We start from the raw sequence: 143,814 nt of genomic DNA, 5'->3' as shown, positions 1-143,814 counted from the left end.
CCAGATATGGGCTGCTCTCCTTCGACCCTTAAGGTATATGTTGCATCAATTATTTGTCACCATGCATCTGTTGATGATTGAACGGCTGGGAGCCTTGATCTGGTCTCTCTTTTTCTACGTGGTGCTTGTAGGTTGCGCCTGCCGCTGCTTCCGCAAGCACCTGGTTGGGATCTGGTTGGTTCTTGTAGCTCTGTGCCATTACCTTTTCAAGCCTTCAGAGCAAGCGGACCTCAAGTGGCTGTCGTACAGGATTGCCTTTCTGTTGGCTATTGTTTCAGCTAAGAGGGTTGGGGAGCTGCATGCTCATTCTGTCAGTCCCTCATGTTTCCGATGGGGTCCAGATGGTTCTGATGTTGCCTTGTGGCCTAACACTGTGTTTGTGCCTAAGGTGTTGGCTTGGTTTCAGCCTCAGTCAGGTGCAACTGAGGATAGGTCTGAGTTACTGTGTCCAGTATGGGCACTGGAGGCATACGTTGTGGCCACTGCAGGTGTAAGATGCTCAGACTAGCTTTTCCTGTGCTATGGCGGTCCCGGGCTGGGTTGTCCTCTTTCTAAACAACGTCTCTCCCACTGGATTGTGAATGTCATCTGCCACGCCTACAGTGCAGGACGCCGTCCGCTGCCGGTCCGTGTGAAGGCCCACTCTACCAGGAGCGTCTCTGCTTCCTGGGCTGCTATGAGGGGGGTTCCGCTGGAGGCCATATGTGCTGCTGCATCATGGGCTTCCCCGAGCTCGTTGGCCTGGTTCTACAACGTCAGTGTGGCTGCCCCTCATCCCCTGGGCCAGGTTCTTTTACAGGGTTCTGCTGGGCCCTCTCAGTGAGGTATGTGCTCAGGATTCCTCGTGACATAGTTGGTATTAGTCAATCAGTGTTTTCAGCACCGCCCTCTGGCGGTCACTAGGGATTCATAGAACCGTAACTCTCGTTTTACACTACAACAAACCAGGACATGAGGTTGAAGAAATAAAGCATGACACAAAGACGAAACCACACCATGAAGACCTGAACCTTTGACCTTCTTCCATCTGGTTTAATGTACCTCCGCTGTATCCTTCCTTCTGCAGCCGTTCGCTCCCGCCTCCTGCGTCTGCGCTCTCTTTGGGATGAGATCCGTCAGCGGGCAGAGGAAAGGGAGAGCAAGCTGAACGACGTCTTGGACCTTGCCGGAAAGTTCTGGGCCGATGTGGCGGCTCTACTGAGCACACTCAGAGACTCCCAGGATATCGTAAGAGAGCTGGAGGACCCTGGGGTGGACCCATCACTCATCAAACAGCAGATTGAAGCAGCTGAGGTTTGGAGGATGATCTTGATAGGAATAGATGGTCTGCAGAGCTGCGTTTTCTTTGTCAAAGCCAAATTCCTCAATGCAATGTGTTTACCAGGCCATCAAGGCAGAGACGGACGGCCTGAGGGAGGAACTGGAGTTCGTCCGGACGCTCGGAGCTGATCTCATCTTCGCCTGTGGTGAAACTGAAAAACCAGAGGTCAAGAAGACCATAGATGAGGTGAGAACCTTAAACTGAAATGAGCTGAAAGTCTCTGAAGTGGCAGCAGTGATGAGACCTGTTCAAACGCTGACAGTGATGACACTGAGGCTTCCTTTATGAAAAGAAATATTATCTTCCACACTGCATCCCAGCCAATCAGAAGCTGTCATATTTATATTAACAGGGTTCGTATGGGTGCTTGAAATCCTCACAAATGCTTGAGTTTTAACGTGTTTTCAAGGTTTGGAAAGTGTTTGATATGCTTACTGTACAGTTCTGCCATGAAGAACACTAACAGTTTTGTTAAAAAATTTCAGTTTGATATTTTTATATTAAAGGCACAAAATAGAGAGCAAAGGAGGGTCCGCTCCTTGTCATTATACCAGTGTGTGAGCAGTAGATATCACCTGATGAACAGACCAGCCGCTGGACCGGCGGCGTCCTCTGGCGTAGCTATGAAGCAGACTTACTGTGATCACATAACTGTCTTGCTATTTGCGCACGTCTCCGGTGAGCAGGAGAAAACAGCATGCCAGGCGGTAACCATTTTAAAGACCTCTGGCTCAAATACGCTAGATACAAAACATGGTTGAAATGAGGACCAAATCCTCAAGTAGTTTCCTGCAACGTATGGAAGAAGGACCTGCTTCTTTTAGCGATGGGAGAGGTGACGCTCTCAGCAGTAAGCCAAAGTAGTAAGCAGGCTTACAGCAGCAATTGCAAATTGATTGTTCGAAGGATGGATCGAGCTAGTGTTTTATGTCGACTACTGTTCTTTAAAATGTGCAACAACAAAACATATGTATTGAAAACGCTAGTAAAGGAGGTTAGCTAATGGTTTAATTACGGAAAACGTGGCTGTGGTTTGGCAATGATCTGTCGTTTGGGCTTCTGTCTATATGTTTATTTCATATTAATATTATAAGTTTATTATAACAGAATTTTAATCAGTTGCAGTGTTTAGATTGTTGATGGTCTCCCTTCACATAGGGAGCGATGTGTGTACAGTGGGTGTACTGCTCAATGAAGAAAAGCCGCACAGAAATACAGACTGTTCCAAAGTTTGGTGCTGAAAAAGTTTGAAAATTTACCTTGAAAAGTGCTTGAATTTTATTGTGGGAAAAGTGTAAAAACCCTGTATTAAGCATTCTTGTTTTGTCTTTACAACTGCAACCCAGAAAGGGTCCGTTTTTGGCTGTAGGGGAGTTGTGGCCTAGTGGTTAGGAAGCAGAGCAGATTCCTGGTTCAAATCTGTCACTCTGGGCCTCTGAGCAAAACCCTCCGTCCCAGAATGCTCCCTGGGTGCCGCACAGAAGCCAACTGCTCCTTCAGGGACGGATCAAATGCAGCGGACAAATTGCTTTGAAATGTACAGTGGCAATGACAAATAGAGAGGATTATTATTATTATGTAACGAATATAAAAAAAAATATATATATATATATATACATATATAGAGAGAGAAGGATAGAGAGTTTATGCATCCTTTTTGGGTATATTTATTCTGGATTGTTTTATGTATTCGCAAAGTTTTTATAAAAACAGCCTCAACCAACATGATACTGTGATTTGGTTTTGTGGCACCAGTGACCATTATTTTTGTTTTATGAAAGTTGGCAGGAAGTGGGGTGAAGAGATTAGAAATCAGTCTGTATGTTTTGTATATTTTTGTCAGAAATGACACAGCAGAATGCTCATCGATGTTTGAGAGGTTAAATTTTAAGGTTTTTCGTTACTGTGCAGCTTGTCATCTAGCAGCTCAGGCAAAGCCTCCAGGATGTCTGGTTGCCTTACAGTGTCGGGGCAGATTTGCTCTCCGAAAGGGAGAGAACGTTGCGGGATTAACTGTGTAAAATTAAGGCCACAATATACCACATCTGGTTCAGGGAGCAAAGTGTAAAAAGCAACTGTTGGAAAGACAGAAGGAGAAGAGAGAGAAAAAGGGACGGAGGGGCAGAGAAGAGATGCTTCACATGGAGCTCCTAAACCCACCTACCTGTTTCTCTCAGATGAATGCTGCCTGGGAAGGTCTGAACCGAACATGGAGAGAGAGGATGGAGAGGCTGGAGGAGGCCATGACCGCCTCTGTTCAGTACCAGGATGCCCTGCAGGTTTGTACAAATGAACATCCTGCATGTTTCCAAGAATTTCACAGTACTTGTGTTACATTTCAGGGATTTTATGGTTATGTTGCAGTATTCAGATTCAGAGCTTGTTTTACTACATTCGTTTGTGTTGTTTCCAGTCTATGTTTGACTACCTGGACAACGCAGTGATCAAACTGTGCGACATGTCGACTGTAGGAACTGATCTGGGAACTGTCAAACAGCAGATAGAAGAGCTCAAGGTTTGTATGATCTCATAAAGATCATTACTGCAGACGTTTTGTATTGAAAAATTAACCCTGTTGCTCCTTGTTTACTGCCCCGTCGCTCTGACCCTAAGCAGCAGTACAAGGTGGACGTGTACCAGCAACAGATCGACATGGAGAAGCTCTGCCACCAGGGGGAGCTGCTGCTGAAGAAAGTGTCGGACCAGACTGACCGGGATATGATCCAGGAGCCGCTAACAGAACTGCGACACCTCTGGGAAAATCTAGGAGATAAAATCACCCAAAGACAGGTAATAAAGATGTAAATAATACTGTTGGTCTTGGAACACATCGCTGATGTTTTGTTTCAGTAACAAGTACATTTTTTCAGCTTTAATATCTGTTTTTTTTTTTTTCTCCGCAGCACAAGCTGGAGGCCGCCCTGCTGGCTCTTGGTCAGTTTCAGCATGCTCTCTCTGAGCTGCAAGCCTGGCTGAGCCACACTCACACCACTCTGGACACACAGCGACCCATTAGCTCCGACCCGAAGGCTATCGAAATCGAGCTGGCAAAACACCACGTACGCCTGGATTCTGTGCTGTCTTTAGGCTTATTTTTTCATGGTTACCGATTCTGTTCAGTAACGTGTAAATCTCCTTTGCCTCACCAAGGTTTTACGTAATGACGTGCTGTCCCATCATGCCACAGTAGAGACTGTGAACAGCGCTGCCACCGAGCTGCTGGAGTCCTCTCCGGGCGATGAGGCCAGCCACCTGCGAGATCAGCTCGATCAGCTCAACCGGAGCTGGGAGAGTCTGTTGTTAAAAACTCAGGAGCGACAGAAACTTCTCGAGGCCGCCCTGCAGCAGGTACATTCAGTACAGTTCCAATAAAAAACATGCAAAAGTCTGACAAACATAGCTGTGAAACATAGCTCAGACCTTCTCCTTACCCATCCTTTGAAGGCTGAAGGTTTCCATGGTGAGCTGGAGGAGTTCCTGCAATGGTTGAGGAGGACGGAGAGTCAGCTATCTGCAGCCAAACCAACAGGAGGCCTCCCAGAAACAGCCAGAGAGCAGCTACAGCAACACATGGTAAAGGAGATGCAAATTACACTGAGGACCAAAAAATGGTCTCAAGAAGACACTGACAGTCGTTCTCCAGGCTTTCTGAAGGAATTTATAAGCTTTTTATTGGATCGTAACAATATCGAACTAGTTTCATAACACAGTTGCAAACAGAATATGTCATGTTACACAGAAACTCTTCTGCCCATCTACACAGACACACTTGGCATATGGTCCAAATCAAACTTTAATGAGTTTCATTGTTCCAAATGGATCATTTAGAGAAAGCATCCTTCACCTGAGGCAGGTGAGCGGCTCATCTTTTGTGTCGTCTGCATCCGCAGGAGCTACAGGCTCAGCTGAATCAGCGAGCAGAACAGTACCATCGCCTGCTGGATAAGGGAGAGTCCATGCTGCTGGCCCGAGGAGGAGAGGAAGTGGGACCTGGAACCACCCAGACCCATCAGAACCTGGCCATGTTGCAGAACAAGTGGGCCAGTCTCAACACCAAGATGGATGACCGCAGGGTAAGTCTGAAGATGCAGCTGAAAACAGTTATTTTGGTTTGTTGACAATTCTTGCTTGATGTTTTTTTTACTTTAAACCTGTTAAAAACACAACAAACGTCCAGGCGAAGCTGGAGGAAGCCGTTTCCTTGGCAACAGGTTTTCAGACGTCCCTACAGGACACCATCAACTGGCTGACCCAGGCTGAACAGACCCTGAACATGGCCCAGCCCCCCAGCCTCATACTGGACACGGTTCTCTTCCAGATCGATGAGCACAAGGTGAACCCTCGATCTCCCTTCATACTCACTCAGACACAAATATTCATCTAAGCTGTGTTTTGTGGTATGCACAGAGGACTGAAAATGCCAAAACAAGAATATATGACTGAATATAGTGAGTTGAAATATATTAAATATATCGTGCCTGTAGACTTTAATAAGTTATTAGTTATTCTTAAATTTCCGTATTTATCCCTTCATGTTGATTTACATTTTCTTTTATTTGCAAAATGTATTAAAAAGATTTTGGTATTCTTTTACAGGGTATTTTTAATACAAAAATGTTACTTTTTATTTGTGAATGAATTTTCTTGCAGTTTACTCCTTTTTTTTAATCTTATTTTGAATGATTTCTGCTGATGTTTCTGCTTTGTAGAGCAAATAAGGGCTGCATTCTTTGTGTGTGTATTGCATGAGAATGCCACACATTAGGCCACATTAAATACTCTGGAGAATAAAAATGAAAGGTTTCCTTTGAATAATTGTGCAGTCATGCTTTACTATACAGATGTGAGGGGCAGTCTGGTAGAGGATAGCATCAGTTCTATAGAGATTGTATTGATTTTTTTCATTTTTGAAAAAAATTGGGAAACAAGTTGGAGAAAAAGTCTGCAGTTCCCAAGAAAACCCGACCTCTACTTCCAGTATGTCTGCCACTAATATAGCAGTAATAATCTTTGCTAGTTGCCCTTTTGAGTGTTAGAAACTTGTTAAATCGGTCAAACACACAGAGTGCTGTCAAACATCTGTTTGTTTTCTGATAAAATGCAAATGTATCGCTATTATAGGTTAGCTTGGTCACTTATTCTTGAGTTGGCAATTCTCACTTGTTTTCTGTTTTGCAGCTGAAACATAGTGAAGTTGAGGGGAAGTTCTAACTTCTGAGATAAATCAAACACAGCGTGTTTTTAGAAACTAGCACCAGATACCGGAGTTTGTAAAATTGCATTTTCTGTTGTGAAACTACTGGCTTATTTATTAAACAAAGAACAATATGTTATAATTTAATCTGTCTCTGTAGAATAAAAACAAATAGCAAATATGTTGAGCAACTTTATTAGATGTTAATGATTTTACTGCAAGTTCAGCTAGCGACCTAGCATCATTAGCGTTAGCAACTTTGCTTCTAATGACACAAGATTTGTATCAGTTCTGCTCTGAGGTCCCACCAGTCCAAGGTTTCTTCTGGTTAGGGTTCACATTAGGATTTAGGGTCTGGAGGTTGGTACTTGGCTTCAGATCAGTGAGACCCGAGGAAGGCGCTAACCTCTTGGTTAGCATTGGCTGTTAGCGCTAGCCGTTAACACAAACAGAAACATACAGGGATGCCAAAAACAACATTTTTTTGCAAAGTAAAAAAAAAAGTACATAAATAAGGGTAATGCAAGGAAAAAATCTAAGTTTAAGAGTAAGCTATAAGTTTATCACTAAATTTTACTGGCGTCTTATTTCTTCATATTTTGTAATAGTTTACTTTTGATTTTGGCAGTTTCAATACTCTGTTATCTGCTTATGATGCTCATATTTTAATTATTTAAAATTCTTTGTGTCCATCCAGGTGTTTGTGAACGAGGTGAACACCCACAGAGAGCAGGTCCTGGCTCTGGAGAAAACGGGCTCTCAGCTTCGCTTCGCGAGTCTAAAGCAGGATGTGGTTCTGATCAAGAATCTGCTTCTTAGTGTCCAGGCCCGCTGGGACAAGCTGGTTCAGAGGTCTCTGGACCGTGGCCGACACCTCGATGAGGCCCGGAAACGAGCCAAACAGGTATTTTCATAGATCTACTCAACAAAGAAGAGTTAGATATTTTCAATTTTTGTTTTAATTTAATTTCTTTATTAATAAATTTGTAAATATTTTAGGTACGTTTTGATGACAGCTCAGCTAAGAACACAATTCAGACCTGTCTCTTTAAGTTTAAAGGTTAAAAATAAAACACTAATTGTGCTGTCAGTTCCACGAGGCCTGGAGGAAGCTGACAGACTGGCTGGAGGAAGCTGAGAAAAGACTCGACTCAGAGGTGGAGATCTCCAATGAGCCAGACAAGATCAAAGTTCAACTGACCAAACATAAGGTACCACAGAGAGAAATCCAGGATTAAACCATTTCAGCTCCCCTGGTTTCCACTGTTAATGTCTTCTCACCCAGAAAAGCTGCTTTTCTCACTCAAACAGGAGTTTCAGAAAGCTTTGGGATCCAAGCAGCCTGTTTACGACACTACAGTGAGGTCTGGGAAGGCCATGAGGGAGAAAGCTCAGCTGCCTGCAGACCAGCAGAAACTGGACCACCTGGTGGGGGAAGTTCGGGACAAATGGGACACCGTCTGTGGCAAGAGTGTTGAAAGGTGCAGAGGCTGCGAGATATGATGGCTGGTTGAACGGCCCTTCATATAACTGGAAAAACTAAAATAATGTCGGTCTCGTCTATCCAGGCAGCACAAGCTGGAGGAGGCTCTGCTGTTCTCTGGTCAGTTTGCTGAAGCTCTTCAGGCTTTAGTGGACTGGCTGTACCGAGTGGAGCCTCAGCTGGCTGAAGACCAACCTGTACATGGTGACATGGACTTGGTGTCCAACCTCATGGATGCACACAAGGTGGGTTAGGACGCTGAAAAGCTAAACTACTGCTTCTTCCTCCCACACTTTTAGAACAGTCCTGTTCAACACAGGTATGATCTAATTTTTCAGGCTTTCCAAAAAGAACTGGGTAAGAGGACCAGCAGCGTTCAGGCTCTGAAGCGGTCAGCTCGGGACCTGATGGAGACCGGCCGGGATGACACGGCATGGGTGAAAGTTCAGCTTCAGGAGCTCAGCAACCGCTGGGATACAGTGTGTGCCCTATCTGTCACCAAGCAGACCCGCCTCCAGCAGGCGCTCAAACAGGTCAGAGCAAAGGAACTGCAAAATGAAAATCTGGAGGCCTAAACTGTCCTCATTATTTTTTTTGCACAGATCAACTCAAAATAGTTCATAATTGTCTGTTGCGCCCCTCTAAGTCAGTACTTTGTAGAACCACCTTTCACCACAGTAATGGCTTCATGTGTTTCAGGATATGTCTCTAAAGGTTTTGCACATCTAGAGCCTGAAATTTCTGCCCACTCTTCTTTCCAAAACAGCTCAAGCTGAGTCAGAATCGATGGAAAGCATCTTTAAACATCAATTTTAAGGTCTTGCTACAAATTTTCAGTTGGATTTAGATCTGGACTTTGACTGGGCCATGCTTTGATCTAAACCAATCCACCGTAGCTCTGACTTCATCCCAGTCTCAAGCTTCCCTTCCATATTCCCTATCCATGCAGAAGAAAATCATCCCCACAGCATGATGCAGCCAACACCATGTTTTACTGCGGGGCTGGTATGTTTAGGGTGATGTTCATTGTTAATTGGTTGGCAGACATGGTATTTTTCATGTCAGCAAAAAAGTTCAGTTTTGGTCTAATTTCTTCTTCCACGTGTTTGCTGTGTCTCCTCCATGGCTTTGAGCAAACAGGACTTGTTATGGTTTTCTTATAACAATGGCTTTCTTCCTGCCACTATTGCATAAAGGCCATATTTGTGACAACATATTTCCCCATCCAAGCTGAAGATCTCTGCAGCCCTTCCAAAGTAAACATGGGCCTCTTGGCTGCTTCTCTGATTAATGCTATTCTTGCCCAGCCTTTCAGTCTGGGTGGACGTGCGTGTCTTGGTAAGTTTGCAGAGATGCCGTATTATTTCCGTTTCCAGATGATGGCTCGAACAGAGCTCTGTGAGATGTTTTAAGATCTAAATCTCCACAACTTTGGCTCTCATGGGGCTCTTTGTTCATCAGTGTTCTCCAACAAACCTCTGAAGCCTTCAAAGAACATTTGCATTTATAATGAGATTAAATTACACTCAGGTGAACTAGATTTATCAATTAGGTGAGTTTTGAAGGCAGTTGGTTTGCAGTGAATTTCATTTTAGGGCATCACAGTAAACTATTATAACTATTGAGGTGGCTAAATACAAATACATGCCACATTTTTTCCCTTTTTTTAAGTTTTAAAAACATGAATAATGATTTCTGAAAGAAAGGAGAGGTTTTTGATGGTCTTAAACTATGATGCACATCTTGTGTTCTCCCATCAGGCAGAGGAGTTTCGTACAGCGGTGCAGATGCTGCTGGAGTGGCTCTCAGAGGCGGAACAGACGCTTCGTTTCCGTGGCGTCCTCCCCGAAGAGGCCGAGACTCTGCAGGCGCTGCTGCACACTCATCGTGACTTCATGGGCACAGTGGAGGAGAAGAGGGCCGACGTGAACAAGGCCGCTGGCATGGGGGAGGGCATTCTGACTGTATGTCACCCAGACTCCATAACCACCATCAAACATTGGATCACCATCATCAGGGCACGCTTTGAAGAGGTTAGGGAGGGCAGCCAGTTCTCTTAATCATATTGCAAAATGTTTAATGATTTTAAGAACAAATAGACTTGAGACTGATATATTTTTTTCAACCAAAGATGCAAAATAGCTCAATTTAGCTGTGCTTCTTTGCTACACAGGTGCTGACTTGGGCCAAACAGCATGAGCAACGGTTGGAGTCAGCTCTGACAGAGGTGCTCAACAACGCCAACCTGCTGGAGGAGCTGTTGTCATGGTTACAGTGGGCTGAGACTACACTGGTCCAGAGAGACACTGAGCCGCTTCCTCAGGACATCCCACAACTCACAGCACTCATCACAGAGCACCAGGTGGGCTTGCAGTGACTCATTTAAGTTCCTGAACTCCAGGAAGTGAAGATCTCTGCTTTGCTGCACCCTGGCTTGGTTAAATTACTTCTGGTGTTTGTGGATTCCAGACTTTCATGGAGGAGATGACCAGGAAGCAGCCAGATGTGGACAAAGTAACGAAAAGCTACAAAAGGAAGCCAGCTGAGCCTCCTAGCAGCCTGGCTGAGAGGAGAGGAGCTCGTAGGTCACCTGTGTTTAACTTCCAGCACTCCTTCACAGCACCATATGGATTCATATTTCACATGAAATCCTCTGCTTCCTCTTCAGGTAAACACCAGCAGCAGCAGCCAAGCATGCAGGTTTCAGGTGGAAACCCGCGGCTCAACCAGCTCTGCGCGCGGTGGCAGCAGGTGTGGCTGCTGGCTCTGGACCGCCAGCGTAAACTCAACGACGCTCTGGATCGGCAGGAGGAGGTGACGCCTTTAAAAAAATAACCCTTTTATTAAAACTGTAAACCACCTGAACAAACTCAGAACAACTACAAAGTTATTAAATATCTGTGTGCAAATGTATCTTCGGTGTACCAAAAACAATTACTACAGTCAAGTTAACAGACTTTCAGAACTGGGGGTTTGAATAAAAATGTTTTCAGAAAATATGAAATAATGAATAAATACATACTTTTTTTTAAATTCATAACTAAATATGCAGAATATCAACAATATGGTAACCATAAAATATTAAGCATTTATTTACTTGTTAAAATCCCCCCTAAAATGAAATTATTAATTTGAAAAGGCCTCAAGTTAAGTTTTAAAGATTATTACTCACTAGAAGGGAAGGAGGCACAGTCTACCCTACCTTTTCATTATGAGGAAGAACAGCTGTGATCAGTGGTGTGAAACTGGACTGGACACTAAATACTGGGGGACAGGACGCTCTAGAAGTAACGTTAATAAATGGATGACAGGACCTCTGAGGATTTGGGACAAACAGTTAAAAAGCCCTGATATTAGAGGGAAGTGTGAGGCTTATAATACACAGATCCAGATAAACACCTGCTGACCGCAGCCTTGGTTAGCAACCTTTGGTATCTCTGAGCAAGGCCACAGCTGGGAAAAAATGTAGTGAGGGATCTGCACATCTGTCCAAAAATGCCCCCTACTGGATGCAGGTGGTAACACAAATGAACTCGGCAATGGTGCCTGCAGTCATGCTTTGATTTCAAGGTCATCTGCATCGGTGCTCACTAACCAGACTTCACCGGTAACCAGGTGGTGGCTGGGTGGTACCGGCACTGCTTTCAAAGTTTGGACAGGAGTTGTGCATGAAATGCATGTTATGGAAAGACTGACATTTTAAGACATGTAAACAGTAAATATGACAAATACTGGATTAAATGGAATACTTTCCTGAATCAGAGTCCCAGGCCTAATGTTCATTTCTGTTAATAATAAGACGTAAGCTTACTTTGCATTTTAACTGTTGAGCCACTAAGGACAAATTATAGAAATATATGCTGGCAGTAGTATGTGATGTAAGAATTAGGTATTTAATTTTAGTTTTTCCAGTCCTCTCAGTTGAACCTCTTCTGTTCTGTTACTACAGTCTTGTTATGGATCTCATCATGTTTATTAGTTTCATTTTAAGATAAAGATATAACAAAATAATTGAAAAAGGATTTGTAGGAGTCACCGGTCACACAGCTTGACTTAAAAAGTAATTAAAACCAATTAAACTGCCATCTTGTTCAGGTAATCCTGTTGCTCCTACCAGAAGTAAACTGTATTTTGATTTATTCATACAATAAGTAAAATATTTAATCCATTTGCAGCTCAAAGAGTTTGCCAACTTTGATTTTGACGTGTGGAGGAAGAAGTACATGCGATGGATGAACCACAAGAAGTCCCGCGTCATGGATTTCTTCAGGCGCATCGACAAGGACCAAGATGGAAAGATCACGCGACAGGAGTTCATCGACGGCATCTTGGCCTCCAGTATGTTTCTTGCATCTTGCTCGGGTAGAGCTTTCCTTTCCACTTACAAGATAACCAAAAAAATAAAATAAATGTCTGGTGGTTGCTCGCCCTGATCAGAATTCCCAACCAGTAAGCTGGAAATGTCGGCTGTGGCGGACATCTTTGACCGAGACGGAGACGGTTACATCGACTACTACGAGTTTGTCGCTGCGCTTCACCCCAACAAGGACGCCTACAGGCCGACCACCGACGCCGATAAGATAGAGGACGAGGTAAAGGAGAGACACAAGAAACAACATTAAGATGAAGTCAAACAAGCAAAAACAGAACCGAGTTTGTTTGTGTCGGTGCAGGTGACCCGGCAGGTGGCCCAGTGTAAGTGTGCCAAGAGGTTCCAGGTGGAGCAGATTGGAGAGAACAAATACAGGGTGAGTCTCTGGTTCAGGTTAATACAGCTTCATGAAAACAAGGTTAGAATGGTTTAAGAACCGGAGTCAAACTGTTTTTACAAGAAAGCTCCAAAAATTTGGTTTATTATAAGAATTTTTATTATCAAACATTAAAGGATTTTGCTGGGATTTTGTTTGATTCACCAAAACAATGGAGTTCATGATAGTGAAGTGGAAGGTGAAAGATAAGCGCTTGGAGTTCCCTAAATAAAACCCAGTACAACTAATTGCCTTCAGAAAGACACCTAATAAATAAACAGACTCCGCCTCAGGGAAAATGCAGCTGTTCAGTGAAGGCGTCAGAGATGTGTTAGTGAACATTAGAGAATAAACAGCATTATGAAGATCTCAGCAGACAGGTTGAGGATAAAAACATGATTAGGAACACATCGACTCCATGGTAAACCACGGTGGTGGCACCATCATGCTGGGGTAGGGTTAGAAAGAAAGCCTCTAGGTGTCCCATACGCAGTTTGTACTGTGAGACAAGCAGTCAATAATTACTGTTCAAAGATGCTCTCCTTCTAATTTCACTCAACTTGAGCTGTTTTGTGATCAAGAATGGGAAAAATGTCAGTGTGTAGATGTGCAAAGGTGACAGAGACGTACCCTGAATGACCTGCAGCTGGAACTGCAGTGAAAGGTGGTTCTACAAAGTGCTGAGTCAGGTCCATATTCTGCAGAACCAGAGTTACACTAGTGGTTAAGGGTCTAAATCCCAGTAAAAATAAAATACATTTAAGTTTGTAATATGACATAAAACGTAATGTTTTCTTTGCAAGGCGCTCTGTGTGTCTTTGCTAAATGTGAACTACATTAAAAGGTAAAACCAGTTTGACCCAGTTCAGATTAAAAGCAAAGATAAAACACATTACAGGCTGCGTCTGCACCTCAGGCTTTAAATAACCACTGAGCATAACCTCACCGCATTCTTCATGTCTTTGTTTCCCACATTCTGGCTCCATGTTGTATTTATAGGTGTTGATCTCGCCTGTATCGACATTCCAGTAACGTGTCGCTTCGCCTGAGCATTCGTCTAAATCCGCTTTATTTAGGAAACACATTTGAAAACAGCAAGTTTGCTCAAACTGCAACGTGGGCAGCCATGCACTGCTTTTGTATGTAATGCATAATAACTATATTTACACATGGCAGCACAGACACACTTCAGGTTTCTGAGACTGTTAAAATATTGAAATACTCTGAGGATGAGAACTGTAGCCGGCATGAAATCTGATGTTTTATAATGTGTCTGAATGCCAGAAAGTTGTCAAACGTTTGAGTTAAAAAGGATTTGTTTACTTTTATGAAAACAATCATTTAAAGAAAATCATAAAGGAAATTTAATTGGGCTTGTTGTATTTGAGCTTTAAAACCCAAAAGAAACAAACATTTTGGAGCCTTGGACAAATTTTACATATTTGCTTTTTAGAAATAATTGAATTTCCTTTAACTTGATAATTTTGTAAAATTCTCAGGTTATCTTATTCTATTATTTAGTTTGATTTGTCTATTGCTAATAATAATGTGAGGAGGTTGGAGTCTCAGCAGTCTGTGTGCATCTGTGCTGCTAGAAACTCCTGAACATTTTCAGCATCATCCTCTGGACCATCATCATCATCATCATCATCATCATCACAGCTGTTTGCTCCATCATTATCCTCAGGGTAATGATGTCAGGCTGCAGGACACTGGAGATACTAACGATCACCTCTCTTCATATCTGCCTGCAAGCTTGTTTTCATCTGCAGCTTCTCCTCATCATCATCAGCTGCTCATCATGCTCCCCACTAACTTCCAGCCTGAGTTACAGTCTGAGACGCAGCCGTTCAGGAAGATGTTTATCCTGTGAAATATGTTTCATTCTCACTCTGTTTCTTTCCTCCCTTGTGTTCCACTGTTCCCTGTCTGCCGGACTTTTTCTAGTTCTTCCTCGGAAATCAGGTAAAGTGCCAGCCGGAGGTGTGAAGGGACGGGTGGAAGCTGCTTCCACGTTTTCCACACAGGGAATGCGTTTCTTCTGCTTTCACACACACAAAAATAAGCTTATTCTGCACCAATCAAGGTAAAAAATAAGAAAAATAAATGAGAAGAATCAGCTCTCCTTTGTGGCTGTGCAACGTGTAAGCAGCTCCCACCGTCCACTTGTCTTCATGCTGTAATTTGTTTGACTAATTGCACAATGTGAGGTGATTGACAGCAACACGTCTGCAGTGCTAATTAGTGGTTAGGTGAAAATATAGCGTGCTGAAGCTGCTTGGAGAAACGTCCGGAGGATTCCTCCTATGCTGGGTTTGCTTGGAGATGTGCTTCGCTGGGTGAATTTTGAAAGTTTGTGATTTTAGTTTTGAAACATGATTTAAAGTTAAAGCTTTGGTTTTAATGGCTGAGGCGATCGGGCTGAGAATCGGTGCATGTTTTCTCGGTGGTTGCATGACTTGGTTCAGATTTGGTTTGTGGGTTTCTCGCTGTTGGATCGGGTATAATCTGAAATCAGTTCCACTCACTGGATTTCTCTCCTCACTCTGCTCCTCTCTGAACCTCCTCAGTTTGGTGACTCTCAGCAGCTGCGTCTGGTTAGGATTCTACGCAGCACGGTGATGGTGAGAGTCGGAGGGGGTTGGATGGCTCTGGACGAGTTCCTCGTTAAGAACGATCCGTGCAGAGGTGAGTGCTGACACCACGATACCAGGGATTTTTGCCAACACACTGTCTCATCGTGTTTTACACATGTGGACCCACAAGGGCCTGACTGGTTCTGGATCTTTAACAATTTCAGATTGTTAAAGACGTTGGCTGGCAGATGTTTTAATGATATTAAACTGTAGAGACTATAGTGTGTAGAGTTAATAGAGTAAACCTTTAACCAGTCAGGCTCTAGCATTCAATCTCACAGACACAGATGTGAATCTGGACAAACCTCATTAAAGCTCACCTGAAATGACTTCATGTTGTCCAGCCGTCTGTCAGCAGGTGATGCAGTGAAGTTCTGCTGCAGTCTGTCCTTCAACTGACGTCAGAGTGGTGTTTCTCTCTCCGTCTGTGTTACCATCCTCATTTCAAGTTTAATTTCTGTGTATACACAGACCTTCCCTGTCCCTCTGTCTCTCTCCATACTTTCTGAAATAAAAGAGTAGTATTGCATGATGCATGGTCCTCAGTTTTTCTCCCTCTCTTTCTCCACTCTTGTTTTTCTCTCTTTCCTCAGTGCAACATCCAGGACTTAAGATTCTCCGCTCCGATTCCAGTAGCTCCATCTCATCTCGTATAGGTTGGATTTCTCTCACATTTTCTCTTAGCTGCGTGTCTCTTTTTGGTTTGTTTTTACCTGGATAGTCAACCCCCGGTGTCTTCCTTCTCCTCTTTTTTTGGTCTGTCTCTCTTTGCATCATTTCTGCCTCTTTATCTTTGTGATTTTGGCCTTGTTGCTGATTGTGATCTCCAGAATAACGCTATGTCTTCCCGTTTGTCCTGCACCCACCCTGGCTTTCCCAGCTTGTAAATCTTGAAATGTTGCAATTTTCGGGGCAACAGGCACTTGTCTGGACCCCCTGGGTTGTCTGCGTTTATTTGAAGTGTTTTTATAGGATGTTTCCAAGAAGTATTGACTGTGTGTGTGTGCAACACTTTCTACATCCCACCTCGAGCATGTAGTTATTTCACAGTGTCTCTTGTGTCTCTTAGTGACGGTCACTCCTGGCTATTTCTGCTGCCGAGGTATCTACACTTCTTCTCTGTCTTTCACACCTTTTCATCAATCTTATTCTCCATCTGTCTGTCCAGCTGTCAGCCTCCATCTTTAACATCAGCTGTCCTACATGTGTCCATGTTAGGGGTGGGGGCAAAGGTTACACGACGATATCGTGACACAGCAATCATACGATGGTCAATTGTTTTACTATCCTAAAATAAAATAGCAGCATTAGAGGGTTTGATGGAAGCCCAAACGTCTATCAACCATAACACTTAGAAGTCCAAAATGGTTTAGATCCACAACAGAGCAGGTTAGTCAGAATAAAATCCTACTGCAAAAAGGTACCAATCATGTGCCTTATTATATAGATAAATATCAATGTATGGCTCCAGAGCATTGGTTTGTCCCACCCCTACTCCATGTATGTGTATGTTGTTTCTAAATGATTTTGTGCAGAGGCGCTGCCTTCAGTCTCGTCTCTGTGCCACATGTTTGTCTCATGCTTTCTTCACTCACCACCAAAGCAGAACTTGGCCAACCCCTGGTCTTTTGGCTTAAAGGGTTTCTTTGAGATGATTGCAGTAAAAACAGTTTAATGTTCACAGTAAACTCTGCTGATTCGTTTTATTCACCATGTCTGAAGAGCAGGGGTGTAGTGCTGCTGGAACGTCGCTCTGGCACCTTTTCTCCAAGCCACTTTGCAGAATGCATTCATAGATTTGTACCTAGATATCCAGTAGGTATCACTGGTGAGTTTCATGCACAAGGCAATTTGACCAAATTAGCATCTAACCATGTTAGGTTTGGCATAAAGCGATATACATGCCATAAGGCAACCAAAGTAAGATAGATCAGATAAAACCATAATAATAAAAGCAGTAAACAATAAAAACAATAAAATAAAAATAACAATCATGCTCTCTTGAGTTAAAACGCAGTGTAATAAATTCATTAAGACCTCACAGAAAGAGGGAGAACCTTTCAGAGTTAGGAGTTTTCTCTGTGGTCACAAGTCGAGTCCTAGGAAACCACCAAGAGCATTTGATCTTCAGATCTCGAAGTTCTACCAGGATGAGAATTATGTAGAGACTCAGAAAGATAAGGAGGTGTTGCACCATTTAAACATTTAAAAACCAAGAGTGACATTTTAAAATGAATTCTAGAAGAAACAGGAAGCCAGTGAAGAGAATGTGTGCTCACATCGTCTTGTTCCCGTTAACAGGCAGGCAGCTGAATTTTGGACCAGATGAAGACGCTGGTCAATCCCACTCTAAAGAGCTGCAGTAGTCCAGTCTGGAAAAGATAAAAGCATGAATGATCCTTTCAAGGGCACCACGAGGAAGATTTAGCCTCAGACGATAGACTGGACTACGACACTGACCTGGCTGTCAAATTTTGAGTTATTATCAGAAATAACCTCAAGATTCCTAATCAAAGGACCGTCTGAGTCCAAGGAGCCTACAGCGCTGCTGCATCCTGTCAGCAGGTCCCAAACGTAATGAAATCCGTTTTATTTTCGTTTGAAGCAGCAGAAGTTCAGGTATCATCAACGCATACCAGAGATAATGACTTGAGTTTAGGCTCAGACTCGAGTCCTGCTATTTCGCAAAAATAAGACTTGAGTCTTGACTTGGACTTGTGGTCTGAGACTCGAGTCCTAGTTCCAATTATGATCTCTTGCAATGAAGAGTGAAAGGAAGCCGGTCTGTGAGCTCCAGACTGTTTTACTGTAAAAGCCATGTTGTTGGATTATTATGGGATGTAAATAGCTCAGCCTGTTCCTGTCAGCTGTAGTTTCATGATAATGACCACATGGATGTCTCTCCAACTGAACGCTGGATTCAATAGAGCAAAATAAATGTAACTGACCTCCGACCTTCTCTCAGTGCTAAGCTAGCTGCTACATTACAAGGACACTTCCTGCTGGAAATATCTAAATAAAAGCACTTCCTGTTCTGTTCATTCAGAAGTTTAACTCATTTAATTACTTATTTCATTTTATCTCATTTATGTTGTAATTTATACTTTAGATTTGTACATCTTTATTATTTAGAGTTGAGAACAAAGGTTTTAATGTGGATTATTAAAACTTCTCCAGATCAGAGTGAGAAGAAACCAATTTTCAAAGTAAAATGAAGCAGCCTTTAGCAGCTCTTTGGATGGTAAATGATTAAGATGTAATTGTTTACAAAAATTCATAGATTGAAAGATAATTATTAGATGTCTATGAAATAATTTAAACAGAAGGATGTTTGAATTCTTAACCTGCAGAGATGCAGAGTTTCATGACAAAATGTTTATTTCAGCAAATAGAGACTAGAGACCTGACTTAGACAAAACGTGTGAACATCTGACACAAAGATGTTAAAAGTTTTATTTTTTGTTTCCTACCTAAAGTGATCATATGTCGTGCATCTTAGAAATCAGACTAGTGGTCAGTCAATATTTTAATATATGAGCACTACATCCCTGCTGCTCGGCAAGCAGCTGTATTTAAACATGCACAGAAAAAAGGTAAACTCCTGTTTCACCTAATCTAAACGGAAGAGGGCGGGGTCTAAGACCTGGGCGTGGCCAGCCTGGGTTTCTAACAGCGCTTGCTTCCAGAACAGCTCCTTTAAATGTGATTGCTGGTTGGTGGGAGACACAATTACAGGGTGCACCTGGCTGGCTGGCTTTATGTTGGGACATGATTGCAGGCTGCACCCATTGAACTGATCGGCCAGTTGCTCAGGACAATGGCTGTGAAAGTTCACTTTATTTTCTCTCATTTAGTTTCTGTCACATATATCTGTCTCCCTTTCAGTTTTTCTCCTCATGGTCTCTTTGTAGCTGACCTCTCCTGGCCTCTATGTTGTCTGCCGGCGCTGCTGCACTACTTTCTGTCCAAGAATGCTGCTCAAGTGTTTTATGACGAAGGGAGAAACCCTGAACAAGTGTGACCTGCCCCTCTACAGTAAATATTTATGCTTATGCTGTGCAAACACAGAAAAGCTGGGAGGCACCTCCCCTGCAGCAACAAGTACAAATTAATCAGGCCTGAAAGCGCTTGGTGAAAATTAAGAGAAGAGAGGCTTTTAATCAAATAAGTAATGAAATTACAGCTTTCATTCAGTAAAGTTATGATTTTCAGTTATATCAAATAACTGGAGACAAGTCATTGGTTTAATGGTTTTATTTGGGTTTGTATTTTGTACTTCAAGAGTAGAAAAACAGTTTTTAGTTTATTCTCCACAAGCCTCGTGTTTTCTCTTCAGAAGCTTTCTGAAATGTCTTTTCAGCCACTTAAAAATCCATTCAAGTGATTTATTGTTGGAGAAAGCCAACCTTTTGGTTATTCTCAGAGAAAATAAACTCATAAAGCAAAAGAGACATCTCACAAGAGAGGGATAAGAGCAAAGAAGGCAATGATCTGTTGTTTTCCAATGTGAGACGATCCTGTTCTTCATCACGAGTTTCATGTTTGGCCTTTCTTTTCAGTATAAAGCAGCGGTAAAAGAAGTTAATTCTGATCCTGGCCGTTCCTCATAAATCTTATGTTTGTTTGTTTATTTATATGAAAAGTTAGGACCTCCCTGAAAAGGGTTAGAAGTGTCTTTGACAAATATCCTTTATTGTTTCTAAAAGCTCCATGAAGTATGAATTAAGGGGGGAGAGTGTGAGGAGGTATGTATGTAGAGTTGGTGCAGAACGTGTTCGAGGACAGTGAGACAGTGGTGAGGTGTGTGGTCTGAGTGACAGAAGGCCTCTGGTTTGATGTCAGACAGGAAATCCCATGGATTAAGATGTTAGCAGGTGACATGGAAGAGAGCTTGGTTAGGTGGAAGGTTGTTGAAAGTCTTCACCCATGTGTGTGAATAAGAGGGAGACGGGTGATGCAGTGGAGCTGCTGAAGGTGGATGAGTTCAAGCACCTGAAGTCAACCATCAGAAGCAAAGATTAGTGAAGAAAAAGTGCCAGTAGGGTGGGATGGATGGAGGCTAGTGTCGGGGCCGATTTATGACAGGAGAGGCTGACTAGATTAGACCTGCTATGATGTACAAACTGGGGACGGCGGTACTAATAAAAAACAGCAGATGGTGCTAAAGAGGTTCAGGTTTTCTTTTTCAAAGCATAAGAAGCAGCAGTGACTGTGTGTCTCCACATGAGGACAGCTGGTTGGCTTTCGTTATACTAAATTAATGCTCCTTCATCATTTGCACTTGCACACCTTCACTTTCCTTCTTACAAACACCTCAACCCAACTTCTAATCTTCTGACTTCCTGAACTGCCACTGCTCAAACACCCACTCTGCTCACACGCACTCTCAAATGAAACACGCACCGACTGTGATGTCTGCAGCCAAGGAAGCACCGACTCTTTCCCTCACACTGCTTGCTGCCTCTGCCACCCCCTGCTGGAGGAACAAAAGAAATGAGCTGACAAAAAACGGACTAATATTTTTGCTCTTTCCGTTTCTGTTTGCAGCTCGAGGTCGCACAAACTTGGAGCTGAGAGAGAAGTTCATCCTTCCTGAAGGAGCATCCCAGGGCCTGGCTGCATTCCGCTCACGGGGCCGACGCTCCAAACCGGGCTCCCGCAACGCCTCACCCACCCGTTCCTCATCCTCGGCCTCCCACAGCGGCGCCTCTCTGCCCTCAGCTCCCTCCACCCCCGCCACACCAACAGCTTCAGCATCATCCAGGGTAGGATTCCTTGCTTTTTGACCTCAAAATACACCACACCAGTAAAAGAACAAAGAAAAGTCACTGGCAGGGGCCACATGCCCAGTGCCATGCTGCAGAAATGTGTGTTTTTAACCACTGAGCCAACATGTTGGCCAACTTAGATAATATACTTTAGTTACTCAATACTATGGTCCATTAAAGAAAAAATGACAGAGTTGTGATTTGTTGATTATTTGATGGTAAACAATCCCAGATTCCTCTTAAAGCTATATTTTCTAAAGTTGTTTCACGAAGAAGCCAGACTTTGTAACTTTGTGAATGTTTTATTTTCATTTAACTGCTTATTTGAATAGGTTTGAAATGACAAAATACCCAAGAGCTCGATCTCAGACTCTCCAAGCCTCATTTAGCATCTTCATTGTTTAGGTTCATAACAAGAAGACTAATATACGTATGGGTTGTTTGGATGGGCTGGAAGACAAAGACTTCTCTTTGTAAAATCTGTATGGAGGCCTGACTTAAGTTTGCAGAGCTGCGTCTGTATGAGGAACAATACATTCCGGAATAATATCTTTTGGAAAGATGAAACCAAAGTAGAGATCTTTGGTCATAACGAACAAGTCCATGTTTGGAGAAAACCAAACACAGCATATCAGCTGAAACGCCTCCCACCAGCTGTCTAGCACAGTGGTGGAGGGGTGATGATTGGGGCTGGCTTTGCAGCCACAGGACCAGGTCATTGAGTCCATCATGAACTCCTCCATATATCAGGTATTCCAGGGTCAAATTTAGGTCACTTGATCGACGGCTCTAGCTTGACCCAAACTGGGTCGTGAAGAGCCCCATGAGTCCAAACACAGAAGCAAATTACAACAGAATACCTGGAAAATTAAAGAACCAAGGTGTTGCAATGGCCTAGTCAAAGTAAAGACCTGAACCTGCCTTTACTTAACAGACCGATATCTATGTTACTCCTGATATATCATGACTGTATGCAGGTGATACTGAATGCTCCTTGGGGATTTTGTGTGAATTTTTATGCTACAGGTTGCTTATTTATTGTCATCCTCTTGTGAAAATCGCCACATCCTTGACTGTGAAATTTCATGTTTGTTCTTTCTGTTTTTTCTGTTATCTTTTTGCCTTCTCTCCTGCATTCAACCCTGCTAACTTCCCATCAAAAATCTTCTTCCTGCATCGTCTGGTTCACTATTTAAAAAAATATAACCATTTCTGCTGAAACACTTTTACACAACACGCTGCGCTGCACTTCCTCGCTGTCCAAACATCTTCCTCCATAACCCTCTCCCTCCCCTTCCCTGTGTCCGAACCTCCCCCGCGCTGCTTGGCTCTGCTCCTTTTCCTTCCCTTCCTCCCTTCAGTCCTCCCACACCCACTCTCGTGACTATGCCAAGCCCTGGCTTGCACACAGTAAAACTCCACCACCATCCAAGTGCCACTGCTGCCCAGATCTCGGTCACAACCACAGCGCTCCTGGGCACGAGGTAACGCACTCACCCCAACCCACCCGCTCGCCTCCCTGTCCCACCCCGACCCCGCTCTTGTGAGCGAGCTAATGCACTAACATTCGGGAGGCTCGCAGTGTGCCAGGTTGAAGGCTTTAAGGGTTTCCTTTATTTAAATGCAAAGAAAATCCTAATAGGGTGAAGGTGCTGTCTGGACATTATAAGTAGCCCTTTTGCACCATTTGGTGGAGATTGATAAAATAATAAAAAGCATATTTTTTGTAGAGAAATATAAATCGGTTCTTAAGAGACTGACAGTAGGATTAGCTATTTTGATTACAGCTCTAACGTTTAACCTCAAAATTTCCATAGAAAACAAGGAAAAAGTTTGATGAACAAAAAATAAAGCTTTCCTTTAAAAATGTAATCTTATACCGTATTTTCCGCACTATAAGGCGCACTTAAAAACCATTAATTTTCTCAAAAAATGACAGTGCTCCTTGTAATCCGGAGCGCCTTATATATGGATCAATTGGTTAATTGGTTGATCCATACTGGTTGTACACGGCGCTCTGTCAAAATGTTTCAGTACGACTGGTAAACTACAAAGCCGCACCGCTTGCAGCATTACGGCTACCGTAGTCAGGGGCGTCGCCGCAGTAATAGCGGTAAACACCTGTACTGTGCTTAGTCCTAGTCCAACACCACTTGTGTGTGTATAACGACCCCAAAATGGCACCTTTCAAGAGACACGCTTACGATGCTGAGTTCAAACTCAAGGCTGTCAGCTACGCAGTCAAACATGGGAATAGAGCAGCAGCGAGAGAATTCAACAGTTAACGCTACTATATTGTGAATGTACTAACGTTTGATTTAGTGCATCAAACTGTTTCTTTTACGTGTTTACTGAATCAGGGAAAAGTTCCCTTTCACGTTTTAACTAACGTTTGATTTCAACTTCAACTTTATAGACTCCAATGCATTCCTAACGTGCGGTTGGCTCTATTCAATAAAATTCTATGTAGAGGAGACCTTACCATGAGAGTGAATGGAGTTATCAGAACGCTGGTTTGTAGTGTATTAATAAAGTTTGACTGACTGACTTATCTGACTGTTTTGTTGACATTCTCTTTAGCACAGCTCCATCTAGTGGATGCATAACGCAACCCCAGTCAAACGTTTGACTGCAGTAGCTTCTATTTTATGCGCCTTATAGTGCGGAAAATATGGGTAAATATTTTTACTAAATATATTAATACAAAAATATGTATTTATGTATTTATGTAATTTGTTGTATTTAATTAATTTCTTCTATGAATATAAAAAAATTGTCAAACACAAAATGCATGATATTATTAAAAAATTAAAATATTTTATTTTAAAAATAGAAATATATTTTATTTTGTGAGGAGTTTATATGATAGCTGCTTTTACATCCTTGTGGAGAAATATTCAGTAGTTTGATGATTTTTAACCATGTATTAACTTAGCGACTTATAATCTGCTGCCTCTTGGGGGGAATCAGGAAATTGGGGACATTTTTATCTTTGCCTTAAATAACTTGGAGCCGTTTGGGGTAACTTTAATAATTAGTATCATCCTGACATAATGCAGTTTAGAAAAGTGATTAAAACATTTTGTTTTCTTGTTTGTTTCTGTTATTCTAAACACAAATTTGAATTAAAAAATGTTTTTCAATTTCTTTATTAGCCAAAAAAAAAAAAAAAATATTAATCAGAGGGCCTTTATCTGCATAGATTTCATGTGGTAAACTAATTAAACATACCTTCGCTGTTAGACTGTAGCATTCGGGGCTGTGTTACAGAGTCGCAGTGTTTGTGTCTGTTGGTTTTAGATCTGTCTGTATTGTTGTCTGTTTCTGTCTGAAACTGTTGATCCAGTTTTAAAATCACAGTTTAACACATAGCTGTTCGATCAGCTAACAGTGGAGTCATCATGGCTGTGCTATCCCATGTTATCCTGCAGGGGGCGGCGTCTGGGTTCAAACTGAAGAGGCCAACGTTCCACTCGAGCCGAGGCTCACTGACTGGAGAGAACGGAGGAACGCCGCACAGCAGCAAACGTACAGGTGAGACATGAAGTTTCATGTATGCTGATGATGACTGAGTTTCAGTCCTGTGAAAAACTGTTGTCTCATTTCACCTCATCTTACTTCACACTCCGTCAGATCCAAAGCGAGGGGCGGCGACAGCCAGCGGTCCAAGCAGCCGAGCCGGCAGCAGAGCGGGCAGCAGGGCCAGCAGTCGGCGCGGCAGCGACGCCTCAGATGCCTCGGAGCTTCAGGACACTCGTTCTGTCTGCTCCGACACTTCAGACACGCCAAGGCGGCCCAGCAGTGGAGCCAAACCTTCCAAGATCCCAACAATATCAAAGAAGACCCCCAGTTCAAAGACCCTAGGGTCTACAAAGAAGTAAATCCAGCTGCTGAAACCTGAAGAAACCTTGTTTTTCCTTCATTTAGAAAGGTTGGTCTGCGTCATTCTGGACATCCAGAGGGCTTGTCTAAATGTTCTGCACTATGACTGATGTTGTTTGGGGAAAGAAGGAGATGGTGATCTGAGTAAATCTCCCTCTCATTCCTTCCCAAGTCTTGAAGATCACATGTGAACCTGCACAAGAGGAGAACAGTTCTGGTCCGGTTGTCCCAGGCCAGAATCTGTGGGGTCAATGCTAACTTTTCCCCTTTAAGACCCCAGTTTGCCTTCCAATTTCTTCCTCCTCTTCTGAAAACGTTCCCTCAAACACGGACCGACGTGATGCTGCCTTACTTTATGTTACACTTTTTGTCCTGATCAGACAGGGTGACAGACTTTAACCTGCTTTATACTGACAGACACACATCTTCCTGGAGAGGCGGGGCAGGGAGAGCGGCACGCCGCCACCACAGCTACACAAACAGAAATAGAAATGTGGGAGAATTATTTTTACTTGTGGTCTAGATGCCTCAAGGATGCGTCAAAAAGAAAATATGCAACGACTGCCATGTCGCTTCCTCTGGACTGATTGGCAAGAAAGCATTCACCTCCTCAGTGGTGAGCTGAGGAAAAGCTCTCTGACGCACACGAAGATCCTCTGAGGATCGGTGGAGGTGGTGCTGCAGCTGAGACCAAACAATCTCACACTGAAGCACCACACTGCAGACTCCTCCGGACCGCTGGAACGCAGCCCAATGTGTGCATTTCAGGAAAGAGCGGTGCGGTTTTTTTTACACAATCCAACTCAACACTCACACAAAAAAATCACAAGCTAGCAATAGAAAGGACTATTTTAATGGTGACAACTAACAGCACATTACTGACAATATACGACATGTTTAACCTTAACATGATGTTAACAACTGTGTTCGCAGAGTTAAACAACCAGCATTTACTAATTGTCTGCTGCTGTGTGTTGCCCTTAGTGACCCCACTGCGCGCGTGCGAGCACGCACACACACGCGCTCACACACACAGTGTGTGTCTTACAGGAAGCAGCAGAGGTCATTGACTGAAGTCACTGTATGCAAAATTTTAATTTGCAATTGTTTTGTTTTCTGATTAATTTATAATCCAGTTAGACATTTTGTTGTTTAGCTTGAAAGACAGATTTATTTATTTTCAGTTTTACGTCATATCACCGCCGGCAGAGCGTGATTCAGTATTATTGTAAGGAAATTATGATTTTTGTACCAAGAAGATGCCCACTCCACTACTTTTTATTTTGACATGGTTTGTGTGTAAAAGCTTGTTTCTACTCTATTGTGACATTACATTTCACCAGGGTGCCCACTAGTGGCAACCTTGTTGTTGAATTTTCTAACAACTACATTTTCCTGACCAAAGGGGTTTGCCCTTCATCTGTAGAGATGAACCACAGATATGAATGACTGGGGACCTGGACAGAGGACAGACTAAAGAGGCCGTCTCCTCCTTCATGTCCCTCACCAGCGTCTCTTAGGCTTTTTCTTTTTCAAATGTTCTGTCGTGGACAGGCCTGGGTTGTTTTCTCAATCAAAGAGATGAAGTTTATGGAAATTAATGAAATTACACCAAGAAGACACCATAAGGTGATTTTTATTTATTTATCGTCGCTCTGAGGGGGAGGGATGGGGGTCCAGGGGGCAGAGACAACCTTTTTGATGCTGCGCTCCCCTCAGTGTGATGAAGTCAACGTGGAGGGAAGGGATGTTCCTGGGAGTCATTTGTGTAAAATTAAAACAATAAACTAAAATTATAAACTTTTTTCTGTTTTTGTATTAAAAAAGTATGCTTGCAATAAAACTGCCTCTGGTCTTTTTATTTGTTTCTGAATTCATCAAACCTGCTGAGACTGTTTTAAAAATGTGGTTGAGTTAAAGAAAAGTGCTGAAAACCAGACTTCAGAAGGAAACGGGTACAATTATAAATTTGGTAATAAAATGACCAAACTGATAAATACTGATGAGCAGTGCCAGTCAGTCCATTAAAACCTTTCTAAGTGACCAAAAATGGTCCAATTTGGAAACAGTTTAGGCCACATGCAGGCGGGTAATGGGTCGGTAAATGGTTTGATTTGAAAGGAGCTGGCATGTTTAAGTTGGACAACAGATTGCATAACTAGTAGGTTTACAGCGATATTATCGGCAGCCAAGGCATCCAACAGTTGGTGTATTCAATGAGTGATGGATCATCACACAGAAAACGACAAGAACCATCAGCACCGGCGCACCCCAGGGGTATGTTCTCTCACCCCTTCTCCCTCTACACAAATTACTGGATCTCAGCGGACACGTCTGTGAAGCTCCTGAAGTTTGCAGATGACACCACAGTTATTGGTCTGATCCAGGACAGTGACAAGTCTGCACACAGACAGGTGGTGGATCGGCTGGTACACTGGTGTGGTCAGAACCACCTGGAACATAACCCACTCAAGATTGTGGAGATGATGGTGGACTTTTAGAAGAACACCACCCCACATACCCCCCTCACCATCCTCAACAACACTGTCTGCTGTGGACCACATTCTGGTTTCTAGGAACCACCATTTCATGAAACCTGAGATGGTCCTTACACATGTTCAGCATTTGAAAGAAGGTCCAGCAGAGACTGTACTTCCTGAGGCAACTCAAGAAGTCCAACCTTCCCCAGGAGCTGCTGGTCATCTTCTCCACTGCCATCATTCAGTCTGTTCTGTCTTCGTCCATCTCAGTGTGGTTTGGTCCATCTACCAAACAGGACGGGTCCAGACTGCAACGAACAATCAGGTACCAGGCCACTAGGGGGAGTCGATCACTGATATTAGCAATATAAATATGCTGCTGTTCTATAATATTGTATAATATAAAATATTGTATAATATAAAACGACCACTTGTTTAATCTTTTCTTTCTTCCCTCCAAGTTTCATCTGGGCACCCCTTTAAGGTGTTGAGGCTCTGGTCCCATATGACTTGGTGGTCTACTCCCCCTAGTGTTCTGGTGCGCTTGTTTTTTTTGTTTTTTTCGTTTTTTGTGGTTTGCATCGTTCATGTGTTTGCAGCACGTCTTGCTGTGCCGTTTACTGTGCGTTTGCACCGTAGCTATTTATAAATACGTACGTTTGAATGAAATTGATCGTATTTAGGTATCTGTATAATTTAGAGACGGAAAGAAAGTGTCTTGAACATTTCTGAAACCCCCTTCATAATGTCAAAATGGTTCATTCCACCGTTTGTCCAGTAAACACCAGAAGCGCTGCGAGCTTACGTCATTTTTGGGGATCTGAAAGCGGGAAAACGACGTTCGGTTTGGATTTTTTGCTTTGTTAGTTCAAAAATCGTATTATACGTTTTTAAAGGCCACTTAAAAAGGATAACACCATTTATAAATGTCTGAGGCCAGTTTTACTGGAGCAAGTAACATGTTCTTGTTGAAATAATGTTGAAGTTGTCAAACATTACCGGAACGCTCACTTAGAGCTCCGCCATCTTGTAGCTTCTAATGTCCAACTTCCAACGGCAAAAACACTAAAAACTATAAAGTATAGTTTTGTTTTTTGTAGGGACACTATAGGTGTTGTCTACCTGAAAATCCAACTTTATCAAATTCCTCATAAATATATGCCTGAATATTAATGTATTGAACATCGGACCATGTTTTCCTATCCAATCAAAAAGTTTCAAATTGGGATTTAATATCTTTTAAACCTATGGAACATGACGGTGAAATTAAAATGAATTACTTACATTTTCAATCTTTTTTTCTTATCCCATGTCCTAGAGGGTAGGAAGCTTATAAAACAATGTATTCAAAGCATCCAGACCACAGTATACACTGATTTTTATAAGGACTGAAAATATATACAACTATACTGTCAGCTCTTTTTAAAAAACTTTTTCCTACTCAGGTTTGAAGTTTATTTACGCTGATGTCCTAAACCAGGTGAGTCCAACTCCAGCCCTCGAAGACCAGTGATGTCTACAGGTCCTTCTCAAAATATTAGCATATTGTGATAAAGTTCATTATTTTCCATAATGTCATGATGAAAATTTAACATTCATATATTTTAGATTCATTGCACACTAACTGAAATATTTCAGGTCTTTTATTGTCTTAATACGGATGATTTTGGCATACAGCTCATGAAAACCCAAATTTCCTATCTCACAAAATTAGCATATCATTAAAAGGGTCTCTAAACGAGCTATGAACCTAATCATCTGAATCAACGAGTTAACTCTAAACACCTGCAAAAGATTCCTGAGGCCTTTAAAACTCCCAGCCTGGTTCATCACTCAAAACCCCAATCATGGGTAAGACTGCCGACCTGACTGCTGTCCAGAAGACCACTATTGACACCCTCAAGCAAGAGGGTAAGACACAGAAAGAAATTTCTGAACGAATAGGCTGTTCCCAGAGTGCTGTATCAAGGCACCTCAGTGGGAAGTCTGTGGGAAGGAAAAAGTGTGGCAGAAAACGCTGCACAACGAGAAGAGGTGACCGGACCCTGAGGAAGATTGTGGAGAAGGGCCAATTCCAGACCTTGGGGGACCTGTGGAAGCAGTGGACTGAGTCTGGAGTAGAAACATCCAGAGCCACCGTGCACAGGCGTGTGCAGGAAATGGGCTACAGGTGCCGCATTCCCCAGACCTGGGCTACAGAGAAGCAGCACTGGACTGTTGCTCAGTGGTCCAAAGTACTTTTTTCGGATGAAAGCAAATTCTGCATGTCATTCAGAAATCAAGGTGCCAGAGTCTGGAGGAAGACTGGGGAGAAGGAAATGCCAAAATGCCAGAAGTCCAGTGTCAAGTACCCACAGTCAGTGATGGTCTTGGGTGCCATGTCAGCTGCTGGTGTTGGTCCACTGTGTTTTATCAAGGGCAGGGTCAATGCAGCTAGCTATCAGGAGATTTTGGAGCACTTCATGCTTCCATCTACTGAAAAGCTTTATGGAGATGAAGATTTCATTTTTCAGCACGACCTGGCACCTGCTCACAGTGCCAAAACCACTGGTAAATGGTTTACTGACCATGGTATCACTGTGCTCAATTGGCCTGCCAACTCTCCTGACCTGAACCCCATAGAGAATCTGTGGGATATTGTGAAGAGAACGTTGAGAGACTCAAGACCCAACACTCTGGATGAGCTAAAGGCCGCTATCGAAGCATCCTGGGCCTCCATAAGACCTCAGCAGTGCCACAGGCTGATTGCCTCCATGCCACGCCGCATTGAAGCAGTCATTTCTGCAAAAGGATTCCCGACCAAGTATTGAGTGCATAACTGTACATGATTATTTGAAGGTTGACGTTTTTTGTATTAAAAACACTTTTCTTTTATTGGTCGGATTAAATATGCTAATTTTGTGAGATAGGAATTTTGGGTTTTCATGAGCTGTATGCCAAAATCATCCGTATTAAGACAATAAAAGACCTGAAATATTTCAGTTAGTGTGCAATGAATCTAAAATATATGAATGTTAAATTTTCATCATGACATTATGGAAAATAATGAACTTTATCACAATATGCTAATATTTTGAGAAGGACCTGTAACTTTAGTGCTTCAATGACTATCTCCAAATCAAGCATAATTTCTCAAACATGAGTTGGAACTTGCCTGATGAAGTTAGACAACCATAGCCAGATGAAGAAGCCAAACTACTGATTCTCCTGCTCAGTGTGAAGGTCTCATCATTTTCTTTTTCATTTCTCTCTGATTGTTCTGTCTAAAATGTTGGCTTCTTTTCACCTCACAAACTGTATGCATTTAAAAGAATAATCACCTATTTTTTGTAATATTGATTAAATGTGAATGTGTAATAACTAGCTGAATGGCCACAGAAGCTGCTTTTCAGCTTTTTGTGAGTTGATCAGTTTTGCTCGGTAGATCCAACTTTTTTCTTACCCAAACAGCAGTACAACATAGCTTTATGAATGAATTGTACTTTAAAATGCAATAATTTCTCTTGATTTTTTTATTTCAGTGACATGACTTTTTCCTAAATGTGCCTTTTGTAATTTTTGTAGTTTTAAAAAACCAGAAGCCAATGAAAACAGGCATCTGAGCAGTGCCTGCATGAGTTCTGCAAGTCTTGCTCTGTGCATAATTATCCAGTTATTTGCATGACTGCATCTTAGCTTCTTATTTTGAGTCTTTGACCAGAGTTTGCATGGTTGGTTCTGGTTCAAAGTGTTTTATGTGTAATTATTTCAAATATGTAAATTTAATGACTGAATTCCTTATTAGTTTTTCTTTTTCCTGTGTGTGCGTGCCTTCATTCACGTCTGACAGCAGAGCCCAGACTCGCAGCCAGTCACCGGACATTTCTCTGTAATTGAGGTGTACAAAATGCCAAAGATAAAGATGTGTCCGACTGGATCTTCACTTCTGTGCACAGAGATACTGTCAACACAGAGCAAAGGCAGGTGGTGCTTTGAAAAAATTAACCTAAACTTTGTTTTCCTTGCCCAGTCCATTCTAGGTTTTAAAATCTCCATCACAGTTTGGGTTTGCATCAGAAGATTTGAACCTTAGGCATGTTTATGTGATGGTCTGAGTCCTTCCTCTGCAGCTGTGTGTACATTCACAGGCCTCTCTGTCCACTCTCCCTCAATCTTCACCCCTCCTCAGTCTGGTGACAGTCCTCCACGTCTTCCTCCCAATAATGCTTTTTTTAAGTTTCTTTTGGGTTATTCTGGTTTCAGGGGCAGACATTCCCTCTTTTTTTCTATTCTGTCCTCCGTGCTTTCACCTCCTCCACTTCATCTTCTGGCCTTCACCTCTCCTGATAAATCCTCCAGGAGCTGGCATGTGCACAAAGTAAAGCGGGTTGCACATTAATTCCTGGCATTTTGGGGACTTGCCTTTGGCCTCGGACGAAAAGAACAGCAACCATGTTGGTTTGGTCAGTGTTATTTGTTCTGCTCAAAGAGACCACAAGAACCGAGGCCGCTTTGAAGAGAAGAGTGCACAAACATGAGTGGGCATAGGGCTGAACCTCTCTGCTCTATTTTAATCATTTCTTCCCTCAGAGTCCTTCTGGTTTGGACACGAGCACAGATGTTTGCATTAGACCTGCTGCAGAAAAACGACTGAAACTGATAAATGATTCAGATTTTGCTGCTTCAGGGCTGTTGATCTGCACCAGGAAGACTCATGTTAAGATAAAAATAATGCATTTAATTTTTTTCTTGCCAACAATTGTTTTAAATAAATAAAAACCCTTACAGTAAATTTATTATAAACTGAACATCAGGTCCAGAGCACATTGAGTAGCAATGAAAGGAAGCGGTCGTGCAGATGAAGAAATAGATGGGTGGCGTTAACCAGGGGACAGATGAGGTCTCCTAAAGAGACCGCTGGGAGGGGTGGTGTTGAAGAGGGAGAGAGGTTTAAAGAAAGAAGGAGGGGGAGAGGCTGGGATGGAAACTCCCTCCTGCTTGTGAACAGCTGCTCGGGATTCATTCAGCGCTCCAACGAGAGGGCAGGGAGACATCTCATCTCTGCTAGGAAATGAGAACAAATCTGGATTAGGAGAGAGATCTGGACTCTTAAAGCCAAGTGGACTGGACTCCCTGAGCGGACGGTGGATAAAAACTCTCCTAAGGGCACCTGCTATGTCACTGCAGATTTGAACTCCTTTATCTTATCCTGGATCCAAAGAAGAACACTCAAACCTAATGACAAAGCTCCCAAATTCTTCTCCAGCACCCTCTCATCACTGAAATTGCTTTCCATCCTTCACGTTTACAGCTTCAAAGCCTCCAGCAATCTTCCAAAGGGGCATTTTTTTGTCTATGTTCAAAACACAGCTCGAATAGCTTATAATTATGCTGACTCTCATCATCTCTGTTTCTGCTGCTGCGTGACAGAGAGCTGAGGGAGAGGTGGATTTTCTTTCTGATTTAAGATTAGAGAAGGTGGAAGACAAGAGGTAAACAGAGCCAGCGTTCATCTAAACACTTCAGGGATAAGTCTAGGCTGTATTTGTCTGCGGTGGCTGAACTGCAGCAGGCATCTTACACTGGAGTGGGACCACTCGGAGCAGACAAGAAGAAGAACCAAGCTCATGGCCTCGGACATCTCCAGAAGCATGAGCCTGTATCAGATCTTCCAGCTGCACAGCAGATCCACGTTCATCCTGCTGCTGCTGCTCCTGCTCTCCATCTCGCTGTGGACCCAACAAGCCGAGGCCGTGGTCCATTCCAGCTTCCGCCGGCTCAGCGGGCGCGAAAAGAAGGAGATGCAGAAGGAGATTCTGAACATCCTGGGCCTGCCGGACCGACCCAGACCCCATCCACCACTGAGACCACCTTCCTCTGCGCCGCTCTTCATGCTGGACCTGTACCATGCCATGTCTGTGGACGACGAAGAGGAAATGGTTATGAACGGACCCGGCCTGGGGAGGTACGGAGCTGCTGCGCAGGTCAACTACGCAGCTCTGCCAACCCTCAGCACACACACCCCACTGCTGGGAACTGTGGTCAGCGAGGCCGACACGGTGATGAGCTTTGTGAACCTGGGTGAGTAACAAGTGCAGACAGGTTCCTGGTCCATGGTTAGAGACATGTTCTAAGAGTGAAGATAGCAAACAAGGAGGATATTGTGATGATGTTCTTCATCAAGAAAATACAGCTCTGAGGAGAAGTTGTAAATAACAACTTTTTTTTATTTTGTTTGGGAAATTGCAAATATGAATCAGAAATGGATTGAAAGAATCTGGTTTAATCACCTCTGATTCCTTTTTAACAAAGCATTTGAAATTTCTTCAAGAAGTCTCCAGGAGTCATTGTTTAGGCTTCTCTTGTTCCATTTTCTTTCTAAATTATGTCACACTGCTTAAGATACGTATGTTTGTTTTTAAAATCATTTTCTTTAGTTTTCTTTTACCTTAAATGTCTATTTAATAGCCACTCTTTACCTCATTTGTTATGAGGTACGAGTGAATGTCAGAAAATCCAATCCAATTAAGCCCTCTGTCATTATTTCATCCTTTAGACATTACGTTATCTGACACAATTTTCTGGTAATGCGCATCTGCCGAAGATTAATGGCGTTGAAAATGCTTCTTTCTACCCTTTCTCCCATTGATTGATTATGTTATTAGCAGAGGTGACGTCACACTGTGTGTGTGAGAGAAATAACTAAAAGGGGTTTTACCAACTTGAAATAAAGAAAATCATTGAAGACTTTGAACTGTCTTAAACATATAATATTAGCAATTAGCATGATTAGCCTGCTTAATATTACTGATTGTAAACGGTAGCCTCGGTGTGTCTTGACCTTTAACCCTAAATGTGAAACTCCCAAATGGGTGCCGACATTCCCAAATCGGACACGCTCCATGACAGACAGCAACAAAAAAGAATACAACAGAGAAACGTTGCTGTAATCCAGCTGTCCTGGTGTCTTTTGCGTCCTTTCTGTGTCCTTTTTCAAAGGGTGGATACAACCTGAAGTCTTGTTGCAAGCGGCTCCATTTCATATTCAAAAAGGTTGTGTAAAAACTGTAAAAGTATGAATTGGTGAAGGAAGAAAATGACCAGGACCTGCTAAAGTTTAGCTGTCGGTTGTAGCAACCTGAATGAACAGCCAACATCCCTCCAAATAAAATCCAGATTCGTACATCTATGCTTCTTCTGAGTCCATTTTTAAACACCTCAATGATGCTGAAAATAGCTAAATCTTCTTCCCTTAGTAACACATTCTGCCCTTTATTGGTCAGCACAACTGTGGTGTGTTCCCTGATCGGAAGAAGATAAGATGTTTGAGTTTCTGACCGGCTGATCACCGTTTAGGGTCCGTCAAGCAGACAGTCGGGAAACTCCGGTCAACCGAATTTTCCGTGCATTTCTACTTAGAAATTATTTTTCTTCCATTTGCTTTGGTGATTCACCGCTGGCACATTTTTGGCTGTTAATCTTTGTAGGTCACACTGAAATAAATGTAGGTTTTATACCGGTGGTTGAGACAACACTGGTTCATCCCTTGAGTTTGGAGACCTTTGCTGCCTGAATGATTCATCAGCCAGAGTTAACAAACTTGGCACCCAAGGATGCATCTGAAAACAGCCAAATGCTGGGTTGGAAATGTGTAATTATGCAACCAAAGTAAAAAGAATACACAAACAAATTTTCAGAAAGTCCAAAGAGCTGTTAATAAACAGATTCTGTCCTGAAAGGTTTGAACGAATTGACATCCGTATTCCTCAGTTTTCAAAGCACTTTCAATGAATGGAAAGCCAGTCTGAATTCCACTTTGAAATGTTAACAGTTTCTATTCACACCCAACACTGTTGGTAGGTCATAAAAAGTGAGACCAGACAGAAATGTTAAGAAGAGAAGCGAGGGCGTGGCGCTGATGGTGTATGGAGGCTACAGTCCCTGTGGCGGCCATCCCCGGTTCGAGTCCCAGACCCGGTGACATTTACCGAATGTCTCCCCCTCTCTCTGTCCCCTTTCCTGTCTACCTACTGTCAAAAATAAAGGCCGCTAGTGCCGAAAAAATATCTTCAAAAAAAAAAATCTTAAGAAGAGAAAAACTGAACCTCTGCACAAGAGCTGCATCTTTAGTAAATCCGTTTTCACAGTCTGCATCATTTTTGCCTGAGCTCTTGACAACGTTGGTAAAATGGTGAAGCAGGATCAGCATTTTCCTGTAAGATCAGAAGGGTCTCTGTTGATATTTAGGAACATCAATGTTTTCCAGATAGTCAACTGGGAGAAAAGATACTTTACTTGTTGCTTTATATTTATGATTAAGTCAATTCAAACATTTTTTCAGCTGGTGCCAAACACCATTAAGTTCAATGTTACATTAGGATCCTGCGAAGAAGGCAAACAGATAAACACAACCATGATTACAGTTTTGCTGTTGTCAATAATTAAATTTTTTTTAAGTCAATAGGTGGCTAAATCTGAAGATGTAGATTATATTTTTTATTTTAATACAGATGAAGGGCCAAAACATATGAAACACTCCAAGATTGGTACAAATTGACGGATGGTTGGTGCAAAACGTCCGATGCCAGATGGATCCTTTTCATGCACAACATTTTTTGTATACAAAATTACCAAAAATGCAAATGCAGGATATGCTGAAGGGACCAAAACAACCAGAACCCATGGACATAAAGAGTGCTATCTTTATGTTACTGTGCATCTTTTAATATTTTCATTTAAACTTGTTTAATTCAGCAATATTTGTCATAAAACTGTCTCAGTGCTGACCTCTTTGGGTTGAACGGTGGCTACTGCAGGTGTATTTTCCTATTGATTCAAACGGTACAGCTCGGCATGTGTCTACGTCACGGCCCTGCGTTCGGGTATAAAACCATCTCACGCAGACACGTCCCCGTAGTGAGTCAGGAGTCAGAACTGCAAGCACTGATCGTACCGTTTATACTTTATCCCTTTGATCAGATGCTTCACTGGAGTTAATATAAATTACATGTAAATGTAAACTTTCTGAAAGTTTGTTACTGCTTTAAATATTAGCCAATGTTAGCAATGATGCTGCTAAGATCACTTGACTCAGAAACTGGACCCTTTCTGGCCTCCACTGCCTCAGCAGCGCCTCCTTCGGACCTTACTGAGGCAGCGCCTTCAGCCAGTGGCTCCAACCAATGAGGCTTAGGCCCTCCTGGCTCCTCAACGCCTCCCTTAAGTTCCAAAGACGAGCGGGGTGAAAAATCCTCCACCTAAAAAGATCTATTCATGGCAAAACTACCAGCATCGCTCTGCTGACTCTCCATGTTTCAGTATGTCAAATTAAGCTAGCTCATCCTCCTGACACTTGGCCACGCCCCTCAGTGTCTCTTGGCACCGCCCACTTTAGTAGCATTTTTAAATATTTGTCTTGGAGGTGGAGTTATGCTTTTACATCAAGTTTAGTTCCACTTTTATACCCTGTGGTTTGTTTGTGTACCTTAAAAGATTTAAAACGATGAAAACAGAATTGTTCAACTGAATTTTTGTTCTCAAACTTCTTTTGAATTTTGGGATGTAGAACAACAAAAAAAAGTATCCTCCGTGTTGTTGGAAAAATGTCCCATGATACACAAAAACCGCAAAGCTTTTTTGGTGATTGCGTTGGCCTGCAAACACAGGCAAGATCGGAGCAACCGAGACAAATACTTAAAGTAACATTAAAAGAAGCCTAAAAATCATAACAGCAATATAACAATTGATTTCTTTAATCGCGGAGGTGGACGTTGAAGGGATGTGGCGCCACTTCAATATAACGGTACACTGATTTGCTTTTAAGCTTTTGTCTTTGATAACTTTCTAAAGAAAAATCTGTTCTCTTAACAGATGCTGTTGCACACTGCCTCTCAAAATCTTTCAGGTTTTGTCAGAAGCACACAGCAGCCTGGTTGATGCCTATCTGTGTGAGCCTGAAAGTTAAACATCCTCTTCCCAATGGCTTCCTTCCTCTGGGATTCTGGATGGTAATCAGTGCCCACTATATCGTGGGAATAATTTGTCTCTGCTCCGAGCTTTTAATGAACTCTCTTCAAATGAACGGTTTCCTTTTGCAAAAAGGAAAATGCACCCTGAAATTTATCAGTTGACTCTGAAAAGTCACGTCATCCCAGCCTCTATCCCAGAGCTCAGGACTGTAAAGTGACTGTTTCCTTGCAGAAAATGTTTTCTAAGGTTAAAACTGAAAGCAAGTAAATCAGGCAGGCGGTGGAGTGTGCGCTCCTGTATATGTCATAGGAAGAAACAGCTGGATGGAATTAAAGGGCCCACTGACACACAACAGTCCGAATCGAGATGAAAATGCTTCTGTGGAAGAGCGTCTAAAAATACCAGGCAAGCCTGTAATTAGTGGTGTGTGTGCAGAGCAGCTGCTGCGGTCCACAGCAATAAGTGTCTCTAATTACTGTGCAGAGCTGGTGTGGACCCTGATATGAGCACAGCCGACCTATCAGGGTGTCTTCTCCTGATTATCTTCATTTATCTTGGATTTAATTTGTGTTTGGGTTTCAGTTTTATGAGTGGATTCCTTGCAGAAGTTCCTAAACCCTTTTTGCTGCCCTTTATGGTTTAGATTTTTACTTTTGTTGGTTCTGATGAAAAGCTGAAGCCACCTTAACTTCACGTCGAGTGCCGGGGGAGGTTTATCATATTTACCACACTTTGTTTGAATGAGTTTTATTCCAAATTCACTACTAAATTCATTTGACACAGTTATATGTGATAAAATTATGCTTAGTTGTGCTTTGGTGAGATGAGGTGCAGATATTAATATGTTATTAATATTAACATTTATGCTGATTCATGGTATCTTTTATTTCTGTTTTTGTCCTGCAACACGTCGTTGTGACTAAAATAAAACAACAGAAATTCAAGCTTTAGTTTAGGTCGGGACAAATGTGGGAAAAAAAAGTATGGAAAAATGTTTCTGTCCATCTCTCTATCCATCAGTTTATCTGTTCATTCATCTCTCTGTCCACACATCCATTTGTCTATCAGTGCATTTGCTTGTTTTCCCATCCACCCATCCTCTGTTCATCTTTCTGTCCATCCATCCAGTAAAGTTAGATTATTCCATTTGGTTGAATGTTTGAGTTTGTTAAAGTGGATAACTTGGGGAGTTGAACCTGCTCCAGGTTATCAGATGGAGGACTATAAAATCTAAATTCACCTTTTAGTTATCAGTTCAGTCACACATCATCTGACTGAGCAAGTAATATGCTTCTTTGCTTGGGTCTAAATGGGTTTTCTTTATCCACCTTTAAGAGACGTTATCTCTATCCTTTGTTTTTATCAGTTGATTTCAGTTTAATTTCTGCTTTATGTAATAAAGAATTTGTCCTGGTTTTATCATGGAGGACTTTCCACCATGAGTTCATCACCTTCACTGCTTCCCGTCAAATTTTAGAGCACTTCAAAAGAAACTGCAATGTTTTCTTGTCTTGCTGATAAAGGTTAAAGATAATAAAAGTTTCTCTTCTACTAGTTATTTTTGCAAACTTTAATGGTTACAGTCTTTTTACCCCGAACTCCTGTTACTGATGATGCTTTTTGCTGCTTTTCTCTTTTGTGGCACCAATATACACTGCTCAAAAAAATAAAGGGAACACTCTAATAACACATCCTAGATCTGAATGAATGAAATATTCTCATTGAATACTTTGTTCTGTACAAAGTTGAATGTTCTGACAACAAAATCACACAAAAATCATCAATGGAAATCAAATTAATTAACCAATGGAGGCCTGGATTTGGAGTCACACACAAAATTAAAGTGTAAAAACACACTAGAGGCTGATCTAACTTTGATGTAATGTCCTTAAAACAAGTCAAAATGAGGCTCAGTATTGTGTGTGGCCTCCATGTTCCTCTATGACCTCCCTACAACACCTGGAGATGCTCCTGATGAGACGAAGGATGGTCTCCTGAGGGATCTCCTCCCAGACCTGGACTAAAGCATCCACCAACTCCTGGACAGTCTGTGGTGCAACGTGACGTTGGTGGATGGATGGAGACATGATGTTCCAGATGTGCTCAATCAGATTCAGGTCTGGGGAACGGGTGGGCCAGTCCATAGCTTCAATGTCTTCATCTTGCAGGAACTGCTGACACACTCCAGCCACATGAGGTCTAGCATTGTCCTGCATTAGGAGGAACCCAGGACCAACCACACCAGCATATGGTCTCACAAGGGGTCTGAGGATCTCATCTCGGTACCTAATTTCAGTCAGGCTACCTCTGGTGAGCTCATGGAGAAAGAAATGCCACCCCACACCATTACTGACCCACTGCCAAACTGGTCATGATGAAGGATGTTGCAGGCAGCAGATCTCTCCCCACGGTGTCTCCAGACTCTGTCACGTCTGTCACATGTTCTCAGTGTGAACCTGCTTTCATCGGTGAAGACCACAGGGCACCAGTGGTGAATTTGCCAATCCTGGTGTTCTCTGGCAAATACCAAGCGTCCTGCACGGTGTTGGGCTGTGAGCACAACCCCCATTTGTGGACGTCAGGCCCTCATACCATCCTCATGGAGTCGGTTTCTAACCGTTTGTGCAGACACATGCACATTTGTGGCCTGTTGGAGGTCATCTTGCAGGGTTCTGGCAGTGCTCCTCCTGTTCCTCCTTCCACAAAGGTGGAGGTAGAGGTCCTGCTGCTGGGTTGTTGCCCTCCTACGGCCTCCTCCACGTCTCCTGGTGTACTGGCCTGTCTCCTGGTAGCGCCTCCAGGCTCTGGACACTACGCTGACAGACACAGCAAACCTTCTTGCCACAGCTGGCATTGATGTGCCATCCTGGATGAGCTGCACTACCTGAGCCACTTGTGTGGGTTGTAGAGTCCGTCTCATGCTACCACGAGTGTGAAAGCACCACCAACATTCAAAAGTGACCAAAACATCAGCCAGAAAGCATCGGTACTGAGAAGTGGTCTGTGGTCCCCACCTGCAGAACCACTCCTTTATTGAGTGTCTTGATAATCACCAAAGATTTCCCCCTGTTGTCTTTTTCATTTGAACAACAAGATGTGAAATTAATTGTCAATCTGTGTTGCTTCCTAAGTGGACAGTTTGATTTCACAGAAGTTTGATTTACTTGGAGTTATATTGTGTTGATTAAGTGTTCACTTTATTTTTTTCAGCAGTGTATAATTGTGTTGTATTGCAGTGAAAATGTTGTCTTTAATTGTTCTCTGCTGTTTAACATCCAGAAACCTTTATCTTGCTCTCTGTGTGCAGTGGAGCAGGAACGCAACCTCCTGCAGCCTCGTCCGTACTGGAAGGAGTTTCGTTTTGACCTCACCCCGCTCCCCCAGGGCGAGACGGTGACGGCTGCAGAGTTTCGGATCTACAAGACGATGACGGTCGGCCAGAGAGCAAATCGAACATTGCACATCTCTGTTTATGAGATCAAACGAGAAAACAGGAACAGGTAGGTACTCTTGCCCTAACAGACTTCATCTCTTCTCAAGCTGTAAAGATTTCTTTTTATTTTGGTCTTAATCATGGACCTTCATATATTTACATGGCGTGTTTAACTTTTTTAAAGATGCATCTCTCCTTTCAGATTAAATCAGGGTCTCTAATGACATTCTGATCGTGTGTGAATAAAAACCACAGAGTATATGATGTTGACTCCTGCTGTAAATTTACTTCCTTTAGCGCAGTCATGAAGAGAACTGTGGTGGTCTGAAGAAAATACAGTATTTATTTAAAAGTTCATTTTTAGAGCATCATTAATTCTGTGTGAATAATTAACCCTTAAAAGCTTTTGCTTTATATTCTTAAAGGAAGTGTAAAAAAAAAAAGAAAAAAAAAAAATATATATATATATATATATATATATATAAAATTAAAAACCAAAAAATCAAGTTATAATTTAGGCAGTTGATTTATATGTTTAAAAGATTAGTTGTAGTTTTAGTCTAAAAAGGTTGAAAATGTTTGAATTTTAATGTGTTTTTGCATTTTTGAAAGCTACCTAAATTTAGGAGGAAGTGCTTAAAACTATAAATTCATTGATTTCATATTAGATTGATAAACCATTTTTAGATTAAAAAGTTTTCAAGTAAGGCTGCACATTATATCGCAAATATATCATTATGGCAATATTAGTGTGCAATATTGACATCACAAATGACTGTTTGAAGTACAGTAACTGTTAACTAATTTATTCCAGGTGTTATGGACTTGCATTTTCATGCTAATCTAAAATTTAGCCAGCTGAACAGAGTCCCAAGGCAGCAGATGCTCACGCCGGACACTGATGACATTATACAGAAGGCCAAAGGTCAGAGAGTGATGGAGGCACAGAGGAGAGTGATAGAAAAGAAGGAAATAGGCAAATATCGCTGCTGATATTGTCATTGCAATATTTTCCATAAAGTGCAGCCATAGTATCAAGTTATTTTTCATTGAAAGATGACTCTTATCTCATCTTCATCATACCCAGGACTGATGGTGTAGGGGTTAAGCGCGCGACCATATATGGAGGCTACAGTCCTCGAAGCGGCTGTCCAGGGTTCGAGTCCCGGACCCGGTGACATTTGCTGAATGTCTCCCCCTCTCTCTACCCCTCTTTCCTGTCTGCCTACTGTCAAAAAATAAATAAATAAAGGCCACTAGTGCTGAAAAAATATCTTTAAAAAGGTGCTTGTCTACCCTTTATGACTGTTCTGCTGAAAGGATTTGTGATCAACTAGATTTGTCTGTTTGATTATATCTTACACTGTACTAAAACAAACATTAATATTACTTTTTGGGACCTTTTCACTTCACATGTACATAAACGACTATCTGTTCTTTCTTTCTTTCTTTCTTTCTTTCTTTCTTTCTTTCCAGGACTCCTGGATCAGTGCTTCTTTGTTCTCTTTGTGTCTCTGCTCTGTTCTCTCTAACCTCCAGTCGGTCGTGGCAGATGGCCGCTCACACTGAGCCTGGTTCTGGTTCTGCTGGAGGTTTCTTCCTGTTAAAAGGGAGTTTTTCCTCTCCACTGTCGCTACATGCATGCTCAGTATGAGGGATTGCTGCAAAGTCAACACCAGTGACTGTCTACTGTCTCTACATGCTCATCCAGGAGGAGTGAATGCTGCAAGTCACTGACTGGATGCAATCTGCTGGGTTTCCTTAGATAGAAAAACTTTTTATCTAATTTGAATAAATAACTGAATCTGACTGAACTGTTCAATAATTAGGATTAATTGGAATGTATGAACCTGACTGTTGTGAAGAACCTTGAGACAACATGTGTTGTGAATTGGTGCTATATAAATAAACTGAATTGAAGTGAATTGAATATACTTAAATAAGGATGCAAAATATACTGTATTGTATATGTACTTTAGAAGGTTTTAGGGGTTTAAAGGTTGTTTTAAGATTGAGTTCAAAGCTTGGTATATTGCTCTAGAACCTAACCCTGCTCCAAAGTTCTCCCTGTCCTGTCTCCTGTGTTCCTTGGTCTCCATAGCTTGTAGAAAGCCCCAGGCCTCGGAAAGCCAAGGGCACATTTCGATAAAATTTACCCGGATAATTTTACTGTCCTGAGGCTTTAGTTTCAAGGGTAAATGGTCCTGGTCTGGAGTAGGTCTTTCCAGGTTTCCCCAGGATTGTTTTTATAGGGGCAGGGTTGTGTGCAGCGAGGTATGGCACCTCAAATGCAGTAATGATGGAGGTAATAAGTTTATCATTTTTATACCATTTATTTGTCACGAAAAGTAGGTTTAAGGTGTTTTAAAGCGAGAAAGTACACATCAAAACTTAATCTGTGCAGTCAGGTCATCAAGAATGGTCCTACTTTGACAGCAGCGGAGCTCCATACAGAAGCGGGTCTGGTTGCTAAGCTAACCGGGCGGCTGGACAGGGACTTCCCCACTAACCGCGGCCTGATCTCAGCCCGGTATTCTGGGATTTTGTGCTACATGTTATCTGTTTGTGGCGGCTGAAAGTGAATATAAAGGGTTTAGTAGGTATGTGGTGCATAACTGTAAGGACCAGAAAATAAAACGTAATTGAGTTCCAGGCCGAGATTAGGCATCGATTAGTGGGGAAGTCCCAGTCCAGCCGCCCGGTTATCTTAGCTTAGCTAATAGCAGCCAGACCATCTTGTAAGTGGAGTTTGGCTGCTGGTATAAAAACGATTAATTTGTATATCAACCTGTGCCATTTACACAGCTGCTGGTACCAAGCCTCCTGCAAGTATCTCCACCCTTTTAACAAATCCTGGGGAAAGCTCACGACCATCTCCAGAGTAGGACCATTTACCCGTGAAAGTGAAATTACCCGGTAAATGTGTATCAAAACGCAACCTGGGCTTTCAGAGGAAACCTGGAACTTCCTACAGGCAATGGAAAAGGAGCTATTAATTATTTAAGGTTCTGTTCCTGCAGAGAGCCAGAGCTGGTACTGCTGGACATGCAGTCGGTTCCTGCAGGACAGGAGGGCTGGCTGGCATTTGATGTCACCTCAGCCTCCAACCACTGGCTCCTCCAGCCTCGCAGCAACCTGGGCATACGTCTCTACGTAGAAACCGAGGATGGTGAGAGCACTGCTGCATCATCCAAACTGGGTCTTCTGTATTTTATCTTCACAAACATGATTTCCTTCAGACCGATCTCTGTCTGCGGGCTGGATTGGGTTGGTGGGTCGCAGAGGCCCTCGTTCGAAACAGCCCTTCATGGTGACCTTCTTCAGACAGAGCCAGATCCCCTGTCGGCCACCGCGAGCCGTCAGGCCCCATCCCAGAAGGAAGAAACCCAAATACGACCTCCCAATCCCCACCATCCACGGTAGGAAGTCACAAGGCTTCTTAGTCTGAACGCAATGACTTTTAGGAGCTTTAAAAAATATACCTGTTCATCCACATGAATTCATTTTTTAGATTAGTTCACTAATTGGAATAAAACACTGAAAATGCCTTTCATATTTTCACTAATTCTGTTCAATTTAATTGATTGTAATTTTACCAAATTATGTTTTTCTTCTTTTCAGGTCGGTCTCTTGCGAGTAAAGGTCAGCTCTGCAAGAAACATGAGCTTTATGTCAGCTTCAGTGATCTGGGTTGGAAGGTAAACTGGTCCCGTTTTTCTGCTTGATTTAGGCTTCCATTAAGCGTTTTTATTAACAAGAAATCAAGAGTTCATTTTATATAATGAGGCTGTGATAATTGAAAAGCACAGCTATGATCAGAAAAACTGGGGATTAAATGGAAAATATGATGAACAAGCAGAACCAGTACTATGGAACCCAAGACAAGTCTTGTTTGTAGTTTTGCTTATTCATCCATGCCTCCTTTTGGCCAGCATATGGGGAAAATTTAGATCAGGGCTTTTCAAGCCCAGTTCTCCAGAGCTACTATCCTGCAGCTGAATCATATATCACATCATCTTTATTTACCATTACAATTTCTACAGTTCAATGAAATTTGTCCCCTACATTTACCCATCCCTTAGGGAGCAGTGGGTGCATTCTGGGTCTGAGGTTCTTGCTCAGTGACCCAGCCTGTGGGATTCGAACCGGGTACTTGCAGCCTTCCCAGGATGCAAGCACAATGTTCTGCCTACTAGACCCTGAATCCAGATCCATCTGATCTCATCGTGTTCTTCCCATGTTTGAAGAACTTCACTGGAAAACACTTTTATGTATTGCAAACAGAAATAGAAGAATCGATGAATAGTATAAAATAAAACTCAAAATAAAAGTAAGAATTAATACTCTTTTATTAACATTATTATCATTCATATTTTAGTTTAATTTTTGATTTTCTAAATAACCTCAAATATTAAGAAACCCCAAAAATAAACTGGAATATTTTGACACAACAACCCAGATTAGCTCGATGTTCCTTGTTATTTTTAACGTTATTTAATCCATCCATATTTCCTGTCTGTACGGTAGAGTCTCAATAAATATTTGTTTTCTGTCAGACTTTTCTTTATCGCGTCCTGAACTCTTGTTGTCTTGTGCTGGGCAGGACTGGGTTTTGGCTCCGACTGGATACTCTGCGTACTACTGTGATGGTGAGTGCATTCATCCAATGGGCGCCTGCATGAATGCCACGAACCACGCAATCATCCAGCAGGTGGTCAGTATAACAACGCATCTATAACACACACTCCTAAAACTGAAATATTTATTAATGTTTAGGTACAGATTTCTTCTGGTTCTACTGGTTAGTCAGATCCATCTTTCAGCTCATCAAACCCATTTTAATACTGGATAAAGACAACCTGATTAAATACAAAAAGCAGTTTTCAAATGATTTCATTCATTAAGGGACAAAAGCTACAAAACCAACTTGGACCTCTGGAGAAAAGTAAATAACCCCAACTTTAGTAAATCATGAACTGATTAAACTGAGCTCAAATTTCCCAAAACACACCCAGGCCTGATTATTATCTGACCTGCAGATATTATTTATTTAGTAGTGGGTTGCAGTTAAAACATTTCATTTAGTTAATTAGAGGCTTTGTAGTTAATTTTGCCCCTTGTTCTTGTTAAACGTATGCTATTCTTTAAGCAAAAATATACATACACATTTCTTGAAATGATCCTACAGAGCTTTACATTTCTTTGAATCTGATGATGGTATTTTTAATTATATTTTAGTTCTGGGAGTCTGTGTTTCCATGTGGCGGTTGGTATACCTGAATTACCCCACTGAGGGACAATAGAAGATATCTCCACTCTATTAACCACAATTAATGATGTTTTTATCAAACATAAATATTTGACTCAAAAAACAAAGTTTTTCAATACCAGTTAAAAGCTTGATGATTGAATCAATAAATAGACGCGCAAAATGCATTTAATGATGTACAGCGATTTCTACCCCAATGTAAACTAGAACTAAAATGTTGTGGCTTTCATGCTGTGGTTCGTCCAACCATACAGATCCAAATGTAGTTGCATACAAAATATCTTAAAGCAAGTAAAACAGTAGTGTTACCCTCTATGCTCTTATAAATTTGTTCCTATTTTACAAAACATTTCAATATTAAAAACTGTTCAACCCAACTCTTTAAAGTCACTGCATTTTAATGGAAATTTGATTTTTAAATCCTCTACATGGAATAGATTTTTCCTCAGTGCCTCAATCCTGAATGCAACTTAATAACCAAGAGCTTTTAGGACTGCTGCCACACGTTCAGCTGCTTTATTCCAGCACCTCGTCGTTTCAAATGTTGCTCTGTGGTAACAATCTGTAAAGTTCACTTTTTCTCCTGTTATCCAGCGCCGTTCGGTCTCTCTGAGCTCTCCCAGCCACCATGTAGCTGCTGAATGTTAAAAGGTTAAGTTTCTGTTTCTGCAGGTCCACCTCATGAAGCCCAATGAGGTCCCTTCAGCCTGCTGTGCCCCCACAAAGCTCAGCTCCATTTCCGTCCTTTTCTACGATGACAACAACAACGTGATCCTTAAGAAGCATCGCAACATGGTGGTCAAGACCTGCGGATGTCTATGAGAGGAGGTGGATGTGGTTCCACCAGTTTAAATCACAAATAAGGCAGGTCGGTTGTGCTTTAAATGCTGCTTTAGGACCACATTTTGATTCAGATGCTTTGAACAGCTTATAGTTTATTGCTTTCATATAGATTTATCACAGACATTCAGCCTCATATCTATTTAAAACAGATTTAGTTTTCTACAGAAGGCATGTTATCACTGTAAAAAAAGACATTTTCTGTACAGAAACAACTTGCAAGGGTTCAGTGTGCCAACATCAAGCATTTAAAGGAGTGTTGGTATTTTTGTCGCACCAGTTATGTGTGTAAAAGGTGACCAGGAAGTGTTAAACAGTCGTTGGGTTTCCAGATCACATAGACTAGATGCCACATTGGCACCATTTAAATGATTATAGTCCTGATGCTGCTAGAATATTAATATTCTGTCCAGCATGTTCAAACTTTAACCAATGGGCTTCAGTTCTGAAGAAGGCAAATGATACTTCGACCAGTTTGATGCCTCATTTCTTGTAAAACTGTAATAGAATATTTAGAAAGTGTATCTATTAAACTGTAAGAGAAAATACATTAATTCAATGGTAAAGTTTTATGTATAGAAAGTCTTAAAGGAAGTCAAATTAAATTGATTGTTTTATTAAAAAAAGTACAGTGAAAACATTTTTCAATTCTTGCAGCTTGTTAATTGAACACACATGTAGCTCTGAGTCCTCGGGGCTACCGTTCCTTCCTGGGTTCATTGAAGTGGAACAATGTAACAAGGTATTGTTCAGTAATTCTACACCAACATAAGCAGAAAAATAAAACTGCTGTGTGGTGGAAGGTGGAGCATCTGTGAAGTTTATCGATGTTTCGTTTCACCAGGCAGGCGGTCATGTTTAAAGGTGTCAAACAGCCACATCTAACTACTGAAATCTGCTGCTTGAAGGAAAAGATGTTCAACTCTGCAGGTCTAACATCACAGGATTACACAGTGCTGGTTGAAACTCCACCCTCACCCATCTGTGACACTATCGTAGTTACACATAATAAATATAATTGTTTTAAAACAGGTGGTGGGGGCTGCTGGTGATTATCTGCCCCGTTTTCTCTTGTGCATCTCCATATATCCACCCATTGAATACTGACAGGATCCGTTTTCCTCAACATCCTTCTTGTGACGCAGCAATGCATCCGTGGTCATTGTGTATCTGAAAGTTAAGGGATTGGTTTGACAGGAAAAACGTAGAAAATATGTACAACAGAGCAAATAATTTAGAGAGCAGTCCTGGGTATGATGAAGATGAGATAAGAGTCATCTTTCAAATATATATACATAAGAGTTTACCTCAAAATGATAAAAACACTCTTAAATGATTCATTATTTTTTGTGATGAGGTTAGAAGGCCTCCTTGCCATCACCCTAAAGGGCAAAACAAAGTCGGGCGTACCTGACTCCGCAGACACGCGGACGTCCACCAGACATGTGCAGGCAGAGCTCAATGTTTACGACTGCGTATGCAGAAAACATCTCCACATGGAACTGCTTCATATGTAACACACTGCACTGAGCAGCTGGTCTCAAGCGTCACTGCTGTGTTAAACTAGCATGCAGTGACTGTCCACTGTCTCTACATGCTCATCCAGGAGGAGTGAATGCTGCAAGTCACTGACTGGATGCAATCTGCTGGGTTTCCTTAGATAGAAAAACTTTTTATCCAATTTGAATAAATAACTGAATCTGACTGTTCGATAGTTAGGATTAATTGATATGTATGAACCCGACTTGAAATCTGTATGATTCATTGAATTGACTGTGAAGAGCCTTGAGACGACGTGTGTTGTGAAGTGGCACTATATAAATAAAACTGAATGGAGTTGCCACTCTCTGCGCCACACTGACAGGTTGCATTTCCCTTCTTAGTCTCTAGTCCGGTTTAACAGACTTTAACACCACCGTCTTTTCTGTTTGTTTTTCCAACGCTACACGACAAATTAGCTCTGCCACCCCGTCCGATGACGCCATGGCAGAAAGAGTGGGAAATGTAGGAATTTGGTACGCTTGACTATGAAACCTCATAGTCTGCACTGCTCACAGTACGCCCGACGATGACCTACCTCATTTTTAGCTCCCTCTACAGATTCTGTATTGGAGTAAAGTCAGGGCTCTGACTGGACCGATTCAAAATTAATACTGCTTCCATTCAGGATAAATACGTAAAGTAAATATTCCAGACAACTCACCCAGGTTCAGCTTCTCAGTGGTCCTTTATGCCTGAACATCAGCCAGCTCAGGGGGCATGGGGGACTTGGGATGTTTACTCTCAAAGTGCTGCTTGAAGGTTTTTGGGTCGGGCATCTGTGTCTGAAAGAACCAAGACAAACAGAAGAAGTTCCCCTCAGTCTTCTGGAGACATGAAGACCAGCTCTTCACTACCAGCATTAGAATCTTAATGGGAACCAAGGTTACTTTAAGAAGATGTAAATCAAGAGTTGTGTTTGTTCTTTCTGTTAAGTAACGATCCAACACAGAGGGAAGAGGAGTCATCTGGAAGCTCAAAGGTTGTGACTCGGTGCTCCGGGTAGGACAAATGGAAACATGTACACAAGTTCAGTCCATTTAACCATTTCTGATGGTACGTTTTACTGGTAGTAATAAAAAAAAACACTCATACCCATTCAATTGTACTCTATGCAAGAAATTCTTTTATCTAAATCTATTGTTTAGGATTACAGAGTCTAAATTATTTTTAAAGTTTCAAATAGATTTCAGGTTTGTTGCTCTAATAAAGCTCAGTTTCCACCTCCACCTGATGAGTTTGAAGGAGTTGTTCATACTAACCCGACAGACGGGGCAGGTGTGGACCAGTGCAGCCTTGGCGGCCGTTTTCTGGTCTGCACCCTGAGATTTCTTCTTCTCTGCTGCCTTCTTTGCATTCTTTTGCTGGGACTGAATCTTCTGCTGCCCACGAGCCATGGCTCTCAGCTTCAACCTGCAGGAGGAGGACCAAAGATTTTAAAGGCAGGCCTGTTCCAAGAGTTTTTAAAGAAGAAACCTGCATAGATGCCTTGAGTACCTGGGTAATAGCAACACATACTAACTGTTTTTTTTACACAATTTAGACCATGGATCTCCAACTCCATTCCTGGAGAGCTACTGCCTTGCAACTTTGATAACCCCCTGCTTCAACACGCCTGAATCAAATTACTGGCCTTATGCCAAACTTGAACAACAAGGATGTACCAAAACGTTGCAGGATGGTAGCTCTTAGGAACTGGAGTTGGAGACCTGGATTTAGGCAATGCAACGCCGCCACATTTGTGTTAACAGCTTGACCTGACTAACCTCACATTAACTAAACACAAAAATCCACAACCTAGTTTCCTTTCAAGAAAATTATACTAAATCTCACGTGACCTCCAGTCACTTCTGAACAAAATCCATGCAGCAACATTTTCAACAAACTTTTAGAAAATATCTTCAAATAGTGCTACAGAACAGAACGCATAAATATGGGCACATCTTGGATTTAAGCCTAATAAAATGTGGGAACTTGTAGAAGTTAATTTGATTCCCACCACAAGGTTAAAGGTCAAACAATCTAAACCTCACACCACAGCAAAGATGATTAAAGTACACAGATAACCTCAGTGAATATGCACTCTATACATGGTCGACCTAAATCTAATGCCTAAAATGTGACCTCAACATGCAGCTGAATCCTATGGATCCTTGCTAATGACTTAATTATTTGATTCACTAGTGCTGAAGTAGAGACTCATCTAAAAGTGTCCAGCCCTTGAGGTATGGGGCTTGACAGCCATTCTATATGGGATTTAGGACAGGCAAATCAAGCACAGTGATACCATTGTTATTAAAGTATATATTAGTATTTTATATAGTGTGGGCAGGTGCCAAGAGACCTGCTGGAAAATCAAATCAGCGCCTCTATAAATCTTGTCAGCAGTGGGTAGCGTGAAGTCCTCCAGTGTATCCTGGTAGATGGCGGCGCTAACTTTGGAAGTGATAAACCACAATGGATCATCACTAGCAGATAAGATGGCTCCCCAATTCATGACTGACTGTAGAAACTTCACACTAGATCTCTAGCAATGTGGACGCTGTGCCTCTCCAGTTTTCCTCCAGACTCTGAGACCATGATTTCCAAATAAAATGCAAAATTCACTTTCATCTAAAAAGAGGACTTAAGACCACTGAGCACCAACAGTCCAGTTATTTTTGCTCCTTAGTCCAAGTAAGACGCTAATGACATTATCTCAGAATCAGGAGTAGCTTAACACATGGAGTATGACAGCTGGAGCCTATTCTACTAAACCTTTTCCTTCCACTCAACTTTCCATTATTATATTTTGATACAGCACTCTGAACTGAGCTTCTTTAGAAATTACATTTTGTGCCTTACCATCAATTACTGTCTGCTAGAGAACTGAGAAATGAGCAGTTTTTCCCGTAATTGTGTAACCATAAGATAACGTTATATATTATGTTATATAAACTTTTAAGTTAGCTGTAATTAAACCTTTACTTAAGAAACCTTCGCTTGATCGAGATAACTTGAAAAATTACAGACCTATATCCAATCTTCCATTCTTATCTAAAATTCTTGAGAAAATAGTTGCTAATCAAATGTGTGAACATTTACACAGCAATGACCTGTTTGAAGAGTTTCAGTCAGGTTTCAGAGCTCATCATAGCACTGAAACAGCTCTGCTGAAAGTCACTAATGATATTCTTATGGCCTCAGATAATGGACTTGTGTCTGTTCTGGTTCTGTTAGATCTCAGTGCTGCATTTGATCCAGTCGACCATAATATTCTCTTAGAAAGGCTGGAATATGCTGTAGGGATCAGGGGAACAGCGCTAGGCTGGTTTAAATCTTATCTGTCTGACAGATTCCAGTTTGTTCATGTAAGTGATAAATCATCTTTAAACTCCAGGGTTAATTGTGGAGTACCACAGGGTTCAGTACTTGGGCCAATTCTCTTTACTATATATATGCTTCCAATAGGTCAAATAATCAGGCAGCATAGGATAAATTTTCACTGTTACGCTGATGATACTCAGCTTTACTTATCCATAAATCCTGATGAGCCCAACCAGTTAGATAGACTACAAGCATGTCTTGAAGATATAAAAACTTGGATGACTTTAAATTTTCTGCTTCTAAATTCAGACAAGACAGAAGTTGTCGTCTTTGGACCGTTGTCTTTAAAAAAGAAACTGCTTAGTCAATCACTTAACCTGGATGGTATTAAATTGACCTCTGATAATAAAGTAAAAAACCTTGGTGTTAACTTTGACTAGGACATGTCATTTAAATCCTATATTAAACAGGTTTCTAGGATTTCCTTCTTTCATCTCCAGAACATTACCAAAATTAGAAATATCCTGTCCAGGAGTGACACTGAAAAACTAGTCCATGCATTTGTTACTTCAAGGCTGGACTATTGTAATTCTTTACCATCAGGATGTCCACAAAATGCAGTTAAAAGCCTTCAGCTGATTCAAAATGCTGCAGCAAGAGTTCTGATGAAAATTAAAAAGATAGATCATATTTCCCCTATTTTAGCTTCCCTTCATTGGCTCCCTGTTAAATCCAGAATATAATTTAAAATTCTCCTCCTCACATATAAAGCCCTTAATGATCTAGCTCCATCATACATCAGAGATCTGATTGGTCCATATGTTCCTAACAGAGCACTTTGTTCTAAGACTGCAGGTTTACTGGTGGTTCCTAGAGTCTCTAGAAGTAGAATGGGAGGCAGATCCTTTAGTTATCAGGCTCCTCTCCTGTGGAACCAGCTCCCAGTTTTAGTCCGTGAGGCAGACACCCTGTCTACTTTTAAGGCTAGGCTTAAAACTTTCCTTTTTGATAAAGCTTATAGTTAGAGTGGCTTAGTTTATCCTGAGCTATCTCTGTAGTTATGCTGCTATAGACTTAGGCTGCTGGAGGACATAATGAACACTTTCACCCTCTTTGCTACATTCTCACACTAGTCTCCAATTTTGCATTATTTGCTGTTATTTCAGCTTTTAACGTTGTTCTCTCTCTTTTCTCTTCCTAGAAGCTACACCTGGCCTGACTCTGTGTCTACCTGTGACACCTTTCTGGAGAGGGGAATCGTCCGAGCTTCTGCTGGCAACAACTTAATGCTCACCTTCTACAGATGATCCACATAGCCCTGTCTTTTAGTGTTTAACCCTTTCTCTCTCCTAGACATGGCTACTGACTGAGCTTCTACTGTGACTAACTATGTTCTTTCTTTCAGACTCTAAACTTGAAAACTGGATCAGAGTTTATCTGTTCTTTCTTTCAAGATGAAACGACTAAAGGAGCTACATCCATTAACATTTACTTTTCCTTCCCATAGAAAGGACTCCTGGATCCGTGCTTCTTTGTTCTCTTTGTGTCTCTGCTCTGTTCTCTCAAACCCTCAGTGGGTCGTGGCAGATGGCCGCTCACACTGAGCCTGGTTCTGGTTCTGCTGGAGGTTTCTTCCTGTTAAAAGGGAGTTTTTCCTCTCCACTGTCGCTACATGCATGCTCAGTATGAGGGATTGCTGCAAAGTCAACGCCAGTGACTGTCCACTGTCTCTACATGTTCATCCAGGAGGAGTGAAAGCTGCAAGTCACTGACTGGATGCAATCTGCTGGGTTTCCTTAGATAGAAAAACTTTTTATCCAATTTGAATAAATAACTGAATCTGACTGAACTGTTCAATGATTAGGATTAATTGGAAACTATGAACCTGACTGTTGTGAAGAACCTTGAGACAACATGTGTTGTGAATTGGCGCTATATAAATAAAACTAAATTGAACAGTCTGAGAAACTGATCTTTGGGTTTCCATGAGCTGTAAGCCACAATGGTCAAAGCCAATAGAAATAATAGAAATTTGAATTGATTTACAGAAATTCATTGACTTTTGGATGATATTCCTATTTATTTAGATGCAAAAAATGAAAATAAAGGTTTTAAAATGGTGTCTCAAAGGAAAACAAGCTTTACAGGACCCTAATTGTGTTTAAGTGACATAAATACTCTGACAAGGTTAAACAGTGTAGTAAATTTAGAAATATAACTGGTTAAAGGTCAAATAGGTCCTTTAAAAGTTGTAAAATAGCCCTTAAGCTATGAATCAGATACCAACTTCAGGGCTAGTAACCACAACTAGCACTGATGTAGAAACCCAGCTTGTTGTTTCACTACATACATCAACTATGACTACTTCAAAACCAAATGTCTAATGTTGGTTTTATATTAAAAATGTAATAAAATGTCTGGTTTGGTAAAAAACTTTGTGGCCTAAATGCGTCCTTTTTTCCAGGCTGGCAGACGTTTCTGTGGGCGTGGCTTTTCAGGAATACTTAACCGAACCAGGAAATAAACACAGAACTACAAATCATTGCAAAATACAATCTGACTCTGGACCACATCTTTTAAGATCTTGAAACATACTCACTAGAAAGATATTTCATTTGCTGTAATATTGCATATTGGATTGTTTTAATTATAGCTGCAAACTGCTAGCATACAGCTTGTAAATTATGCAGAAATTGTCCCATGCTTCTTTATCTGTTGTTTCATAGCCTAAAACTAGTCAGAAAAAAATCTAAATTGATCTCAAGTTCCCATTTAACAAACAGATCCATAAACACCGATTAATCACAAAAGGGCAACAGAAAGGTTCAAGAGCCAAGTGAAATGAAATATGTTTTTTAATGACTGGCTGTATTACTTTAAGTCTCTTGGAGAAAAACAATAAACTTCTGGGATGGATTTATTTTCCCTCTTTGTTTTAGAATAAAGTAGAAATTTTAAGGTCCAAAATGTGATTTCCAGAAGAGAAATGGAAATGGTGAGGAAAAAGGCTAAGCTTGTGTTTTGTGATTAAAGTCGAAATCTTGCATGGAGAATAAAGTAGCGATACTTTGAAGAAAGGGTGAAATGCTGTGTTGTTTAAGTGGGTTTTTTATGCGGCGGGATAGCCTCTAATTGTGTTCCCAGCTAATCTGTTAAAAGAGAGAGAATTTCTTTGTTATGTAATTACTAGCATATTTACAGAACACAAGGCTGCCCCAGGTCTTTGTGCCTGTTTCACTTCCACCTTATTGTTGGTATATTTTTTCTTTTAATTTTTACTTAAAACAGGTAAACTACAAAACAGTCTTATTTTCATCCAAGTGACCCTAATACTCCCTGCAGCTATCCGTCCTGATGACTTTCGGCCCATAGTACGTACATCTGTCATCATGAAGTGCTTTGAGCGAATCATCAAGAACCACATCTGGCCTCCATTCCTGACACTCTGGACCCTCTACAGTTCGCATATAGAGCAAACAGGTCCACAGACGATGTCATTGCTCTAGCAGTCCACAACTCCCTCAACCACATGGAGAGGAGAAACCTATGTGAGTATGCTATTTTTGACTACAGCTCAGCATTCAATACCATAATCCCCTCCAAACTGGTCACCAGGCTCACCACCCTGAGCCTGGAAAAGTCCATCTGCTGCTGGATATTGGACTTTCTTACCAACAGACCACAGGTGGTAAAAATTGGCAGACACCTCTCCTCCACTAGTTTTCAGCACCGGTGTACCTCAAGGCTGTGTTCTCAGTCCACTCCTCTACTCACTCTTCACATATGACTGTACTATCAGGCACAGCTCAAATATTATCCTCAAGTTTGCTGACGACACCACCATCTTGGGCCTCAATACCGACGACGAGAGTGCCTACAGGAATGAGGTGAAATCACTGACCAGTTGGTGTCTGGAAAATAACCTCTCTGAACATCACAAAAACTAAGGAGATGATAGAGGACTTTAGGAGACAGCGTGGATGCCAGCATTCCCCCATCTATATTAATAACGCTGAGGTGGAGCAGGTAAGCAGCTTCAAGTTCCTCGGCGTTCACATCACTGAGGACTTATCCTGGACAGTACATGCAGACATTGTGGTCAAGAAAGCCCAAACGGAGACTCTAGTTCCTGAGAAGGCTGAGGAAGTACAGTATGAACACCAGCATCCTCACAAACTTCTACATTATTGAGATCCTGCTGATGGGCTGTATCACAGTGTGGTACGGAAACTGCACCAGTCAGAGACGGAAAGCACTACAGAAGGTGGTGCGAACGGCAGAGGTCATCACTGGCAGCAGGACATCCAGGACATTAACTGCAGTCAGTGTCTGGGTAAAGCCTGCAGCATTATCAAGGACCACACTCACCTAGTGAGAGGACTTTTCCGTCTGCTACCTTCTGGCAGGCGGTACAGATGCCTGGCAGCACGCACAAAAACACTTAGACAGTTATTATCCACAAGCTGTAAGACTACTGAACTCTGGACAATAATACTGCACCAAACCACATTTGTGACACTTTATTAGCTTATTGCTGCTGCACGTTGTGTACTTTAATTATTGCATGCTATTAGTACTTTGTTTTTATAGTGAGTCAAATGGTTCTTCTTATTCCAAGCATTTCATTGCATTGTTGACTGTGTGTTAACCTGCATATGACAAATAAGCAAACTAGCTATTGACATTCCCCATGGTCAGTGGACTCTGTTTGAAAACGTGATTCTCACCAACTCATCTGGGCTTGTGTCCCAAAGCGCCAACAGCTGTCAGTTATTTGAGAATGAATGACAGGTAGGTAAAGGTTACCTGGACAATCTATTGGTTTAGGCGGAGCAATTTAAATATTAGTATAGAGGACATAACTTCGAGATTAGATACTCATTTTGTGTGGTTGTTTTTTGGACCAACTTTTTTTTTTTTTTTTTTGCTAACTTTGTGTTACTAACATATTTCATTGCAGTATGACATTTATTTACATTACTTATTATTTTCCTCTTGTTTGGACATGTAAACACAAACGCCACATTAGGCGTTAGGAAGTATGTGATTTGGATTTAATAAATTTGATCCATCTACACACGAACAATGCTGACTCCAACCTCAACTTACTATGCATAAATTGTGATTAAGGTGCAAAAACACAAACAGTCCGGTGAGGTTACATGAAAACAGGATCTGTTCTTAACATCCAACTCACACTACGGGAACTTCGTGAACAACACAGGGATTTACATTTGGGATCTAGTGGTAGTCTACTTGAGGACGTTTTTCGTAGATGTATATATTGGATTGCTTAACAGACAGTATAATCAGCGTCCTTCATTGTGAAATGATGATTTTTCCTAAGGAGTGGTGGTCACAAAACGCAGAGATTGTCCACTTCAGACTACATGGCGGCTTCATGTTTGCAGTTTCCATTTTTTTATTCTGCTGTACTCAGATGTCAACTGGATAGAGTGTCGCAAATTAAACAGGCTATGGTTCCTGGAGCAGATGTTTTTAATCAAGCATCGACGCAGTCATCAAAGCTTTAGAAACATCTATGTAACGCAAAGATTTCAACCAGTTGAACTCGCCACCACTTTAATATATAACACCAGCGCCGCCTCGATGCTAACGCTCCTAGTTTAGCAGCGCTAAAGTTTCATACAGCTCAAAGTTAGTTTAGAAGGCAACACGTTTATACTTAAATAAAGCCAAATCAAACAGATTTAAAGTAAATGAAGTAATCTGGAGCTGTTTAACGACGAGAACTTGATAAATTCGGTAAGATTTACCTTCTACTCGTCGTTTTCTTCTTCTTCTTTGGTTTTATTCACGTCTCGTAACCAACGTTTTAGGTGCAGGTCGCCATCTACTGTACAGGAGTGTGTAGTCTCAGGGACTATATTTAAGGTTACATTCTATTTTGAAAAAAATAACTATAAAATATGGACTAAACCTGTAGAAATACAAATAACGCTTTACTCCCTTCACTTGTATTAATAATTAATAGTATTCCTTCCAAGTTCAATCCCAATTTATAAATCTTATCATGCATTACACTCCTCTCATAATCATATTGGCTTCACCTCATAATACTATGTTCTACATCCTCAGGGACACCACAAACACCACATTCATTAAATACACACTTAGCCATTAAATAAAGAGTTGATTTAAATCCAGTATGCCCCAACTTTAACATTGAAAAAAATCACTTCCTCTCTTCTTCACTTACCTTTAAAGACTTTGAACTTAATTGATTTCTGTATTCTGTAATGATGTCTTCTATTAGTATGGGTATCCCACCTTTCCTGCCATCCCTCACTACAACTCTTATTAGTAATTTGGCATCACATTTTCCAAATGGAGCATTCATTATTTAATCATTTTTAAGTTTCAGTGTTGTCTTTGCTATCTCATATGCGTTCTCATTTCCCTCCACACAAACATGTGCAGGAACCCAGCAGAATTATACATTAATTACGGTTCTTTGTATTCTTAAAAGTAATGTAAATATTTTCATCAATAAATCACTTCTTGCTGTTACCGTTGAACCAAACTATTTAATGCCGCTGTAAAGTCTGAACAAATGGGTGCCCTTTCAGGTTTTACCTCCTCTATCCATTGTGACCCTAAGATTAGAGCAATTATTTCAGCTGTAAATACAGTTTATCATTAAGTCTTTTACATATATCTACATAAAACTCCAGTATAAACTACGGTGGCCGTGGGGTGCAAAACACTTTTACAAGTACCGAAACAAATTTACATTTCAGAAAACACTTTTACATTTCAGAAAATCAACCGGAAAGGGAATGTACCAACGCCGAGGCTGACTTCCGGGTCAGCCTCAGGGGCTGCATCCTTCGAAGGCCGTATTTGAGTGGTCTGCAGAGTGTTTGGGATGCCTCGCTCTACTGTCCATCGCATCGTCCACAGAGTTACAGAGGAGATGGTGGCTATTCGTCACCAGGTCATCTACCTTCTAAAGACCCCTGAGGACTTAATGGTCAGTGCTACAGGAACAGGAAACTCTTCCCTTCCATAATCCTGCTGGCAGTTTCTGAGAGCCATTTTATTGACACGTATGTGGGCTGGCCTGGGTCAGTGCATGATTCTAGGATGCTCCGCCACAGCCCACTGTACAGTTTATCCTCCTCCAGGGTATTTTATCCTTGCTGATGGAGGGTACCCATGCCTCCAATATCCACTCCCCCTCATCACTCCCTACAAGAGGACAAGACAAGGTGTGGGAGCCCAGCGCTTTAACAGCCATCATTCCAAAAACATGCTCTATAATAGAGCGTGTTTTTGGAATGATGAAAACCAGATTCAGGGCCATCTTCCTGCAAGCGCTGGAGGTGCACGACACCTTTGTACCTCATGTAAGTTTTGACCTAGATCCATTTTATATATACATTATACATAATATATACACATATATGCACCCTCTTTTAAATTGTTTTCAGGTCATAACAGCATGCGCCATCCTCCACAACATCTGCCTTGGTGCTGGGGATGTCATGGCCCCAGAGGATGACCCAGAGGAGGCTGTAGAAGAGGATGAGGGTGAGGTTTGGACTGAGGCAGTCAGCGTTGCTCTCTGGCAGGACCAGCTTTCAGCTGAGGTGTCTGCCCTGGAGGAGGTACCACCAGAACATGACTACTGTGTCAGCCAAGTATAATATTATAGATGTGATTAATGTTTGAGGGGTATAACTAATTGTCATATTTTGTGAGCACCATCTTCTAATTCTGCATTTTTCCGATTACCTCTTAGTGATGTGGCAGCCGTCAATTCAGCCAGCCCTTTAAGCCCACTTGATGGACGATACCGTGGACAGCGGAAAGAGGCATCACAAACATCTGCAGACCACCTGTGTGATGCTTCTCTCACCATCCAGAAAGACAAACCAAAGGTCTCAGTTGCAGCGTCCCATCCAAGTCTCTGACCTTGTGAGAGATTTAGCCACATCTCCAGAGACTTTCTGTTCAGAAAGACATCTGCCTCTTTGTTCTGTTGAAGAGGTTTTTCCAGGAACTGGTCACTCAGGTTGATCCTGCTGTCTCCATTGTAAATACTTGTACATAGTTTTATTTTATGCCTTTTGTCTTGTAATCTTGATCTGTTTGAATGTTTTCTTCCCTCATTCTGTTTAAAATGCTGTTTGTATTTTTCATAATAAATTCTGTTTATAACTTTAAATGAAGTTGATGTATTGTTAGATCAAATGGAAATAACTAGTGACAAAAACACCTTAAAACTTTAAGAAACAATCTGAACAAAACTTAATATTTCTTTTATAGCACCTTATTTTGGTGCCATTCTTTGGAAAACAGTCTGTGCCCTCATGACCTCCCTGATCATCTCCATCATCTCTGTCCCTCTTTCTTTTCTGATCCCTTCCTGCTGGCTCACTGTCTTCCTTCATCTGGTTGACCACCGCTCCGCTTGGCCCTGGAGTGTCCTCATGGATGGAGGCAATTAGGACAGGAGGTGTTGTGGAAGACCTCTGTCCCAACATCTCATCCATAAAGACAAACCAGGGCCAAGTAGCAGCAGTGGGCTTTTCACTGACTCCCTCTCCTGACCCTGGATACTTACAATCCTAAAGTTAGAAGGAAGAAAAAAAGAGTTGACTAAACAGAGAAACCAATAAGACTTTTAGAAATATTTTTTTATTTGTGTGACATGAGAACTTCTGAACATACTTTATATTCTTTTGTTTTGTCCTGCAAGGGGGTGACCTTCCCCTGTTGGTCCATCTTCTCCAGAATTGTCCTAAACTGAAAGAAGTATGTTAATCACTGGATGGATATTTATGAAAGTTAGAAAGATAGGAGTTATTGAAACTGGACAGAAACTGACTGTAAAGAATGTAGTTATTGTACCTCCAAGCCACGGTGGCTGAGTTTTTATCTCCAGTAAAAAGGTGGTGGTTCTCACCCCTGAGTTTAATAAACTGACCCGTCTGCTGCTTTGTACCTAAACAAATATGAAAATACCAACAAACAAAAAAAAACATCTTGTTTAATATCAGAGCAAAAATAAAGCCTTTTTTAATTTCACATTTGTCTTAATTTGAAGAAAATATTACAAATATTTCTATGCAAATGTCTAAAACAACCTCTTTCAAACTTTTCACTTCTTTACTGAGATTCACTTACATTTGGAGGTTTATTCCTCGTCGGGTTTATCTGGAATCAGAAATTATAATGCTAACTGAATTATAAATAAACTTTTAAAACATATAGCACATTTCTTCATTAAAAATTCATATTGTAAAGCTTATTTATTCTCAATCACACTCTCCAGCGATACAGTTGGATTACATAAAACTGTCCATTTATTCTGGTTAACTTTAATATCACCTTAAATGTTAAATTGATTTTCAGTAACAATTAAAATAATAACATAAACTGTTAGAAATCACTTGTGTTAAACGTTCACTGTGATGACTGCCAGCGGGAGCTTAGTGCCGATAGTCCGGTCAGATCTCTACCGGGCTAGCTCACCTCACCGCCGGTAGGGCTGGCGAGGCGAGCCGGTTACTACGCCGGAAACGGAAAACTCCGAACACGTCGGAGCACATTTGAAATTAAGCGATGTCTAGATAAATCAAGCAGATATTTCACGTCTACATAGTTATATTCCCGCACTAAAAACATTGTAGAAGTTAATTTGTGTCACAGAAAGTGTAATTTTCCACAATTTACTCACAGCTTTTGTTGCTATGGTCCGCCATGGCTTCCCCTGCTTGACCAATCCGCTTCGACCCGCAATGAATGATGGGAAATGATGGGCCGCGAAGGATACTCACGACGCATCCTTCAAATCGGGCAAAATAAGGACACATTTGAGGGAGTCATGATTCATGAATTGGGACAGCCTTTGTCTCCGCGCTGTAACGTAATCGGCCTACAAATACGGCCTTCGAAGGATGCAGCCCTGAGGCTGACTTCTGGGTCAGCCTCGGAGTTGGTACATTCCCTTTCCGGTTGATTTTCTGAAATGTACATTTGTTTCGGTACTTGTAAAATTGTTTTGCACCCCCCGGCCACCGTACAACTGACTGACCGACTGATAATATTTCTGTGTGCAAAATCTGAACCTATACTAAACTTTTTCATCTGCCTCTCTCACACACACATGTATGGGATTTGAGTGTAACATCTGCGTTTTTGAGCGATACACTGGATTTATATTGAAAGCACATCTTATGCGGGCAGAAGAGAAACAGGCCGAAGTTCTTCCTCCTGGAGAAGTTAAAGAGGACAAAGAATGATTGAATGTCTCACCAACAGACCGGGGAAGGGCCTGGTTGTTTTTTGGACTGATAGAGGACTGTGTGCCATGACAGTCTGACTCTGGAGCGATTTAGAAACTGATGGAGGTAACGTACAAACACACACATATTTGCATAAATCTCTTCCTATTTTCTGCAACGAAGAACGCTTATTAACCGCTGCTCATGTGACGCTTGATTGACGTTGACAGATATAGCGGGTTAAAATATTATTTTAGGGTTAGAAAAGTATCTTTAAAAGGGTGATAACTTAGTTCATTTGATACTTTCCAGTTAATTCTTTTAGAGAAACAAGTTCTCTTTCATCGTGGAATATTCAGGGTCAATTATTATAGTTATTAAAAGTTATTAAATGCAGAGGAAGTTACAATATCTCCAAAACTCAGCAGTAACCAAGTGTTTCTATGTTATTCTCAGGACAGATCTCATGAAGGAGCATTTTTAAAACCATTGCATGAGTAAAACCTGATGGGTTTCTCCTTCAGGTATTATTTTCTGTTGTCAGAGTTTGTATCCCATAAATCTAATGGGTAGAGACCTCATTAAAACAGGCTTAGTTTTACTGCAGATGGTCTTCATACAGTTTCTGACACAATACTTACAGTTTGGTGCAGTTTTTGTCCGCAAGTGTTAACTGACTCTTATGGAAAGTACAAATTCATAGTTTTTCACAGCAGCTGCTGGGAAGAGGTTAAATTAATTTATTTCCTTCCCTCTTCTGATTCATGCAGCGTGTTGATTTACACTGTACCTTATATCAGATCCTGACAAAAACTATGAAAGGTTTGGTTCTGCAGTTTCTTTCCCTTTGGGGAAGGAAAGGAAACCTAATCAGTTCTAAGCAACACGCATAGAAATATTAAAACACTTGTTGTTTTCTAAGATATCACCAGCTAAAAACTTTTAAAACTTTTGAGAGTAATTGGTTTTGTTAAACACATTTGCCTTGGCAAGACAAACCTTTAAAATGAGAATGAAAAAATTGGGTTATTTTTGAAGGTAAGAAAGATTCTGATTGGACAGTGGTACCACACAAAAATTAAACTAATCTCATGTTTCCTAAAAGACTGCATAGAAAAGGTCTTCAGAACTGTGGAGTTATTTTCCACCACAGTACCAAATTTTTTAAGCATGCTTTTTCTTTATTTTAAAACAGATCTGTATTTTTGTTTTTGGCTTTTTAGCATAATGACGTCTGAAGCTTCTTATGAACTGTGTTAGAAGCAAATATGATCTGAGGTAAATTAGGAGCTGTGAACTAGTGATTTTTAAATCTGATTATTATGCAAGCAGAAATCATACACCAACAGGTCTGGGGATATTTAGCCAATCCTTTAAGAGAGCTAACATCATTGTTCAATGCAGCAATACTCAACCTGTGGTTCCTGGACTCCTAAAGCCCGTAAGCCATAGATTTTGGGTCCATGAAATTATAATATTTAATTAAAGGTAGACAGATTACTTATTAAAATAGATCTAAACCAATGATGAATTCCAGTCATTTGGTGGCTTTGAAATGCAATAATACTCAAAATTTCTACTCCGGGGACACAGATTGGGGTTGAAGAGTTTAGTTTTGGAACCAAGGTTAGGATTTTTATAACGGAATAAAGACAAGTAAAATCCTTCATTTTAGGAAAAGAAAAGAAATAAAGGCTCCTTGTTTGATTTCTTACGGTTTAAAGATTAAAACAATACATAGGAGTACAAAGGTACACAAGGTGATTTCAGATTATTAAATCATAAAATATTGGAACATTTATCAGCATTTGGATTATTAAAGAGGGGTTCTAGTAATAATTTTTTCCCCAACTCTCAAAATTTAAATAGCCAAATTAAGGAAAAGTATGTCTTCCCTTTGAAACACAATGTGGAAAAAAGTCCACTTTGGAGTCAAGATTCTTATTTAAATTTCTGATTAAATCAAACACTGCAGTTTTTGTTTAGTTTGGATATAGCATAAAAATGTCAACGCCGGCTTAAAATACTTCTTTACATTTAACCTGAGCAGAGAAATTCTTGAATGCAGCTGCGATCAAATTGAGCCAAACAAAAAGAGAATTATAACAATAACTCTCAGGATTGTAGTTATTATTATTACAGAGTTACAGTACAAAGAATTAGCAAAAGGTTTCAGCATCAGTGAATTTGGATTCATTTAAGAGAAAACTGTTGCTGTGCTTCTAAATACTTTGAGATCTCTTTGGACTTTGTGCGCTCATCTTAAAACAGGATCCCGAAGATTGTCATAAGAAAATTGATCAATTATAGCATTAAAAGATATGGCTGAGAAAACATATTCTTTTAATTCTTGAAGCTTCAAATTTGGCCATTTGTTTGTCTTTGATGTTTTGTTTGTTTTGTTGGACTGAATGTTTGTTTATTTGTTGCATGAAACAAAATCCATGTTTAGAATAACGTTTCTAAATCCCAGATTGATTAAAACTTTGAGTTTTCAGGAGAGTTAAGAAGCAGCTTGTTTCTGAGGTAGGTTCATGTTAACAGTTTTGTAGTTTAAGGTTCACTAAGATGGGTTTGAATGAAGAAACTGTGGTTCCGCCCATAGGCTGTCAATCAGAGGTTAGTTCTGCCTGACTCCGCCCACCTAGCAGGTTGGTTCATGCCTTTGTTGTCATGGTAACGCTCAGCACCTCCCTTCCTGAGTTTTAACATTGTTTAAGAGACAATAGAATCAAAATGCTTGTAGTGATTGTTGCCTTAATAACATGTTTTTTGTATAATAATTAAGGATGTAGCATGACATTTAGATTTTTGTGTTTTTTTATTAAAAGGTTAATGAAATAGTTTAAACTAGTTTGAAGAATTAGTTTTGCATGCAGAATCATTGGTGATTTATTAGATTGAAAGTTTCCCTGGTACCATTAAGCTAGCTGACAGTTCCAGATATGCCAAAAGTAAGGAATATATTTTTGATAAAGAATCAGAGTTAGGATTTCATACTTGACAGGAATTATTTATTCGATTAAATTTGTAGAGTGTATGCGTCAATATAACATTAGATTTCCATTAGTCTAATATTTATCTTCATACAAGACAAATCAGGATGATATGTGACTTATTTCTAAGTGAAATATTGATGAACTGTACAACGACGGAAGTTTATGTTTTGTTGTTAATGGAACTGAGTTACAGTTAAAAACATCTGGATTTTATTTATGTTGCTTTCATTAAATTCATAGAGACACATAGTTATGTCAGAATTCATTTCTTTGGTTCTATCTAATGTGATCTTGGTTACTAGAACATTCTTGTTTAAACCTTTTGCTGGATTGTTGCAGGGGTTGGACCCTGCGCCAGAAGAGGGGAATGTCAGAATAAAGTAACATGGGGATAATGCCAAGATTAATTTTTTCCACATCTTTGTGTGAAGGTAGGATGGTGTTCCCTCCTGGACTTAAATAGGAACTTTTTTCTGAGGCACATGGAGTAGGATACGTTGGAATTAAACAGATGCTGGAGAATCTGAAGGAGTGGAGGCATCCTTTTATGACAGACATGGTGAAACACTTTGTGAAATGCTGTACAGTGTGTGGACAATTCAACCCAAAAAAAACTTTGACACCGTTGCAGGGAAAATTTCCTTTAATCACAAGACCAGGAAAGGAAATAATTATTGACTATACAGACATGGTGCAGTCAGTAAGAGGTTTCTGATATCTGCTTGTGTGTGTGGATGCTTTCACAGGATGGCCAGAAGCATGGCCAGCAAAAAGGAAGATAGTAAAACTGTGGTTAAATGTCTCATTAACCATTACATTCCCAGACATGGGTTTCTTGAAAAGATAAGGACTGACAATGGAACCCATTTTAAGAACCAGGTGCTGCAACAGGTGGAGTCCGGTTTGGGGCTGAAACACAGGTGTTCAGTGAACTCAACCACAGGATACACTCCATACGAGCTGGAAACTGGAAGAAGTTTTCCGGGACAACGAGGAGCAGTTCTGACATCTACAAGTGATATACAGAATCTGTCACACAAAGACTATTTTTCTCAGCTACAGACGGTGGTGGAAACCTACAACAAGGTTCTGGGATCTGAGAGATCTACAGGAGAGCCAACATCACCGCAGGTCGAGTGGGTGTGGTTGAAGGTCATCAAGCAAAAGTGGGTGGAGCCAAGGTTGACAGGACCGTACCTGGTGACAGAGAGGACATCCCACGCAGTGAGGCTGAAGGGCAAAGGAGACACGTGGTTTCATTGGAGCCAGTGCGCCGAGGCACCGGAACCAGGGAGACCTTGGAGGAGATTGGAGAAAACACAGCTTCATCACAAGTGGCAGAATAATCCCCTCAGCTGTGTCAGACAACTAGGCAGTCTACCTTAGTTGTTGAAGAAAGAAGACCAACAGACACCAGCGCACAAGATGTCACCTGTATAAGGGACCAACGAACAGTGAGACTTCGCCACCCGGAGGATGAAAGGATGAGAGAAAACAAAACAAATAAAATAAAATAACATTTTCAATTTATGGTTTTTACTTAACAAAAGTTATATTTTATATGTTTTTGGCATTTTTACTCTTTTATTATATTCATCTATTTTTGTGCTTACTGTTCAGGGGCCATAAGGATTGTAGTGATCGAACCCAGACTGAGTTTGTTTTTAATGAAGAAACGCAATTAATTAATAGGACTGAGAAGACATCCTCCACTTACAAGGGGTCAAGACATCCCTGCTGAGGATCAGAAGGTTTTAAGCACCCTGAGACCACAGAAGCAGGAAATGCAACAGTCCTCAGGCAAAAGGTGAGGCAGAGGCAGCAGGGCCTAAAGTTAATGTAAAAGAATCCTTCTGTCCCCTCTGGAGAAAGAGGTGTATATTGATATTGGTTTAATTCATTTTTATCTTCTCTCTGAAAGTCTTAATTAAAGTTCACAGGATGATTCAATTTCAGCGAGTTCCATTGCATTGTCGGTTCCGGGCATGCTTAATTAAAGTACCAGCGGCCGCACTAATAACCAAAACGGAGGAGGGGACCGGTGGGAGCACCAAAACTAAACAGCCCCCTTCTATAGTTATGCGCAGCCCGTCTGACCCTTATGGCGCCAAATTGACCATTCATGCTAATACTAAAGGAATCACGGTAGCACAACTTGACTTATGTAACATTATTAATTGTGGAACCAACCAGGTGGGTTGGCGTGGTTATGACATCTATATGTGTGTGTTGAGAGGCCACCCCAGTGAATTGTCTCGGAATCCGTGTGGAAGTTGGGATCAGGTAGTTACATTCATCATTATGACCGCAGGAACAACTTAGGACAGCTGCAAAAGAATATATCCTTGATTAGAGCCACACCAACACCTGGTGGACCTGTGAACCGCCTCATATTCACCACTCAATATCTGACATATGTCCAACTCACCCCATGATCTCTTAAGACAAGTAATGGGTATTATTTTGTCATAGGTGTCGACAAATCAGGAAAAGACCCTAAAGGCATTATTAAGGTACAACTAGTGAAACCTTCTGCCTCCCCTCAGCAAACAGCATTTAAGGACACGGCATCACCTACTCCCGGTCCTTGGCTGTCCCTTGTTCATTATGTAGATGTACATACCGTGAAGGACCTTATAACATTGGAAACAGGATTTACTGAAGCTAACCTATGGCTAGAATGGATGGCTGAGACTGCTCAAGAAAATCATTTGTCTAACTGTGCAGCTGCGAGACCCTCCCTTTTCACTGAACCTGCTCCTCTGTACCCCTCTGATACTTGGGGTTATAACTGTATGCTAAATCTAACCAAGGCAGCTACACCCACTAACTGTACCACACTAGCTACTATTTTTCCGCCCATTAACAATTAAACTCTCGCTGGACCATTTACCCCTTATAAAAACAATGGAAGCTACAGATGTTTCAATTTTACATCTCCAAATGCTATTGTGCTTCTAGGTGAAATCCCACAGGATTGGTGTAATAGAATTGAACCAGGTTCAAACATTGGAAGGTGGGCTAGAGCTGGTTTATACTATTATTGTGGTGACAGGAGATTTTTGATTAGGATCCCTTAGGAAGCCTGGGGAGTGTGTGCTATGGTCAGATTACAGGCACCACCGATGTTAATTGGTGAAGCCATAAAAAGAACTACTAACACTCATCTACTCTCTGTCCTAACAGGTCAGAGGTGCAGACATGTGTTAAGGAAGCGTGCAACTAACTCCTTCGATCTCACGTAGAACTCTTCCACCTATATTGATGCAATCGGAGTGCCTAGAGGAGTCCCAGATGAGTATAAATTAGCGAATCAAGTAGTAGCCGGCTTTGAAAATAGTAGGAGTTTTTAGTTATGCTTTTGAGAGTTAGAAAAATCCTTAAACAGTAGCTTCTAGTGTGGTCACACAATGAGTGTTTATTATTCAAGGTTAAAGCTTGCAGGTGTTTTCTGTCTGTATCGTGAGAAGCTGGCAGTGGATTAGGGAGGCATGGTACTCCTCTCCCTGAAGATTCCTGAAGACGTGTGAGAAACAATTCTTTAATTAAATGATGAAATGTATCTCTGTTGCTGGGGACACATCCACAGACAGAATGATTGTGTATGTGTACTGCATAGCAGCGTGGGGTATAAAATGTAATGTGGCACACCCCCAGAGAGACGACACACAGACGTTTCCAGGTACCAGTGTAAGTGTGTGTCTCCTCTCTGAATTCAGATTGGTTTTAATAAACTTGTGGAAACGTACAACTGATCTCTGACTGAGGACTGTCCTTTGGGGTGTCAAATTAAAAGAGTCGGGGAGAGGTGAGGAGTTATTCACCATAACCTGGAGGAATTACACATATTTAGAATAAATCACACGGAGACAGCTGTATTAAAAATACATGGACCAGGGAGATCTCTCGTTATCAGACCACACACCGAGACGACTTCGGAGCTTCTCCCTGGGCTCATTGCTTTTATTAAAACACACATGAAACTGGGCAGCGCCCTGTTTACAGTTTTTTCTCACATATAGTCACGTATACACATTTTCCTGCCTACCATATTAGGACATGTTCCTGTCTCCCAGCACCTGCACTCGTATCTACTGATATAAGCAGGGAGTAAGTCAGTCTCTACTTTTTTCACACACTCCTTCAGCTCTCAGTATTTTCTGCTTCATCACACTCAAGGCCAAGTTTTGTGCAATAACAATTCTGCAGACCACAATGTCTTATACTAACAGTTTATACATTTTATTTCCCACACTGGTTATGAACATAGTGATAATGATGCACACATAATATATCTCCACAATTTCCCCCTTTTGAAGTCACCTATGTGACTTCACCACTACTTGGAGATGCTAAATAAAAGATTTTAACAATCATTACAACCTGTGGAGCAGAAGGAAATGTTTGTCATCATGCCTTTTGACCCTGCCTCCAATGCCACACCATGTGCCCAGGGACTATTGCCTGTGCGGCCTTTGTAGTCCCAAGGATGCTTACAACCTTCTAAGTCTTGACAGGAAGTATTGACCCCTCTAACTGGAGGGTGTCCATCCGTGCTTTATTCCATAGTCTGTCAAAATATGCCAATATAATATTCTACCGTCCTTCTGCTCCCTAGACAGTAATACATATCAGAGGCCCTGTAACTTACTCTTACGGGTTCATCTTCGTCCTCCTCCTCGTTAGCATCCACAGGTAACCATAATAGCTACAAAAACAGCAATGGAAATAAACAATGACATAATCAACCCTTTCCAGTGTCCAAACATGCCCGTCATCCAGTCTTCTAACGGATTGTCTATTCCTGAGTGCTCATGCATAGTGGTTGAAAGTGTTTTTAATCCTTCTAAAGCTTTTGAGACGGAACCATCAGGTGCGGTGTTGTTGGGAATAAAAGTACAACACATATCCCCAAACATCGAACAGACACTCCCTTTTTCTGCCAATAACATATCTGATGCCATTCGGTTTTGCACAGCCATGAGGGAGGTTGGTGCCAATTGTTCAGACAGGCCTTCTACTGCATCCCTTGTTAAGTTAGCTAGACGTAAAACATTGTAATGGATGTAGTTGATGCGGTCTATGTTTTTATTGGGAGTAACAGGGAACAAAGCTGTTATAATGGGGATGTTTTCAAAGCCTGCTGAGACTTGATCCGCTAATTTATATTCATTAGGTACGCCTTGAGGAACTCCTATTGCATCAATGTAAGTGGGTGAGTCTTTGCTTAAGTAAAAGGTGTTTGCGCTCCGTTTTATGATATGTCTACGCCTTCTCCTAGTTAAAGATGTGCTTTGGGCGTGTGTTGAAGGAAGATACTTAAGGTCTTTTCCTAACAAGAGGAGAGGTGCCTGCAACCCAACCATGGCACACACTCCAAAAGTATTATTTTGGATCCTAGTCAGAAGGCGGTGTCCTCCACAATAATAATAAAGTCCTGATCTTACCCAAGGACCTATCACTGAGCCTGACACCGTGGAGTTGCACCAATCGCGAGGAATTTCCCCAACATTCACCTGCGGGGTTTTGGAAGTGAAGTTAAAACAAGTGTATGTGCCATTTCTCCGTAGAGGGGTAAAAGGGCCAGCCCTGGTTTTGTTGGCAATGGGTGGAGCGCTGCGTTTTGATACTTTATTGTCTGGATGACTGGAGCATGCTTGGAAAGGAAGTTCACAATACAAACCTAGAATCAATGTAACAATGAAAAATGATAAAACACGTATACCTACCATGACCCAACCCTTAAGGGGCCTGGGTCCTAGATTTTCACCTCCCATTCGTTTCGAAGGTACCTGCAAAGGAAGATGAGGATTAACAATATGGTAAAACACAAAAGACCTTTTTATTATTATATTTTAAAAGTTCAGAGTGTTCAGTTCAGTCTTCGGTGGGAGAGCAGCTACGACCACCAGTGAAAGAGAGGAAAGCTCGATCACATCCGCCTCTTCTGTGTGATGTCCTGGTCTTCACTCACAGGTGTAGACTGACCTGGAGCTAAGTGGTCTCACCAGGAGATTATTCTGCCCCTATTTGGTGGGACCACTGATCTGATGGTGCACCTAAGGTGTAGACTAACCTTTAGGTGTAAATGAACGCTTTCTCACCCTAGGGGATTATTCTGCCCCTTGAATTGGGTGAGAAAGAATTAGTTTATTTACAAAATGAGTTCCATTATCTGACCTTATAATCTGCGGGATACCATATGTGGGGAAAAAATGTGTCACTAGGTTAATCTATTACAACTAGGCAATATTTTTTCCCCCGTGTTTGCAACAAATTATGCACGATCTGCAAAAATTCTTTGCATAGTCAGAAAAATTTATAGTGTAGCATTAATGCTTTACCAGATGTAACATATTCCCCCTTTGACACGTGGGTCTTCCCAATGTGTCACTGTAGCCGCTGTCCTTATTACATTTAAAAATGAGATCACTATTTTTGGTAGTTGCTATTATTTTAAATAGTGCTTGGTTTAGTTCTTATTAAAAATAAAAACTCACTCACTGATGAACACAAAAAATGAAGGGCATATTATATATTATAATCTTAGTTTGTCTTACCCAGTTTTATAGATACAACATACAGTTTCAGTCAGCTTTGTATTTAGTTCAAGTAACTAAATTTTGTTTCAATTAACTCAAGTTTTCTCTATTTCAGTCCAATCCAGTAATTCTGTTAAGGTTCATTTCATCTTATGTTAAGTTTGAGTCTAATTCAATCATTTTGAACCTGACTGGAAAAAGTCTAAACGTCTGTTAAAATCTTTTTGTTTTACCATAGAGAACTGACCTAATATTATTATGGTATGTTGAGGCCTCGGGTCACCGAGGCTTTGCTGCCCACTCACAGGCGCTGCCCTTCATAGGTCAGTTAGAACCTTGGTCATTTGGTCTGTGCTCATAATGTTTCATAGATCCAGCCTATGATTAGTCAGCAAAACTTCCACCTATAGGAGAAAAATTGATTGTTAATGAATGAGCTGCATTTCCTAGGAACACTGTCTTCCTCCTGGATGAGCATCACCTGTTGAAAAACTTTCATCATTATTTGTTTCACATATTCAATCAGATCTTTATATTATATCAGTAGGTGAAGTTGTTAGTATCTCATGTAGACTGACATATACTGTTGCATTTGGAGAAGATCTCAGATTAAATAAACTTAGTTAGAGCTTCAATCCAGGTTCATTTTGTGTCTGCAGACTTTAGCCAATTTTTCTTTTTTTATACATAAAGGGCAAGATTCAAAACATTTTCAAAAGGCAGATTGTGGCAGAATGTAGACAAAACTATTGATTGATAAGATAACATTCAAGCACACAATCACCATATTAAAGGCTCTACTTCTAGAGAATCACTAAACTTCTGGGGTCCAGTTTAGCCCGCGGACCTTAAGCCCGACACATGCAGAGGTAGAGTTACAATCCCCATCTCTCAGCAAAGGCAGGCTTCTGCTGTTTGCAGAAGTTTTATCTTTGTTTTCAGGCAGCTGCATCTCTTTGTCAAGGTCGCCTCACAGAGCTGAAATTTAACTTCTCTCAAAGAGGAAAAATCAAGAATGCACAAAATCTGAGCCAAATATGGAATTATTTCTCTGTAAAATGAATCTTTTGCATTTTATCTTGGTATTGTTGGTAGTATAACATTTAGCACCCTAAAGAGTTTTTACACCTTACAAAAGTATTCACACTTACAAATGTTTTCTCACCCAAACAAGTTTTCACACTCAAAAAGTATTAACGCTCAGCAAAGTATTGGCATATCTGGAACTGTCAGTTAGCTTAATGGTACCAGGGAAAACTTTAAATCTGATAAATCACCAATGATTCTGTATGCCAAATTAATTCTTCAAACTAGTTTAAACTATTTCATTAACCTTTTAATAATAAAACACATAAATCTAAAAGTCATCCTACATCCTTAATTATTATTTTAAAAAAAACATGTTTTTAAGGCAACAATCACTACAAGCATTTTGATTCTATTGTCTCTTAAACAGTGTTAAAACTCAGGAAGGGAGGTGCTGAGCGTTACCATGACAACAAAGGTGTGAACCAACCTGGTAGGTGGGCGGAGTCAGGCAGAACTAACCTCTGATTGACAGCCTATGGGCGGGACCACAGTTTCTTCATTCCAACCCATCTTTGAACCTTAAACTACAAAACTGTTAACATGAACCTACCTCAGAAACAAGCTGCTTCTTAACTCTCCTGAAAACTCAAAGTTTTAATCAATCTGGGATTTAGAAACATTATTCTAAACATGGATTATTGTTTCATGCAACATATAAACAAACATTCAGTCCAACAAAACAAACAAAACATCAAAGACAAACAAATGGCCAAATTTGAAACTTCAAGAATTCAAATAAATTTTTAACAATCTCTTTTCAGAATATGTTTTCTCAGCCATATATTTTAATGCTATAATTGATCAATGTTGTTACGACAATCTTCAGGATCCTTTTTTAGATGAGTGCACAAACTATTTAGAAGCACAGCAACAGTTTTCTCTTAAATGAATCCAAATTCACTGATGCTGAAACCTTTAGCTAATTCTTTGTACTATAACTCTATAATAATAATAACTACAATCCTGAGAGTTATTGTTATGATTCTCTTTTTGTTTTGCTCAATTTAATCGCAGCTGTATTCAAGAATTTCTCTGCTCAGGTTAAATGCAAAGAAGTATTTTAAGCCGGCGTTGACATTTTTATGGTATATCCAAACAAAACAAAAACTGCAGTGTTTGATTTAATCAGAAATTAAAATAATAATCTTGACTCCAAACTGGACTTTTTCCCACATAGTGTTTCAAAGGGAAGACACATAATTTTCCTTAATTTGGCTATTTAAATTTTGAGAGTTGGGGAGAAAATTACTACAAGAACCCCTCTTTAATAATCTAAATGCTGATAAATGTTCCAATATTTTATCTCTTAGTAATCTGAAATCACCTTGTGTACCTTTGTACTCCTATGTATTCTTTTAATCTTTAAACCCTAAGAAATCAAACAAGGAGACTGGAGTTTGAGCCGACCATCCTCTTTAGTATTGAGAGAGCCTGTATTTCTTTTTCTTTTCCTAAAATGAACAATGATGTTAACTTTCTGCAGATTGAAGAGAGGAGTGGCTAAATATTCCCAGACCTGTTAGTGTATTATTTCTGCTTGGACAATAATCAGATTTAAAAATCACTAGTTCACAGCTCCTACTTTACCTCAGATCATATTTGCTCCTAACACAGTTCATAATAAGCTTCAGACGTCATTATGCTAAAAAGCCAAAAACAAAACAAAAATACAGATCTGTTTTAAAATAAAGAAAAAGCATGCTTTAAAAATCTTGGTACTGTGGTGGAAAATAACTCCACGGTTCTGAGAGCCTTTTCTATGCAGTCTTTTAGGAAACATGAGATTAGTTTAATTTTTGTGTGGTACCACTGTCCAATCAGAATCTTTCTTACCTTCAAAAATAACCCAATTTTTTCATTAAAGGTTTGTTTTACCAAGGAAAATGTGTTCAACAAAACCAATTACTCTCAAAAGTTTTAAAAGTTTTAGCTGGTGATATCTTAGAAAACAACAAGTGTTTTAATATTGCTATGCAGTACACACACACATTCCAGCTCGTACTTCCTCAATTCAACAGCACTATCAGTTACAGACACTCGCACACAGGAAATGCAGAAATATGCAGAAACAATCCACTACAAGCCACTTCACCCTATATTCAATAAATGCATTTCATTTTCCCTCAAATAATCAAAAATCCAACCGCATTTTTAAGTCAGAATGTGTGTTGAAAGATTTAACACGGACTGCACTCCCAGTCGGTTGTGTAATTCCTCCGTGTGACCACTAGATGGTCTTTCTGAATGAACCTGTTTTAAAGAAAAAAATCAGATGAAGTTCTGTCAATACTTTGTGTTTTGCCAGAAACACGGGACTTGAACCCAGCTTTATCTTATTAATTCGTCAATTAATAAGTGGAGACGCCACGCTCAGCAATATAAGGACTTTAACCTTTGGCCTTTGACCTAAAAGGACATTTACAGTTTTGCAGAGTAAAATGACATTGAGAATGAACTGACACCTGGATAATTTAGGCTATACATAAATTCATTCAGCAGACTTTAATAAAATAGGCTCTACCTGACCTTTTAGAAGATGTAAATGGGCGCCCGGTGTCAGAAGATCTTGTCTGTCACTCTCTGTTGTCCACGTCGGGGGTCACCAAATTGTTGAAGTTCCTCTTTAAAGAGGAACTTCTGCGCGTTCGTTTATTCACCATAACCTGGAGGAATTACACACATTTAGAATAAATCACACGGAGACAGCTGTATTAAAAATACATGGACCAGGGAGATCTCTCGTTATCAGACCACACACCGAGACGACTTCGGAGCTTCTCCCTGGGCTCATTGCTTTTATTAAAACACACATGAAACTGGGCAGCGCCCTGTTTACAGTTTTTTCTCACATATAGTCACGTATACACATTTTCCTGCCTACCATATTAGGACATGTTCCTGTCTCCCAGCACCTGCACTCGTATCTACTGATATAAGCAGGGAGTAAGTCAGTCTCTACTTTTTTCACACACTCCTTCAGCTCTCAGTATTTTCTGCTTCATCACACTCAAGGCCAAGTTTTGTGCAATAACAATTCTGCAGACCACAATGTCTTATACTAACAGGTTATACATTTTATTTCCCACACTGGTTATGAACATAGTGATAATGATGCACACATAATATATCTCCACAACGGCCAGTAAAGTTTTCCTACCTCAACAAAAGGGACACCAACACCAATTAGATCCAATAACTTCTCATACTGTGGACATCTGGTTTGAAAGGATAAAACAAAATGGACTGGGAAAGGGGGTTAGGCTGTTACGTTGGGTCACATATGATAATAATTTTGCACCAGGAAGGAATTATCACAGATTTAAAATCTGGGAAAACAGAGGAATAACTGCTATTTATACTATAATTAAAGATGGTAAAATTATGAGTTTTGAAGAATTAAAAGATAAATATCAACTGGAGAACACTAACTTCTTTCAATACTTGCAGCTCCGAGATTATTACCTTAGAGAAATACAGAACTTTCAGACATTAGATGGTTTAGTTAGCTGTGTGATTAAAACCTATAAAGGAATTAACTTCAAGGAAATAACGTCATTACATAAAACATTAAGAGAAAATACACCAGCATCTACCATATATATATAAAAAAAATAACTGGGAAAAAGAAATTAAAATGGAAATATCATCTGAAGAATGGCGAGATATGTGTATAAATCAGGGCACAACAACAAACTCCACACCCTGGAGAGAGTTTGGATGGAAAAACCTTTCTAGATTTTTTATTACACCAAAGATAAAGAGTAAGCAAACCAGGTCTCATCTTACATGCTGGAGAATGTGTGGAAATATAGAAGCAAATCATACACATATATTCTGGACGTGTCCAAAATGAACCATGTTTTGGAGAAATGTGAATCTTATAGTTGAAAGAATATGTGGGTACTCAATACCAAAGGATTTTAAGTCAATGTATCTTGGAAACCTGGAATAATGTGTTGCGAGAGAAGATGTGTATTTGGTTAAGATTCTGTTAATCTCTTGCAAAAAAGCCATAACAAGAAATTGGTGTCAGATATCAGCTCCATCACTAAAACAGTGACTGAATATTGTTAGGGATATTTATGTGACGGAGCGAATGACCTTCATTCTCTTATTACAAGAAGACATTTGTATGGATAAATGGGAAAAATGGACACAATATGACACCCAAGAAGAGACTTAAGGAACTTCAATATTATTTTTTAAAGATTTTTATAGATCCTAGACACCTGCAACCGAGATGTTTTTTTTTTCTTGTTCTCTTTGTATTACTGTTCTTATGTTCAATATATATTCACTGGAAGTTATTTCCACGGATAAGGTGAGAGACCTTTAGTAGGCCTTAATATTCTGGAAAATGTCTGATCTATATGTATTTGTCCACAGAAAATGAGAATAAAAAATAAAAGTAAAAAAAATATATATCTAAAGGCAAGACCCTTCAAAAATAAGCTTTGTACAACTTAAAAATAAAAGCAGGAAAACATCTAGCAAGCTGGAGCCTCATACCATTTCAAATTTTAGCTCAGGAGTTGAAACAGTTAAGACCAATATCTTACCAAGATTATTTTATCTCTCAATTTCTATTCTAAAAGCTATGGACAAAAACAATGCTGGAGCTTTGGACACAATGGATAAAAGAACAGAAATCAACCTGGTGTGTGGATGACCCAGACTTTGTGTAAAAGTAAATTCTGTCTACATAAAAGAATAACATTCTTGTGTGAAATTTATAAAACTGATAAAACTATGCCTGAAAGAAAGTTTTTTCTTTGAAACAATTAAATTAGTTTTTTCTTTCTTTGTTACCTCCAATTCAATTTAATTCAGTTTTTTAAATTATTTATATAGCGCCAATTCACAACACATGTCGTCTCAAGGCACTTCAGGGTTTGGCATGGTGCGGGGTTGTTTGGGAGGTTAGATTCAACTACTGTTAGAGTTTGGCCATTTTAGAATGGGCTATGTGTAGGGGTACTAAGTAAATGATAAACTGCTAAAGTTTGTCTATGTAGAGTCCAATGATGGTCATTGTTATACTAAAAACCACAAGGATTCGGATACCTCTCTCTGTCAGACTGATTATAACCATTGGAAAAGAGAAGAGGTCATACAGGTAGCAGAAATGGAGGGTGTGTTTGCACCTCAACCATAACTGAACCTGTTTAGGCTAAACCTGACTCCCCCTTACTCCATCCAACAGGGAGGGAGGAAGACGGAGGTAAAAATAATGAGAGAGTGTTGTTTCCTGTTGCATTGTGTGAGAGGATTAAAATGGGCTAAATCAATTCAATCGAGTCATACAGATTCCAACTCAGGTTCATACATTTCAATTAATCCTAACTATTGAACAGTTACAAAGGTTTTTCTTAAAAGGGACAAGCCGGAGCACCCGGGGGGAACCACATATTGAGATAGAACATGTAAACATCACAGGAACTTCCTGGGTTTTGACCCCAGGATCATCTTAAACAAGCGAATGTTTCTTACTTCATCATTGAAATGTAAGATTACAAAGGTTTTTCTTAAAAGGGACAAGCCGGAGCACCCGGAGGGAACCACATATTGAGATAGAACATGTAAATATCACAGGAACTTCCTGGGTTTTGACCCCAGGATCATCTTAATCAAGCGAATGTTTCTTACTTCATCATTGAAATGTAAGATTACAAAGGTTTTTCTTAAAGGGACAAGCCGGAGCTCCCGGAGGGAACCACATATTGAGATAGAACATGTAAATATCACAGGAACTTCCTGGGTTTTGACCCCAGGATCATCTTAAACAAGCGAATGTTTCTTACTTCATCATTGAAATGTAAGATTACAAAGGTTTTTCTTAAAGGGACAAGCCGGAGCTCCCGGAGGGAACCACATATTGAGATAGAACATGTAAATATCACAGGAACTTCCTGGGTTTTGACCCCAGGACGTCATCTTAAACAAGCGAATGTTTCTTACTTCATCATTGAAATGTAAGATTACAAAGGTTTTTCTTAAAAGGGACAAGCCGGAGCTCCCGGAGGGAACCACATATTGAGATAGAACATGTAAATATCACAGGAACTTCCTGGGTTTTGACCCCAGGATCATCTTAAACAAGCGAATGTTTCTTACTTCATCATTGAAATGTAAGATTACAAAGGTTTTTCTTAAAGGGACAAGCCGGAGCTCCCGGAGGGAACCACATATTGAGATAGAACATGTAAATATCACAGGAACTTCCTGGGTTTTGACCCCAGGATCATCTTAAACAAGCGAATGTTTCTTACTTTATCATTGAAATGTAAGATTACAAAGGTTTTTCTTAAAGGGACAAGCCGGAGCACCCGGAGGGAACCACATATTGAAATAGAACATGTAAATATCACAGGAACTTCCTGGGTTTTGACCCCAGGATGTGTAAATTGATTCACCTTTTATTTTGCTATACATTAAAATGGTTTGGATCAGGCCACAAGCACATACATATTTTAAAGTAGATTTTCTCAGTACTTCAAGTGTTCTGGATGTCATACAATCTTTGCAGATATTCACATACGATTACTAAAAAAAGGATTGAACCAATGATGAATATTATTTGAAGAACTTTAGATTGGATGTAACCACGGTTCCACAAAGCAATCTCTTCAGGTTCTTGTCCCTGAATTGGTTCTGCTTTCTCCACTGGATGAGTAGATTGTTGATGTCTGACGCCTGAAAGGCCTAGAGGGTCTGCCTCTTTGTCTCTTGTATCATCTGAATCTGTTGTATCGTACTCAAATGCTGCATTTGCATGTATAAGTGCCTCTACTATGTGTTGATGATATCTGTCACCTGAAAGGCCTGGCGGGTTGGCCTCTTTGTCTCTTGTATCATCTGAATCCTTTGACGTGTCCTCACATGCTGGATTTGCATGTATAAGTGCCTCTACTACGTGTTGATGATATCTGTCACCTGAAAGGCCTGGAGGGTCTGCCTCTTTGTCTCTTGTATCATCTGAATCCTTTGACCTGTCCTCACATGCTGGATTTTCATGTTTGACCACCGCCTTTTTGCCTCCTTTCTTTTTGTTTAAATCTGGATAATCGATAATTTCCAAACAACCATCTTCGCCAGGAGGCAAAATACTCTGGTCCAACTTTATTGGGCTTACATCATCTGATTGAGAGTGCCCCAAATATTTTTCAAGGTCCGGTTTGAAGGAATCAAATTGCTTTTTGATCTTAACAATTTTTTCCTGGAATGAATATAAGCGTTTTATTACCTTGTGTGTACCCGCTTTCTTCCCACACAACAATGCGAGGACCCCAGGTTTTAGTTTGTCTTCTAACTCCACAATCTCTCGCAGGTAATTTTCTTTCATCATCATCAACTCTTCAAGCGTACCTTTAGCCTCTCTGACAGCATTGTTCAGTTTATCTTGAGATGCAATTTTCTTATTTAGAGACACAATCTGTTTTTCGTAAACAACTTTTTGTTCCTTAAGCAGCTTCGACTGATGTTTTATTTCATCGAGTTGGGTATTCAACACAGTTTTATCCTTCAATTTTTTGTTCAAAGTTATCACTTTTTGTCTAAGTTCATTAGTGTTTATGGTTCTATTCTTCAGTTCTTCTGTTGCTGCAACGGTTTTCTCAATGATATCCTGCTCCTTTTCCAACTTCTTACACAGTCTGCCGTATTCTTTATTTAACTGAACTTCATCTTTGTTCGATTTTCTCCATTTCTCGTAGCTTTCTTTGTGATCGAATTTCTTTTGAAGTATTTCATTCTGTTTTAACAGTTGTTGGATAGTCTTGTTATTCTCTTCTCGTATTTTATCTGCATTAAGGAAAATAGTTCCAAAGTCTCTCGACAAACAGGTAAACATTTTGAGATTTTTCTTACGGTTGAAAATGAATAGCTTAAGAGCAAAACGAACGCAGCCAACTTGGGGGATCGCAGTAGAATGATGAGATCTCTCAGGACGTCCAGAAATCTAAAGATGAGTTCATAAGCTTTGTGACATCATCAGTGCCTTTGATGATACTGTTGATGTCACATAAGCTTTGTGACATCATCAGTGCCTTTGATGATACTGTTGATGTCACATAAGCTTTGTGACATCATCAGTGACTTTGATGATACTGGTGATGTCACATAAGCTTTGTGACATCATCAGTGACTTTGATGACACACATACACACACCCACACACTTTATTGTGTTCCTTAACGTCTTTGTTTTGATTTAAAATAATTAGACGCTGCGTTAGTTTAAACTTTACTTTCTGAACTGAAATCAAATGTCTGCTGTTACTCCGGTTCTTCAGAAGTAGAGTTTAGCCATGGCCCGCAGGAATCTTGACTGAGCAGCCAGCTGCAGAACTTCCTCTGGATTGCCGCTGTTCAGTTCCGTCTGTCTGATCTCCTTCACCTGAACAGGTGGAACAAATCACCATCACTGTGGACACAATAAAATCAATCTGGGCCCATATTCACAAAGAATCCTAGGACTAAAAGTAGTTATTCTAAGAAAAATGTTAGAATTTCTCAAAGAAGATTTTCCCTCTGCTTTCTGGTGCTGAAGGCAGAGGCAAAGATGCATTAGAGACTAAAATACACCCTTTAATCAAACTTTTTGACAGGTGACCTTTGACCTTAAGGGGGGTCATGGAGTATTGAGAACAGGTGGTGTGAGGGGTGTGTCCGAGGGGCGTAACCGTGGATGCTGATTGGTTGTCATCATTAGGGGCGATACCTTAAATGAACCAATAATAATACAGGGGTGTGTCTAAGGGTGTTATTAATAATCTGTGTGTTTTTCAGGCGTTAATACATCTAAAAAAGACATGCATCCTTTTATATTTTTAAAGGTATAATCAACTTAATATTAACCTGGTGACCTTTGACCTTAAGGGGGGGTCATGGAGTATTGAGAACAGGTGGTGTGAGGGGTGTGTCCGAGGGGCGTAACCGTGGATGCTGATTGGTTGTCATCATTAGGGGCGATACCTTAAATGAACCAATAATAATACAGGGGTGTGTCTAAGGGTGTTATTAATAATCTGTGTGTTTTTCAGGCGTTAATACATCTAAAAAAGACATGCATCCTTTTATATTTTTAAAGGTATAATCAACTTAATATTAACCTGTCACATGAAATCCTAATAAAATGAACTGTGTAACCTGACAGAATTGTAAGTTCATTTTGCTTTACAGCAGGACCTTTTTGCTGAATATTTGAGCCAGTCTAAATCAGTTCAAAAACAGAAAAGACCTAAAAGTAAATAAAGATTGTACTTCCCTAAAAGTAAATAAAGATTGTGCTTCCCTACTTCGATGGAACGAGCAAACCTTCCACTTCTGCGTCAACAGACTGGAAAGCAGGAGAAAGAGGTAAGACAAAAAATGAAATTAACAGAAAAACTTTACGAGCCCTCAGTATACTGTTTCCAAGTTATAAATTGACTCTAGCGATGATGTGTTTGTTTTGAATCATGAGAGACTCCATTTTAGGAAAAAGGAATGATAATTTTAGTTACCTGTAGCTTTTCTAAAACATTTTTTTTTCATCTTAGAACAAATATTATTGAGAGACTTATTGAAACAGTTATTCTGTAACTGAAGTCCCAGTCAACATCAGCCCTCGGCCTTCTGATTCAGTTTCCTGACCAAGTGTGGGACACAGGGCAATAAAGTAATTAGAACTCTCCCAAGCCCCTCCAAAAGAGTCAATACATAGGTTCATGAACACGTGAGACCCCCAGGGCCTGATGTATATCAAAGTTTGCTGGTTTCTCATTGCTAATACGTGCTTCTAAAAGGAAATTATTGTCTTTTGATTTTGGTAAAGTTTACAGAGACAGCTTTCCATGTCAGACATCACTGACTTATGTCCACAAGAAACAGTGCAATGAATAGCAAATATGGTAATTTGACTTCTTTTTTGCATTTCAGTGTGCTGGCAATAAAAAACAGGTTTAGTTTCACAGTAGTCACAGAGACCTCAGTGTTGCCTATCATCCTCATCAGCGTCAGGTCTGCTACAGCTAAAAAAGGTTTAAACTTGTTACACTGAAAAAATACTAGTAGAAGTCTAGTTTAAACTTGTTACACTGAAAATACGAGTACTGACAAGAAAGGTCGCTTTTCAAAGATCAAGACAGCGTTTAACAGAAACGCATCAGTCCTGTACAACAAGAAGCGAAATCTGGAGGTTTTATTGCACAGACCCGTCCCTGGAGTAAGTTATAGTATTTCAAAATTCGTTTATAAACCTACAAGTAATAAAGTTATAGGGGTTCACTTCCCCTTAAAAAACTCGTTTATTTTAAAACTATTATAGTTTATTTATGAACGCTGAGCTGCGCAGCGTAAGGTAACTTTATTTTATTCTGTGTTTACAGAATATTTAACACCAGCCAACAGACAGCGACTCTCTGCTCTGCATAGCAGAGCAACACTTGTGAGAGCCTTAATGAGCAGTACGTTTTAATTCATACCTACTGAATTCATTTGAATTCCCCCTTTTTCAGCTTTAATTTCTTTATTTCAATATATATATATACATTTTGTTGTTCATTCTCTTTACAGAGGTAACGTTGATGGTAGGACAGATTGGTTCCAGACCCGGACAGCGCAGAAAGAAAGTTTCTACAGCTGCACGGAACCGTCGAAATAAAGCCTCATCTTTAACGCTTCTGGCTGCATGTCAGATTCTGTTACAGAAGCAGTTTGGTGACATCAAGGTGATTTTAAACTGAACTGATCACTGTGTTTTTTTGTTTGATTTTTCTTATGCTCATATAAATGGATAACTGAATCAGACTTGCCCTGGATGAAATAAAAAATTTAGTAACTGAGCTTAACGAAATCCCTATAGCTGCACATGTTTCAGAGGAAGAAGCATCTCTTGTTAACAACCACAATGAAGATCAACACGGTGACTGTTTAAACTTAATCGATCAGGCTATTGAAGAATTAAACAGACCGTTACCACCTGACCAAAATTTAAACTTATTAGACCAGATTCATGAAAATTTAATTACACCGTCTCCACCTGACAGTCATCAAAATCCTTCAACATCACACAATGCTGATCAGCATGGAGGTAATTTCAATCAGGAGGGAGCAGTCATTTCTGATCAAATAGGGCGAGATCCTCCAGCGGTTGTTGAACGTGAACATTTTAATAACCATGAAATAAGGAGACCTTTTACCATCCCGCCGCCCTGTCCAGGGAACGTTCCAGATTTAGCCGCATTCTATACAAACATCATGCGTATTCTCATTGAATTAGCCGACGCCGCGAGATCTTTATCCAGACGTAACGACGTTGTGCAGCTGGAGTTAGTGGGTGAAAATCTCAATCGTCACGTCACATTTACTGTTACCGATGATGGAAATATGATCCTGCCTGCTTTCGAAAACTTTTTGGACGATTTAGTACAATCGAATGCAGATGTACCTGTAGATAATAACCTGGAATTTGTTCTTCAGGTTGTTAATGACCCAGTAGGAGGGTCTAAACGTAAGGCTACAGGAACGTTAGACTGTGAACTGATTAATAAGAAAATGCGTCATCTGTATGTTATAAATAATACCGGTAATCAGTTATGCTTTGCAATCAGCCTCGCACACGTCTCTGACCCGGAGCTTACTGATCACCGTGCTGTAGAACTGGGGAGGAGATGGCAGCATCAGGCAGGCCTCGACGAGCAAACAGCAGTTACTTTTAGTGATATTGGTAAATTTGAAACCATTCTGAAGAGAAAAATTGTAGTGTTTCACAGAACCACGGGCTCTACAGCTCTGTGTAAATTTGAGACCAGTTTCCCTGATCGTTCAAACCCTCTGTTTTTGCTGTTATTTCAAGGTCATTACTATGGGATAAAAAATCTCAAAGGTTTTATAGGGTGCAGATATATCTGTGGTTACTGTTACACCAGCTATGAGAACGCAAACACTCTCCATTGTGAAGGTTATTGTTCAGTGTGTCAGACATATAAATATGCAAGAAATTAGCAATCCTGTAAGCTGTGCAGACTGTCAAAGAATCTGTCGTAATTCATCATGTTTCAGCAGACACAGGGAACCGCGCATCAGAAATAGTGCTGAAAAACCTATGAGTGACTGTGAGTTGGTAAAACTGTGTAAAGTATGCAAAAGGATATACGTTATTCCAATCAGTAAACCAAATAAACCACACGTGTGTCATGTAAAATGCTGTATTTGCGGTGAAAATGTACCTCCCAGCCTAGACATTACATGCGATGATCATAAGTGTTACATTCAGCCTTTCAGTGCAATTAATCAGCTTGATGATAAACTGATTTTTTATGATTTTGAATGCTTCATCAATGAGAGCGGTGTGCACACGCCCTTTCTGGTCTGTGCTAAAACGTTGAAAGGTGATGAATGGCACGCTTATGGGTTAGACTGCACCCAAAAATTTCTTCTCCATTTCAGGAGGCCGATGTACAAAGGATTCACTTTAATAGCTCATAACACGCGTGGATATGACAGCTACCTGATTCTCACAGCTATGCTGCAGTTAGGTATTAAACCTCATCTCATCATGTTAGGAAGTAAAGTTTTCTGTTTAACCGACCCTGATTACAGGTTAAAATACATTGATAGCCTGTCCTTCATGTGTATAAAGCTTAGCGCCATGCCGAAAGCATTAGGCTTTACCGATCAAAGCAAGAGTTTTTTCCCCCACCTATTCTCCTCCAAAGAGCGCCTCCGGTACGTGGGGTCATATCCTGCATCATCCTGCTACGCTGTAGAACGCATGAGTCTTCAAGAACAACAGGTGTTTAACAGCTGGTACAGAGAAGCGAGCAAAGAGGTCTTTGACTTTAAGAAAGAAGCTATTCGTTATTGTAAAAATGACATTTAAATTCTTTCTCGAGGCTGCTTAAATTCAGAGACGAGTTCTTTAAGGAGACAAGTGTAGATCCGTTTAAATGCATCATGATAGCATCAGCGTGCATGAAGGTTTTTGTAACTAATTTCCTTCCTCCTAAAACCTTAGCCATCCCCTCACCTCTGGATTACAGACGTAGCAGTAAAACGTTTTCCAGCGTGTCCATTCAATGGCTCGGCTGGATTGCAGACAGCAGAAAAATAGACATCTAACCTGCGTTAAACATGGGGGAAAAGAAAATCGGCCCATATTCTGTGGATGGGTATGCAGAGATTAACGGTGTCAAAGTTGCGTTTGAATTTTACGGCTGTTTTTTCCACGGCTGTAAAAAGTGTTACATGCCTCATGACAAGTGTCCTTTGAGAGGGGTCGCATTTGAACAGTTTTATGCAGCCACTGTTGAGAGAAGCAAGGTGTTACAAACTGTGTACGGCCTTCGTATCGAGGTCATCTGGGAGCATGAGTGGACTGAAATGAAAAAAACCCGCCCGGGGGTGATCAGCTTTCTTGAGAAAGTTAACGCACCCAAACCATTATCGCCGCGGGATGCTCTGTATGGTGGACGCACTATGAGACTGAGGTACACAGCGGGGCCGGGTGAAACTGTACACTATGTGGATTACACATCTCTGTACCCTCATGTAAACGCCAACTGCATTTTTCCCCTCGGTCACCCCACCATCATATGCAAAGATTTTGATGATCCGGACCGCTACTTTGTTATAATCAGAGCTGTGGTCTACCCCCCACGAGGCCTATTTTTCCCCGTTTTACCTTACAGAACTTCCCAAGGTAAACTTGTGTTCATTCTCTGCCGCACATGCGCTGAAATAAATAACCAGTCAGGTCCCTGCAGGCATAATGATGAGGACAGAGCTCTGACAGGTGTGTGGGTGAGTGTAGAGTTTTGTAAAGCGTTGCAGTGTGGTTATCGCCTTGCTAAAATCACTGAAGTTTGGCATTTTGAAAAGAGAAGTGATACAATCTTTAAAGGTTACATTCATTGCTTTTTAAAGGGTAAGCAGGAGGCTTCAGGCTACCCGTCTGAAGCAGTGGATCAGGAGAGTAAGTCAAAGTATGTAGCAGACTACAAACTCCATCGGGGTATCCAATTAGACCCTGAGAAAATCGAGATGAATCCTGCCAAAAGGCAGGTTGCAAAACTGTGTTTAAACAGTTTTTGGGGTAAATTTGCACAGCGAAGTGATCTGTCTCAGACCACAGTCATCACTAACCCTGAAGAATATTTCAGCTTCATGTTCTCGAATAAATATATAGTTAACTACTTCAATTTTTTCAACCCTGAAATGTGTGTAGTGCAGTGGAACTACAGTAAACGTGTCATCTCTCCACCAAACAAGGCAAACAATGTGTTTATTGCTGCATTCACCACCGCTTATGCACGTTTAAAACTTCTCAGCAGCATGGAGAAGTTACAGGATAGATTGATTTATATTGACACGGACAGTTTGATTTATGTGACAAAAAGTGGTGAAACTCCTTTGGAGCTTGGAAATTATCTGGGTGATCTTACTGACGAGTTAGATGGTGACAGCATTTTGAAGTTTGCATCAACAGGACCCAAGAGTTATGCATACCAAACTAAAACCCGTAAAAAAAGTAGTGATACGTGCTAAATGCATCACTCAGACGCATGAATGCAGCGAGAGGGTCAATTTTGACAGCATCAAAGGGCTGGTCGAGGGCTACTTACAGAGGTCAAGTGAGGGTGTCATTGAAATCCCTCAACACACGATCAAGAGGGATAAAAAGAGATTCCTCTTAAGAAATGCTGCATTTGTTAAAAGGTTTCGGTTGGTCTATGATAAGAGACGTCTTTTTTCTGACGGGACAACTCTGCCTTTTGGTTATTAGAGCTTAAGAAGAATAAATAAATAAAAAAGTTCCATGGATTTACAGGAGATTGATTTTGATCCTAGATTTAGAGCACCTTTCTCATGTATGATTGTTGGACCCAGCGGCTGCGGGAAAACTTTCTTTGTAAAAAGTATTTAACAAAATTGTAATCATGTCATGGATGTTGCACCTGAAAATATTGTATGGATTTACACATCTTTTCAACCCATGTATGCTGAATTGCAGAAGATGAATAAAAATATTACCTTTGTGGAAGGATTGCCTCATTCTTTTGAAGATGAAAACCTGTTTCCTCCTGATCAGAATCATCTGATTATTCTAGACGATGTTATCGCTCAAGCCTCAGATGATGAAAACGTGATGAAGGTCTTTACCCAGTTTTGTCACCATCGTAATATGAGTGTTATGATGTTGACTCAGAATGTTTTTCATCAGGGAAAGTTCAGTCGCACCATCAGCCTGAACGCTAATTATATGGTGTTGTTTAAAAACCCGAGAGATAAACTCCAGCTGAATATACTGGCCCGCCAAATGTTTCCATCTCAAAAGGGTCTCTTCTTGGAGAGTTTTGAAGATGCGACGAGAGAAGCTCATGGATATTTAATCATCGATTTTACGCCTACCTGCCCAGAACATTTCAGACTGAGAACGGGGATACTTCCTCACCAGTGGCCTGCTGTGTACGTACCCAGAACAAAGTAAGTCATCATGTCAGCGCGTATAAAAAGGAATGTACCATTATTCAGAGCTTTGTACCAGGCCTGTCCACAGAAACGTAAAGATGTTCTCGCACACTGCTCTCCCAACTTTATTCAGGCTCTGTGCGAGATTGCTCTGAATATTTTAAAAGGTAACATTAAACTATCGCCCTCTCAACACCGACAATTGAAGAAGCAAAGAAAAATCATCAGATTGTTGGCTGATAAAAACACCGGTATAAAAACTAAACAGTTGGCTCTCAAAAGTCAAGGAGGTGGTTTTATTCTCCCCATCTTAACGGCTCTTGCTCCCTTGATCGGTGATCTAGTTGGTGGAATCATCAGGAGATAATGTCTCTCAGAACATCGCAGAAGATGTTTCTCATTTCCCCTCATCAATTCAAGCGTCTGACCCAGTCAGACACGTCCATCAGACAGACGGCGGAGGAGAATTTGGATGCTGAAATGAGAGCGATATTAAACGAGCCGGGTTTGACTTCTTATGAAAAAATCAAGAAATATGATGCGCTTTTGCAGAGGTATCTGACTTTACTTAAGCAAGGTGTCAAAGAAGAAAAACAGCGAGTCAGTTTAACGCTGCAGCGTGACACAGAGGTTCCTGAACATGAGCGGTCCCAAGAAAAACAAGGCCTGGGGCAGGATGAGGCCCCTAAGGATCGGATTGTTACAGAAGTACTGAAAAGCCTACATAGGCATAACCATAAAAATGCTGAGTACATTTTGATGAAATTATCCGAAAGAAGTGAGAGTTGGACTTCGCGAGGTGAATTTGTATTTAAAGGAAATGTTGTAAAGGGGTCCCACATGATTGACTTGTTGAAAAATCTCATGCTACCGTTTAAAAAATCTGGGGCACCACTACCCCAAGGATGGTCTGACTTTCTACACACCTTGTCAGAGGTAAACATCCCTATATCCGTGAGTATAAAATGTACAACTTTGATTAATGACACATTTCTGATATTTTTTCACAAAGTTAGATACCATTAAATCATTCTTAATCACATCTCCGGTGTATTTTGACAACACTTGCTGCATTGATAATCCGCACGCTCTATGACATAGATAAAAAATGCAATGGTGACCGCACACAGTGGACAGAGTGTTTTGAAGCTGATTATTATGATGCAATATTTTTGAGGATCTGTCTTCTAAAAATGTTACGATGCTCGACGGGTAGAACTCGAAATCCGGAGAGAATCCATAAGAGTCAAAAAAGCTGGATTGACCATTCTCATCCAAAGTGAGAGCTAGCCAGTGTTCCCCCGGCATGTGTGAAGGATGTGTATTCACAATAAAGTAGGCCGGCCCTGGGAATTTATCAGCTAGCAGCGGCAGCTGGTCGCACGGCCACACACCACAAAACAAATCTCCCAGCAGATGATGCAGCAGGTTCTCAATTTCATGATTATTCATGTCTGATTAGATTAATAATAATCCACCAGCACACGCCTCTTTGAATCAATCTCTAAAATAGAGTCATAACAAGCGTAGATGATCAGCGTGGTGGTATGAGGCAACGGGTTTCTGAAGCACATTTCCAGTCTTAAATTCCCACTGGAAACTGGAGATAGAGCATCTGTGTCCTCGCCCGGGTTAAGATTAAATGCGAATAGAGAGTATCCTTGATTAAATTCCTGACGTGTTATACTCAGTGGAAGATCTTTTAGATGTCGTCCTGTAGCCGTAAACAAGTTGTAATACTCTCTCACTGAATGACCTTGGTTAAAATTTGGCTGGAAGGCTTTAGCAGGAATTTGTCTGCCATCCTTACATAAGGCTAAATATTCCATATCAAAATGATTAAAGTCAAACGGATTGAGATTGCGTGTTCCTGTAAAAGCGTCATGATCCAGTAACGCAATCACCACATACTTGGGAAAGATACCTAAGAAAAGATTCTCTTGGTTGCATACCCTTGAATTTTCAGGGATGGAATATGTTTTTACATTCACACGTGAAAGTGGATACAGAGCATTTGCTTTCATGGAAGCTGAAGCGTGCCCCAGTCGTACAGCTGGAGAGACAGTAACTTTTTTGATAAAAAGAGATGCTCCTAATATCCTGAGTTTGAAAGTGGAGTCTCTTGCTGCCATGAGACAAAAGGCATCGTTGGCTCTTGTAAGTTTAATTTTAAGGTCAACAAAGTTTAAAAGAAGTCTCTCACAGAAAAATATGTCTGCATGCAGGGGGCCTAGGAGATGTACCTCCCTGGAATTTGCCGTAAAGCCTGCTCTGCTGTTAAGACCTTGGTTAGGGCCGTTAGTTGTAACAATAGAGTTCAGAGCACCTGCTGTGTCTTTATAAAAAAGACCAGAGCTAAACTGGGTTTTTAAAGAATCCTCAGAAAAGTTTAACAATGTCTCAATCATGGCTCTATATGGATGTGTAGCGCTGGATTGTGAAATCAATCGATCTCCGAGAGTGACGTCACACTGACTGAAGATGGTGTTTAACGGGTAGTTGATGAGCCCTACAGGTGCATCATCTGGCAGGTTTGTTCCATTCTCGTTAGTAATTTTCACTCTGAGATGCAACAGCGTATCGTTGAGATCCAGATACTTTTCTCCGTCTCCCGGAATGAAAAACTCGATCGGCCCTCCATCAGTGATTGCTGATAAAGGCTGGATCTCGGTGTAAATTTTATCTTCAATCGATAGCTGCGTCATCGGGGCAGAAAATAAGTCCAACTCTGCCAGGGTGCACTCTGATGATTTGTTATGTAAAAGAGCCATTATTTAAATATATCAAAACTTGCGGATGACTTCCTTCCTTTTTCGTGTTTGTCGTTGTTTTTTAACCGTCCTTAAACGATCACCAGGGGGTCTTGTTCTGGGTCTTTTGGATAAAACCATAATTCCTGAACCTTCTTGACCGTCGGTGTGTGTAGAACCACTCATTTTACTCACGGCTCTACCGATGATATCTGAAGCGATATTTGATGCAGCCGTTTTAAGATGGGGTTTTGCAATAGCAAATCCTTTTTTAACCAGAGGGGATACGAAGCGGAATAATTTTGAAAATAATGATCCAATTCCGCGTCCGTACATGACCGGGGCCCCATAAAAACCTGGCAGATTACCGCCTGATTGACTTACATAGTAATTTACAAAGCGATTTGGATCACGTCTCAGACTTAGCTGTGCCATGTTCTCTCTTGCCTGCTTGATGCAGTGTTGAAGGACCAGGGTAATATGAATGATAACCAATCAGTCTTAGAGGTTATATATATCTCTATTTATACGAATAAAATTTATCTCAGGCTACGTTGTGATATCACCGGTCTGAAGTGTAGTCTTATGACGGTCTTTCCGTAGACGAAATTTACAGGAACGTTTTGGTCCAATTTAATTTCTATATTGATATTTTCAATATGTCTTCTGGAAACTGGAAGGTAGTGGGCGGGGTTAAACGTCAGAGTAACCATATCACTGAAGTCGCCTTGTACTTTGACTTTTTGTAACTTCGTTCAGCTCTGGTTACCTTAGCTGCTAAGGTAACCAGAGCTGAACGAAGTTCATGAAACTCCACTATCTTTCCTAAACCTTGAGCTGGTGCAATAGCTACTCAGGGAGCAGGTGCCCAGCAAAACTAATATCTATGTAAGGATCAGCCAGTGAGGATGCAGGTCCAACCCGTTATGCTGATGGCCCCAGAGTCATTCAGTTGTAAAGTGACATTATGAAATAAATAGACCACGGGAAAAAATCACCCTTATAAAATAAAAGCTGGCTTTTTGAAATAAAAAAAATGCTGAAATTACATAAAAATAGCCTCAACAATAATTTCAGTTTTTAGGTAAAGATTTCATATGAAATTCTTTTATAATATAACGCTGTTTTTCAATGGAAAATGAACTGCAATGTTTGGTCTGACATCCTTGTTCTTGTAGCTCCACAGGCTCCTCTCCTACCTGTTCTGAGGAGCGTCTGAGAGTAACTCGTTTTGGTGCCGTCTCTTTAAATGCTGCTGAGGAACTTCACACCCCGCCCCCCTAGAGGTCAAAGAGCGCTGCAGTTTAAGCCATTCTTGTAACAACTATCTAGCACCAGACACAAGACAAAAACAATGAAATCTATGTATGTTATAATAAAATTAAAACACACAGTACGGTTCTGTCCTGAAGGAGCTAAAAGGAGCACACAGCGCTAACATAAGCAGATAACAGGATGCTACAATGGCCAGGACGTCACATCAACACACAATGAATTCATGTCTAAAATAAAGTTTGTTGTCATTTTAGTGTTATTTGCAGCTCACCGCTGTGCTGTGTCCATCATTTGAAGTTTTTCAAGATATGCTTCTTGATACTAGCTGAGGTTGATGAAGAACTCGTCCCTTTAAAGAGGTTCTGATGCTGGTGGACGGTGTAATAAATTGTATGGGTCAATACACCCAGCAACCAAACCGATATCTTCTTTCAGCGTAGGTATACTTGAGGTTGGACTACAAAAATCGCTGCGAGAAATAAATATGGCTGATGCGCGAAATTGGTCAGCCAGGAGTCCATGACCTTATTTAGCTGTTCTGCAGCAAATACTGTGACATAAAATACGGAATATAAAGATATCTAAGCAGCACCCGGAGAGACTAAATTCAACTTTTCTGCACTCCTACAGACTCTAAGTACACAACAAAAAATATTTAAAGGCCAAAAAAGTGGATTTTGAACAATAAGTCCCCTTTAAACCTAAAATGGTTTAACATTTACCCATTCTTTCTGAATGGGTAAATGTTTCAGTGTGAAATCATGCTGCAGTAATAAATGATGAATTTATTATAGCTTTATGGGGGCAATCTGCAGTGTAACGACTAAAAAATGAGGAGGGTAAAGATGGGAAATATTGGATAATTTAGCTCAGAAACAGAAATGTATAAGTTTTCACAATAGGCTCAGACTGAGTTTTTTTATTTCCATGAAGTCCTCATAAGGATGTTTGCAGACAAATAAGCCTCACATGTCCTACAAATGGCTTCCTTAAGATGTAGCCAGGTTTCAGCTGCTCTCTTATGCTCTGATGCAGGTTAAACGTCGTCCAGCAGGAGAAGGAGATGACTGAAAACATCCTCACTGTGGCGAGTTATTATCCTCATTCATCTGTATGTTTCAGATGGTTGATCCGGGTCTCCTTGACTGAAGCTCATGTTTTTCTCTCAGCTGAAGAAGCAGGAGGCCGACTCCATCAGCATCCTGGAAGGAGCTCTATGACTGAAGGACTCCTGCGTTCACACCCTAGGACTCTGGACCTTCTGCGTTTTGATGCTGCCACCAACAGAGAAACCAAGTCGTGGACCGCATGGCTTTGGATCAGCGCTGATGAGCTGCACTGTTAGGTGAGCTTCTGGTCAGCTGCTTCTGGAGATCAGTTTATCTTCTGACCTGTGGTCTGTGTTTTAGGTGCGTAATGATCTGGGAGGTATTTTCCTCCAGCAAGGCTGCGCAGATCAGCCAGCGTATAAGAAAGCTCGGGATCACTTAAGAACGATGAAGGAGCTCTCAAAGAAGGTACGAAGCCTCAGAAAGGTCCACTCTTCTCCTGTCGACCCAAATTTCTCCACTAAATGTTCAGATCAGAAAAGGGGTGTCCAAGGTGTGGTTTGGGGGCCATCTGTGGCCATCCGAGTGTTTTTTGTGCGTCCTGCAACCACAGTGGAAGAATGTTAAACATTTGGCCAAATAGCACAGATGGTTTATACAGAAAGACTCATTTTAACTAATTTTTCAGGGGGAATTTTCAGTGACACCAGATTCACCCAGACTGTGGGCACCCACCCACTAAACTTTAGTTTTTTAGTGAACTTCTGTCTACTTCCAGTCAGTGTGTTTCCCACTACTTACAGCTTTCTGTCCAATCAGAGCCCAGAGTGCACAGACACTCTCCATCACTCCCAGCAGATTTCAGCTCTGAATGGCTCTGTAAAAAGTGGACCTGTAGGTTCAGCTTAACCTGTCAGATCTCCTACAGAACCCACTGCAGACATAGAAATATCTACATGTTTAACACTCTTTATCACGTGATGGTTTTCATTGGACAGATCTTTGATGTAAAGCCAGGTGTTTTTGTGGTGCAGGATTCTGTATGAGAACCTAGAAGATCTGTCTCTGGTCTTCAGGATCACATCTCATAAACTCTTCCTGGAGCTGCTGAGGGACGAGGACCGGAAGGTTCTGATGGACCAGATGAGGACGGTCAGCCAACGTCAACCTGAGAGGCAAACCTCTGCCGTCTTTCTACGACAGCAGGTACAGAGCCGAGTCTCCTGCTGTTCATTTCGTTTCTGCACACACGTTTAGTTTCAGTTTGGGAATTCTATTGGGAATTGAGCCAGGTCAGACGGTACCTGGAGATGAGGATTCACGGTGAGAAACTCTAACCTGAGTTTCCACTAGATGATGGAGCTCCAGGACCCAGCCACCCTACAGAGGAGGCTCTTTCTAGCTGCTTGATGTCAGCCTATCTTAGAAAACAAAGACACCCAGACGTCCCTCTCCCCAGACACCTCCTCTAGCTCCTCCGGGGGGAGCCCAAGGTGTTCCCAGGCCAGCCAAGAGACATAGTCCCTCCAGCGTGTCCTGGGCCGTCCCCTGGGCCTCCTCCCAGTGGGATGTGCCTGGAACACCTCCCGAGGAAGGCGTCCAGGAGGCATCCGGTATAGATGCCCGAGCCACCTCAACTGGCTCCTCTCGATGTGGATCTGTGGGATATTGTGAAGAGAACGTTGAGAGACTCAAGACCCAACACTCTGGATGAGCTAAAGGCCGCTATCGAAGCATCCTGGGCCTCCATAAGACCTCAGCAGTGCCACAGGCTGATTGCCTCCATGCCACGCCGCATTGAAGCAGTCATTTCTGCCAAAGGATTCCCGACCAAGTATTGAGTATTCTTCAATAGCCTGATCGATTAAGTTTAAACAGTCACCGTGTTGATCTTCATTGTGGTTGTTAACAAGAGATGCTTCTTCCTCTGAAACATGTGCAGCTATAGGGATTTTGTTAAGCTCAGTTACTAAATTTTTTATTTCATCCAGGGCAAGTCTGATTCAGTTATCCATTTATATGAGCATAAGAAAAATCAAACAAAAAAACACAGTGATCAGTTCAGTTTAAAATCACCTTGATGTCACCAAACTGCTTCTGTAACAGAATCTGACATGCAGCCAGAAGCGTTAAAGATGAGGCTTTATTTCGACGGTTCCGTGCAGCTGTAGAAACTTTCTTTCTGCGCTGTCCGGGTCTGGAACCAATCTGTCCTACCATCAACGTTACCTCTGTAAAGAGAATGAACAACAAAATGTATATATATATATTGAAATAAAGAAATTAAAGCTGAAAAAGGGGGAATTCAAATGAATTCAGTAGGTATGAATTAAAACGTACCGCTCATTAAGGCTCTCACAAGTGTTGCTCTGCTATGCAGAGCAGAGAGTCGCTGTCTGTTGGCTGGTGTTAAATATTCTGTAAACACAGAATAAAATAAAGTTACCTTACGCTGCGCAGCTCAGCGTTCATAAATAAACGATAATAGTTTTAAAATAAACGAGTTTTTTAAGGGGAAGTGAACCCCTATAACTTTATTACTTGTAGGTTTATAAACGAATTTTGAAAGACTATAACTTACTCCAGGGACGGGTCTGTGCAATAAAACCTCCAGATTTCGCTTCTTGTTGTACAGGACTGATGCGTTTCTGTTGAACGCTGTCTTGATCTTTGAAAAGCGACCTTTCTTGTCAGTACTCGTATTTTTCAGTGTAACAAGTTTAAACTAGACTTCTACTAGTATTTTTTCAGTGTAACAAGTTTAAACCTTTTTTAGCTGTAGCAGACCTGACGCTGATGAGGATGATAGGCAACACTGAGGTCTCTGTGACTACTGTGAAACTAAACCTGTTTTTTATTGCCAGCACACTGAAATGCAAAAAAGAAGTCCAATTACCATATTTGCTATTCATTGCACTGTTTCTTGTGGACATAAGTCAGTGATGTCTGACATGGAAAGCTGTCTCTATAAACTTTACCAAAATCAAAAGACAATAATTTCCTTTTAGAAGCACGTATTAGCAATGAGAAACCAGCAAACTTTGATATACATCAGGCCCTGGGGGTCTCACGTGTTCATGAACCTATGTATTGACTCTTTTGGAGGGGCTTGGGAGAGTTCTAATTACTTTATTGCCCTGTGTCCCACACTCGGTCAGGAAACTGAATCAGAAGGCCGAGGGCTGATGTTGACTGGGACTTCAGTTACAGAATAACTGTTTCAGTAAGTCTCTCAATAATATTTGCTCTAAGATGAAAAACAAATGTTTTAGAAAAGCTACAGGTAACTAAAATTATCATTCCTTTTTCCTAAAATGGAGTCTCTCATGATTCAAAACAAACACATCATCGCTAGAGTCAATTTATAACTTGGAAACAGTATACTGAGGGCTCGTAAAGTTTTTCTGTTAATTTCATTTTTTGTCTTACCTCTTTCTCCTGCTTTCCAGTCTGTTGACGCAGAAGTGGAAGGTTTGCTCGTTCCATCGATGTAGGGAAGCACAATCTTTATTTACTTTTAGGGAAGCACAATCTTTATTTACTTTTAGGGAAGCACAATCTTTATTTACTTTTAGGTCTTTTCTCTTTTTGAAATGATTTAGACTGGCTCAAATATTCAGCAAAAAGGTCCTGCTGTAAAGCAAAATGAACTTACAATTCTGTCAGGTTACACAGTTCATTTTATTAGGATTTCATGTGACAGGTTAATATTAAGTTGATTATACCTTTAAAAATATAAAAGGATGCATGTCTTTTTTAGATGTATTAACGCCTGAAAAACATACAGATTATTAATAACACCCTTAGACACACCCCTGTATTATTATTGGTTCATTTAAGGTATCGCCCCTAATGATGACAACCAATCAGCATCCACGGTTACGCTCCACGGACACACCCCTCACACCACCTGTTCTCAATACTCCATGACCCCCCTTAAGGTCAAAGGTCACCTGTCAAAAAGTTTGATTAAAGGGTGTATTTTAGTCTCTAATGCGTCTTTGCCTCTGCCTTCAGCACCAGAAAGCAGAGGGAAAATCGTCTTTGAGAAATTCTAACATTTTTCTTAGAATAACTACTTTTAGTCCTAGGATTCTTTGTGAATATGGGCCCAGATTGATTTTATTGTGACAATGTCCACAGTGATGGTGATTTGTTCCACCTGTTCAGGTGAAGGAGATCAGACAGACGGAACTGAACAGCGGCAATCCAGAGGAAGTTCTGCAGCTGGCTGCTCAGTCAAGATTCCTGCGGGCCATGGCTAAACTCTACTTCTGAAGAACCGGAGTAACAGCAGACATTTGATTTCAGTTCAGAAAGTAAAGTTTAAACAAACGCAGCGTCTAATTATTTTAAATCAAAACAAAGACGTTAAGGAACACAATAAAGTGTGTGGGTGTGTGTATGTGTGTCATCAAAGTCACTGATGATGTCACAAAGCTTATGTGACATCACCAGTATCATCAAAGGCACTGATGATGTCACAAAGCTTATGTGACATCACCAGTATCATCAAAGTCACCGATGATGTCACAAAGCTTATGTGACATCACCAGTATCATCAAAGGCACTGATGATGTCACAAAGCTTATGTGACATCACCAGTATCATCAAAGGCACTGATGATGTCACAAAGCTTATGAACTCATCTTTAGATTTCTGGACGTCCTGAGAGATCTCATCATTCTACTGCGATCCCCCAAGTTGGCTGCGTTCGTTTTGCTCTTAAGCTATTCATTTTCAACCGTAAGAAAAATCTCAAAATGTTTAACCTTTTGTCGAAAGACGTTGGACCTATTTTCCTTAATGCAGATAAAATACGTCAAGACAATAACAAGGCTATCCAACAACTGGTAAAACAGAATGAAATAATTCAAAAGAAATTCGATCACAAAGAAAGCTACCACAAATGGAGAAAATCGAACAAAGATGAAGTTCAGTTAAATAAAGAATACGGCAGACTGTGTAAGAAGTTGGAAAAGGAGCAGGATATCATTGAGAAAACCGTTGCAGCAACAGAAGAACTGGAAAATAGAACCATAAACACTAATGAACTTAGACAAAAAGTGATAACTTTGAACAAAAAATTGAAGGATAAAACTGTGTTGAATACCCAACTCGATGAAATAAAACATCAGTCGAAGCTGCTTAAGGAACAAAAAGTTGTTTACGAAAAACAGATTGTGTCTCTAAATAAGAAAATTGCATCTCAAGATAAACTGAAAAATGCTGTCAGAGAGGCTAAAGGTACGCTTGAAGAGTTGATGATGATGAAAGAAAATTACCTGCGAGAGATTGTGGAGTTAGAAGACAAACTAAAACCTGGGGTCCTCGCATTGTTGTGTGGGAAGAAAGCGGGTACACACAAGGTGATAAAACGCTTATATTCATTCCAGGAAAAAATTGTTAAGATCAAAAAGCAATTTGATTCCTTCAAACCGGACCTTGAAAAATATTTGGGGCACTCTCAATCAGATGATGTAAGCCCAATAACGTTGGACCAGAGTATTTTGCCTCCTGGCGAAGATGGTTGTTTGGAAATTATCGATTATCCAGATTTAAACAAAAAGAAAGGAGGCAAAAAGGCGGTGGTCAAACATGAAAATCCAGCATGTGAGGACACGTCAAAGGATTCAGATGATACAAGAGACAAAGAGGCAGACCCTCCAGGCCTTTCAGGTGACAGATATCATCAACACATAGTAGAGGCACTTATACATGCAAATCCAGCATGTGAGGACACGTCAAAGGATTCAGATGATACAAGAGACAAAGAGGCCAACCCGCCAGGCCTTTCAGGTGACAGATATCATCAACACATAGTAGAGGCACTTATACATGCAAATGCAGCATTTGAGTACGATACAACAGATTCAGATGATACAAGAGACAAAGAGGCAGACCCTCTAGGCCTTTCAGGCGTCAGACATCAACAATCTACTCATCCAGTGGAGAAAGCAGAACCAATTCAGGGACAAGAACCTGAAGAGATTGCTTTGTGGAACCGTGGTTACATCCAATCTAAAGTTCTTCAAATAATATTCATCATTGGTTCAATCCTTTTTTTAGTAATCGTATGTGAATATCTGCAAAGATTGTATGACATCCAGAACAACACTTGAAGTACTGAGAAAATCTACTTTAAAATATGTATGTGCTTGTGGCCTGATCCAAACCATTTTAATGTATAGCAAAATAAAAGGTGAATCAATTTACACATCCTGGGGTCAAAACCCAGGAAGTTCCTGTGATGTTTACATGTTCTATCTCAATATGTGGTTCCCTCCGGGTGCTCCGGCTTGTCCCTTTAAGAAAAACCTTTGTAATCTTACATTTCAATGATGAAGTAAGAAACATTCGCTTGTTTAAGATGATCCTGGGGTCAAAACCCAGGAAGTTCCTGTGATGTTTACATGTTCTATTTCAATATGTGGTTCCCTCCGGGAGCTCCGGCTTGTCCCTTTAAGAAAAACCTTTGTAATCTTACATTTCAATGATGAAGTAAGAAACATTCGCTTGTTTAAGATGACATCCTGGGGTCAAAACCCAGGAAGTTCCTGTGATGTTTACATGTTCTATTTCAATATGTGGTTCCCTCCGGGTGCTCCGGCTTGTCCCTTTAAGAAAAACCTTTGTAATCTTACATTTCAATGATGAAGTAAGAAACATTCGCTTGTTTAAGATGACATCCTGGGGTCAAAACCCAGGAGGTTCCTGTGATGTTTACATGTTCTATCTCAATATGTGGTTCCCTCCGGGAGCTCCGGCTTGTCCCTTTTAAGAAAAACCTTTGTAATCTTACATTTCAATGATGAAGTAAAAAACATTCGCTTGATTAAGATGACATCCTGGGGTCAAAACCCAGGAAGTTCCTGTGATGTTTACATGTTCTATCTCAATATGTGGTTCCCTCCGGGTGCTCCGGCTTGGCCCTTTAAGAAAAACCTTTGTAATCTTACATTTCAATGATGAAGTAAGAAACATTTGCTTGATTAAGATGACATCCTGGGGTCAAAACCCAGGAAGTTCCTGTGATGTTTACATGTTCTATCTCAATATGTGGTTCCCTCCAGGTGCTCCGGCTTGTCCCTTTAAGAAAAACCTTTGTAATCTTACATTTCAATGATGAAGTAAAAAAGATTCGCTTGATTAAGATGACATCCTGGGGTCAAAACCCAGGAAGTTCTTGTGATGTTTACATGTTCTATCAGCCCTGGGCTGCAAGCGCTTATCAAGCGCATCTCCCCAGATGTGCAGTGGACACACTGCATGATACACCACGAAGCACAAACACACAACTCCCACATGTGGCAGATAAAATCACATCATTCATCAGAAAACTTGAGATTTGGCAGCAGCGTGTGAGGTTCAGGACGGAGGACCCAGAATTTCAGCCAGAAACAGAATAAAAGTTAAACAATTTATTCAGGAGCAGCGCACAAATACTCAGGACTCCACCAGCCGGGAACCCGGGATCACTGGGAACGGAGAGGCAGGTTAGTGGCTTGAAAAAGCTTAGGTAAATATATATGAGTCCAAAGAAGCCACCCACCTTAACAGAGTCCGTGTAGGACGGAGGAATCAGAATAGGCTCCTTTGCGTGGTGCGGTCCTGGCAGTCTCCAGACCGAGAGGATCGGTGCTGAACACGCCGCAGCCAGAAGTCGGATTGCCGACAGGGGAAAAGATCCAAGGCTCGGTAGTCAAGGGGAGGCAGTAACTGGGTGAAACCAGGGAGGCAGACTCAGGCAGACAAATCCAGGGGTGAGGCAGGAGGCTTTGGTCGAGAGGCAGAAACAAGGTCGTAATCCAGAGGCGAGAGACATCCAATGAGGGTCAGGCAAGGCAGGGAAATCCAAGATGCAAAAAGTGGTCAAAAACGTGGTCAGGCAGGAAGGAATGCTGGACATCTACTAACTGGTAGGTTTTCGAAAATCTGGCACTGTCTGCCTGTCTGAGGGCTGAATATAACTGCAGAAAAACAGGTGCGTGGCATGATTGATTGCACTCCAGTGCAGCAGCAGACAGGTGAAGCAGATTATCCGATTACATGAAGACAGAGCAGGCAGACGGGCCAGAATCATAACAGAACCCCCTCCTCAACGTCCGGCTCCGGACGGACCCCGAGGCTGGCCAGGATGGAGGCCGTGGAACTCTCGGATGAGAGTCTTGTCCACAATGAAGCGGGCCGGAATCCAGGACCGCTCCTCAGGACTGTACCCGTCCCAATCGACCAGATAATGGACCCCACGGCCCCGCCGCCTGGACCGGAGGATGCGGCGGACCGCATAGACGGGCCCACCATCCAGGAGTCGGGCGGGTGGAGGGGGCCCGGGGGCGGGCCCGAGACGAGGCACGATGTAGGGCTTGACCCGGGACACATGAAAGGTGGGGTGGATTCTCATAGATCTGAGCAGTTTGAGACGGACGGCCACAGGATTCACAACCTTGGAGATGGGGAATGGACCAATAAAACAGGGCGCCAGCTTACGGGACTCCACCCACAGAGGAAGATCCCGTGAAGACAACCAAACCTTCTGACCCGCCCTGTAGGCTGGTGCGGGTAAACGACGGCGGTTGGCAGCACTAGACTGGACCCTCGACATCCTGACCATGGACCTCCTGGCCCTCCTCCAGACACGTTGGCATCTCAAGGCTGCAGCGTGGGCCGAGGGAACCTCTGCCTCCCTTTCTTGGACCGTGAACACAGGGGGCTGAAATCCAAAAACAACATGGAAGGGAGAAAGACCAGTGGTGCTAGATGGAAGAGTATTCATAGCATGTTCAACCCAAGGCAGATTGTGCGACCACTTCCTGGGGTCAGACTCACATAGAATACGGAGTTTGGTCTCCACTTCCTGGTTTGCCCTCTCGGTCTGTCCATCCGACTGCGGGTGAAAAGCAGAGGACAGACTGACTGATACACCCAGCAAGGAACAGAACTCCTTCCAGAAACGGGAAACAAATTGTGGTCCCCTGTCAGAAACAATATCCAAGGGAACACCATGGAGACGGAAAACCTCACGTGCCACCACCTCCCCCATCTCCCTGGCCGACGGCAGCTTTTTGAGAGGGACCAGATGGACCATCTTGGAGAACCTGTCGATTATAGTCAATAGAACTGAGAAACCATTAGACTGGGGCAACCCTGTCACAAAGTCCATGGCAATGTGAGACCAGGGGCGTGAAGGGATAGGGAGAGGGAGCAACAGCCCCGAGGGTGGTCGGCGGGACGGCTTGGCCTGGCAACATTGGGGACAGGCAGCAACAAAATCTGTGACATCCTTGAGCAGGGAAGGCCACCAAAACTGGGATCGAACCACCCGCAGCGTCCTGCGGATTCCAGGATGGCAAACAAAACGAGACTTATGACAGAACTCTAGTACCTTGGGAACCAGGTGATCTGGAACAAACAGACGATCCGCAGGGCAAGAAGTGGGAGCAGGGAGGTCCCCGGTGGCATCCCTGACCTCTCGTTCCAATTCCAACATAGTCATGGACAACTTGACAGATTCCGGGAGGATGAACCCCTCCACTCCACTGGTCCCCAACTCCGAGGTATCCTGAATTCTAGACAGGGCATCTGGTTTCATGTTCTTGGTTCCGGGTCTAAAAGAGAGTACAAAATTAAACCGTCCAAAAAAAAAGAGCCCACCTGGCCTGCCTGGAGTTTAGGCGCTTAGCCGTCTTCAGATACTCCAAATTCTTATGGTCAGTCCAGACAAGAAACGGCTCCTTCGACCCCTCCAACCAGTGTCTCCACTCCTCAAGAGCCAGCTTGACTGCAAGGAGTTCTCAATCCCCCACATCATAGTTGCGTTCAGCATGGGACAGTGATCTGGAGAAGAAAGCACAAGGGTGAACCTGGCCCTCTGGGGATCTTTGGCTTAGGATCGCACCTACCCCAGTGCTGGAGGCATCAACCTCAACGATGAATTGCCTTTCTGGGTTGGGGGACCGGAGAACTGGAGCAGTGGTGAATAATTTCTTGAGCTTGACAAAGGCCTCCTCTGCCTGATCATTCCATTCAAACCTGACCTTGGGAGAAGTGATGGCGTGAAGAGGTGCAGAAACCTGGCTGTAGTTGCGAACAAAATGGCGGTAGAGATTAGCAAACCCCAGAAACCTTTGTAGCTGTTTGCGATCTAAAGGTGTAGGCCACTTAGAAACCGCCTTAACCTTGGAGGGATCCATAATGACTTGATTGGGGGAAATTATGAACCCAAGGAAGGAAGTGGAGGTGGTCTGAAATTCACACTTCTCAGCCTTGACAAATAAGTTATTCTGGAGTAGGCGGAGAAGAACAGACCGGACATGCAGTTTATGCGTCTCCTGGTCTTGTGAGTAAATCAAGATGTCATCAAGGTACACAAACACAAAATGCCCCACCATGTCCCTCAAGACATCATTAACCAAAGCTTGAAATACAGCAGGGGCGTTGGTTAGGCCAAAAGGCATGACCAAATACTCGTAGTGGCCGGTGGGGGTGTTGAAGGCAGTTTTCCACTCATCGCCCTCTCTAATGCGGACTAAATGATAAGCATTACGTAGGTCCAATTTAGTGAAGAACCTGGCCCCCTGAATGTGGTCAAAAGCTGAGTTCATGAGTGGAAGGGGGTACCGATTCTTGCCCGTGATCTCATTTAGCCCTCTATGGTTGATACATGGTCTTAAGGAGCCGTCTTTCTTGCCAACAAAGAAGAACCCAGACCCAGCAGGAGATGAAGAGGGTCGAATAATGCCTGCTTTTATGGAGTCATCTACGTACTTCTTCATGGCCTCATACTCCGGCCCGGACAATGGATAGAGGCGCCCCCTAGGGGGGAACGTACCTGGGAGGAGTTCAATGGCACAATCATAAGGCCTGTGGGGAGGAAGTGCCGTGGCCCGAGACTTGTTAAACACCTCTTTCAGATCATGATATTCTGGGGGAACCTTAGACAGGTCAGGATAAGTCTCTTCTATGGCGTTATCAGGAACGGACAAAATTCTGGCGGAGGACAAACAGGAAGCTGAACAGGCCCTAGACCAACCCAAAATTTCTTGGGCCTGCCAGTCAATATGAGGGTTATGTCTCTTAAGCCACGAAGCTCCCAGAGCAATGGGTAACTGAGGTGAACTGATAATGAGAAAGGAAATTTCCTCCTGATGATTTCCGCCAAGGACCAGACCAACCTTATCAGTTCTCAGATGGGAGCTGGAGAGGCGATGTCCGTCCAGGGCCAGGATGTTATGGGTGTCAGGTGTAGGAAAAAGTTCAATTCCAAGACTCTTAGCAAAAGCCTCGTCCATGAATTCTGTGTCCGCTCCAGAATCAATAAAAATGGACACCTGGTGAGAAACAGAGGAGACTAGGATGTTAGCAGGAAAAGTTAATGAGGAGACAGACAGCAGACTACGGCTCAGTAGAGTCCCCCTCACCTCTACTGAGCCGACCCTTTTAATGGACACTTGGTGACTGTGTGACCTTGGCCCCTGCAGTAAAAGCACAGGTTCAGCTGTCGGCGGCGTGAACGTTCCTCTACCGAGATCTTGGTCCTCCCTATTTGCATAGGTTCAGGGTCAGATCCTTTTAAAACCTGGGGAGGAGAGATCACAGGCTCTGGGCACCACCCAGAGCTCCGAGCTGAAGAGGACTGAGCTCCCCCCTGACGCCTCTCCCTCCCTCTCTCACTGAGTCTGAGGTCAATTCTAGACGCCAGGTTCTCCGATTCAATAAGGGTGGAGGGATAATCTCGAGTAGCCAGTTCGTCCTTAATCTTATCATTTAATCCTTGCATAAAGGCATCCATTAAAGCTTCCTCATTCCAGCTACTGTTGGCAGCCAGCAGATGAAAATCGATTATGTAAGCCGTCACACTCTTATCTCTCTGCCTCAAGGACAACAACCCCCTGGCGGCCTCCCGACTAGGAAGGACCGGATCAAAAACTCTGATGAGCTCCTTAGAAAAGGCTGAATAGGAAGCGCAGGAGGCGGAGCCATTCTGCCACTCAGCTGTGCCCCACTGTTTGGCTTTGCCAGCTAAAAGAGAGATGACAAACGCCACTTTAGAGCGCTCAGTAGGGAAAGAGGACGGCTGTAATTCAAAATGTATCTCACACTGAGTAAGGAAAGCCCGGCACTGGTCGGAATCCCCCTTGAATAATTCCGGGGGAACCAGTCGGGGTTCTTTCACCATGAGAGGTACGGCAGGAGGGCTGGGCGGAGCTGGCTGTAAAGGTGCCTGAGTAGAAACAGGAGACATGGATCGCAACATGGTGATAATCTCAGTCATACCAGAATCAAGACAAGCGATGGAGTTATCCACACAGGCGCGCCACTGCTGTGCTGGCGAGGGGTCCATTTTGGGCCAGATTTTCTCTGTGAGGTTCAGGACGGAGGACCCAGAATTTCAGCCAGAAACAGAATAAAAGTTAAACGATTTATTCAGGAGCAGCGCACAAATACTCAGGACGCCACCAGCCGGGAACCTGGGATCACTGGGAACGGAGAGGCAGGTTAGTGGCTTGAAAAAGCTTAGGTAAATATATATGAGTCCAAAGAAGCCACCCACCTTAACAGAGTCCGTGTAGGACGGAGGAATCAGAATAGGCTCCTTTGCGTGGTGCGGTCCTGGCAGTCTCCAGACCAGGAGGATCGGTGCTGAACACGCCGCAGCCAGAAGTCGGATTGCCGACAGGGGAAAAGATCCAAGGCTCGGTAGTCAAGGGGAGGCAGTAACTGGGTGAAACCAGGGAGGCAGACTCAGGCAGACAAATCCAGGGGTGAGGCAGGAGGCTTTGGTCGAGAGGCAGAAACAAGGTCGTAATCCAGAGGCGAGAGACATCCAATGAGGGTCAGGCAAGGCAGGGAAATCCAAGATGCAAAAAGTGGTCAAAAACGTGGTCAGGCAGGAAGGAATGCTGGACATCTACTAACTGGTAGGTTTTCGAAAATCTGGCACTGTCTGCCTGTCTGAGGGCTGAATATAACTGCAGAAAAACAGGTGCGTGGCATGATTGATTGCACTCCAGTGCAGCAGCAGACAGGTGAAGCAGATTATCCGATTACATGAAGACAGAGCAGGCAGACGGGCCAGAATCATAACAGAACCCCCTCCTCAACGTCCGGCTCCGGACGGACCCCGAGGCTGGCCAGGATGGAGGCCGTGGAACTCTCGGATGAGAGTCTTGTCCACAATGAAGCGGGCCGGAATCCAGGACCGCTCCTCAGGACTGTACCCGTCCCAATCGACCAGATAATGGACCCCACGGCCCCGCCGCCTGGACCGGAGGATGCGGCGGACCGCATAGACGGGCCCACCATCCAGGAGTCGGGCGGGTGGAGGGGGCCCGGGGGCGGGCCCGAGACGAGGCACGATGTAGGGCTTGACCCGGGACACATGAAAGGTGGGGTGGATTCTCATAGATCTGAGCAGTTTGAGACGGACGGCCACAGGATTCACAACCTTGGAGATGGGGAATGGACCAATAAAACAGGGCGCCAGCTTACGGGACTCCACCCACAGAGGAAGATCCCGTGAAGACAACCAAACCTTCTGACCCGCCCTGTAGGCTGGTGCGGGTAAACGACGGCGGTTGGCAGCACTAGACTGGACCCTCGACATCCTGACCATGGACCTCCTGGCCCTCCTCCAGACACGTTGGCATCTCAAGGCTGCAGCGTGGGCCGAGGGAACCTCTGCCTCCCTTTCTTGGACCGTGAACACAGGGGGCTGAAATCCAAAAACAACATGGAAGGGAGAAAGACCAGTGGTGCTAGATGGAAGAGTATTCATAGCATGTTCAACCCAAGGCAGATTGTGCGACCACTTCCTGGGGTCAGACTCACATAGAATACGGAGTTTGGTCTCCACTTCCTGGTTTGCCCTCTCGGTCTGTCCATCCGACTGCGGGTGAAAAGCAGAGGACAGACTGACTGATACACCCAGCAAGGAACAGAACTCCTTCCAGAAACGGGAAACAAATTGTGGTCCCCTGTCAGAAACAATATCCAAGGGAACACCATGGAGACGGAAAACCTCACGTGCCACCACCTCCCCCATCTCCCTGGCCGACGGCAGCTTTTTGAGAGGGACCAGATGGACCATCTTGGAGAACCTGTCGATTATAGTCAATAGAACTGAGAAACCATTAGACTGGGGCAACCCTGTCACAAAGTCCATGGCAATGTGAGACCAGGGGCGTGAAGGGATAGGGAGAGGGAGCAACAGCCCCGAGGGTGGTCGGCGGGACGGCTTGGCCTGGCAACATTGGGGACAGGCAGCAACAAAATCTGTGACATCCTTGAGCAGGGAAGGCCACCAAAACTGGGATCGAACCACCCGCAGCGTCCTGCGGATTCCAGGATGGCAAACAAAACGAGACTTATGACAGAACTCTAGTACCTTGGGAACCAGGTGATCTGGAACAAACAGACGATCCGCAGGGCAAGAAGTGGGAGCAGGGAGGTCCCCGGTGGCATCCCTGACCTCTCGTTCCAATTCCAACATAGTCATGGACAACTTGACAGATTCCGGGAGGATGAACCCCTCCACTCCACTGGTCCCCAACTCCGAGGTATCCTGAATTCTAGACAGGGCATCTGGTTTCATGTTCTTGGTTCCGGGTCTAAAAGAGAGTACAAAATTAAACCGTCCAAAAAAAAAGAGCCCACCTGGCCTGCCTGGAGTTTAGGCGCTTAGCCGTCTTCAGATACTCCAAATTCTTATGGTCAGTCCAGACAAGAAACGGCTCCTTCGACCCCTCCAACCAGTGTCTCCACTCCTCAAGAGCCAGCTTGACTGCAAGGAGTTCTCAATCCCCCACATCATAGTTGCGTTCAGCATGGGACAGTGATCTGGAGAAGAAAGCACAAGGGTGAACCTGGCCCTCTGGGGATCTTTGGCTTAGGATCGCACCTACCCCAGTGCTGGAGGCATCAACCTCAACGATGAATTGCCTTTCTGGGTTGGGGGACCGGAGAACTGGAGCAGTGGTGAATAATTTCTTGAGCTTGACAAAGGCCTCCTCTGCCTGATCATTCCATTCAAACCTGACCTTGGGAGAAGTGATGGCGTGAAGAGGTGCAGAAACCTGGCTGTAGTTGCGAACAAAATGGCGGTAGAGATTAGCAAACCCCAGAAACCTTTGTAGCTGTTTGCGATCTAAAGGTGTAGGCCACTTAGAAACCGCCTTAACCTTGGAGGGATCCATAATGACTTGATTGGGGGAAATTATGAACCCAAGGAAGGAAGTGGAGGTGGTCTGAAATTCACACTTCTCAGCCTTGACAAATAAGTTATTCTGGAGTAGGCGGAGAAGAACAGACCGGACATGCAGTTTATGCGTCTCCTGGTCTTGTGAGTAAATCAAGATGTCATCAAGGTACACAAACACAAAATGCCCCACCATGTCCCTCAAGACATCATTAACCAAAGCTTGAAATACAGCAGGGGCGTTGGTTAGGCCAAAAGGCATGACCAAATACTCGTAGTGGCCGGTGGGGGTGTTGAAGGCAGTTTTCCACTCATCGCCCTCTCTAATGCGGACTAAATGATAAGCATTACGTAGGTCCAATTTAGTGAAGAACCTGGCCCCCTGAATGTGGTCAAAAGCTGAGTTCATGAGTGGAAGGGGGTACCGATTCTTGCCCGTGATCTCATTTAGCCCTCTATGGTTGATACATGGTCTTAAGGAGCCGTCTTTCTTGCCAACAAAGAAGAACCCAGACCCAGCAGGAGATGAAGAGGGTCGAATAATGCCTGCTTTTATGGAGTCATCTACGTACTTCTTCATGGCCTCATACTCCGGCCCGGACAATGGATAGAGGCGCCCCCTAGGGGGGAACGTACCTGGGAGGAGTTCAATGGCACAATCATAAGGCCTGTGGGGAGGAAGTGCCGTGGCCCGAGACTTGTTAAACACCTCTTTCAGATCATGATATTCTGGGGGAACCTTAGACAGGTCAGGATAAGTCTCTTCTATGGCGTTATCAGGAACGGACAAAATTCTGGCGGAGGACAAACAGGAAGCTGAACAGGCCCTAGACCAACCCAAAATTTCTTGGGCCTGCCAGTCAATATGAGGGTTATGTCTCTTAAGCCACGAAGCTCCCAGAGCAATGGGTAACTGAGGTGAACTGATAATGAGAAAGGAAATTTCCTCCTGATGATTTCCGCCAAGGACCAGACCAACCTTATCAGTTCTCAGATGGGAGCTGGAGAGGCGATGTCCGTCCAGGGCCAGGATGTTATGGGTGTCAGGTGTAGGAAAAAGTTCAATTCCAAGACTCTTAGCAAAAGCCTCGTCCATGAATTCTGTGTCCGCTCCAGAATCAATAAAAATGGACACCTGGTGAGAAACAGAGGAGACTAGGATGTTAGCAGGAAAAGTTAATGAGGAGACAGACAGCAGACTACGGCTCAGTAGAGTCCCCCTCACCTCTACTGAGCCGACCCTTTTAATGGACACTTGGTGACTGTGTGACCTTGGCCCCTGCAGTAAAAGCACAGGTTCAGCTGTCGGCGGCGTGAACGTTCCTCTACCGAGATCTTGGTCCTCCCTATTTGCATAGGTTCAGGGTCAGATCCTTTTAAAACCTGGGGAGGAGAGATCACAGGCTCTGGGCACCACCCAGAGCTCCGAGCTGAAGAGGACTGAGCTCCCCCCTGACGCCTCTCCCTCCCTCTCTCACTGAGTCTGAGGTCAATTCTAGACGCCAGGTTCTCCGATTCAATAAGGGTGGAGGGATAATCTCGAGTAGCCAGTTCGTCCTTAATCTTATCATTTAATCCTTGCATAAAGGCATCCATTAAAGCTTCCTCATTCCAGCTACTGTTGGCAGCCAGCAGATGAAAATCGATTATGTAAGCCGTCACACTCTTATCTCTCTGCCTCAAGGACAACAACCCCCTGGCGGCCTCCCGACTAGGAAGGACCGGATCAAAAACTCTGATGAGCTCCTTAGAAAAGGCTGAATAGGAAGCGCAGGAGGCGGAGCCATTCTGCCACTCAGCTGTGCCCCACTGTTTGGCTTTGCCAGCTAAAAGAGAGATGACAAACGCCACTTTAGAGCGCTCAGTAGGGAAAGAGGACGGCTGTAATTCAAAATGTATCTCACACTGAGTAAGGAAAGCCCGGCACTGGTCGGAATCCCCCTTGAATAATTCCGGGGGAACCAGTCGGGGTTCTTTCACCATGAGAGGTACGGCAGGAGGGCTGGGCGGAGCTGGCTGTAAAGGTGCCTGAGTAGAAACAGGAGACATGGATCGCAACATGGTGATAATCTCAGTCATACCAGAATCAAGACAAGCGATGGAGTTATCCACACAGGCGCGCCACTGCTGTGCTGGCGAGGGGTCCATTTTGGGCCAGATTTTCTCTGTGAGGTTCAGGACGGAGGACCCAGAATTTCAGCCAGAAACAGAATAAAAGTTAAACGATTTATTCAGGAGCAGCGCACAAATACTCAGGACGCCACCAGCCGGGAACCTGGGATCACTGGGAACGGAGAGGCAGGTTAGTGGCTTGAAAAAGCTTAGGTAAATATATATGAGTCCAAAGAAGCCACCCACCTTAACAGAGTCCGTGTAGGACGGAGGAATCAGAATAGGCTCCTTTGCGTGGTGCGGTCCTGGCAGTCTCCAGACCAGGAGGATCGGTGCTGAACACGCCGCAGCCAGAAGTCGGATTGCCGACAGGGGAAAAGATCCAAGGCTCGGTAGTCAAGGGGAGGCAGTAACTGGGTGAAACCAGGGAGGCAGACTCAGGCAGACAAATCCAGGGGTGAGGCAGGAGGCTTTGGTCGAGAGGCAGAAACAAGGTCGTAATCCAGAGGCGAGAGACATCCAATGAGGGTCAGGCAAGGCAGGGAAATCCAAGATGCAAAAAGTGGTCAAAAACGTGGTCAGGCAGGAAGGAATGCTGGACATCTACTAACTGGTAGGTTTTCGAAAATCTGGCACTGTCTGCCTGTCTGAGGGCTGAATATAACTGCAGAAAAACAGGTGCATGGCATGATTGATTGCACTCCAGTGCAGCAGCAGACAGGTGAAGCAGATTAGCCGATTACATGAAGACAGAGCAGGCAGACGGGCCAGAATCATAACACAGCGACTGAAAAACGATAATGTGGACTCATTTGAGAACTTGAAATTATTCATTGAAGACAACAAGCTGCAGAACACAGTGATCTCATGCATGCGAGCACACATCTCTGTCCTTCAGAAACATTTCCTGAGATATTTCCTGGTGCAGGATTCCAAAGAATATGACTGGATCTGTGATTCCTTCAGTGTAAAACTACCTACAAACTTCAGCACATCAGAGGAGGAAAAGTTCATTGATGTCACCTCTAATTCAACAATGCGGCTACAGTTTAAGTCAAAGACACTGGCTGCATTTTGGACTGGAGTGGAGAAAGATTATCCACTGCTAGGTAAGAGAGCCCTGGCCATACTTCTCCCTTTTGCCACATCCTACCTTTGTGAGACAGGTTTTTCTGCTTTGGCCTCAATCAAGATAAAATACAGATCAAAGCTGGACATTGAAAACGAACTTCGAGTGGCAATCTCACATCTGCAACCCAGATTTGAGAAGATCTGCAGCAACAAGCAGGCTCACACCAGTCACTAAAAATATATGAAAGATGCCGTTTTCACAAGAAACCTTATTTTTCCTCTCAGGGAGTTGTTTGTGTTTTACACCAATTTTTCACATTTTTGAAAAACGTGTTAATAGCAATGTTGAATATTGTTATACTATAAAGAATTTTACATTTGAAATATTTACACTGTAAAAGGTTAAATGGTTTGTTGTTTTGTTACTTGAATGACTCTAGTTTATTTTATTGCAACCTGTAATTTACTGCAGTTTACTGAGCTGTAAAATAAATTGCAATAGAATTTGAAAACAAAATACATGTGTCTGGTTGGAGGGTCAATGTGTGCTGGGCAGGGGGGCAGCAAAATATGCCTATAAATCAAAGGGGGGCCCAGGACAAAAAGTTTGGGAACCACTGCCTTAGCAGATCAAATGAGGGGAATAATGTATCATATGATGCTATTTTGAGTTGGTTGGATGACATTATTCAAATAATCGGGATGATACTTGCTCTCCAGAATGTTAGTATAGGAGCCATTTGAGGTTTTTGGTCTTTGGGCATAGTTTGGGTCTTTCTTATTTAGTTTTGATAATTCTGTTTGGTGGCAGTGTTTGGTTTATATGTGAATTGACACTGACCTATATTTTACTCTACTACTGGTGACTGTGTGGGGGAAATCTATTTAGGTGTCAGGGTTAGAGGGCATCAGGTGTTAGGGTGTGTGGAGGTCATACGGTTTTTTACTGCTCTCTGTTCCATACTGGTTTGACTTCATCATATCCACCTATTGACCATAATTGCCATCTTTTGCATGCTGCCTTAAACCGCCACCCTGGATTTTGGATTTCATTCAATACTCAGCTTGTATTCAATAAATGGGAGCATTCCCAAACTTCTCCCAGTCCGGACATTACCTTACGAGCGCGTTAGGACCTGGATCCCCGGCACCCAGAAGCAACTAAAAATGGATGGAATTTAATAGTCGCTACTACAGTTGGCATCAATGACGACATTGTGGAATAGAAATTAGGAAATACCGTTATTTGTTCACACTCAATGCCATGTCAGCATAAGGTCAAGAGTATGAAAAGAAGAGTGAGTAGGTCTGTGGATGGTTTGAGCAAAACCAATGGAATCTATGATAGCATTAAAGACTACATTTAGGTGATCATTTTCTATTTAACATGAAAATTAAAATACCCCACTATGGTGGACAAACAAAACAAAAAAAACAGAAGTGGTTTTAGCACTTTGGAATTTGGTTACTAGAGTTAAAAATTAAATCTAGGATTCCTTTCATGGGAAGAACATTTAAATAAAACCAGAATTAAGTATCATCAGATAAGAGATAAAAGATCTGCATCATCAACCAAATTTTTGCAGGGCGAGATACATGTGAGAATGTCAGAGTGAAAATGTAAAAGTCATATTGAGGGACGATTACCACCAATGAATATAGAACCACAAAACAGAAGAATTTTCCTTTAATATGTATAAATGACAGAGGGCTGTGTCAAAATATTTGGAACAATATGAGATATTGAAAATGGGCTTTACATGAAAGAAACCCATCAAATGCCTCCCAGCTCAATGTAAGGAGTTAGGCAAACTTACTTCAGGGTTAAATAGATTGATAGATGGCAACAAAAAGTATCTCATTGTTCAGTCAAATGAGGTAACACTGTGTATTAAGGGGTAGGGTTTCCTCAGAATGCATTTTATTGCTGCTTTTAGGGGTACAACAAGGTTATTTTGAGGTGTTTACCTATAATAAATCCCTTCATTTTCCAGAACTAAATTAAAAGATGAGACATGTATATTTGAAAGAGGGATTTTAAGAGAAGTGTGAAAAGTAAAACAAAACACTGATTTAAGAGAAAACAGCTGACAGGGAGAGAAAATGAAGGTAAAAAAAACTTTACAATTTAGAATCGTATTACAAGAATGAAGTCAATGAAGATATTTAAAGAATAAAGTTATATAAAACCTCTCAGGTGTCATCATAATTTGGTACACCTTATGTCTGTGTTGTTGCCATCATATAATTAGAAGTATTTACTTCCTGAATCAGAAACTAAAAGAAAATAATGGTAAATAATGTGCGATATGTAGATAAAAAATTCAGGAAACTTTAATAATCTCAATGGGCAATTAATTTGTAACCTACTAGCCTGTACATTGACCTCTAACATGTATCCAGTTACCAAAATTATCAATTGAAAAAAAAAATTCAGTATGATTACAACAAAGGATAAACACACACAAAAAGACTCTGAAAGTTCTTAAAGTCGCTGCAGTATGAATCTGAAAGCATTTTAACCCATTCACTCTTTAAGACCAACTTAACGTTTCTCCAACGAAGAAACTCTTGAACCAGTGCGGTTCGCATGCCTTTGAACTTTCGTGTTTTGTTAAGGAGAAATGTGCGTTTCCACCAGTTTTGGGAACCAAGCAGGAGTCATCAACAGTGAGGGTTACACAGAGCGAGGGCAGCATGGTACCGAGACAATGGAGTTTGCAGCGTTGTGCGCAATCTTCCTTGTAATAGAGAAAAAAAAAGAAACGTCACTTAATACAGAAAAGGGGACGCCGACTCCATGCAACAATGGTTTGTACAATGTTTTCATATGCCTATGTTCAGCATCCGTGAGGGTAACGGAAACAAGTAGTTATACAATTCGTGTTTGGCCTGCTTTTGAAAACATATAAAAAATGTTTATACAGGATGTTCTTTGTCATCTGTAATGTTGTCGAACTGTAATGTTCCTGCTCTAGAACCTCTTTTTGTTGGTAGAAACACGAGTCACCGGCTCGAAATCACGTTCAGGAACCAAAACGGGCTACGAGCCGTGTTGGTGGAAAAGGGCTAACTATGACTAAATCCATTAACACCCCTTTTAATTAAGGCAGTTATACTGTAAATGAATATCATCTAAAAATAATCTCTTTCAAATGGGAAGTTTAAACTCTGAGAATGTAAATTTGAAATGCATTTTTAACCAAGCTGCATGATTTTAAAGATCGAACTGTAATTACTCTGCCTTCTAAACAGCAAGTTAACGAGCACCTTGACCTTGAGGTTGACACTATGCCATCGGACCCGTGTGACCTTTCATGTGAAAAACTAAACTGCCTCTATACGTGAACCTTTTTTCACAGGTCGTACATGAGAAAGGCTTCTCACCTGTGTGTCTTCTCATGTGACTAATTAAATTGCCTTTACTGGTGAACCTTTTTTCACAGGTCGTACATGAGAAAGGCTGCTCGCCAGTGTGAGTTCTCATGTGAATAGTTAAAAGGTCTTTCTTACTGAAACCTTTTTCACAGGTTATACATGAGAAAGGCTTCTCACCTGTGTGAGTTCTCATGTGAATAGTTAAAACGCTTTTATTACTGAAACTTTTTTCACAAGTCACACACCTGAAAGGCCTCTCACCTGTGTGAGTTCTCATGTGATAAATTAAACTGCCTCTATATGTGAACCTTTTTTCACAGGTGGTACATGAGAAAGGCTGCTCGCCTGTGTGAGTTCTCATGTGGCGCGCCAAATGGGAACTGTTTCTGAAACTTTTTTTACAGGTCATACATAAGAAAGGCTTTTCACCTGTGTGGGTTCTCATGTGACATGTTAAATCAGATCTGTTTCTGAAACTTTTTTCACAGGTCACACATGAGAAAGGTTTCTCACATGTGTGAGTTCTCATGTGAACAGTTAAAAAGCTTTGATTACTAAAGCTTTTTTTACAAGTAACACACCTGAAAGGCCTCTCACCAGTGTGAGATTTCATGTGATAAATTAAACCTTCTTTATACGTGAACTTTTTTTCACAGGTCGTACATGAGAAAGGCTGCTCGCCTGTGTGAGTTCTAACATGACGTGCCAAATGGGAACTGTTTCTGAAACTTTTTTTACAGGTCATACATAAGAAAGGCTTTTCACCTGTGTGGGTTCTCATGTGACATGTTAAATCAGATCTGTTTCTGAAACTTTTTTCACAGGTCACACATGAGAAAGGTTTCTCACATGTGTGAGTTCTCATGTGAACAGTTAAAAAGCTTTGATTACTAAAGCTTTTTTTACAAGTAACACACCTGAAAGGCCTCTCACCAGTGTGAGATTTCATGTGATAAATTAAACCTTCTTTATACGTGAACTTTTTTTCACAGGTCGTACATGAGAAAGGCTGCTCGCCTGTGTGAGTTCTAACATGACGTGCCAAATGGGAACTGTTTCTGAAACTTTTTTCACAAGTAACACACCTGAAAGGTCTCTCACCTGTGTGAGATTTCATGTGATAAATTAAGCCGCCTTTATTTGTGAACTTTTTTTCACAGGTCGTACATGAGAAAGGCTTCTCACCTGTGTGAGATCTCATGTGAACATTTAAGTAGTTTCTGCTGGTGAACCTTTTTTCACAAATCGAACACAAGAAAGGCTTCAGAATTGTACTTGTCGTGTTTCGCTTAAGAATTGTGTGACTTCTCATGTGAATTGTTAAAAGCTGTTTCTGACTAAAACGTTTTTCACAAGTAACACATGTGAAAGGCTTCTCACCTGTGTGAGTTCTCATGTGACTAGTTAAATTAGACCTTCTTATGAAACTTTTTTTACAGATCACACATAGGAAAGGTTTCTCACCTGTGTGAGTTCTCATGTGATAAGTTAAACCACTTCTTTCAATGTAACTCTTTCCACAAGTCGTACATGAGTAAGGCTTCTCACCTGTGTGAGTCCTCATGTGATCATTTAAAACATCTTTGTAACTGTAACTTTTTCCACAGGTTGTACAGGAGTAAGGCTTCTCACCTGTGTGAGATCTCATGTGTCTAATCAAACGGCTTTTTGGAGGAAAGATTTTATTACAAATTTTACATGAATATATATTTTGGTCTGGATGAGTTTTCTCGTGCATTTTTTGTGTTGAACTGTCAGTAGCTCCTTTCTGCTGTTTGGTTTTCTGGCATCTCTCATTTTGTTTCTGTTCTTCATCTCTCTTTTCTCCAGGTTCTTGATCCTGGTTCTCAACTTTAGCGGTGGCCTGAGAGATGAGTTGGTCCCTGTTCGGTTCTGTTTCATTGTGAATAGTTTGCACATCCGAAGGAATCACCAAAATGTCATCAGTCTCCTGTTTAAGCACAAGCTGGTTTTCATCCTGAGCGATGCAGAGTTGCTCCTCTTCCTCTTTGAACTGTTGATGTTCTAGTTCCTCTTGCTCCTGTTTTATCTGCAGAGATTCTGGTTCCTCTTGATCTAAAGTGGAGTTCCCCTCCTGGTTGCTGAGCTCAGTGGGGACCCCCTCCTCTTTACATGCATAATATTGCGAGAGATCTGGATAAAAAGACAAAATGAAAGCTTATAAATGTGAGTAAAAGAACACACCCTTAACTTTAATCCCATGATGCAGCTAAACAAGCTTTACTCGGTTCTATTTTAAAATTTCAAACTTATACGTATGACAATTAATTTGACCAATATAGTTCTCCTGACTGGAAGGGAAACAGATGTGCCAAAGATTTCTGTTTTAAATACATTAGATGTAAATGTTTAGTGGACTTAATTTATATAGCACTTCTCTAGTCAGAGCTGCACACTCAACAGGCTTTACACTGGAACCATATTCACCCAATCACACTCACAAACGCACACACGGAGTCCAACGCATCTACTCTACCCACTGAGCCACAATGGAGCCAAGATGTAAAAGAGCATGACTTAAATTATTAATTACCTTGCAAATTGTAAGAATCTTGGGGAAAAAATACAAGGTTCTACACCACACGCATATTCCATACTGTTTTATACTAACTTGAATTACCCGAATTCTGGTTTTCATTAACCCAACAGCAGCTCTTTCCAAGTTGGTGGCAAGTCATGTTTGAATCATTGTGACCACAGTACAAAGTTTCATTTCAAAATACACGGAGGAAAATCTCAGGATGTGATAGAAAGTCAAAAGTAAAACCTTGTGACAACAACGTCTATGGTGGGAGAGGTGAAAAGAATCCAAGGGTCATTAATATTAATAACAATACAACATATTATACACACACACACATATACATATATATATATACATATATATATAGATCTATATATATGTATATATACACATACATATATATATATATATATATATGTATGTGTATACATATATATATATATATATATATACATGTATACACATACATACATATATTTATATATATATATATATATATATACACATACATACATATATATATATATATATATATATATATATATATACACATACATAAATATATATATATATATATATATACATATATATATATATATATATACATATATATATATATATATATATATACACATACATACATATATATATATATATATATATATATATACACATACATACATATATATATATATATATATATATATATATATATATATATATATATATATATATATATATATATATATATATACACATACATACATACATACATACATATATATATATATATATATATATATATATATACACATACATACATATATATATATATATATATATATATATATATATCTATATACACATATATATATATATATATATATATATACACATATATATATATATATATATATACACATATATATATATATACACACACACACATATATATATATATACATGCTCCACCACCTCCCCCGGCATGCAGAGAGGAGCATGTTCAGTCTTCCTGGACCTCCTGTAATTCACTATCACTTCCTTGGTCTTGCCAGTGTTCAAGAAGAGGCTGTTCCCAAAGCACCTCTGAGTGAGATTGTGGACCTCATGTCTGTAGTGGATCTCATCATTGTTAAACTCATTGCTCCACCACAGTGGTGTCGTCCACAAACTTCACAAACATGTTTGTTTTGTGAAAGGCAGAGCAGCTGTGTGTGAATAGGGTGAAGAGGGCAGGGCTGAGAACGCAACCCTGCGGAGTACCGGTGCTGGGGATCAGTGGGAGAGATGTGAGTTTTCCTATCCTCACCACCTGGGGGATGTTGGTGAGGAAGCCGCTGATCCAAGAGCAAAGTGGAGCAGATAAACCAAGGTTTTGGAGCTTCATGGCCAGCATGCCAGGTGGGACGGTGTTGAAGGTTAAGCTGAAGTCCACAAATGGCATTCTAACATAGGTGTTAGGGTGCTGCAGATGAGTTAGGGCCGTGGGAAGTGCTAACGAGACAGCATCCTCTGTTGAGCGATTCTCCCTGTGGGCAAATTGCAGGCTGTCCAGGCCAACAAGGATAGCATCATTGATGTACTTTAGGAGGATCCTTTCAAAACTATTCATGGTCAGGTCAGGGTCAGAGCAATAGGACGGTAATCATTAAGGCAGGTTATGGTTCATTTTTTAGGCACAGGCACAGTAGTGGAGGACAGGCAGGGACCACGGAAAGCTGCAGCGAGAGGTTGAAGATGTCCAAAAGAAAAACCCTGCAAGTTGGTCAGTACATGATTTTAGCGTCTGACCTGACACCATGTCTAGACCTGCAGCCTTGTTGATGTTGATCTTCCACATGATGGAGGTCACTTGGTACTACACCTCCGGCTGTGATGGGTGTTTAGTACTTCTGCTGCTTGAAGTCTCAATGTGTGCAAAGCAGCTGTTTAAGGTGTCAAGGAGAGCTGAGTCATGGCAGGTTAATGAACGTTTTACAAAGATTAACTCTGATATAGCACGTCAAGAACGTTTTCTCAGAAACCAAAAGAAAATACAGTCAACATGGACTACAAATTGCAAGGTTTTCATCAAATTAAACGGTTCACCTGAAGAAGCCAAGATCCTGCTCATCAGAAAATCGAAGAACAGGATTAATATCAGTGATGCAAGAAAATGTAACGAGGTAACTTCAGCAAAACCCAGTAATGGTTCTAAAAATTCTACATAAATATAGACATAGATATTGACCCGGACAACAACTTCCTTGATTATCTGGACAACAGTTGTCGCTATTACACTGATCATAACTTTAATTATTGGTTTAAAATCGGATCAAGAAACGTCAATCATTCACTTTAACAGCCGAAATCTTTATGCAAACGATCAAAATATCAAAGAATATTTGAATCAGTTCACAAGGTCATTTGGTGTTATAGCAATACTAGATACCTGGGCTCAGGTCTGACAAGGGTGCAGATTTTCCTCTGAGGAGTTAGGAGTTAAATTATGTGAACAGAAAAGACAAAAAAGGGGGAGGTATAGCTTTGTACATACAATATGGACTCATATGCCAGCCTCTATTGATGTAATAGAATGCGTTACTATTGAGATTCAATCTGAAAAGCAGAAAAATATTATTGTCAGCTGTGTACAGAACACCAGCATCTGACAGTGATATCTTTACAAATTATATAAAAACAATGTTTGCCAAGATTCATCAAAGGGTTATATTCATTTGTGGAGACTTTAATATAGATTTATTAAACCCTAATAAGATTAAAATGACCGAGGAGTTTCTTGACACCATATATAGTCCGGGTTTCCATCCACTAACTACTAAACCAAGCAGAATAACAACACACAGTTCCACTCTGATTGACAATATATTCACCAATTATTTAGAAAGTAATCTGAGGAGTGGAGTTCTTATAAATGACATTAGTGACCATCTGCCAGTTTTTCTGATTTTCGAAGAGGATGAAAGAAAAGTAAATGAGGGCACCAACATTGCTTACAGAAGAATGATGTCAGAAGTGTCAATAAATGCATTAAGAGATGATTTGCTAACACAAAATTGAAAGGTTCTGAATACGGAAAACAATATTGATAAAGCTTTCGAGACATTTCTCAATATATTTAAATCATTATATGACAAAAACTGTCCAATTGTCCTTTGTAGTTACTGTGATCGCGAAATTTGAAATACTTTTGTCCATCTGAGGTGACTATCAGTCTGACCTGACAAAGGCCTCCACCTTCCTTCCTGCTCCCTCCTGCTGGTCATCCCCACTGCATTTACAAGCTAAAGGGGGAATGTTTATCACAGAGGAGCCGAGACATCTAGGAGGGAATTAATTCAATTTCTCACCTCTGCTCTTTGTTCTGCTAAATTAGCAGAACAAATAAATGATTTGAACCTAGAGGATGGGGAAACTATGGAAAATTACATAACAAGAAATACATCCTCAATGCATCTGAAACCAGTGGACACCAGAGAAATTATAGAAACAGTCAATAAATGTAAAAATAAATCATCAATGGACTGGAATGGAAATAACATGACCATTATCAAGAAAGTAATTTACCCAGTCAGCGATGTAAGTCAGCGGGTTTGCATTTCAACAGACCCGCTGACTTACATCGCTGACTGGGTCATTTCCAAATTCAATGAAAATTGCAAAAGTTATTCCATTATTTGAATCTGGGGATAAACATAATTGTACTAATTATAGACATGTATCCCTACTTTGTCAGTTTTCCAAAATATAAAAAAAATTGTTAAAAGGCTAGACAATTTCATTTGAAAGCACAATATACTGACAGATAGTGAATATGGTTTCAGAGAAAACAGATCCACTTCAATGGCATTGATGCAGTTAACAGAAGAAATCATACATAATATTGATAAAAGGAAATTTGCAATTGGTGTATTTCTTGACCTCAAGAAGGCATTTGATACCATCAACCATTACATCTTATTTAAAAAACTAGAAAGTTATGGAATTAGCAGGGTGGCATTAAACTGGCTTAAAGCTACATTGGACAAAGGAAAGCGTTTGCGCAAATTGGAAATTAGAAATCAGCGCTGTTAGACATATACTGTCCACAGGGCTCAGTTTTGGGTTCTGAATTATTTATTTTGTGTATAAATGACATATACAAAGAATCAAATCTGCTAAAATATCATATTTGCAAATGATACAAATATCTCCTGTACTGGAGAAAACATCCAACAAATTTAGAGTTGGTCATGATGGAAGTGGAAAAACTAAACTTTGTTCACCAAAAATAAATTATCACCAAATTTAGATAAAACAAAATTCATGATATTTGGAAATACAATAAACATAAAAACAATGACATCAAAATAACTATCAATAGTGTTACTCTAGAACAAATCACATTTCTTGTTATATTAGATAGCAAATTTAGCTGGAAAGCACAGATTTCCCCTCCTTGAACCGCCACCTTAACGTGGTGGAGGGGTTTGAGTGCTCGAATGATCCTAGAGGCTTGGACCCTGGTAGGGTCTCCCATGGCAAACAGACTCTAGGTGACGGGTCAGACAAAGAGCGGTTCAAGGACCCCTCGTGACGACTACAAAATCGAGGCACGTGACATCGCCCAGTACGGTAGAGTCGGGGTCCCACCCTGGAGCCAGGGCTGGGGTCGGGACTCGTCGGAGAGCGCCTGGTGGCAGGGTTGCTCCTAGCGGGACCCGGCCAGGCCATGCCTGAACGAGAGGGATCGGTGCAAAGAGGATTGGGCGGCGGACGAAGGTAGAGACCTCGGCTGGCTCTAGGGACGTGGAATGTCACCTCACTGGGGGGGGAAGGAGCCTGAGCTTGTGCGGGAGATCGAGAGATATCGACTAGAAATAGTCGGGCTCGCCTCCACGCACAGCGTGGGCTCTGGAACCCAATGATCGACTTTGTTGTCGTATCATCAGACCTTCGGCCGCATTTTTTGGACACTCGGGTGAAGAGAGGGAATGAGCTGTCCACTGATCACCACCTGGTGGTGAGTTGGATCCGCTGGAGGAGGAGAAAGCCGGACAGACTTGGCAGGCCCAAGCGCATAGTGAGGGTCTGCTGGGAACGCCTGGCGGACCCCTTGGCCAGGGATGTATTCAACTCTCACCTTCGGGAGAGCTTTGACCAGATTCCGAGGGATGTTGGAGACATAGAGTCCGAGTGGACCATGTTCTCCACATCTATTGTCGATGCTGGCACCCGTAGCTGCGGCTGTAAGGTCCGCGGTGCCTGTCGCGGCGGCAATCCCCGAACCCGGTGGTGGACACCGGCAGTAAGGGACGCTGTCAAGCTGAAGAAGGGGTCCTATCGGCTGTGGTTGGCTTGTGGGACTCCTGAGGCGGCTGACGGGTACCATGGGGCCAAGCGTGCCACGGCCCGGGCGGTGGCAGAGGCAAAAACTCGGGCCTGTGAAGAGTTCGGTGAGGCCATAGAGAAGGACTACCGGTTGGCCCCAAAGCGATTCTGGCAAACCGTCCGGCGCCTCAGGAGGGGGAAGCAGTCCTTCGCCAACACTGTTTACAGTGGGGGTGGGGAGCTGCTGACCTCGGCTGGGGACATTATCGGGCGGTGGAAGGAGTACTTCGAGGATCTCCTCAATCCTGCCATCACGCATTCCCTGATGGAAACAGAGGCTGGGGACTCAGGGTTGGACTCTTTCATCACCCGGGCTGAAGTCACCGAGGTGGTTAAAAAGCTCCGCGGTGGCAAGGCTTCGGGGTTGGATGAGATCCGCCCTGAGTACCTCAAGTCTTTGGATGTTGTGGGGCTGTCATGGTTGACACGCCTCTTCAACATTGCGTGGCGGACGGGGACAGTGCCTTTGGATTGGCAGACTGGGGTGGTGGTCCACCTTCATAAGAAGGGTGACCGGAGGGTGTGTTCCAACTACAGGGGGATCACACTCCTCAGCTTCCCTGGTAAGGCCTGCGCCAGAGTTTTGGAGAGGAGAGTCCAGCCTACAGTTGAACCCCGGCTTCAGGAGGAGCAGTGTGGTTTCGTCCCGGCCGTGGGACACTGGACCAGCTCTATACCCTGTACAGGGTACTCGAGGGTTCATGGGAGTTTGCCCAACCAGTCCACATGTGTTTTGTGGACCTGGAGAAAGCATTCGACTGTGTCCCTCATGATGCCCTGTCGGGGGTGCTCCAGGAGTATGGAATTGGGGGCCCTTTACTAGGCGCAATCCGGTCTCTGTACAAGCGGAGCAGGAGTTTGGTTCGCATTGCCGGCACTACGTCGGACCTGTTCCCAGTGCATGTTGGACTCTGGCAGGGCTGCCCTTTGTCGCCGGTCCTGTTCATAACTTTTATGAACAGGATTTCTAGGTGCAGCCAAGGGCCAGAGGGGCTCTGGTTTGGGGACCAGAGGATTTCGTCTCTTCTTTTTGCAGATGACGTGGTCCTGCTGGCCCCCTCTAGCCAAGACCTACAGCACGCGCTGTGGCGGTTCGCAGCCAAGTGTGAAGTGGCTGGGATGAAGATCAGCTCCTCCAAGTCCGAGGCCATGGTTCTCAACCGGAAAAGGGGGACGCGCGGGGGACAATTTTGGGTGAAGTTTGGTGAGTTTTGGGGTATGGCAAAGTCCCCATATTGCCCCGCAAACACGCAACGGAAAAAAGAACAAAGAATAAGAATTCCTGCGATTACAATACGCCCTTGCAGTTTTCCTGCTCGGGCCTAATAAAATGGATTGGGAATATACTAATAATCCATTGTTTGTGCAATCGAATGTACTGAAATTCTGGGATCTTATAATATTTAAAACTGTACAATTATGTTCATAGCCAAAAAATTGTCAACTTCCATACAATATTCAAAAACATATTTAATGACAGAGAGTGTGGTTATAATTTAAGAGGAAAAGGAAATTTAAAAAAGCAATGTATCTAAACAAGTAATAAGAATTTTGTATATTTGGTGTAGCGTGTCTCTATGGAACGGATTAAATGAATTCAATTCAATTCAGTTTATTTATATAGCGCCAATTCACAACACATGTTGTCTCAAGGTACTTCACAAAGTCAGGTTCATACATTCCAATTAATCTTAACCATTGAACAGTTCAGTCAGATTCAGTTATTTATTCAAATTGGTTGAAACTTTTTTCTGTCTAAGGAAACCCAGCAGATTGCATTTAGTCAGTGACTTGCAGCTTTCACTCCTCCTGGATGAGCATGTAGAGACAGTGGACAGTCACTGGTGTTGACTTTGCAGCAATCCCTCATACTGAGCAACTTCTGCCATTCAGTTTCTGATGGCAGAAGTTTCATACTATAAACGGCAGAAGGTCCATCTTGGATCCCTGAAGTCCAGTCCTGACTGTTTGCTGCTCTCCGTTAAGAATCAGTTTCAAACGGACCCAGCAGGAGGTACCGTGAAGCTCTGACGTCACCATCCTACAATGTCACTGTGAACATGAGCAAATGAAGCTGGATGGAGCTCCAGTGCTGTGAAGAGATATGAGAACCAACAGGTGGCACTGGAACCAGAACCTGAACCACTCGGAAGACTGTACTACGAACACCGTTACCTGGAATATTTCTCTCTAACGTGCATCAACAGCTGCTCATACTGAGCATGCATGTAGCGACAGTGGAGAGGAAAAACTCCCTTTTAACAGGAAGAAACTTCCAGCAGAACCAGAACCAGGCTCAGTGTGAGCGGCCATCTGCCACGACCGACTGGGGGTTTGAGAGAACCCCCAAAATGACAGATATAAACAAATTACAAATATAAACCAGTTTAAAAACCTGTATAAAGAAGAACTGACTGGAACATAGTTGTATAGAATGGGTGGTTTGCATTAAATGATATTACTGATGTTAATAATGTGTAAATGGTCAGGCAGTCACTGATGGAGATGATGAGTTTTTTTGAGTCATGAATATTTTAAAGGTTAAATAGGTTTGGAGAGACTTGAATGATTGTATATTGAGGGGTATGTGAGGGGCAGGAAATCATACGTTTTTTCTTCTCCCTGCTCCTTTTCGAAATAAACTGTGTAAAATGTGCATGTCAGTCAGTTATTTTATTTTTATAACGTGTTCTTGGTGTTGTTAATTTTAATAAATAAATAAAATAAAAATAACTGTTTAATGGACAGAAATTCTGCTTTATTATTCTGAGTCTAATGTGAGCCTCCAAAATATTTTATATGGTTTGAAAACAATAATGTTGTTTTTTTTTTATAAATATCACTATTCTTTTAAAGTATTATGTTCATAAATGTAGGTATGCTAGATCTATACCATTGAGGATTTATTTTTTATTAACTAATATTTAGATGCTCACTCAAAACAAGTGAAATGCCCAAGCTAAAGAAACTCTCTTTAAGTTAGCTTAACCCTCTACTGTGTTGTTTTTTTTATTTTATTTTTTTATTGTCCTATTACCCTATGTATATAAATCTCCTACACCTGCTGTCGATGTTTCAGTGAATAAACTATAATTAGTTTGGGGATGTGTCACTGGTTGTAATCAGTGAGTTAGTTGCTGTTCCTTGTTCTCATTGTTAAAATAGAAAAACTAAGTTTGGTGTAACAGCGCTTTAAGTTGGATGCTGCGTTCAGCGTCGCCCCAACATCTTTAACTTTATCTTCCCCCAGTAAAACATTAGCATCGCTGCTGTTTCGTACCTATTCGGTGTAAGATGATCAGGGGGATCCGGCTGAAATCCAGCAGTCTGTGCTGACCATCGAGCTCTTCCTCGGTCTTGACGATGATTCCTTTAAACTCAGTAAATGTTTCTTCAGCAGGAGTTAACAGCTCGTTCATCATCTCTCTCTGGGGCTGAACTGGAGACATTTTTACTACTGATGTGTCCAGTAATCCAGGAAGATTTTTGTGAAGCGCGCATCCAGTCTCGTATTGATGACGTATGTGGTGACGTTCGATGCCTCGAGAGCCGACCGTACCACGTGACCGATTCAGGAACTGGATCGCCGGTTTGCGTGTGATTCGAAGTAAGAGGGTCAGGAGAACTCTGCTGAATCCCCGACACATTTAGTTGATTTGGGATCGTATTGCGTTTGAATAAGCAAGAAAGAGGAGAGTATTGGAATGAATAGAAAATGTTAAGCACAACTTGTATAAACCTGAAGCAGGCTACATTTAAGCAGAACTAATGTTCCCAGGTGGTCTGGTGCTCTCATCGCCGCTGCCCGTGTCGATCCCAGTTAGGGAACATAGCTTGGATAGTGTATCTTGTAAAATAAAGTTCTAATCTCAATAAAGCTATACCTGAATACATAAAGATGCCTAAGTAACATAACCAAATTCCCCAAACTTTCTGCTGTATTCTATAAAAATAACTTCGTTCCTCTCTTCTACACAGAGTCATAGCTCTGTTGAGCCATCCATTCCCTTGGCTCTCAGCAGTCATGACTTTATGGGATTCTTCTTAAATAAAATTGATTCTATTAAAAATAAAATCTTTGACATACTCCTGAAGATGATTACTTCATCCTCAGTAAGTGAGACAACATTGGAAATAACTGCAGAACCTGATTTGTGTTTGGACTGTTATGATCCGGTGGAGCTTCCTGAGTTATCAGAAATATTAGCTTCATCTAAACCTTCAACTTGTACAGGTCCTTCTCAAAATATTAGCATATTGTGATAAAGATCATTATTTTCCATAATGTAATGATGAAAATTTAACATTCATATATTTTAGATTCTTTGCACACTAACTGAAATATTTCAGGTCTTTTATTGTCTTAATACGGATGATTTTGGCATACAGTTCATGAAAACCCAAAATTCCTATCTCACAAAATTAGCATATCATTAAAAAGGTCTCTAAACGAGCTATGAACCTAATCATCTGAATCAACGAGTTAACTCTAAACACCTGCAAAAGATTCCTGAGGCCTTTAAAACTCCCAGCCTGGTTCATCACTCAAAACCCCAATCATGGGTAAGACTGCCGACCTGACTGCTGTCCAGAAGGCCACTATTGACACCTTCAAGCAAGAGGGTAAGACACAGAAAGAAATTTCTGAACGAATAGGCTGTTCCCAGAGTGCTGTATCAAGGCACCTCAGTCGGAAGTCTGTGGGAAGGAAAAAGTGTGGCAGAAAACGCTGCACAACGAGAAGAGGTGACCGGACCCTGAGGAAGATTGTGGAGAAGGGCCGATTCCAGACCTTGGGGGACCTGCGGAAGCAGTGGACTGAGTCTGGAGTAGAAACATCCAGAGCCACCGTGCACAGGCGTGTGCAGGAAATGGGCTACAGGTGCCGCATTCCCCAGGTCAAGCCACTTTTGAACCAGAAACAGCGGCAGAAGCGCCTGACCTGGGCTACAGAGAAGCAGCACTGGACTGTTGCTCAGTGGTCCAAAGTACTTTTTTCGGATGAAAGCAAATTCTGCATGTCATTCGGAAATCAAGGTGCCAGAGTCTGGAGAAAGACTGGGGAGAAGGAAATGCCAAAATGCCAGAAGTCCAGTGTCAAGTACCCACAGTCAGTGATGGTCTGGGGTGCCGTGTCAGCTGCTGGTGTTGGTCCACTGTGTTTTATCAAGGGCAGGGTCAATGCAGCTAGCTATCAGGAGATTTTGGAGCACTTCATGCTTCCATCTGCTGAAAAGCTTTATGGAGATGAAGATTTCATTTTTCAGCACGACCTGGTACCTGCTCACAGTGCCAAAACCACTGGTAAATGGTTTACTGACCATGGTATCACTGTGCTCAATTGGCCTGCCAACTCTCCTGACCTGAACCCCATAGAGAATCTGTGGGATATTGTGAAGAGAACGTTGAGAGACTCAAGACCCAACACTCTGGATGAGCTAAAGGCCGCTATCGAAGCATCCTGGGCCTCCATAAGACCTCAGCAGGTCCACAGGCTGATTGCCTCCATGCCACGCCGCATTGAAGCAGTCATTTCTGCAAAAGGATTCCTGACCAAGTATTGAGTGCATAACTGTACATGATTATTTGAAGGTTGACGTTTTTTGTATTAAAAACACTTTTCTTTTATTGGTCGGATGAAATATGCTAATTTTGTGAGATAGGAATTTTGGGTTTTCATGAGCTGTATGCCAAAATAATCCGTATTAAAACAATAAAGACCTGAAATATTTCAGTTAGTGTGCAATGAATCTAAAATATATGAATGTTAAATTTACATCATGACATTATGGAAAATAATGAACTTTATCACAATATGCTAATATTTTGAGAAGGACCAGTATGTTAGACCCAATCCCAACCAAATTATTTAAGGAAGTGTTTCCTCTGATTACCAGCCCCATTTTAGATATGATTAATCTATCTTAAATGGATATGTACCACAGGCTTTTAAGGCAGCTGTAATTAAACCTTTACTTAAGAAACCTTCGCTTCATCGAGATGACTTGAAAAATTACAGACCTATATCCAATCTTCCATTCTTATCTAAAATTCTTGAGAAAATAGTTGCTAATCAAATGTGTGAACATTTACACAGCAATAACCTGTTTGAAGAGTTTCAGTCAGGCTTCAGAGCTCATCATAGCACTGAAACAGCTCTGCTGAAAGTCACTAATGATATTCTTATGGCCTCAGATAATGGACTTGAGTCTGTTCTGGTTCTTTTAGATCTCAGTGCTGCATTTGATCCAGTCGACCATAATATTCTCTTAGAAAGGCTGGAATATGCTGTAGGGATCAGGGGAACAGCGCTAGGCTCTTCCACACCTGCACACATATAGTCAATCACTTAACCTGGATGGCATTAAATTGACCTCTGATAATAAAGTAAAAAACCTTGGTGTTACTTTTGACCAGGACATGTCATTTAAATCCCATATTAAACAAGTTTCTAGGATTTCCTTCTTTCATCTCCAGAACATTGCCAAAATTAGAAATATGCTGTCCAGGAGTTAAGCTGAAAAACTAGTCCATGCATTTGTTACTTCAAGGCTGGACTATTGTAATTCTTTACTATCAGGATGTCCACAAAATGCAGTTAAAAGCCTTCAGCTGATTCAAAATGCTGTAGCAAGAGTTCTGATGAAAATTAAAATTTTTCTCCTATTTTAGCTTCCCTTCATTGGCTCCCTGTTAAATCCAGAATAGAATTAAAAATTCTCCTCCTCACATATAAAGCCCTTAATGATCTAGCTCCATCATACATCAGAGATCTGATTGTTCCATATGTTCCTAACAGAGCACTTCGTTCTCAGACTGCAGGTTTACTGGTTGTTCCTAGAGTCTCTAGAAGTAGAATGGGAGGCAGATCCTTTAGTTATCAGGCTCCTCTCCTGTGGAACCAGCTCCCAGTTTTAGTCCATGAGGCAGACACCCTGTCTACTTTTAAGGCTAGGCTTAAAACTTTCCTTTTTGATAAAGCTTATAGTTAGAGTGGCTTAGGTTATCCTGAGCTATCTCTGTAGTTATGCTGCTATAGGCTTAGGCTGCTGGAGGACATATTGACCACTTTCACCCTCTTTGCTACATTCTCACACTACTCTGCAATTTTGCATTATTTGCTGTTATTTCAGCTTTTAACCTTGTTCTCTCTTTTCTCTTCCTAGAAGCTACACCTGGCCTGACTCTGTGTCTACCTGTGACACCTTTCTGGAGAGGGGCATCGTCCAAGCTTCTGCTGGCAACAACTTAATGCTCACCTTCTACAGATGATCCACATGGCCCTGTCTTTTAGTGTTTAACCCTTTCTCTCTCCTAGACATGGCGATTGACCTAGCTTTTACTGTGAATTTGTATGGTGTGGAATTGTATGTCAGGTTGTTTAAAATTCAATAAAGACATTTGGATTATAAATACACAGTTGTATTGTTAGTCACCTTCGTATCAGAAATTTGATCAATATCAGTAGATTTTCTAATATCCTAAAATCTAAACCTTCTTAAACAGGAAGTCTACGTAATGGATGAAAAACATAGGTTAAAAAAAACTTTACAATTTAAAATCGCTTTAACAAGAATGAAGTCAATGAAAATATTTAAACAAAAAAAAAAGTTATATAAAACATCACAAGTTTCGTCATGATTTGGTACACCTCATGTCTGTATTGTTGCCATCATATGATCAACAGCATTTCCTTCCTGAATTAGAAACTGAGAGAAAATAATGGTAAATAATGTGTGATATTTAGATTAAAACTCAAAAAACTTTATTAATCCCAACAAGCAAATCATGTGTAGCCTACCAGTCCATACATTCACCTCTAACATGTATTCACTAACCAAAATCCTTAATTGAACAAAAACAGAGCAAAGGTACAACAAAACATAAATATACACAAGACTGAAAACTCTAAAAGTTGCTGCAGTATAAATCTGACAGGTTAAGCCATAATTTCTTTAAGACACACTGAATAAATGTCTTGCTTGAAAAAAACATCAACACCTATTTTAATTAAGACGCATTTTAATGAATATCTAACCTAAAACAATTCTCAGTTTTAAATGGGAAGTTTAAACTGTCAGAAAAAGGTCAGTTTTTTATTTATGTAATGTGTGTGTTATGTTTATGTATTGTGTTCAGTAAGAACTGTTATTTGAAATGCATTTTAAACAAACTGCTTGATTTTCAAATGTGATCCAGCTGTAATTACCATCTCGTCTGAACAGCAAGTTACTGTTGCTGCTCGCCTGTGTGCGTTCTCATGTGAAGAGTTAAAAGGTTTTTCTTACTGTAACTTTTTTCACAAGTAATACATGAGAAAGGCTTCTCACCTGTGTGACTTCTCATGTGACTAGTTAAACCACTACGACTGGTGAACCTTTTTTCACAGGCAGTGCATGAGAAAGGCTTCTCACCTGTGTGAATTCTCATGTGACAAGCTAAATTGCCTCTACTAGTAAACCTTTTTTCACAGGTTGTACATGGGAAAGGCTGCTCACCTGTGTGCGTTCTCATGTGAATAGTTAAAAGGTTTTTCTTACTGAAACTTTTTTCACAAGTAATACATGAGAAAGGCTTCTCACCTGTGTGACTTCTCATGTGACTAGTTAAACCACTTTGACTATTAAACCTTTTTTCACAGGTTGTACATGAGAAAGGCTGCTCACCAGTGTGAATTCTCATGTGATAAGTTAAAATGCTTTTATGAATGAAACTTTTTTCACAAATTACACACATGAAAGGTCTCTCACCAGTGTGAGTTCTCATGTGATAATTTAAACTGCCTCTACTGGTGAACCTTTTTTCACAGTTTGTACATGGGAAAGGCTGCTCGCCTGTGTGACTTCTCATGTGAATAGTTAAAAGGTTATTCTGACTGAAACTTTTTTCACAAGTAATACATGTGAAAGGCTTCTCACCTGTGTGACTTCTCATGTGACGAGTCAAATGAGATCGGTTTCTAAAACTTTTTTCACAGGTCATACATGAGAAAGGCTTTTCACCTGTGTGAGTTCTCATGTGACATGTTAAATCAGATCTGTTTCTGAAACTTTTTTTACAGGTCACACATGAGAAAGGCTTCTCGCCTGTGTGAGTTCTCATGTGACATTTCAAACAAGATCTGTTTCTGAAACTTTTTTTACAGGTCAAACATGAAAAAGGCTTCTCGCCTGTGTGAGTTCTCATGTGATAAGTTAAACTGCATTTTTCAATGTAACTCTTTGCACACTTCGCACATGAGAAAGGCTTCTCACCTGTGTGAGTTCTCATGTGACAAGTTAAATTAGCTTTTTGGCTGAAAGGTTTTCCACAGGTCATGCATGAGAAACACCTCTTACCTGTGTGACTTCTCATATGAATGGTTAAAAAAGTTTTGTTACTGAAACTTCTACCACAAGTAATACATAAGCAAGGTTTATCGCCCATACGACTTCTTATGTGAGATCTCATGTGTCTAGTCAAGCGACTTTTTTGAGGAAAGATTTTATTACAAATTTTACATGAATATATATTTTGGTCTGGATGAGTTTTCTTGTGCATTTTTTGTGTTGAACTGTCAGTAGCTCCTTTCTGCTGTTTGGTTTTCTGGCATCTCTCATTTTGTTTCTGTTCTTCATCTCTCTTTTCTCCAGGTTCTTGATCCTGGTTCTCAACTTTAGCGGTGGCCTGAGAGATGAGTTGGTCCCTGTTCGGTTCTGTTTCATTGTGAATAATTTGCACATCCGAAGGAATCACCAAAATGTCATCAGTCTCCTGTTTAAGCACAAGCTGGTTTTCATCCTGAGCGATGCAGAGTTGCTCCTCTTCCTCTTTGAACTGTTGATGTTCTAGTTCCTCTTGCTCCTGTTTTATCTGCAGAGATTCTGGTTCCTCTTGATCTAAAGTGGAGTTCCCCTCCTGGTTGCTGAGCTCAGTGGGGACCCCCTCCTCTTTACATGCATAATATTGCGAGAGATCTGGATAAAAAGACAAAATGAAAGCTTATAAATGTGAGTAAAAGAACACACCCTTAACTTTAATCCCATGATGCAGCTAAACAAGCTTTACTCGGTTCTATTTTAAAATTTCAAACTTATACGTATGACAATTAATTTGACCAATATAGTTCTCCTGACTGGAAGGGAAACAGATGTGCCAAAGATTTCTGTTTTAAATACATTAGATGTAAATGTTTAGTGGACTTAATTTATATAGCACTTCTCTAGTCAGAGCTGCACACTCAACAGGCTTTACACTGGAACCATATTCACCCAATCACACTCACAAACGCACACACGGAGTCCAACGCATCTACTCTACCCACTGAGCCACAATGGAGCCAAGATGTAAAAGAGCATGACTTAAATTATTCATTACCTTGTAGATTGTAAGAATTTTGGGGAAAAAATACAAGGTTCTACACCACACGCATATTCCATACTGTTTTGTACTAACTTGAATTACCCCGATTAATTGGTTGTCATCAACCCAATAGCTTACTTACAGTTTACTGCCACCACACAAAGCTTTCCAGAGTAAGCAACTTTAAACAACTAGAAAAGTCCGTATTGTTCTCTCACAGTCCTCCTGCACTCAACTTCAGTCCTGGCCAAGGCTGGCCATTTAATCTGGAACTTTCGGCAATTTCACCAGACTTCCTACTGGGCGAATAAAATTGCATTCTGTCACCTGCACTTCAGCAGTTCGAATCCTTCCGTCAGCTCTGGGGAAAACTGCTTAAATAGATCCAATTGGCCAAAGAGACTGTGGCAACTGTGGATCCACCATCATCACCACAGTCCCAATCTGTAGGTCTTCAGTGTCCTCTTCCCATTTATTGCGACCCTGAAGCTCTGTAAGGTAGAATTTCAGGAAATGTTTCCAAAAGTTGTTAACCAACACTTGACTATATTTCCACCTCCTCCGACCAGTAAGTTCTAGATCTGGATACTTGACTTCAGGAAGAGATTGGTCTAGCTGCCCCATCAATAAACTGTTAGGAATAACTTGTAAGTTGAAACATCCACCAAAGTGTAGTGATCCAGGTCGGTTAAATCTGCACTCAGTTTGTTGACTTACCAGCTGTTCCTGGGTTTGCGGCAGAATGTCTTTGAATGCATCTTTAAGTACATGTTTCCCAGCTTAGAAATTTGTGTCTTGATCAAAGAGAACCTCAGAGGGTTTTACACGAATTGCTATCAGTCACCTGAGCGCCATCAAGAATGAGTCAGCATCAAGGCTTGACAGCAAACAGCACTGTTCTTGTGGTCATACATTTAAAAATTATACCCCACCTCTTTTCATGTCTTCTGCCAACTTTGATCATGCAGGTTCCAAAGCAGTTCATAGCTGTACAGTAGAACGGTGGTTTGAATATTTTGTGTCAGAATGGTGGTAAATCAGCCATTTGGAGAACGACAGGTTTCCCCCTCCCCCCATCGTTTGCAGCCAGTGCAATGTTGCTGATAGCGCTGAACAGCCTCCCTTCCCCTGAGTATCTTCAATTGTTTCATTCTTTAGAGAAAGCTCTCTGGTCCTCTGAAGGTTGGTGAAGTTGTTCATCAAAGTCCTAAATTATTAACTCTGTCATAAGATGACGTGAATCGAGAACAATGGGGGAGGCAGAATCCTCTTCGAGCGGTGTAGCACGTCTCAGGCAGCTTCCCACCCAAATTAGCTCAATGTATTTATCGAACTATGGGTCTTGGAGGTATAGGCAACTACTCGGTGCAACTGTTTGGCCTGATTTAAGTTTAGAAAATTAATTGGGAAAGCTTTCCTTTTGAATTTGATGCAATATTTGTATTTTAAATATTCCTGTTCTGGTATTCATCTGCTGTGGGGTCAGGGATGTAAGCTGGATGCAAGTCTCACAGTAGCCTCTACAAGATCCCAAAAGGTTTAGTACTGTGTGACATCAGGCATGGTGGAGCTTTAAATGTTTGAAATGGTTCCATAAAATGCTGAATGCTTTAGTTCATCTTCTCCATCTGTGGTAGAAAATCAGGGCAACTCTGCTTGGAAGATCTTCCATGTCTGCAGCAGGTCCTCAGAAAGTCTTGTGTCATCCCACTCTCTTTTCTTGTACCAAGGGGGTTGTACAAACTACCCAAAGTTCAGTAAATGCTGTGCAATGTCACTGAAAGGCCACCAGTGTGGAGATGTTTGTAATGCAGCAGTTCCGTAAGACAATGTCAGTGGAGGCCAAGTGTGGATTCGACTGAGTCAAGCTGGTTTTAATTTATCCCTAAATTGCTGCTAGGTGGTCTGCCATCTTCTGGGAGGTGGCTAAACACTCAAAGCATGTTGCTGGCCCGTTGTCTTAGATCAAATCCTCCATCAGCCAAGGCATCTCAGAGTTTATTGAGTAACATCTTTGCTTCATGCTGAAACTGTAAAGATATCTGTCCACATACAAACTCCTTTCAACTACTTCACGGATGTCCTCTACTGGCTGGCTGTGGTCTTGAACATGCTTTTACAGTGCATAGGTGGCACAACACAGGCTGCAGGTGGTCCGTAAAGGGAGCACCTGCCACTCATACACATTTGGAGGTTCCTCTTTTTTCAAGTCTCTCCAAGCAGCAGCAGTGGTCCTCAGGGAGGAGTCTTTAAAATCACTAGGAATAGCCATTCTATGTTCATGAAACCAAGGAAGTACTGCCAGCAGTCATGGGCCAAAGTAATTTGTTCTTCCCTTGATGTTGGAATGAACAGTTAAATATTGTGTAAGAGGAAAAAGGTTAAATCTCAAATAGCACACAATCCCAGTTTGAGAAAAGTTTAGATATGGAAATGTTCTTGGCATGTGGAAAGATTAATGAAGTTGTCATTGTAAAACAGTCATGTAGGCCTGCTTAGAAATGGTCCAGCTATGGCTATAATTATCACATCCTGCAGCTGTCCAAGTCAGGCTGACATACAGAACTGAATGCCAGAAAGACTTACGTAAAACCCCTACTTTGGTTAAATTGGTTAAAGGAATTCCCAAATACGAATGATCAAATGATGTGGGATGTACCAAGCTTCATCAGATTTCTCCACATCTTCAGACTGCAGTTTCAGTATATATACAGCATCTTCTAGTGTTTTCATTTAAGCCTTATATACTTCAGCTTGAGCAGGCTTTTTAGCCAGTCTCCTTTCTACGTTTCTAAAGAGGGGAAGAGTTACTTTGGGAGTGGCATGAAGAGATTCTGTGCCTTTAATGAGGAGCATTGGGGTTGCATATCTATGTACTCCACTAACCTCAACTCTGATGTTTTTTTCTTCAGGAGTACAAAAAGCCTCACTATCTTGTTAGGACCTTGTCAATACCTTTGTGCTCCGATTTGGAAGAACGTCAAGTTGCCAGAGCTTTTTAACCTGTTGATGCAATTATGTGGTGGGAGACTGAAATGAGATGAAGTGACATTGTTGGGCATCTGATTCTGGTTTCACTCCTTCTGCAGGATCTTGTAATCTCCAACCTAAGCGAGTCCTGATTGCTGCTGGGTCACCTGTGCTCCCTAAGCCACATGTTCAGTGGGAGTTATTAAATGTTGAAAGTCAGATCTAATCAGAAGAACTGGGCGCACTGTGTTAACTGGTCAGAGGGGTATATTTTGTAGATGTTTGTTTTTTCTCTTAAGAACTACATTGAGCTGATTCTGTTCTGCAAGGTTCAGCTGTGAAGGCTCAGTTGATCCAAAATGTCTTTGCTGGTTGGGTAATGTAGAAACAGAGAATGAAATGCATTGTCATAGATGACTTGTGTGTCCTTTCTAACTGTGTCGAGAAGTGCTTCAGGATCACCTTCCAAACCAAGATCACATACAGCATTGTTGAGCAAAATGGATCGCTCTGAACCATCGTCCCGCACAGCGAAAACTTCCATGCTTCTGTTCCCATTACTCAGTTGGACCATGGTTATCTTAAGCAGCACTTTATGCTTAGTTAGGGAACATCCGATGTAGAGATGATCATCCAGAGTACTAGCAAGACTAACCACTATTCAAAACTAACTCCCCCCATTCCATTTTGTTCAGAAACCTTAAGAACATTGATCTCAACATTTTTCTCTTCTATTAACAGTCTTCCCAGGAGAGACAACTTGACTACCCTTGATGAATCTCATAATAACGTACTGTAAACCCTCCTGGACACATTGGCCCCCCTAAAAAGCCGGATTTTCACCTTCTCTCATTCTGCCCCCTGGTACACACCAGAACTACGTCGACTCAAATCTGAGGGCCGCCATCTGGAGCGGCTCTCAAGGAAAACTGGACATACCATTAATGAGGAGGACATGTATCACAATCACCTGACAATACAATACAAAGACACAATTTCCAGTGCAAAATCTGTTTATTATGCCTCCATCATCCAGTCTGCTAATGGAAATTCAAAGACCTTGTTCTTTACACTCTATTATTCTTCAGTCCCCTGACACCTTCGCCCCACATATGTATTCCACTACCCTCTGCAATAGATTTATGAACTATTTTACCTCTAAATGTGAAAACATTCACCAACCAAGGGTGTAGGAATGAGTTAAGCATTGGGGGGGAGGGGGGGGACGACATATTGGAAACATTACAGATCCGTAAATGATCTAACATGTTTTATTGGTCAAAAATGCCTCAAACCCTTGATGTCCCTGCATGGCATTACATCACATATGGTAATAAACAGTATCTGGATTTGACTTACTAAAGATAAAAAAGCACCATCTGTTGAGGCTTTTCTTATACATAAAAATTTGTAACAACTCATTTGCAGATATGTTTAGGCTCATAAACTGTGAAATCTGTTAATAGCATAACCTGACCCTGACATTAAAAGTGTTCACTGATTTATTTTAAGACCTCGCCTCCAGCCTTGTACCATCCTCTATGTTTTCTGTGTTTATGCTGCTGCATTGCTGCTCCCAAACATACAAAGTAGCTTCAGAGATGCATGTCTATGGTACCACATCTGAGCATAAAGGTGGCACATTTTAAAAATAAATGGGAAAACAAATCCACCTCTCCATTACAGGATGGAGTAGCATTTGACCATATAAATGTGCAGAACACTTGGGTGTTGTAGTGCAGCTGATAACCTCATACTCTAACCCAAACCTTTATGGTACTGTGGAAATAATGACTAAACAATTATCTTAAAAAAAGTCAACCTGACATCAGTCCTTATCTGTTCTCCTTTCTGGATCTATTCTATCAATAATGTGATTTCTATGTTACTTGGGAACACTGACAAAGTTAGCAGTTCAATAATGGACGGATGCCCATCCCAGGATTAAGATATAAAGATATCAAAATATATCATTTCTAAATATAAATGTAAACTAACAACAAGATGTTATAAACCAGCCATATTCATGACAACATTCCCTACAGACAGTTTCACCTCATTCAGAGGTCTCTGATCAGACTGTAGCTGATACATCACCGCTGCGTAGCACTTTAACAATAAAAGCACATGAGGTAAAGATTTCAAAATCAAGTATATTTCTCCTCTGCAGTATAATTTTTTTGGGGGGGACAAAGGTGCCTGTCTCCAATACTGGGGGGGACAGGGGGACATGTCCCGGTTCCTTTGCCTGTGCCTGCAACAGTCTCATTCTTGCAACACAAACACTGTTTACCACTCTCTCAACCTTCTCCCTCACTGTCTAGTTGCAGTCTGCCGTCAATCAGTGAAATATCCTCACTAACCCATAAATCTAAGTCATCCACCTATACATTGGACCCCCTGCCTTCAAAGCTGGTCAAATTTTGTCTCCCCTCACTCTTCCCTCTCATCATTGACATCATCCATTCTTCCCTCACCTCTGGTTCTGTTCCTGAGCTATTTAAAACAGCAGTAATTACACCAAAACTTAAGAAACCTGGTTTACTTCCACTGATCTTAATAATTTCAGACCAATTTCCAACCTCCCATTTCTGTCCAACATTTTAGAAAACGTAGTAGCTCACCAAGTTTATAATTACCACAGTGACAATGACTTTCAGTCTGTTTTTTTGGCCTGTCACAGCACAAAGAGCGCCTTGCTCAAAACCACGAATGATCTCCTGATGGTATCAGACTCTGGTTTGCTAACCATACTCATCCTGCTTGACCTAACTACAGCTTTTGACACCATATCTCAACCGATTCTCCTTAGCCATCTAGCTTCCATCGGTATAAACAGCACTGCTTTATCTTGGTTTTCATCATATCGCTCTGATCATTCTCACCCTGCTCAGCTAAAGTGTTTCCTATCCCAATCCTCCCCAGTCAATAGTGATGCGCCCCAGGACCTTTTCATTATTTACCTTCTCTCTCTACGCCAGAAATGTCAAACTCCAGTCCTCGAGGGTCGGTATCCTCAAACTTTTAGATATGTCCCTGGTCCAACACACCTTAATGTATGGCCAAATTACCTCCTCAGTATGCAGTCAAGTTCTCCAGAATCCTGCTGATGACCTAATTATTAGATTCAGTTGTGTTGAAGCAGAGGCACATCTAAAGGTTGCAGGACATTGGCCCTCGAGGACTGGAGTTTGACATCTGTGCTCTATGCAATATTTTCAGAAAATATGGCATCATTTTCCATTGCTATGCGGATGACACCCAACTCTATATCTCCTCTTGGTTCTCTAAATAATTTCCTCAAACTTAATCCAAATAAAACTGAAATAAATATTGGCACAAAATCCACAATCTGCAAGTCAGGCAAATATTCTTAATCCATTGAAAAGACCACTGTGCTTCCTTCCCTGCAGGTCAAGAGTCTGGGTGTCGTCCTTGATACCAGCCTACCTTTAACAGCTCGTATTATAACAACATTACAACATTAATATCAACCGTCTCCATCCCTCATTTACCCCCAGCGCCACTGGTATTTTAGTCAATGCCTTTGTCACATCCCAGCTTGTTTACTGCAGTGCGCTGCTCTTTGGTTTACCACACAAATCCCTCCATAAACTTCAATTGGTTCAGAACTCAGCAGCCCGAGTCATCTCCAGAACCCCATCTACACAACACATCACCCCTCTCCTCCAGCAACTCCACTGGCTCCCCATCCCTTTCCGCGTTGAGTTAATAATTCTTCTGTTAACTTTCAAACCTCTATAACCTAACCCCTCCTTATCTTAAACATATTCATGTTTACACAGTATCTCACACCCTTCGTTCCTCTTCTGACTCTCTTCTCTCTATGCCACGCGTCCGTCTGCCCACCATGGGACTCAGGTCTTTTAGCTGCTCTGCTCCCAAACTCTGGAATAAACTGCCACTGGATTACTGAAAAACACCATCCCTGCACACTTTCAAAACTCTCCTTAAAACTCATTGTTAGCATACCTCACTTGAGCTCCCCACATGTTGTACCGCAAAAAAAAATCAGTATTTTATTTGTAGGACTCTTTAATTTCACTTTACTGGGGCTTAACTTTCATGGGTAAATGGTCCTGCACTGGAGAAGGTCTTTTCAGCTTTCTCCGGGATTGTTGAGGGGGTGGAGTTGTGTGCAGCGAGACATGGCGCCAGCAGCCGCAGTAATGGCAGAGGTTAGTATACAAATTAATCCTTCTGATATAAATTATTTGTCACAAAAAGTAGTTTCAAGATGTTTTTAAGTGAGAAAGTAGACCTAAAAACGTCATCGGTGCAATCAGTTCATCAAGAATGAGCCTACATTTAAATGTTTTTTAGGAGCAGTGGAGCTCCGTTCAGAGACTGGTCTGGCTGCTATTAGATAAGCTAAGCTAACCGGGCGGCTGGACTGGGACTTTCCCACTAACCGCTGCCTGATCTCAGCCCGGCAGTCTGGGATTTCCTGCTACCTTTTATCTGTTTGTTATGGCTGAAAGTGAAAATAAAGTTTTTAGTAGGTATGTGGTGAAAAACCGCAAGTACCAGAAAATAGAGTATTTTTCACCTGAAATGTGTGACATTTCAAGTTATTGTTGGCATTAATTATAAACTATTTCACCACAGTAAGAAAAATATTTTAATGCAGCACTGATTATCAGAACACTTTAAATTTTCCTTGTACATAAAAAAAATACATATTTCCCTAAGACTGTCTTTTCATGTAAACCTAACTTAGCCAAGTATAAAATCTTTATTATTTTTTTCCCCTAGATTTAGGCAGAGAGCTCTGCCGGAGGAGAGACAACCGTTTCAGGTTTGGATGCAGTTTACCAAAAGCTCCCAGTGATCCTCTTCCCCCTCATGTCCTCCCATCCTCTACTCACTGTCTATACATCTTTCTAATTTATATAAATATTTGCTTATGATTAGACAGTCACGGTATCAATTTCCAGTACTTCTGGACTGATATGTGTATATTTGTATATTGTATATATGTATATTCTGTAATGCAAAAACAAAACCAAAGAGCAAAGTGTACCGGATTCAAATTCCTTGTTTGTATGTTTGTATGTACGAACTTGGCAATAAAGCTGATTCTGATTATCATTTTTTTATTTTAATAAATAAATAAATCTCCGTTAAAAACATTTTCTGTAGTTATCTGATATCAGTTTACCTGGTGGTGATAATAAAAGGAAAATAAGTGTGTCAATCTGTGTTTAGTAGCTATTGTACAGTAATCATGCAGTTGCAATTCTGGCCAGATGCAGGTTGGTAAAAAATTAAATGTAAAATAATCATTTAAACTTTTCCTGTTTATGGATCCAGAGCAACTTGGGAATAATGAAAGAAATTAATTAACTGTATAAGTCTAACACTGCTCATTATCTATTATTTATCAGCTGAAACAAACAAAAAAAAGTATTAGCTAATAGTCTTTCAAATGGAGTAAAGGAGTATTGCCATCTGCTGAACTGAAGGTGTATTGCAGTTTTCTTCACAACTTCCCCATAAGTCAGACTGATTTAAATAAAGGCTCTGTTGCCCCTAAGCAATGGAAAAGGTATGTACACAATTCCCTGGGATTCATATTACCCAGGAAAAACAAATCCTGGGGCTTTCGATGGAACAGGGGCTATATAAAAAACGGAGTTCGAGTCAAACAGTTTTTTCATGGAGACATTTAATATCAGCAGGTGATCATTGAACCCCTCAAACGTTTCAAAGCCAATACATGTATGAACAAATATCGGTTAATATGCACAAGAAATAAATCACATCCCTGTTCCTTTTGTAAAGCTAGTTATGAATAATTGTTTAAATAAGCCAGTCATTAAATTACGAAATAGTCATATTGATGGATTTTAAGACATCTGGCATACCAGATCGTAACAATTGATGATTTTTTTTTTTTTTTCAAAAGTCACTTCATGTTTAAAAACTTCCAGATGCTCATTCATAAAGATTGAAAAGCCCAAAGCTAAAAAAATAGGGATCAATTCTCTACGTTAGCTTAGCCCTCTTCTATTTTGGTTTCTATAGTGATGCTTTGTGTGTGTTTTTCTCCTTTTCATTATTTTCTATATTGTCCTATTACCCTATGTAAATAAATCTCCTACACCTGCTGTCGATGTTTCAGTGAATAAACTATAATTAGTTTGGGGATGTGTCACTGGTTGTAATTGTGTACTTATATCAGTGAGTTAGTTGCTGTTCCTTGTTCTCATTGTTCAAATAGAAAAAACTAAGTTTGGTGTAACAGCGCTTTAAGTTGGATGCTGCGTTCAGCGTCGCCCCAACATCTTTAACTTGTCCCATCAGTAAAACATTAGCATCGCTGCTGTTTCGTACCTATTCGGTGTAAGATGATCAGGGGGATCCGGCTGAAATCCAGCAGTCTGTGCTGACCATCGAGCTCTTCCTCGGTCTTGACGATGATTCCTTTAAACTCAGTAAATGTTTCTTCAGCAGGAGTTAACAGCTCGTTCATCATCTCTCTCTGGGGCTGAACTGGAGACATTTTTACTGGAAACATTCACGTATTTACCTGAAACAAACCCATCTTAAACTACCATCGAAAGCTAACGCATCTTCTTCTTTGGGTTATTGGCGGTTGGCCAGCAGGTCCTTACCGGTGCATTACCGCCACCAACTGGTGAGGAGTGTGGGTCACACTGGATATTATTATTCAAGTATGTTTTTGAAAAAAGCAACGCTTTTTTTCTTATTTAAAAAGGTCCATACATAATTATTTAACAGAAAACCTTGTGTGTGCAAAGCTGATAGAGGCATACCTCAAAAGCTTTAATGCTATAACTGCAGCAAAAATTGTCTGTACACAATATTGACTCAGGGAGGCTGAATTCAAATGCACGGCATAGTTTTTTTATTTATTTTTTTTGGTAAATCATTTTGTAAACATACCTTTGTCCTTCCACTTCGCAATGATACACCATTTTGTTTGTTTTGGTTTATCACATAAGATCTAAAGAGTACATTGAATCTCGTGGTTAAAACAATGTCTATAACCTGAGCTCAACACAGCCAAGTCATGTTTGTTTAAATGTAGTTAAATAAGTCATATTTATTTAAAACATGATCTTATTGTACACCTAATTGGAGGCCCAGCTAAAATCTGCTTTAAAACTGTCAACATCTCTTACTGTTGTTTATGTTATTTTGACTTAATTATAAAATTTTAATTTAATTATTTAAGTAAAAACAGAAAATTTTAATTAATTTGCTTATTTCCTTATGTTTAACACAACATGTTTTCTTCATAAATATTGTATAAAACTCTGCTGACATGGTGACAGACTAGCCTTGCTGCACATAGTGCACACTAGCATTAGTTATCAATGATGCCGTTAAATAATCTCAGGACAGAAACATTTGTGCTTCATTACATATTAATTCAATTCAATTCAAAAATACTTTATTAATCCCAAAGGGAAATTAAATGTTGTTATAGCTCATAATATGAAGGTTTCTTCAAAGAGCCGTTGTAGATGCTGATGGCTGTGGGCAGGAAGGATCTCTTGTAGCGCTCCATCTTACAGCAGATCTGAAGAAG

General features: G+C 41.4%; 6 protein-coding genes and 2 long non-coding RNA genes across 11 annotated transcripts in view; 3 read left to right on the top strand and 5 right to left on the bottom strand.

Annotated features, from left to right (window-relative positions):
• Window positions 1-26,875, top strand: part of macf1a (microtubule actin crosslinking factor 1a) — a 231,471-nt gene extending 204,596 nt beyond the window's left edge. The window contains exons 79-108 of the mRNA XM_047383195.1: window positions 1,067-1,293; window positions 1,385-1,507; window positions 3,499-3,600; window positions 3,735-3,836; window positions 3,938-4,111; window positions 4,225-4,380; window positions 4,472-4,669; window positions 4,766-4,894; window positions 5,212-5,394; window positions 5,499-5,654; window positions 7,213-7,419; window positions 7,607-7,726; window positions 7,827-7,996; window positions 8,084-8,243; window positions 8,337-8,531; window positions 9,759-10,031; window positions 10,172-10,360; window positions 10,468-10,579; window positions 10,667-10,812; window positions 12,174-12,336; window positions 12,436-12,590; window positions 12,672-12,746; window positions 14,694-14,711; window positions 15,317-15,434; window positions 15,976-16,038; window positions 16,452-16,484; window positions 20,930-21,147; window positions 22,512-22,634; window positions 24,582-24,684; window positions 24,784-26,875. Coding sequence (XP_047239151.1) covers window positions 1,067-1,293; window positions 1,385-1,507; window positions 3,499-3,600; window positions 3,735-3,836; window positions 3,938-4,111; window positions 4,225-4,380; window positions 4,472-4,669; window positions 4,766-4,894; window positions 5,212-5,394; window positions 5,499-5,654; window positions 7,213-7,419; window positions 7,607-7,726; window positions 7,827-7,996; window positions 8,084-8,243; window positions 8,337-8,531; window positions 9,759-10,031; window positions 10,172-10,360; window positions 10,468-10,579; window positions 10,667-10,812; window positions 12,174-12,336; window positions 12,436-12,590; window positions 12,672-12,746; window positions 14,694-14,711; window positions 15,317-15,434; window positions 15,976-16,038; window positions 16,452-16,484; window positions 20,930-21,147; window positions 22,512-22,634; window positions 24,582-24,684; window positions 24,784-25,031 — 4,439 coding nt within the window. The 3' untranslated portion in view covers window positions 25,032-26,875. The remainder of the gene's footprint in view (window positions 1-1,066; window positions 1,294-1,384; window positions 1,508-3,498; window positions 3,601-3,734; window positions 3,837-3,937; window positions 4,112-4,224; window positions 4,381-4,471; window positions 4,670-4,765; window positions 4,895-5,211; window positions 5,395-5,498; window positions 5,655-7,212; window positions 7,420-7,606; window positions 7,727-7,826; window positions 7,997-8,083; window positions 8,244-8,336; window positions 8,532-9,758; window positions 10,032-10,171; window positions 10,361-10,467; window positions 10,580-10,666; window positions 10,813-12,173; window positions 12,337-12,435; window positions 12,591-12,671; window positions 12,747-14,693; window positions 14,712-15,316; window positions 15,435-15,975; window positions 16,039-16,451; window positions 16,485-20,929; window positions 21,148-22,511; window positions 22,635-24,581; window positions 24,685-24,783) is intronic.
• Window positions 26,876-28,250: 1,375 nt separating this feature from the next.
• Window positions 28,251-47,642, top strand: bmp8a (bone morphogenetic protein 8a). 2 transcript variants are annotated; one of them, XM_047383990.1, is made up of 9 exons: window positions 28,251-28,374; window positions 28,958-28,992; window positions 31,342-31,471; window positions 40,768-40,960; window positions 43,914-44,062; window positions 44,133-44,312; window positions 44,515-44,591; window positions 45,497-45,607; window positions 46,835-47,642. In XM_047383990.1, exons 1-9 carry the CDS (start codon window positions 28,266-28,268, stop codon window positions 46,982-46,984), a joined length of 1,134 nt encoding a protein of 377 aa, XP_047239946.1. In that variant the 5' UTR covers window positions 28,251-28,265; the 3' UTR covers window positions 46,985-47,642. The 2 variants fall into 2 exon arrangements, with proteins under 2 accessions (XP_047239946.1, XP_047239945.1); XM_047383989.1 differs by lacking the exons at window positions 28,251-28,374; window positions 28,958-28,992; window positions 31,342-31,471 and adding an exon at window positions 32,473-33,572.
• zgc:91910 (Zinc finger protein 706-like) lies at window positions 47,598-57,768 on the bottom strand. Its single transcript, XM_047383991.1, has 4 exons — window positions 57,625-57,768; window positions 49,804-49,954; window positions 49,206-49,326; window positions 47,598-48,172 (listed from the first exon to the last, which is right to left on the bottom strand). Exons 2-3 carry the CDS (start codon window positions 49,936-49,938, stop codon window positions 49,231-49,233), a joined length of 231 nt encoding a protein of 76 aa, XP_047239947.1. The 5' UTR covers window positions 49,939-49,954; window positions 57,625-57,768; the 3' UTR covers window positions 47,598-48,172; window positions 49,206-49,230.
• Window positions 57,769-74,602: 16,834 nt separating this feature from the next.
• LOC124878903 lies at window positions 74,603-80,727 on the bottom strand. Of its 3 annotated transcripts, XR_007040888.1 has the most exons (4): window positions 75,888-77,879; window positions 75,612-75,657; window positions 75,257-75,393; window positions 74,603-74,980 (listed from the first exon to the last, which is right to left on the bottom strand). XR_007040888.1 is itself a non-coding variant. In XM_047383086.1 (3 exons), exon 1 carries the CDS (start codon window positions 80,577-80,579, stop codon window positions 79,224-79,226), a length of 1,356 nt encoding a protein of 451 aa, XP_047239042.1. In that variant the 5' UTR covers window positions 80,580-80,727; the 3' UTR covers window positions 74,603-74,980; window positions 75,257-75,393; window positions 79,144-79,223. The 3 variants fall into 3 exon arrangements, 1 of the variants encoding a protein (XP_047239042.1); XR_007040889.1 differs by lacking the exon at window positions 75,612-75,657; XM_047383086.1 differs by lacking the exons at window positions 75,612-75,657; window positions 75,888-77,879 and adding an exon at window positions 79,144-80,727.
• Window positions 80,728-81,293: 566 nt separating this feature from the next.
• LOC124878904 lies at window positions 81,294-81,721 on the top strand. The gene is made up of 2 exons (XR_007040890.1): window positions 81,294-81,377; window positions 81,632-81,721. It is a non-coding gene; the product is annotated as an uncharacterized LOC124878904 (long non-coding RNA).
• Window positions 81,722-94,987: 13,266 nt separating this feature from the next.
• LOC124878753 lies at window positions 94,988-95,941 on the bottom strand. The gene is made up of 3 exons (XR_007040847.1): window positions 95,834-95,941; window positions 95,593-95,670; window positions 94,988-95,483 (listed from the first exon to the last, which is right to left on the bottom strand). It is a non-coding gene; the product is annotated as an uncharacterized LOC124878753 (long non-coding RNA).
• A 17,359-nt stretch (window positions 95,942-113,300) lies between these two features.
• Window positions 113,301-126,371, bottom strand: LOC124879060 (oocyte zinc finger protein XlCOF6-like). The gene is made up of 2 exons (XM_047383351.1): window positions 126,205-126,371; window positions 113,301-117,163 (listed from the first exon to the last, which is right to left on the bottom strand). Exons 1-2 carry the CDS (start codon window positions 126,344-126,346, stop codon window positions 114,921-114,923), a joined length of 2,385 nt encoding a protein of 794 aa, XP_047239307.1. The 5' UTR covers window positions 126,347-126,371; the 3' UTR covers window positions 113,301-114,920.
• A 4,288-nt stretch (window positions 126,372-130,659) lies between these two features.
• Window positions 130,660-142,969, bottom strand: LOC124879067 (gastrula zinc finger protein XlCGF57.1-like). Its single transcript, XM_047383364.1, has 2 exons — window positions 142,593-142,969; window positions 130,660-132,880 (listed from the first exon to the last, which is right to left on the bottom strand). Exons 1-2 carry the CDS (start codon window positions 142,774-142,776, stop codon window positions 131,154-131,156), a joined length of 1,911 nt encoding a protein of 636 aa, XP_047239320.1. The 5' UTR covers window positions 142,777-142,969; the 3' UTR covers window positions 130,660-131,153.
• Between the last annotated feature and the right edge of the window lie 845 nt (window positions 142,970-143,814).

Source organism: Girardinichthys multiradiatus, chromosome 13 (genome assembly GCF_021462225.1).
Source record: "Girardinichthys multiradiatus isolate DD_20200921_A chromosome 13, DD_fGirMul_XY1, whole genome shotgun sequence".
Lineage (NCBI taxonomy): Eukaryota > Metazoa > Chordata > Actinopteri > Cyprinodontiformes > Goodeidae > Girardinichthys > Girardinichthys multiradiatus.
This window is presented reverse-complemented; position numbering and strand designations above follow the sequence as displayed.

Coding starts and splice junctions, on each gene's coding strand:
- bmp8a (XM_047383989.1), top strand. CDS start 33,119: ATGGCCTCGGACATCTCCAGAAGCATGAGCCTGTATCAGATCTTCCAG. Junction 33,573..40,767: donor GATGAGCTTTGTGAACCTGG/GTGAGTAACAAG, acceptor CTCTGTGTGCAG/TGGAGCAGGAACGCAACCTC. Junction 44,313..44,514: donor CCCAATCCCCACCATCCACG/GTAGGAAGTCAC, acceptor TCTTCTTTTCAG/GTCGGTCTCTTGCGAGTAAA.
- zgc:91910 (XM_047383991.1), bottom strand. CDS start 49,938: ATGGCTCGTGGGCAGCAGAAGATTCAGTCCCAGCAAAAGAATGCAAAG. Junction 49,327..49,803: donor ACACCTGCCCCGTCTGTCGG/GTTAGTATGAAC, acceptor TGGTTCTTTCAG/ACACAGATGCCCGACCCAAA.
- LOC124878903 (XM_047383086.1), bottom strand. CDS start 80,579: ATGTTTACCTGTTTGTCGAGAGACTTTGGAACTATTTTCCTTAATGCA.
- LOC124879060 (XM_047383351.1), bottom strand. CDS start 126,346: ATGATGAACGAGCTGTTAACTCCTGCTGAAGAAACATTTACTGAGTTT. Junction 117,164..126,204: donor GATCATCTTACACCGAATAG/GTACGAAACAGC, acceptor CTTTTTATCCAG/ATCTCTCGCAATATTATGCA.
- LOC124879067 (XM_047383364.1), bottom strand. CDS start 142,776: ATGTTTCCAGTAAAAATGTCTCCAGTTCAGCCCCAGAGAGAGATGATG. Junction 132,881..142,592: donor GATCATCTTACACCGAATAG/GTACGAAACAGC, acceptor CTTTTTATCCAG/ATCTCTCGCAATATTATGCA.